Source organism: Poecilia reticulata, chromosome 5 (assembly GCF_904066995.2).
Source record: "Poecilia reticulata chromosome 5, P_reticulata-male-v2, whole genome shotgun sequence".
Taxonomy (NCBI): Eukaryota; Metazoa; Chordata; class Actinopteri; order Cyprinodontiformes; family Poeciliidae; genus Poecilia; species Poecilia reticulata.
The window spans coordinates 21157832-21282974 of record NC_088834.1 but is presented as its reverse complement, the minus strand read 5'-3'; the positions used below and the strand labels follow the sequence as shown (position 1 = coordinate 21282974).

The 125143-nt window shown below is 39.4% G+C and overlaps 4 protein-coding genes across 18 annotated transcripts; 3 read left to right on the top strand and 1 right to left on the bottom strand.

Moving 5' to 3' along the window:
* The first annotated feature begins 10153 nt into the window (after window positions 1-10153).
* On the top strand, window positions 10154-12262 carry myog (myogenin). Of its 2 annotated transcripts, none has more exons than XM_008409275.3 (3): window positions 10154-10886; window positions 11200-11293; window positions 11429-12262. In XM_008409275.3, exons 1-3 carry the CDS (start codon window positions 10353-10355, stop codon window positions 11545-11547), a joined length of 747 nt encoding a protein of 248 aa, XP_008407497.1. In that variant the 5' UTR covers window positions 10154-10352; the 3' UTR covers window positions 11548-12262. The 2 variants fall into 2 exon arrangements, with proteins under 2 accessions (XP_008407497.1, XP_008407496.1); XM_008409274.3 differs by having other exon boundaries at window positions 11200-11299.
* Window positions 12263-12313: 51 nt separating this feature from the next.
* Window positions 12314-75950, bottom strand: ppfia4 (PTPRF interacting protein alpha 4). 13 transcript variants are annotated; one of them, XM_081607268.1, is made up of 30 exons: window positions 75892-75950; window positions 74884-75184; window positions 33893-33994; window positions 33586-33750; window positions 32815-32889; window positions 32354-32425; window positions 31365-31586; window positions 30221-30355; window positions 29457-29816; window positions 28467-28598; window positions 27587-27649; window positions 26890-26981; window positions 26679-26808; window positions 26004-26200; window positions 25352-25580; window positions 25207-25242; window positions 24998-25119; window positions 23442-23554; window positions 23269-23350; window positions 23073-23154; window positions 22721-22921; window positions 21396-21458; window positions 21009-21035; window positions 20237-20412; window positions 19990-20087; window positions 19236-19411; window positions 18538-18606; window positions 18193-18379; window positions 17972-18068; window positions 12314-17066 (listed from the first exon to the last, which is right to left on the bottom strand). In XM_081607268.1, exons 2-29 carry the CDS (start codon window positions 75139-75141, stop codon window positions 18010-18012), a joined length of 3723 nt encoding a protein of 1240 aa, XP_081463394.1. In that variant the 5' UTR covers window positions 75142-75184; window positions 75892-75950; the 3' UTR covers window positions 12314-17066; window positions 17972-18009. The 13 variants fall into 13 exon arrangements, with proteins under 13 accessions (XP_081463394.1, XP_081463393.1, XP_081463392.1 ...); XM_081607267.1 differs by having other exon boundaries at window positions 75865-75932; XM_081607266.1 differs by lacking the exon at window positions 75892-75950 and adding an exon at window positions 75378-75848.
* Window positions 75951-78888: 2938 nt separating this feature from the next.
* tmem183a (transmembrane protein 183A) lies at window positions 78889-83972 on the top strand. Its single transcript, XM_008409267.3, has 8 exons — window positions 78889-79112; window positions 79319-79408; window positions 79494-79661; window positions 79753-79912; window positions 80853-81033; window positions 81329-81409; window positions 81535-81687; window positions 82860-83972. The coding sequence occupies exons 1-8, from the start codon at window positions 79049-79051 to the stop codon at window positions 83043-83045; spliced, it is 1083 nt and encodes a 360-aa protein (XP_008407489.2). The 5' UTR covers window positions 78889-79048; the 3' UTR covers window positions 83046-83972.
* A 2408-nt stretch (window positions 83973-86380) lies between these two features.
* On the top strand, window positions 86381-123253 carry tfeb (transcription factor EB). Of its 2 annotated transcripts, none has more exons than XM_008409261.3 (12): window positions 86381-86662; window positions 100830-100899; window positions 107487-107591; window positions 108584-108751; window positions 110902-111000; window positions 111815-112003; window positions 112759-112848; window positions 116710-116827; window positions 116981-117037; window positions 117307-117382; window positions 119224-119371; window positions 119453-123253. In XM_008409261.3, the coding sequence occupies exons 3-12, from the start codon at window positions 107562-107564 to the stop codon at window positions 120017-120019; spliced, it is 1542 nt and encodes a 513-aa protein (XP_008407483.2). In that variant the 5' UTR covers window positions 86381-86662; window positions 100830-100899; window positions 107487-107561; the 3' UTR covers window positions 120020-123253. The 2 variants fall into 2 exon arrangements, with proteins under 2 accessions (XP_008407483.2, XP_008407487.2); XM_008409265.3 differs by having other exon boundaries at window positions 86383-86662; window positions 116987-117037.
* The last annotated feature ends 1890 nt before the right edge of the window (window positions 123254-125143 follow it).

Genomic DNA, 125143 nt, shown 5'->3' with positions numbered 1-125143 from the left:
GATATTTTTCAATCCATAATCTTAAAATGAAGACTATATAGTGCACTCTACCTACCAATACCTGGTAGGTAGTGTGCCAGGTATTGGTTGGACAAGAAGAGTAATGCCATTAGAACAACTTGTTGTGCACTCCACATATTCAACCATTTGGGAAGCGTGGCAAACAGAAATTAAATTTATAAAAACTGTAGAAAATGGCCTTCCAGCTGACATTTGGAACAAGGCGGTCTGCTCAAATTTAGCTTTTTAGGTATAAATATAACCACTGGGATGGAAAATGTTCTTTTTTTACACTTTAATATTTATTGATTTTTACAAAAACGGAAGACTGTATACAACAGCCTTGATATTTCTTCTTAAAATAATTGTCATTCAAACATTCATTAACATTCATCCTGATCCAATGTTCTTGATTAGGCAGGTCAGGCTTCAACTGTATTTATAGTATTTTGTGTACCACTTTGTCAAACAGAGCCTTTCAATAGAAGATGGTCATTTCTTCTGTTGAGATTTCTTCTATAATCCTGATCCAATGTCCTTGATGGCCTCAACCATCTTTTTATTTTTGCCTTTTTACTTGTGGCCAGCATTACCTTTGTCAGAAACATATCTTCTTTCCTTGCCACATCTGTTGTATTATCCAAATGCATCACCAGTCAAGCACAGCCCAGATTTTTAGTCAATGTCGATCAAACACGTTCCCAATATCCAGTTACTTTTGTAGCTCCCAAAAATATGTGAATGTTTGGCTTTTACTTTTCCACATTGTCGCCAACATTCTTGTAATGTAGAAGTCTGATTACTTTTGATTTTGGGTGTTATAAATAATTGTGTTAGATTTTTCCAACAAAACTCCCTCCATTTGTCATCTGGTATTTTAATCATCAGATGACAAATGGTCATATGCTGGTAGAAAACTTGAACTGCCCATCACCCTGAACACACTAGTCCATCTGTGAAACACAGTTGTGGCACCATACTGTGTCAATGGCCGTCTTCAGCAAGGGCAGTAAGGCTGGTGAGAGAGGGACATCAGGATGCGGCAATACTGGACAGAAAAACTGGTAAAACACTTGACTGGGGCAGAGGTTCTCCTTCCAGCAACAAATCTATTTCAAGGTACCACAAAGTCACTTATTTTTCCAAACGATGTTTTAATACAAATGGAGATTGGTCAAAGGTATTATGTGCCCTTGTGGCCTTAAATGTTTGGAGCAGTCAAATCTTGAATCTGGTTTAGTGAAACATTACTGCTCTGCCGGAGGCATCTGGTGCGTCATCGAGTAAAGGCGAAGAATGCTGTAGCACCCCTGGTGACATGGCATCCAGACTTTGGCAGCTCTAGAATGGCATGGCACAGGGAGTGGTGGGAGGCAGGGGGGAATCCGCATGTTTCCATGGTGACGGTTCCTGCGTTAACATCCCAGAATAGCTCGACACATTCTCTCTTTATCCTTCCATAAACTAGTCTGTTGAACATCACTATTGTGTTTTCAATATTTCACCAAGATGGGTGTAATTCATAAATACAGTTTCCACTCTTCCTCTTATATCCTTCAGTTTTCTGCCTCCATGCTTTTATTTTTTTTCCTAGTTGTGTCCCAAGATTTCCCTTCTGACTTCCATGCAGACACACACACACACACACACACACACACACGCTCACGCTCCCCTTTGTTGTGTCGGACTATTTGGTCGCTGCAGAAACCATGCCACTATATTTGTCAAGCGTTGACATGAGAGAAGGTCACTGGAGCCTGAGCTAAACAAAGAGGAGTTTGGAAGAAGGTATAAAGATAGTAGGTGTTAACAAGGTGGTGAAATAATAACAGAGGTGTGTCTGAATAAAAAGAAATGAAGAAAAGAAGCCACATAACGGAACTGTTGCTGAAAAGCTGATGATGGTTTCCTCACAGCTATGCACACACATCTTCTGTTATCACACTGCCTGGTAAAGTCTTAAACCTTATTTCCTACTTTGCTTTTAGCTGGACAGTGGTTAGGTGGTGCAACGTTCCTTGGAGCTAGCTGAAATGTTGAGTCAGAAGTATTTGTGATTTCCAAAGCTCTCAAAGAAGACGATACTGCGCCTGAACTGGCGTACAAAGTATTCATACCCATTGAACCTGTATTTTGGCACGTTACAATCAATAACTTTAATTAATCTTATTGGGATTACATATGTTGAGGGTGTTATGAATTGTAATTTTGCATAAAGGTTTAAAAAGTTAATTTATGACCAGAGCACATTCTTCCATATGTTTGCTTATAAATTACTTTCTTTTTCTCACTTTTGAGCAAAGGTCAAAATTATGGAGAGCACGACTGTTAGCTATTCTTTCTCCCAGATGAGCAGCTCCTCCAAAGTTACAATATGTCTCATGGCTGACTGTTATTAACACTCTCCTTGCCCTGTCTGACAATGTAAGTGGACAAAAATCTCTTGGCTGTGCCTTTTCTGTGTTTGAATAATAGAGTAAACGATGACAAGTGAAATAACCAAACACCAGAATGTCGTTTAGTTACGTTACCCTGCATTTAAATGTTAAATGCGACAGAATGCTGTGTCCCTTGATCTTCATGATGATGATTGTTCACTAAAAGTTTCTTAACAAAACCCTGAGACCTTCACAGAATAGCTGCCTTAATAATGACATTAAATTATGCTCGAGTGACTGCATTTACTAATTAGGGAACTCCTGGGGACAACTGGCCTCTATTTTGTTTAATTCTGTTTTGCAGAGAAAAGAAATTCATGCCACACTTGTCAGAGTTTCAGATAAAAAAAACACAAAATAAATAAATAAAGCTCTTTTCTTTCCACTTCATAATTACGTTCTACTTTGTATTAGTCTGTTACACAGTATCGCAACAAACTGCGCTGACGTCTGTGGCTGTCGGATGACAAAATGTGAATGGGATTAAGGATAATGAAAACATGCGAGGTACTTTAAATGATGTATAATGAAACAGTAGACCTGGCTGGCTGTTAACCGTAAGTAACTCCAGAGGTTCAGTGAGCTGCATACTGCGATAGTGGGAAGTGGGTAATGTGCATAGGTATGAGCGTGTATGTGTGTTTGGGTATGCTGGATCTTCGGGGGCTGAGTGGGATGCCAGTGAAGGGAAGGGCAGTGGATGGCTCGGCCCATTCCTGTGATTTAACATGACACCACTTGCACTAAGACTGCGACAGCTGCACACGCACATGCCGGCCATTCTGTTTGTTGTAGGGGATTACTCTGCGATAAAAGCCCCAGTGAGCTGCAGCGTGGCTGGGGCAGAACTACTGTCCCCATCCACCCCCCCTTCCTCCTTCCCCCCCAACTCCTAAACTTTTGAAAGCTTTCTCCAGGCCTCCAGAGCCCCCTGAAAACACAGGTGGGGCGCATCTTTCTGAACCGTCATGAATGGGAGTATTCTGCTGACCATCAGCCAGGCTGTAGTGGTGTCATATTGCCGTCAGACATCAATCAAGTGGGTCTGCACTGAAGCTTATGTAAGGTTCATTACTCAACAGAAACGCCACAGCACTACGCGGACACTTTATTCACTTTTTCATCATCAGTTAATCCACCTTTACTAAGATATAACGTACTCATTTCCAGTACTTTGTCTTGTTTCATTGTCAAAGTTGTGAAATCACTTGAAAAATCAGTGTTATTAGTGAGAAACAGACTGATTTTAAAGGTCCAATGAGGGGTGTTCAGTTATCATGGTGATGGTAGCCATTAGTCTCTGCCGACAGATTATGGCATCTGCTGCCGTCACTATGGTGACCATAACCTCTGAGTTTGCCAGCCTTTAAACAGAATGTTTTTCACAAGCCGTAGAGAGACACTCTGTGCAGTCTCAGCTGAGAGACAACAGATGATGGATTTTCTTCACTATATTTTTCTCTCCTGCCTCCTGACAAAGCAGACGTCAGTCTGAGGTTTAAGGTTTGCTGACCACTACTCTTTGTCTGCTGTTGGAGAAATGTAAGATTTCATTCAGTATTGATGTTAATTAACCTCATTATTGAGGTTAACAGATTGTCTTTCAAAGTGAAGATGTGAAGGCAAATTAAGCAAACCTCACAATTACCCCAAATTACATCAGACAGACAGAACTAGTATTACGTTTATGGACCTGCATTAACAGGCCTGGTCCGATCACCAGAGTCGAGGTTTCAAAATCAGGATTTAATTGGATGCTAGGCAAAGTGGTTGAGTTTTCTCCAGCTCAATAAAACATAGAGAAATACAGTGGTGCCCCTCCCACATAAGATGCTGCACATTGGAGATCAGCTGGTTTTGTTCACGAGAAACACACATTTGTCTGGTTGGAACAATTTCAGTTTGTAAAAAACTAATGAACAAAGAGTAGGATAGATTTAAATAGAAGAAAACAAGGTTATGACTTAAATAACCTTGTTTATGTAGGTGGCATAATGACTAAGATTAGTATAACTGAACATGGATTTTTGAAGTTGGTCTGCTCTGCTGAAAGGGTTAAACTCTGTTCGGTTCTCAAAAGCCAGTGGGGAGTGTTGTTTAGCACGTGATACAAAAATAACCCCCTTTGTCTTCACTTTGTATCCCCTAGGACCAGAGAGGCACCTGGATTACCCACTGCAACTTGTGTGAAGTTAAAATTTTATTGATGTAAATACTTGCAGTAGCTTATACAACTTTCATTTCAAGGTTAAAAGAACATTATGAGTGAAATTTAACTAAACCCCTTTCAACCTGTTTACTAGCAGATGTTTTTGAAAAATGTCGTGTCTGAAACGGCGATAAGTTTGCTTGAGGATAGCCAAATAAATTCAAATATAAATGAATATGTTTTGGTACATTCTGTATATTGTGAGAACTTCTTTTCAGCTAAACGGAGATCAAACCCCCCTGTGCCCTTGTTCTGTCGCTGGGATCCGATCTCCCTGGACGGATGTCCTGCTTCATCCACCTTTGATTAACGCTCTTTCTCTGTTGTTATCTTACTCTCCTCTTTCATATCTGAGATTTTCAGACGGCACTCAAATGACGGCTCTCTGGGTCAGCGATGATCTTGAGGCTAACCTGGGGTGAGGAGGGCCGATCCACCCGTCCCCGTCCGCCCCCACCCCGCCGTCCTCAGCTGTCCCGCAATGTGTTGCTGCTTGTCACTGAGGAGAAGTGGGACACTGTTGCCAATGACAGGGCAATCCCTCCAGACACACACACACACAGTCATATGAACACAGAATTGTAAACAACTGAGAATTTATTTCATTTTTTTTTAAGCATTAACAGTTAAGTCAGTAATTTTAAATAGAACAACTATTTATTATAGGTGAATGATGTTTACTCATCTGAACATTAATAGTTGTCACAAGAGTAGAAAAGGGATTTGGTGCGAAGTCCTCTAGTAGGTATTGATATTGTAGGTAAAAATGTGTAAAAAGACAAAAAATAATTTTCTTATTACAAGAAGTATAATTTCACACTAAAGTAGTGTGAAAAAATGTTTCATCTAAATTATGATTTATTCAAAATAAGCTTCACATTAAGAATATACTTTTTTCAATTCGCCTGTAGTACTTTATATATATATATAAATGTAAGTATTTTTTTAGATGACACAAAGTTCTCTCACAAATGAGAGACACGTAAACATGCCATTTTAAATAAGAGTTATGTATTTTGATCTTTATAAATCAGGACAAGAGAATACAAGAGAATAGCTCCTACCTCCCACAGGGACATTTAGTTACAAAAATATAGTAAAGATGATGTTACCTTCTGTGAACAACGTGAAACTGAGGCTGAAAAATAAAAGGTGAAAAGACATCTCCTTAACAGATGTGAGATGTTTCAAGAACAACGGAGGGGGGAACAGTTTTATTTCGCTTATTTGCATTACCATGGAAATGTTATGTCACAAGAGGCTGACTTGTTTTTATTCAGTGGGTGATTTTAGTCTGTCTTACTTTCTAGCATCTTAAGGACTACGTATGTTCATTCTAGTGGGGAGTTGCTTGCATGTTTGATGCTCCAGCACACGCTCGTGCACACACTTTCTAAGTTTTGCTGACAATGGATTAAAATTACAGAGGGTTATGAGTGACTCTGACACACTGTGGACCCCCTCCCTGCTTCACCCGTGAGTCCAACACAGGCGTCTTTGTGCTCCCTCCACCATCAGTGAAGATCCATCACAGACTAACCTGACAGCCAACGGCAGGCCTCTGCCAAGCTCCAGCTGCACGCTCTGCTTCAAGCCCGACGCCAAAACTTCAACTGTACACACTGAACATCCTGCCGGCTCCGGTGATATCAATACTTGAGCTAAAACAAAACATCCGTTATCGCTAAAAAAAAACTGAAACGGTTTACATGTTTTATTTTCGCTTAATTTTTTTTTTTTGGAAGATCAAGAATTTACAGAGATGGGTCAGGAAGGAGAAACCAACAAAAACAGGGAGAAATATTGTATATGTAAAATTTTACCTATTATTTCCACAGGTAAAACAGAATTTCTATTTTTTGTGCACATTTTAAATAAAAAACTAAATATTGACTGATTCATGTTTGGCACTTTCTTCTGCTCCACCTTTAGTAGCACCGTATTGGAGACCTTTGTTGTATTTTTAAAAGTTAAATATGGCCCCTTTCTCACTCGATGGAGGATTCCAGCTGCTCGAGAGATCAGAGCATCATTTTTGTCATATTTCTCATTGCATAAAGCGATGCATGTTTTCTAGGTGTGCTCTGCAGGGAGGTTGTATCAGGGAGCAATCTCTGAATGCCATCCAACCTTGAAATGCTAAGAATAAACTTTGGTTTTCACTTGTTGAAATAATTGATGCATACATGATCAAGATGTATATAAAAAATAAATAAACTACCTGTGCGCCCTTGAAACATGAGATAATTTTTAAGCTGTACAATTTTAGATGAGAGCGTAATTTTTTAAAACAGAGTCTTAGTTGTGCCTATTTCTGTCTGAGGTTTCCATGTCATTCCTGGATATGAATTTGTTTATTTCCTTTCATTCTCCAAAGAGACGTTTGTGAAGTTAAGCAATGATTGTAAAATTGACTGAGTAGGCACTTATCGCTTCAGTCATTTGATTACTTACACATACGTTACACGAATTCTTATTAATCTATTGTTGGATTTTATAAGAAAGAACTGGTGTTGCAGTCTGACGTAGAAAGAGCAGAATGGCAAAAATTAAAGATAAAATTAATGATTACGTAAAAGAGAAGCTGAACAAATGCTGCATTTTCACTTTAAAATAAAACAGAAAACTATCCATCCATTATTTTACACGCTTATTTTTAGAAGAGTTATGAGAGGTGCTGGTGCTTATCTCCAGTGGTCAACGGGGGAGAGGCGGGGTGCACCCTGGACAGATTGCCTGTCCAAAAAGAAAAATATTTAAAAATCTTCCTAAAACTAATCGCTATGTAAATGCTTGCACTTCATTTACCACAACTTTCACCACTTATTAATATGTGGTGTATTGTATTGTTGGTTCTTAGAAAAAACAACAACATTTGTTCTGATTTTCCAGTTTCTGTTAGTTTTTTCATTTATGCCCAATTAATGTGTCACTAAAATGTAAGAATTTTCGAGAAAGGCCAATTGGTTCAATATACCTCTCTCAATTTGCCACCAAAGTGTTTGCATGTGGCTGCTACAAAATACCGCATCCAAATTCTTCTGCCACCGGCAAGCATTTCCTGTTAGCTATAAGTGTTACAGTGATAAATCTACGACAGTGATACGAGATACGCAGGGATGTAGCACATCTTAACTGGTGCCTGTCATTCCGTTGCGGCTTCTCTGCTGCTGGAAGTGTGTGTTTTGGCTATGCTTCCATGCTAGCGGAAGCCACTCAGAATTAGCTGCTGAGCTATGAGGTAAGACGTGTTCTGGGTGGATTAACACCTGCTGGCTAAGCTAAAACTATGACCGACTGGAAGAGGTCAGGAGAGCTAAAGCCATTTCCTCTGCACAGTGGTCTCATTTTTACCCCTTGGTTACAAGTAGTAAATTGAGCCAGACTAATTTTGGTGCTAAACTTACTTCTCTGTTCATGCCTGCCCAGACCTGCTATATACAGAGCTCAGAAGTGACACTTCTTGCATCACATTGTGCAATCCCCTTGGAAGGAAAATAAAAGAATATGATACCCAGCAACAATGTAATGAGCTTCAAAGAGTTCAGGATTTTTGAAGTAAGGTTCCGTCAAATTTTATAAGCAGTTTATAGCTTACCTACAGTAGATAACTCTCACAGCTTCTTTATTAAGTATGAATCCATATTCATTAGTTCCTGAGGATGAAACTAGAGGCTCGCGCAAGAAGGGCTGCGACCAAATTCAAACTCTACCATCTTAAAATAACTCTAATCTTAAGAATGTCATTACAAACCTTTAGATATTCATCACATTTGCAGCAGAAAGGTTATTTATCTAGGAAAAAATTATTGTTTTATTGGGAAATTGAGATTCCCAATAAAACAGCAATTATTTTCCTGTGTGAAACACTAAGAGAACAACTAAATCAAGTCAAAATAAAGATAATTCAAAAAATCAATAAAATAGGGTTCCCAAACACAGCTATAGAATTATTGCCTATTTACACAGCTTTATTTTTACTCTGGTTACTCGGACCAGAAATGTTTTACATGTTCCATTCTGACTATATGTTTTACAAATGGGGATCAAAATATGGCACCACCTCCATTTTTTTTCCCACAGAGAAACCAGAATTATATTTTACTTTTAAGATGTCAGAAGTACAAGTACTTCAGTCTGCAGGATAAACAAATCTGGATGTCTTAAATTACATTTTGATGAATTGTTATTATCTCACTCTCACCTACAGTCCACATCTCTCTTGATGTCATAGTGGTGTTTGCAAGTGCTCTTTTGTAATATTTGCACAGATTATAAAGATTAAAGCCCTTGAAGTAAAGGTAACAATGATCTTCCTGTGTCAAATACATAAATAGAACATCACATGTAATTCCCGTTGGAGTAAGTAACTAATTTAAAAGGATGGCAGTGAAAAAAAATTCATTTCAAACTGGACCAACTTTAGGATTGGTCTGTAATTTACACATAATCTGATTGTTATTACTCAGAAAATGGTGGCAGGAAGCAGTACTCCACCAGTGATCTTCTTGTATGAAGCACAAATGAACACAGTCACATCTGAAGCTTTTGCAGTCAAAAACAACTACCAAATAAAATAGTAGGGCACAGTAAACACTCATAAAATAGTTTAATATTTTGCCATTCTCACAACTTTCCTTTCTCTGTCAAATTATTTCTCTGAATGGGAGTATTTTACACGTTTCTTACAGGAAAATTGCTAGTGGCGCAAACCCTTCAAACTCCATTTCACGTTCAAGTAATCGACATCTTCTGTGTACAAAAGTCCCCAATGCAAAAGCGGCAACGTTCATAAAATACTGATCAGTGTTGTACCACGAAAATATGCTTTTATCAGATTAGCTGTTTGCTTGAGGCTCTAAGAACAACTAATCTGACTTTATACAAAATGAAGAGTTATTTCTTACAGGTAACATATTACCTATAACAACCTTTTCACAGCCTTTTCGTAGAATCTCATTCAAAAAATTACTCTCCCTGTAATGCCACCACGTTTACACATTATCACGGATGTTCATTGTGAACCTGACATTGCCTTTGTGACCTAGTTTTGAGTAAGCAACTATCTCTGGTCACAAACATCTTCTCGTCACTACAAATTATTCGATCCTAGTAGAGGTGACAGCTGCGTCAAGACGCTTCCTACCACATTGGCTCCCCCCACCCCGTCCCCGTGAAAAAGCGCCTTTTTGTTCCGCGTCATGGAGGAGAACGCAAGTCTGGGATTAACTTATTAAGGCCAACATCTTTGATCTGAGGTTATCTCTTCCATTTCCACGGCAACTCGATCGCACTGTGGCTTCTTAGCGCACACGCGCGCACGCAAGCAAGTGCTCAAACCCACACACTGAAACACATGAATGGGCCTTAAAGCCCTAGAGAGCATGGCCCAAAAGAGATGTGAAGTGTAGATGTGCAGCAACAGCTAACCATCGTGTCAGGTTTCTGGGGGCTCATGCTAAATTTAACCCTGTGATCCTGCAGAAGGCAGAGGGGTTTAAATGCCAGCCTACAGTTGCTCCACACCAGTTGTTCACCACACGTCTTCCACTCATCGCAAACTCAGGCCAAGGGGAAGACAGCGCACACGCGTACAGTCCAACACACATCCCAGAGGCAGGAACGAAGACCACTCACTGAAGAGCAGCGACAAACGAAGCAGGGATTGTTGCCCCCTTTACATCTAGAGCACAACACGGGCCAATATGGAGCTCTTTGAGACCAACCCATACTTCTTTCCTGATCAGCGATTTTATGAAGGAGGGGACAGCTACTTCCCCTCTCGCCTACCTGGGACATACGACCAAGCTGGTTACCAGGACAGAAACTCCATGATGGGCTTGTGTGGGAGTCTTGCTGGAGGTGCCAGCGTCGGAGTCGCAAGTACTGAGGATAAAGCGTCTCCCTCCAGCCTGTCACCTCATTCTGAGACCCACTGCCCCGGTCAGTGCCTGCCCTGGGCCTGTAAGCTGTGCAAAAGAAAGACTGTGACCATGGATCGCCGGAGAGCAGCAACGCTGAGGGAGAAGAGACGCCTGAAGAAGGTGAACGAGGCCTTCGATGCTCTGAAGAGGAGCACCTTGATGAACCCCAACCAGAGGCTGCCCAAAGTGGAGATCTTGCGGAGCGCCATACAGTACATCGAACGGCTACAAGCTCTGGTGTCCTCTCTTAACCAGCAGGACACTGAGACGGGACAGCAGGGACTGCACTATCGACCCACCCCGACCCAGCCCAGAGTGAGTACAACAGGAGTGGGATAAAGAGAGCCAAGATGATAGGCGAAGGTGGAGAAAAATGGCTGAGAAGTTGTTGTTGGGAAGTGAGAAAAAACAAGCTGTAGAATAAAAAATAATAAAGTGGGTGATTTTTAGGTGTCAGATGTAAAATTTTTCTAAATTAACAGACTTATGTTTTAGTCAAATATGCACTTCTCAAACTAACACGGCAGGTTTTGAAAACATAAATCTTTGGCGCTGGATTTTTGTGTGTGCAGTTTTGCATTGTAAGTGACTGACAGCAACTTCTGCATGCGTGTCTTTGTGCTAACAGGTGTCGTCATCCAGCGAGCCCAGTTCGGGGAGCACCTGCTGCAGCAGCCCCGAGTGGAGCAGCACTCCGGAGCAGTGTCCGCCGAGCTACAGCGGTGAGGGTGAGCGCGGACGAATATGAACCTTCACCGGATCCCGCAAACATATTAGTGCTTTGCCGACGGTACTGACTGTGATTTGGTCTCTCTCTCTCTCTCTCTCTCTCTCTCTCTCTCTCTCTCTTTCTTCAGATCTCCTGAGTGCTGCTGAATCCCCTGAGCAAGGGAACATGCAGGCCTTGACTTCCATTGTGGACAGCATCTCTGCTTCAGACGGAGCTGTGGCCTTTCCTGTAGACATTCCCAAATAGATCTTTCAAAACAGATGTAGATGCACAGAGATCCGTAAAATTATAGAGGAAAAATAGCTAATCGGTGATGCCGTTTGACTGGAGTACTTATTTTGTTTTAGTGAATCTACAAACTTTGGTTTTCTGTCTTATGCAAACGATCAAAAATCGGAATTAATGAATTATCATCGCAACTCTACTGGGTCTACTGGCTAAACTGAATTCCTCCTTTTACAATGAGGCCTTATTCCCTGTATTACATGCCTTATCCTGTGGTCCAGTCCTGTTTGTCAGAGCTACAGATGCTCAGTCTAACTTGAGATTCAAAGATTCTGCTGCATGAACCCAAAATCCTAGTTATCTCAGTGAATCTCTGTTGAACCTTCCTCCAGACTCACAGATGGATTGTATTGTTCTAACTTAATTTAAATTTTCCTCCGTATCTTTGATTCTTTTTGTGTGAGTTTAATGCTTTAAAAAAAAAAAAGAATTTATTTGTGGGGCCAATATGTACCATGGCAGTTTTGACCAAGATCTGCTTAATTTAAACAGGTTATAAATGCTTTTGTTGTAAATACGTTCCCCTTTTTTTTCTACAGAGTGGTTTTGCCATTTTATTTTTTATCTTTGCTAACTTATTTTTTGACTTTTATAACTAAGATTGTTGTGTATTTGTAGATGTTCTGAAAAGTGATATTGTTGTTTTAATTCTTGGAATAAAGATGGTTTTCAATAAGCTGTCGTGTGGCTTTAAAGTACTGAGGACTTAAGGAAGGAGCAGTCACAATTCTTTAAAAAACAGCTTTACTCATGTCTATATAGTGTCATAAATACAGTACTTTTTTTTTTTCAGATGGCCAAATAATAAAATCTTGATTTGTCAGCATTGTTTCACACCTGGAATAAAGACACAGTACTCATAGCTGCCACATAGCACATTACACCTTTTAGACACCTTGGAAAAATCTGTAAAATAAATAATAATAATCATCATCATAATAAAAAAAGATTGTACAGCCATCCAGCAGTTCACGAGTTCATATGCTGTGTTCTCATTGGAGGAGTTGGTCAGCTGGGTGTATGGACCGCCCGCTGGCATTTCTTCACAAAAACTGACCATGAGGTGGTAGAGCAGGATAAGACATGTCTCTGTCAGTTACACTGTCTTGCAAAAGTAATCATAACCCCTTAATCTTTTCACATTTTCTCACATTACAAATAAAACTATCAGCATATTTTATCAATTCGAAGTCATGTGTACTAGAATAAAAACCTTAAAAGCGTGGCATACATTTTGATTTAGATCCCTTTGCTCTGCAAAGAGCAAAGGAACACAACAGACGGATCAGAGATGAAGTTTGTGGAGACGCTTAAAGAAAAATCTGTAACACTTTATTTGAAGGGGTGTGCATAAGACTGACATGACACTGTCAAAAACATGACATAACACCTGTCATGAACATGAAGTCTTTATGAATGTTAATGACAGTTGTCAAGACAGTTGCATGCTTATGTAAATTATAATAATTTAATGCAAAGTTGGCACTTTTAATGGACTTTCAATGCAACTTTTAGAGCAACTTTGCATTAAAAGTGTCATTTTTTACCGAATGACACTTCTTGATAACTGTCATAAACATTCATAAAGACTTCATGTTCATGACAGGTGTTATGTCATGTTTATGACAGTGTCATGTCAGTCTTATGCACATTCCTTCAAATAAAGTGTTACCGAAAAATCTCAACTGCAAACACACAGACATGGCTAAACTGAAAGGGCCAAGCTGGAGAAGGAATTAATCAGAGAAACAGCCAAGAATCCCAAGCAATTTATGCATGAAGGGTGAAATAAAAATGCATGCCACACTTTTCAGACTTTCTTCTGTGAAATATTTTTGAAAACCACAAATCCTTGTTCTGTCACTACACAATTTTGTGCTAGTTCAGTGTTTCTCAACCTTTTTTGGGCCAGCGCCCCCCTAGCCTTTATCCAGGTCCCTCACCGCCCCCCACCAAAGATTTTGTAGGATACTTTACACTGACTATTATTTTATTATTAATATTACTATCACTATTGTAGATGTTTTGATTTTTATGCTTGTTTCTGTATTTGTCATCAAAAATAATTTCAAAAAGAACAAAAAAGTCATGGGAATAGAACTTATTTTCACAGGTGTCTACAAAAACTGCAATGAACATTCAACTTAAAATCGGTAACAGCAGCCAATCAGAGTGGAAAAAATATTATTATTCTTTGCCATTTTCTAGTTGTTAAATATTCCACAAAATAACCAGATAAAAAATGTACAACATGCCAGTTTAAACTTTGATCTATTTGCAAAATGACTGAGCTCTGCAACATTAAAACATGGATAGAACTGTAACTACATTAATCATAGCTCTTCTTCTCTTCAGTGTTTCTGTGGGTTTCTGGTGGTGCAGCTCTGTGCTGCCTTCAGGAGAATGGGACATCAGAGTATCATCCATAAAATGTCACCCACGTGGCATTTACTGTGCAAACCAGAGCTTTCAGTGGAAAAATAAAAGTTCCAGGTCCTTTTAATGCCATACAAATATGGGACAGAAACATGGATTATATCTTTATATAGACCTGTCTATTGATTTATAGATTAATAGTTTTACTGGACAGAAATTACAAAGAACAAATCTGGTTCTTAATCAAATTCTAATGAGTCAAATTGAAAGTGTCATGGAGTCATCAGCCTCATGACATGAACACTGACATGAAAATAATATTGATGAAGAAATAAATATATCAAATCTAATTAAAAACATAAGTTATAAGTTCTTTACTGTTATGGTCTGTAAGATACATTTATTCTCAGTACTAGATATGGTCTTAAACTCATGGCATTTCAACAATATTATTTTACCTTTTATCTGGAAATAGTGTCTGTTTATTCTTACCATACGGTCCTCTGTATTAATTATTGCTCAAAAGGTCTTGCCATACCAGTTTATTCCTCTGTATTTACTTTGGTTTCTTAGTTTATTCTTGCAATTTATTCTTCATTCATTTCCATTTAGTTTCATTTGATTATTATTCTCTGTTGGTTTATTGCTATGTCCACTTTAGTTTATTTCCTGTTGCTAGATTTATTTTATTGTTTATTAACCACCAGTAATCTTCACTCATCACCTGCTGCCCCGACTAATCGTCATGTGTTTCACGTCATGTGTTGATTTTTCACTGTTCAGCGTTGGATTCTCTGTTTTATGCCATAATTCACATCTAGTTCGTCGCTCCGTTTTATGTCCCGTTTCTCCTGTTTCAGAGTTTTGCGCAATATGCTCCTCGTTTTTTTTTTTTACCCCCTAAGGTGCGCAGCATTCGGGAAACATATCGATGGGGAAAAGGCAGACTGACATAAACCTTTTAAAACAACGGAAACAATTTCTGCATTCTGATTATTCCAATTTAAAAGTGCTCTGGTACCGTTGTTCTACCACACCCGTTTCATACCGGACCACTTACACTTAACGCTATAAAATGAACGCTCTCTATCAAGGTATCACCCATGGAGGGATTTCTTTATTTAAATGGGTTCATTTTTCAGAGGGATACAAAGTGAGGGCATGGTGATTTTAGTAATTACATGTTTATAAGAGCAATTTTCTGTTGTCCTTCCATGGAAGCGGGCAGCTTCCAGACAGACAATAAAACACTTTTTAATATAAGTTGCTGCTTTGACATGATCACAGAACTGCCAAAACATATGTACAAAAATACCAGACAAAGTGAATCACAGCAACGTCATCAGCCGGTGTAACGCTGAACTAATGCGGTAAAGCTACTAGCAGGAGCGGAGCTAAGAAGTTACAAACACTGAAGAGAAGAAGAGCTGCCATCGATACAATTGCAGCCAAGCATGTTTTAATGTTACGCAATACAGTTTTGCCAAGTTGATGAAAGTCTAAACTGGTATTGTTGTGATTGTGAGGTGTAAAGTTTACCTTTGACCAAACGCCCCCCAAAGTAATCCCAGCGCCCCCCTTTTGTAAAAATGTCCGCCAGCGCCCCCTGCCGTCCTCTGAACTCCCCTCGAGGGGCGGTACCGCCTACGTTGAGAACCACTATGCTAGTTCAAGTTCATACGTTGCATAAAATCCTTTTAAAAAAAACAAACAAAAACAAACATTTAATTTGTGACTGTAACATGACAAAATTTCAAATATTTTAAGGGCTATGGATGCTTTTGAAGGCCAGTGCAGAGCAGCGCAAGTCACTGACAGATGCTGAGCAGCAATTTATTGTTTGACATGAGAGAAAGTTTGGAATTGACAGAAGTGAGCTACAGTGTTCACACTAAAATTCACACACACAAATAGTCAAAGTCATGTGGTTAGGGTCGGCCTTTCACACACACACACACGCACGCACGCACACACACACACACACACGCATGCACGCACGCACACCCACAAGCACACTTGACCCCTTCACAAGTCTCCAGGAGATAGGCTGATTTGCTCAATCTCTCTCTCTCCCTCATTCACACGCACACACTCCCTATTCATGCCTCACATTAAATTTCTCTCTCTAGGCTACATAGTGTCATATAGAAGGCGACAGAGGCGAATAGAGGAAGAGAAATTACAGCTACATCGTGTCAAAAGGTTTGGTGGGGGGGACAGAAGAAGAGGAGAAGAAGAAGAAGAAGAAGAGAGAATTGGACCCATGAACCTGTGAGGAGTCCTTGTAAAAACACACACTTCTTTCAGTGAGTCCCTCCCACCAATTAACCACACACAGCGCACAGCAAACGACACGCAAAGGTCCAACACAGAGAGAAAGGGAAAGGAGGAGAAAGAGAACAGTCACTATTGAATACAGGGCATTGGGTTTCAAACAGCAATATTATATTACTTTCCATATATATTTCCAATATTTATATATATATATATATATATTATTATATATATATAATATTTCAATAAAAAACATAAGTCATCCATTTTTCTGTACAGAGATGATAAATGAGTAATACCTTGCATAACCGGTAGAAGGTTAATGTGCAGAGTGATCTGCCACTTATACAAGTATTCATCACTCTCGAGTCCGAAGCAACGACTTGCTCGTCATCTCCTGAAATCTTATTCACGACTGTCGTGTCAACACAGGAAGATTCATTTGATCTTGGCCGTTTCAGGACGATCAGAACCAGGACTAGACCCCACAGCTGAGACAAGGAGAGCAGGAACACGACACCACAACAACGAGGCTACTGGGAGCACTGGGGTAAACAAGGCGAGACCGGGACGAGCCTCCTTTACAGCAGCAGCGGAAAGCAGCCAACGAGCGCTCTCGGAGAGCAAAGGTCAGAGGTGCCCCCCTGTATTGCACGAGTCCGGAGGGGGGGGAGGAGAGAGAGATGTGGAAGGTGGGAGGTGAGGCTGGGCGTGAGAGGGGAGAAGACTCCGCCCCCCCCTCCTGGCGCACCCAATCCTTCCCTCTCCAGATTTGGCATATCACTCTCAAAAGGCCGCAAGCATGTGTCCGTACAAGTAATGAGAATGCACTGGAAGAGAGAGTCAGAGACAGGATGGCGGTGTGAAGAAAAGGAAGGAAAAATTAAGACTTTAATACTGAATACAGCACTGTGCAGATATTTCAATTATTTTGTATTTATTCATGCTTATTTGCACTTTGTTTCCATGAAGACTCATATTAACTCAGGCTTTCTGAAGGTGTTTCAAAATCTATCCTGGAAAAAATGCTGCTGCTGCCTACTTTAAGATTTTTACTAACACTTATGAGTTTGTTGTAGGATTATTTTAGTAAATATATTTTAGTGAATGTAATTTTTTTTTACTAGCCTCTCAGTAGAGGGTATCACTGACAGTCCTCTGGACAAATGTTAACCCTTTCACGCATGAATTATGATCCTTTGTGTTAGGATTTTTTTTCCTTTTTTTTTTCTTTTCTTAGGGCATAAAAAAGTAGGAAATTTTTTTCCTACTTTTAATAATAAAAAAATAATAATAATTTTATTTTTTTTAGGTGATCAATTGTAATTTTCTCCAAATACAAAGTTGTTATTTGAAAAATACATCAGTAGTATTGTTCTTTAGGGGTTATCTGATGTCACAATATTTTTTTTTACCTTCAAGTGTCGTCTACAGTAGAAGGAGGGACCGGGTCGAGTGGCATGCTTTTTTTGTCTGACGGCCATATTGGATTTAACAAAAATAATTTCTTGCATTTGCAGCTGATGGCCAGTAGTTGATAGTGTGTTTTATGATGCATTAGTGTCCACTTCAGTGGTCTGTGTGGTTTTATAACATAAAAATCCACAAGAAGCACAAGAAAATGGCTTTTAGACATCTGTCCACTGTAGTGGCCGCTGTTCATGAAAGGGTTAAGTTAGCTCCCTATGATAGTCCACCAACAGACACTTTCAGCTAGAAAACACAACAAACTTACCCGCTAGCACTAGTGCTCCTGCTAATAAGAGAGTGTCGTTAGCAGGAGTAGGTCCGCACTGCAGAGGGGTCAAGTCTCGGAGGCGCAGGGGGAGGAGCTTAAGAAGGCGTGGCAAAGTAGGTGTTGAGCACAGCACGACACAAAGGACACAACATGCGGTTAGTCAGTCGGTCTAACCAGAGAGTAGCTACGGAGTGAACGTGGCTAGCACTGTAACAAACCTTCAGGCTGAAGTTGCTTCTTGGCAGCCAAATTCATGGAAGGCGGCATTGACATAGCGGGCATGCGGAAGCCAGCAGGTAGCGTCTCCATGGAGCCTGCCATCATCCCCAGACCCGTTCCTCCCTCACGAGCCCGAAACCTCTTGCGCCACGAGGGTGAGCGCCGAAATGACTTGTCATCTCCACTCTGTGAGAGGAAAAATAGAGGAAAGGTGTGTTATTCATAAAGAGGAAAACACTAAACTATCATCTGAGGTTGCAACAGAGAGAGAAAAAGTTAATCTTAAAACATAGCACAGCTTAAGTAAAAACAGTCACCAGCAAAGAGACTATAAAAAAAGTCACCTCCTCCAGTCGGCGGTCTGTTCCCAAGGCTAGAAGGTTGTTAAACTCCCTCTCTAGAACCTGCCTTGCCTGAAAAACGCACAGAATTCATTCAAACCTTGATCAAGCATAATGTTAATACTGCCTGACGTACATTGATTGTTACCAATTATTCAATTACTACGCTAACAACGCTGCTATATATTTCAGTAGTGCAAAACAGGAAGTGAAATAGTGAATCAAATGGTTGTGTTTTTGGGGAGTTTTTTATTAACTATAAATGTGGACATGTTAAAGGAATAGTTCAAGATTTTTTAAGGTTAATTTTAGAGGTTAGAAGCAGTTCTTTTCTTACCTGAATCAAATAATGCTGTAAATATAAAAAAAGCCAGTGTACAAACCAGTAAAAAAAACAACTTCACTGTATAAACTCATATTCTTCTCTGTACATAACAGTTCAATTAAAATCTGGCAATGGCTTGACGTTTAAAAAAAACCCCTCATGGTCCAGTTAATATCGATTTACACTGAATTAAAATGCTAAGAGAGTTGAAACTAACTTTGTAATAAATTATGAGCTGCTTGTACAAAATTTCACTTCGTAGATCCTGACGCGTTCATTTAAAACTTTACTCCATGTAACACCAGATGAAGCAGAAGTAACAAATTAAATGGGATCACACACGTAAGCCGTAAGCGGCTGTTTCTAGTATAACCACCTGCGTGTTTTGCATGGGGATCTGCAGGATGAGCGCTAGGCTGCTGTAATCGAAGGTTTCATCGAGAGCGACGAGCGCCCCATGAACTCCGCTCTCCAGCAGGTTGCCGCTGTACTCCCTCAGACCGATGGACTGGACCCAGTGGATCACCTGTTCGTTGGTCCACACCAAAACGTCTGAAATCAAAAGCGGAGCGGTGGCGCAGCGTTAAATAAACACTTTACCTAATGTGCCTCACAAACAGCAAATAGAGGCGTTTAGTGAAAGAGGTAATGTGCATGTCCGCATGGCGTCAACTCTCTGGCACACTCCCTTTGTTCACTTGAAGCACAGCTGTCAGCCAGCTTTCCAAGTTGGAACAGGCGCAACGTGTGTGTGCATGTGTGCGTGCGTGAGTGTTTATGTGCGCGCAAACAGAGTTGGACTGTGATACGAAGCGACAGCTGAGTCAAGTTCATGCGCTGAGCTCAAGGTCAAAAGGGCGAGAGGGACGGCTGGATTTAAATGTGTGCGCCAGCGTGTGTGTGGGGCACTCCACACGCAAGTGGGGCTTTAGATCACAAGACTGGCTTCTTGACAGTTTAAGGAGCACCTGTTATAGTGCCAAGCACAAATTGACAGTATCGGATGAAACCACAAGATGGTTCTCCAGAAGAGAATCCCACTTTTTCTGATTAAACAGTAGAGCCTATTCATTCATGCATGCATGCGTGCGTATGTATTACACATGAGGATGACTGTGTGTAAACGGTACCTTTCATATCGTGTTGACTGTCTTCTCTCCGACGGTCCAGCTCTTTCCTGTCATAATTGAGTCTCTTCAAGCACATAATTCCATACTGCAGACTAGCCCTGGGGCACATAAAAAGCACACACACACACACACGTGCACACAATGAATCAGTATCCTTTCCATCTCTGCAGCTCACGCATCAAGTCATTAGATGAAAGGTAGAGCAGGTTCAGCTCAGCTGCTACAGCTGAGCATCACAGCTGCAAACCTGTGAAAGCTGTCCACCATCTTCAGATGGCTTCTCAGGTCCTTTTTGGTCAGATGGTCCAGCATGCGTGCGTCGACCAGGCACTCCATGAAGTAGGAGCGGTACTGGGGCAGGCCGAGACTGGGCAGCCACTCGTTTCCTATCCACTCGTGATTCATGTCCCCGTATGCTAATGTCTGCAGGGATATCAGCAGAAAACGTTACAGATGTGTCACCGTCATGAAGTTAATTGTTTTAGATTTTTAAATGTGACGGAAATGTTCTCAGAAATTCAAATGTAATAATATAAAGTAGATTTTTTTTCAAATTATTATTACTACCACTACTGCTACTAATAAATATTTAACTTTACGTAGATTTCAGGATTTAGAGTTTGCATGATGCTCTCAAACACTTTAACAGTACAAAGTATCCTTCCAGAACTGCTTTGAACGTTTTTCATGTTACATCTCAAAAATTCAATTTATTTCATTGGGATTCTATCTGATGCACCAACACGAAATAACGTACAACTGTGAAATGAAAGGAAAATGTTGGTTTTCAAAAGTCTTAACAGATAAATCGTGTGAGTACACATACATGCCACACTTATCAGATTTTTATACCATTATTTATTATTTCATAATGTTGTAACATTATATAAAGCTAAAGAAAAAACTTTCAAATGGTGTGAATACTTTTGCGACACTGCAACATGACGCAGTTACTACGCACGTGCCCGCGAATGTATAAAGAGTCCTGGTACAGATTCAGTTAGGGAAATCAACCTCACCTGTGCCCAGCTGCCCTCCTCATTCTCCTTAGTGGCAGCATAGTGGAGACAACATACGAGGTTAGCAAGACAGGGGCTAATCAAACACACACACGTAATATAAATTCAGAAACACGCACACACGCACAAATCTCATTTCAGCTTATACTCTGCTAGCATACTAGCATTCATATTACCATTGCTACATGTGTTGCATCCAACAAATACATTCAGATAAGAGGGGGGGGGGTCGCAAAAAAAAAAGGCGTTAGTGTGTGATGTGGTTGGGTCTTTGTAAGGGTTCTGCAGAGCGAGAGGACATATGTGTGTTGCCGCAGGGACCAGTGTGAGTGTGAGAAAGTGCTGGGTGGGGTTAACATGGAGGGGGAGCACCCAGATGGTACTGACCGCTTTGGTGGAGGAAGCCAGGTTCTCCATCTCTTCATGAGTCACCCACACATTTCCGGAGGACTGCTCGGAGGACAGAAACACACACGCACACACAAACACACACCACATGCACACAAACAAGAGCATCATACATGGGCACACACAGGCACACCCGGGAGAACACTCCAGTGTACATTTTCACACCACACACATACACAACAACACACACGCACGCACGCACGCAGACAAAGGTTTCGTTGAGTGATGCCAAGGAAGGAGTGTATTTCAGGCAGGTAAGCAGGTAGTTTGTAGATGTATGCATTTTCTATTTTTTTTTTTTTTTCAAAAGTAAACCATGCGATTAAAAGCTGCTGAATTAAAAAAAAGAGGCTAATTATCAACTGAGCATGCAGAGTGAGGGTCATGAGTTATACAAGGATACTGAGTGCAGGGTAAGGTGAACACAAGTGTTACATCTCAGGGTTATATATTTTCTCTACGTTCATAGAGAACGTATACAGTGCCTTGAAAAGCATTCTTCCCCCTCAAAATATTTCACATCTTGTCACATCATGACAATCTAAGTTTTATATTACAGTAATTTTATTTGACACCATGGCAATACATTTTGTGCAAATTTGCTAAGTTGCTGCAGCAGCAGCAGCAGCAGCAGCAGCAGCAGCAGCAGCAGCAGCAGCAGCAGCAGCAGCAGCTCTTTTATGGTGTGCATTTTACATCTTTGCATTTCTAGTTGTTGAATTTTTCCCTACACTTATTTGCAAAATATCTTAAGTCATATTGCAAGGAGATTGTTCTGTTTTGGCTTCTCAGTTGGATTTTTGTCTGGACTTAGACTGGACCATTCTGACATATAAATATGTGTAATTTAAATAAATAAACAATAAGGGTATTGCTTGATAACCTAGTTTTTCTCAGATGTTTATCCCTGATTTGTCTGCTGTGAAAGAGAAAGATAAAATAGGTGAATTCAAAGGGTAGAGTATGAGTATTGAAATGGGGGGAAAGGTTTTTGCTAGCCACAATTATCAGATTTTCTCTGTCATGAAAATGTAATGTTTTCCTTCCACCTCATAATTATGGGCTATTTTATGTTGATCTAACACTTAAAACCCTAATAAAGTGCAATGAAGTTTGTGGTGGTAATGTGACAAAATAAGAAAAGGTTCAGGGGGCATGAATCCTTTCGCAGAGTATTTATTATATGTTTCTTGGTTTCTCGCATGCGCAATTTATTCCCTGAAAAAACAAAACAAAACAAAAAAAAAACACTGGAAAGAGGAACCATCTCTAACGACGGGGGTGTACTGGGTGTATTTGTTTACCGTTCTGGAGGTCAGCGGCGCAGACGGGCTGGTGAGAGAGACCATTTCCTGGATGGCCAAACGCAATTTGAGTCTGTGCAGAGGGTTGCTGATCCCGATCTCTCTCTGGATCTCTGTGTCGGACAGGGCGGACATGATGGCTCCACTCTTCACGTTGGCACGACAGGCAGCCACATACCAGGCTGGCATCCCCACCCACAGCTGTTCAGAGCCGTCAGGACAACAAACGTCAACACCACAGTCGCCATAAATGTGCATATTAGCGGCAGCCTGACATGAAGGGAGCAATACAAAGAACAAAGGGCCTTTTTTTTTTCTTTTTCATGTCTGGCTGGGTTGATTGGTGAAATACCTCCAGCCATGAAACGACTGTGGGACCATCCCACTGTGCGAATGGAAGGCCTCTTTTCCTGGCGTCCTCCAGAAGCTCATGCCTGAATGAATTCAACACAAAGTTAAGAGGGAGAGATGTGTGGCGCAATAAGGGTGCTGCAAAAATATAAGCAATCAGAAGAGGATCAAAATATTCCAAATATTAAGTCGTTTACTTTTTTTTCATCCGTCTGTCCCTCTCAGCCTGAGTGCCCAGTTTTCCCAAAGTCATGGTGTCACCAATGCTCATCTCAAAATCTGAAACGCAACAGTAGCTTGTGTTACCATCAGCTATTGTTCCTCTTAATTTGGAGCTCTGTACTTGTAGAACATGCAGTTTACAGAGAACCTGTTAAGGCTGGTAGAGATTGTCCATCCCTGCCAACAGTCTGGTCCATTCGACCCTTCTCCTTCTTCCCAAACAATCGACCAATAGACGACTTGATACCTTTCTTCTGCTTGCTGCGATCGGTAGAAACGAGAGACGTACAGTTGAATTGATCCAATTTAAAAAAGTGAAAAAGATACATTCAATTATTGCTTAAGCTTATGTTTAAGTTTGTTTCTAGCAAAAGATGAGTATTTACATTCATTTTCAGAACAAATCCCACAAAAAGTAAGATGATGCCTACTTTGATAAAAGGTGCATACCCAAGATATAGTTCTGATCAGAGGTTTGGATGCACTCATAATATGAATAATTTAATTTATCTTTAAATGACATATTTGAGATGTTCATTTTCTGAGTGGGAAACAATGTCAGTCATTTGTTAAGGCAAGAACTGTCTTTGTGTTTTTAAAATGATTAAAAACCTTGCGGAGCAAATTTGGGATATTCACAAAGACAGAACAGAGTGCTTCAAAAACTGCCACATAAAAACGTACTCAAAACCCGCATGGCCGTTAGCTAACTTGCATTTAAGCCACTCGAGAACCAGATACAACGTGACAAGAAAGATTTGGCTGATGCTAAACTTTCCACTGTATTCTGTTAGAAAGAAAGAACATATAAGATTTTAATTTGGAAATAACATAGTCAAGTTTGGAGCAACAGTGGAGAGTCACAGGATGTAAGCTGCATGACGCTCCATGGGAAGTTTTCACAGCTGGTAATAATTCAAGGAACCATGTCACCTGCCGGTGTTGGTGGTCCATTGGGTTTGGTTAATCCCAAAGTCAATGCCAGATTATCCTGCAGGACTCCATACTGCCGTCAGGTTTAATGGAGTTGCTGATTTCATTTTCCAGAAGGACTTGGCAGGTGCCCGCACTACCAATCCGTGCCTTAGTGACCACGGTATCATGGTGCACAAACGTCAAGCAACACAGAGAAGCTTCAGGGTGTTGTCAAAAGGAAGATGAAGAGCCGACCCAAAAATTCAGTCAAGCCTATATTGAAGTAACCTGAGCTCCAGCAGAGTCGCCGGCTGATCGCCTCCATGCTGCTTTACGCAAATGAAGTGAATGAAGTGCTCACATAATGTACAGAATACTTAGGTACTTTTCAAAATTTGGGGTTTTCATTAACCGTTAGCCAAAATCCTCTAAATGAACATTATTGAACACCTTAAAATATATCACTGAGTGCGTAATGAATGCATATGTTATACGATATTAAAATATAATTACTGAAAGAAATAAGATTATATTGTATTTCAGCTGTGTGTTCAAAGTCCATCCCTTCTATTCTTATTGGTACATTTCCCCACATGGAAATTTTTCACTCTTCACTTTTTTTCTCTCTTTTCTTCCTGTTTGATGTTAGGTGTTGCATTTTTTTAGTATGTAAAAGAAAAAAAACCTTTTTTATCTCCAACTGTTAGAGTTGTTCTTAAATGATTGATGGGTAGTATTGGAGTCATGAGCTCCTGATGTGTGTGTGTGTGCGTGCGTGTGTGTGTTTACCCTCGCCCATCCTCCAGGCTGCCTGTGAACTGAGCGAAGTTGGTTTCCAGCCGTAAACTTCGAGGTGAGGAGGGAGGTGATGTTTCACACTTGATAGTAGCTTTGTCCACTTCCACAGGAGACTGAAAGAGTCAGGAAAAAAATAACAACTCAGCTCACTTATGAAAGACACTCAGACTACTTTACTTGAGCTGTATTTGCAAACTTACCGCCACTTTTCTTCTGTGTTTCCTCAAGTCACTTGGCTATCAGAAAAAAAAGTAAAAAAAACAACAACTGCATTGTCAATAGAGAATATTTATGCAAATGCTGATCACTGAATGTGTTTTTCATAACTGCGGTGTTCCCTCTGACCAGAGTCATGATTCCTAGATGGTGACTGGTGTTGCGTCCATGATGCTTTGGCGTGGAGTGGCCGCTGGTGGGCGGAGAGGAGGACGACGCCAGGGACTGGGCGGTGGCAGAGGTGGGCAGGGCTCGGGGTCGGAGGGTCACGTTGAGGCCGTCCATGCTGCCGCTGTTCACGCGGGACTCGATCTCCTCAGAGCGCAGCTCGGCCGATTCTCTCTCTACCTGGATCATCCTGGGCATGCGACACAGGATGTGACATCACTGACCACGTAGACTGATTACCTCTAACATTGACAGTAGTGTGTGCAAAGCCAAAGCTCCAGCCTTCCATGTCAGGAAACCATGGCAACTGTACATGGGGCTCCACGCCACTTCAATTTATTAATATTTTCACATTCATTTTTAATTTTCCCCGTCATTATAAGTTTCTCATCTGATGCAAAAGTTTTGCATTTAAATGCGAAGATTATAGCATAACACTTACCTGGTAATTATTACAGTGGCTTAACTTAAACTTCTTAAACTCTTACATTGCAGTCACAAGTTTTAACATACTTTATGTAACAGATTAACTAACAACAGCACACAATTGAATGGGTAGTGATATTTTCCCTACATGGCCACCATGTCACATGTTGTGCCTGAGATATCCCACCTTATCTCCTCGTTTATGGCGTCAAGCTGCTCTTGCAGCATGAGAGCAAGAGTCTGAGCGTCTGATTGGCCGCTTGGCGAGAGCAGCGTCGAGCTCACGTCGTCGTCCATGTCCGAGTCTGCCTCGATGTCGCTGCCCAGGAGGTGGCTGACGCTCCCGCGCAGGGACGGGTAATCCTGCTCAAACATGGCACACACCTGACACACACGTGTGTGAAGATAAGCGTGGACAGAGCAAATTTTTTTTCCGTTAATAAACTGTGAGAAAAACAGCCTCAAGTATGAATCACGTGGACTCAATTAGAGTACAAGCACACATATCCAAAAGTGAAATCTGACTTTTGTGGAGCTGTCGAGCCGGTTACGAGAAGAGATGGATGAACAAGAAACTTACATCACACATCATGTCCAGCAGCAGGTGAGAGAGAGAGAGAGAGAGAGAGAGAGACAGGAATACAGAGAAGTTAGTAGAAAATGAGAAGTTAGGGATGATCACACAAAGCCAAGCGCTGACACTTACTGGCAAAGCAGACATGAACCCAAATTAATCACTGGCAAAAGGCCGCATGTGGTTAGAAGGGTCGCTAACGCTAACGATCCTATCCGTTGGGTCCTAATTAGTATGCGTGCATGGGAACTGCCGGTTGCTGCCTCCTATTCAGAACACAATCGTCACCTTGTTCGGATCGTCTCGCAGAGCCGACAGCCGGCCCTTCTGCGCCCGCCTGATCACAGTTGTGCTGTAGTGGCCGTCCTGACCCTCCACCATAGAGAAGCGGAGGTCGCTGGAGCTTCCCAAGTGAGAGCTGGGATCATTTACATGAGAAACCGATTTAAAGATGCAGAGGGAGGCAGGGATAAAAGAGGAAAGAAAAGACTGAGGTTACCGAGGGTGAGTCCCGTCTCCAAACGCTCCACTGCGGCGTTTCAGATGGTCAATCTCGTTTCTCAGCTTGTCAATCTCGCCAATCAGCCGTTCCTGAAGTAGAAAGGCCGTTCTTGAAAAGTAATAAAGCCACTGCTCTGAAAGCCCTTAGTTAATTGAAAATAAATAAATAAATAAAACACTGCGTGCTAAGATGTGTGAGCTGGACAAGGCCAGGAAGCAAGTGTATGCTATCTGTTACATTAATCCATAGGAAAAGTCAAAAACCTAGTAAGAAAAAGAAAAACGTTCAAAAGTTTGAGATGAAATATCAGGCACAAATGTAAGCAAGAATATTTTTGGTTATTAAAGTGCCTTGCAAAGGTATTCATGCCCATTAAACTTCTGCACGTTGTGCGAAGTTATAATCTTGAAACTTTATGTATTTAATTAGGATTTTATTTGATAAATTAAAACAAAGTGGCCCATACATTTTCTATCATATTCTCAAAAACAGTAATCAATTAAAAGAATAAAAGCTATAATTTTTTTTAAAACTCTGAATTCAACAACTTATTAATAGCTACTACTATTGCGCAGTAATTCTAGATATCGGTGAAGTATCGAGTAAAATAACTTATTCCTTTTTCAGTACACACACCTAAGTTGTAAGACAAGAAGCAGTTCTAGATTTATTGATTTGTTGCTGGCTTACTGACCCTGGTGTGGTGAAACTCTTCAAGCTGTTTCTGGCAATTCTCCAGGTCCTGAATGAGCGCATTCTTGACAAAAAGATGAGATAATCCAATAAAAATATTTTAAAAACTGTTATAATACAGGCGCATCTTAATAGACAAAAAAAATGTATGTATTTTAAGAAATCCAAAATGTCATACTTGTGTATTATATTCGCAGATCACATTCAGAGTGACATAGAGTACATTTTTAGCTGTTCATTTCTGTTAACGATGATTATGGCTTACAGCTAATAAACACCCAAAATGCTCATAATCAGAAATTAACGTAATATATAGCATTAGGCCGATAAAAAAAAAAATTATACAGACATAAAGGGCTTCCAAAGAAGTGTTTCTGTAGACTTTACAGTATTGGGGCAATGGAGGCTCTCATGGGTAACTTGTTTGTTATACTTTTTAATTGCTGTTTGTCCTTCCACTCAACTTTCCAATGTTATGGTGGAAAACATCAAACGGTGAACAGACAACTGATTTACCCTTATTAACAATGAAAACATGCAAATGACTGTCTGGAGGACAACTGCCAAGTTATTGCACATAATCGCAAAATTAAAAACCAAAACATAAAACGACCACATTAAAATTAATACATTAATTCATTTTGTACTGATCTGTTGTAATATTAAAATTTGATGAGAAACTAAGTTTCGGATTTTCGTTTTGAATTTCGTTTTGTAACATGAATAAAGTTGATTTAAATTCAATTACTGAAGTTAACTGTTTTGATGATATTCTAATTTATTAAAGTGCACCTGTGTGTGCTCTGCAGCTTCATTTAATGTATGAGCTAAAACAAAATGGAAAAAGCTGCTGGTTGGACGAAGGTGTGAGGATGCCTTGCCTTGTCCTCCAGGGCGGCCATGCGCTCCTTCAGGTGGAGCTGCAGCCGTTCGTTGGATTCCGTGAGCAGACGGTCCACGGTGTCGGACAAACGCTTGTTGTGCTCCTCGTTCATTTTCTCCCTTTGACGAGCCTAACGAGCAAGGCAGGGAGAGCCAAGGGGGAAAAAAAAGTAACAACTTTGTCACATTTTTCTCTTTGATACAAATTCCATGTGGGCGTATTTATTCAGCTAATTAAGCATTTCTACGTGGATTAAGGGATAAAGTGTGAATTTAGCTCTAGATCACCAGCTGCCAGATATAGGTCTTCTTGGCCAGCCAGGATGATTTAATTACCATCATTAACTTGATGATGAAAAAGGGTTAAACAGCATCTATTAAATGGGAAGCACTGTGCTTAATATGTGTTCTGGAGTAATTCCATTAAAGAAGAACATTTATCACAGACACGTAAACACACATCTGCACGCTCAGAGAGGTCTTTCTACTAAATATAGTCATGAGATCGCAGAGAGAGAGCGAGGGAGAGGGAAATTAGCTGTGCGTGAATTATTCAGAGTCTAAAGATAGTATCCAATCAGTCTTAAAGCGGAGAGAGTGAGGGGGAGGGCAGAGAGATTTGTACAATTTGGTTTGAATTTATGCCACAATGCACTGAGGAAAATGACAAGCTCCTCTTGAGCGTGTGTCTGCATGGGTGCGTGTGCACGCGTGTGTGTGTGTGTGTGTGTGTGGGCGTGTGTGTGTGTGTGTACATTTATGCATGAGCAAGCACACAGCCAAAACGTGGAGCATCAGCCAAATCATATAGGCATTATTATTGTTAGAGGTCAGAATAACCCTGCAGGGGTGATGCACACACATGCACACACACACACACACACACACACACACACACACACACACACACACACACACACACACACACACACACACACACACACACACGCACACAAGCCTGATGCCCGCACACAAACAGACACACGTACTCTTGCAAGCTCTTGGTTTTTCTCCTCCAGTTGTGACTCCAGCTGTCGAAGCCGCTCCTCCACGTTGCCATGACGCTCCTCAGCCTGCAGGGGGAGACATGTACATATACTGGAAGCTTCAGAAAGGGCTGTTTTTACAAGCTTATGTGCTATCGCTGTTAATGCCTCTGATGGTTTCATCCTTCTCAGGTTCAAACTTGTGAGATCTGTGTGTGTGTGTGTTGCCTTGGTTAGTGCCGCCACTCTCTGTGCCAGCTCAGCTTCAACCTCTGGCAAAGTCTCGGCCTTCCTCATGGTCTGAGCCAACCGCTGCTCTGCCATCTCCAGCATCTCCTGCAGCTGGCGTACCTTCTCTTCACTCTAACATCCGCAGACACGTTCAAAAAATAATAATAATGATAAAAAGAGGCGCATTAATAAGACGTTGCTTTAAACAGCTCCAGTTAAAATTTTGTACTGGATTTTATAGATATTACTTTTGCTTGGGAGAAGGTTGCACTGAATTTGACTTAGCAATATCAGAGTAGACAAAGGCTCAGACACACTGTTCAGATTTTTAATTGTCAAGAAATTTTAAAACTATTTATCAGTTTTCAAACTGATAAATAGTTTGCTTTGGTAACATAAAATCCCAGTAAAAAAAAGCTGAAGTTTGTGGTTGTAACGTGAAACAAGTCATGTTTTATACACTGACGCCCTGACAAAGCTTCATCATTCAAAGCCTTATCTTTGCTTGATTCCTAGTGAGTTAGCAGGGGTGTTACCTGTCTGTGAAGGGAATCTTTGGTGGCCAGTTCGTTCTCCAGTTTGTCATTGAGGTCGTGGATGTGGGTTGTCTCTCGCTGGGCAGCCAGGTAGCGTTTCTCTAATGTTGTGATTCTTTCCTCCAAATCCTCTCTCTTCACAAGAAAAAAGAACAGAGAAATGTAAACAGAGAAGAGTCGTATACTTATGCCATATTCAATAGATGTTAGTAAGTGAGATGGACTTTTAGTTTTTAATTCCAGATTACCTTAAAGTCTAGGATTATTTATTATTAATAATAATATTGCATATTATTATTAAGTCTAAGATTATGCCAAAAATGGCAAAATATTCATTGCCATTAGACTAACACTAAAGGAGTTAAAAAAAAAATACAAGGATTTTAAATTTGATCTGTCAATGCTATAGTTCTCATACACAAACATAATCTTTCATCTGATTGTTGCTGCTTTGTTCTCCTTGACAACATTTTTATTTTTTATAAAACTGATTAAACTGTCTCTGGCATTATTCTGTTGAAAAAGAAACATTTTGCATTACATGTGTAAAAAGAAAAAAGAAAAAATTTGGAGCAACATTGCGTACAGTACGTTATGTGCAAAGAAGGAGAACTGATAACTGTGATTTTGATTGAACTGTGTGCTTTGGTCAGATGAGACTAAGGTTTACGCAACAAATAATCCAGTGTGGAAAAAAAACAAACATACTGATGTATTTAAAAGCATCTCATGTTCATGGTGGAGGATCTATGATGTTGATTCTTCCTCAAAGGTCCTAGAAACCTTCTTGGATTGCCTGGCAATATTAATTTTTTGAGATGTCAGATGAGATTTTAAATAAAAAAATCTGGTAAACTCTGCCAGTAAACTAAAAAAGAAAAATCTTTTCCCACTGTCTCTTTCATGGACAAATATAAAAAGAAAATTGTTTAAAAACATCAAAATCAACCTTCTTTAGTAGCCATCTTAGCCCTCGGATGGTAATCTGTTGAAAATAAAAATTTCTTAACATGGGATGTTTGTGACCCTATAAATCTACAAGTTGTATTTTACGCTACCACTGTTTTTTCAAAGCTTTTCCACACATCTTTATTCAGGTGTCTGAATCTATATGCCTCCCAATTCTAACGCCATTCAACCTCACCTCCCTCTGCTCCCGCTGTTGTTTGATGGACAGCTCCTCACTGCGGCTCAGTTCCCGTCGTGCGTTGGCTAGCTCCGCCTCCAGCTCCACCATGCGGCCGTTCAGAGTGGCGGCGTGCTCGCGACTCTGAGCCAGCTCCTTATTGGTCCGATCCAGCAGCTCCTGAAGCTCAGACACCCGACTGCCGTCGTCGTGGGCATCTATAGAGCCGTTGGGGAGTCTCTGCAAAGAGGAACACTAACAGGTATGAACCACCTGTCTGCACCTGTTTCCGTGAGTAACATCAAAGCGCTGACTTGTAGAGATGATTTTGAGTGACCTACAAAGAAAAAAAAAAAAGTACTGAGAAGTTTGCGTTTTAGAGGTAAATTATGTGAGGTTAGGCTCTCGTGTTGTTGCTTAGATGTTGTTTCTCCTTTCTCTGTAGCTGAGAGTGTTGTTATTTCCGTGATCTTAATTAAACAAACCTTCAGGGACACATTCTGACAGAAAATACAACGGGCAGGAGCGAAGCTTTTCTAGGACCCCCTCCTCCGTTTCCAAATGCTACCATTTCGCTTTCTAATGAATACCTTTCACAAATACATAAACATTCACATTAAGTGGGGAAAATACATTTAGACCAAATAAAACTTTGGAATAAAACACACCTGGTGATCTCTGCAGATGTATGTTGTTTGTAATTATCAAAATAAGACTTTTAAGATTATTTAAGCTGAGTTCCTGTGGTTGCATAAAAGAGGAACCAACATGGGGCCCTATAATAACCTATGATATCATGTAAGCAAAACTGTAGCTATGAGACAAAGCACAACATTAGCAAAATAAAAATAAAAATGCAGAAATAGACAGGTGACAGGGTAAAATTATTTTACTCTTAGAGGTTAAACACAGTCAAAAAGCTGCATCAAATTTTGATGTTTAATGTTAATGGGAAGCAAAGCACAAGGCTGAGCGACAGCAAAGTGCAGAAAAACAGCCCAAAAGACCTTCCATGTAGGCTTGGATCCGTCTGTCCGCTCCACTGAATCTCCATCCTTCCTCTGCCTTACCATGTTCAGCTGCAAAGGAGATGAAACAGAAAAGCAAAGAAACCACAACTTTATCTCATTTTATTTCCTAGAAAATTCTGAACAAAACTCAGTGCAGCTCAGGGTCGAGTAACAGTAAAATAGTACTTTACACACCTATGAATTACACTGCGGAAAAAGTAAGACTCATCCTCTTGTTATCAGTTCATTATAACAAGATCTGACTTTAGTTCTCAAATTATCTGCCTGCTAGGGTAAGATTATAACTGAGTCTGAGCTGAATATTTACTCCACCTCTCTATGTGTGATGGTTTCTAACAGAGCCATAATGCAAGTCATTAGCTATCATAGAAGGGTCTGGATTGTAAACACCGTATCACACAAAATGGACGATTTTAAATCTCGTCAGGTTATTTTACCTCCTGTGTGGTGGACGCTAGTTGCCCCTCCAGGGTCGCCACCCTCTCTAGAGCCACCCGAAGCCTCTCTCGTACCTGAGAAACACCAAAATTACACAGAATATGGGTCACAGTTCAAATGACTTCAGTTGTTGGTCCTATGGTGTGTAAAACTATTTATACTCCGTGAACTTTTCCATGTTTTTTTTTTTTTTTTTTTTCAATTACAATCAGCACACTTCAATTTCTTTGATTTGAATTTTATGTGGAAGCATAGTAAGATAGATGGAGATAAATACAGGAGACTACCAGGGGAAAAAAGGCTGCAAAATACAAGTAGTGTGGAGGATCAACCGGACATCAAGGCTAACCATACAGCGTACAAAGAAGTGCTTTATGTTAAAGCATACATTTATAATCAGAGTCCAATTGAGAATTTTTACCAACAAGTGAAAAAGTTCAAGGGGTATCCACTTTTGTACGGCGCTGTAAATGTGCTAACACTGATCTAAATGCAATCTTGTGACTTCCTCAATTTTGTTCTTTAAAAGTTTTTCATTAATGGTTTCCTCTTGCACATGCATATGTTTTACTGTGACAGTGAGCAATAATAAGGTTAATTAACCTAATAAAAGCTAGAAAACCTCCAGAGTTAGAATTAATCGGTGACAGGCAACAGCTGTACTGTTTGAGAAAAAGTTAGGCATCGTAACACGGTATCCATGACGCTGAATATTATTTAATTAAGTAATTAGCTAGTGCACGCCGGCTGACCGAAGTCATAGGGCCCACCTTTTCATCCAGGGCCTTGTGGTGTTCAAACAGCGACTTCAGAGCTTTCAGGACCTCCACCTCACTGGAGACTCCAGATGGCGGCGGCGCCTGTCTCTTCACCACCGTCATCCTGAGGCTGCGTTCATGACGAGACACCAGACACTCCAGGTGCTCCAGCAGCAGCTACATACAGTGCCACATGCATACACAAAACAATTCATTTTAAACTTGGCCATTTTTTTTTTTTTTTTTTGGATTTCTCCTTTGCACGATCATAGCCACCCACTTCGCCTACACACTCGCTCGTGGACAGACGTTCACATACCCTGGTGTTGTTCCTTTCAGCTTTGAGTTCAGATATTTCCTCTTCTTTCTCCAGCAGCTGCTCCCGGCATATGTTCAGCTCCTTTGTCAGAGTGGCAAACTCCTACACAGCAAACAGACAGAACACCCACACTGAGGTTAATACCACATCCCCTGATCGACACAGTGGGCACTGCTTTAGACGAACTGAGTCACATGTGGGAACGCAGTCCAGAAGGAGTAGTATACTACCAGGGTGAGGAATAATTTATGAGTAATTGACAATTGGCTAGATATAAATCTTGGACAGCTTAGTTTGTTCTTTCTGCAGGGTTCTTATGGGAAAGATTTGGTGCTAGAAATGTTTTCTGAAAAAAAGAGAATTAAAAGGGATCAAATTTTAAAATGCGGTACAGCAGTGTCTGGTGTCCTTTGATACACTATTAATGTATCCATTGATGTATCAATTTAGAAATCATCCATCAAGGCTTTCACCATGCACACGTTGGAAATACTGACTTGGGCATATAGAGTTAGGACCAGCAAAGGCTAGAGTTTTGACTTTTAGATTACAAATTGAAGACATTTTATTTTACTTATTCCAAAACCTCAAACTTAGCCGGTTATCTGAAAAGCTACCAGGGCTTTTCATCATTGAACTAAAAAAAAAGAGATGAGTAGTAGAGATGAAATCTTGTTTGTGCTGGAAAATTCTTTGGGCTTATTTATTTTTTTTATTATTATTTTTTTCCACATTTAGTTTTGCACTTTCCAAAAGATTTGAAGCACTTTTAGTCCTTGGAATATGCTTCAAGTTGCTGTCACATGAGTGGGTGTATTAAAAAAAATGTGCGCTGCACGGCTCTAAATGAGGAGAATTTCTGTGGAACATTAAGTCCTTTAACATCTTTTGAAGTATGTGTTTCATTTTGGATGTACACATGGTTTGTATACTCTACGTGTGTGTTTTAGCTGACAAGTATAACATTTTGTGTAATACTGCATCAACTTTTTCCCTTTTTTTTTCCTTTCTTATTTTTTCATATTGAGGGAATCCCTGAATTTTTGGAGACAAAAGTTTAATGTTTTATGCATAATCTGAGGGTGTCGTGACTTGTCAAATAATCGCTATCTGCATTTAGCAGGCTAAACTTCTGTCAGCTGAAGTCACTCCAAGCACTTGGCTTGCTGAAGCTAGCCAAGTGAAAGTGCCTCTGCGTGGCTCATCATAAGATAAAATTATGTTTTCAGTGGGGTATCGCAGCAAAATTTTACACAGCACTTCCATTAATTACACCCTAGCTAGAAATCGCTGCAGTTTTATATTCCTAGGAAGGCACTGCTGGGGCATTTTTTGTGACAATACCTGGAGATTTAAGTACACCTCTCATTTCTAATATTTCAACAGCTTGTCAACTGCTTCAGAGGAAATGAAAATTAGATTTCCTTAGTGCATATGTCAGTGATGTGTACAGATACTATGCACATCTTGGTCCTGGCAAGGTAGATTGTACCTTGCAAGGACCAATCTATATTGGTCCACTCCAATCTATACTGGTCCTGGCAAGGTAGATTGGCCAAGACCAAGGTAGCCTATCTACCTTGGCTACCAAGGTAGATTGCATGGAATAAATGTTTATGCATTTATTCCATGCATGGAACAGCAGACTGTTCCATGCATAAACTCATTGTTCAGCAGTAACCTCTGACCATAGGTACACTGAGGAGGTGGAGATACTGACTGGTATGAATTTTGTGAGCCTCACAGAGATGACATCAATGTACTACGAATGTTTGACACACTATTTAAACTCATCGGAAAAAAGGAGACTTTTTGAAGAAAGGCTAAATGATTGACGAGTCTACAAAACACTAATGCAAATAGAGATGAAAAAAGCTGGACCACCTAGTGGGAAAGGTTGGAAAGCAAACTCTAGCAGAACGATGTAATATACGTGAGTTCAGAAATAAAGACAATGGAGACTTCAAAGAATGAGGACAGTCAGATAGGCAGTAGTGTGGATAGAGCCAACGAACCGAGGATATCCAAGCAAAAGGTTCAATTCAGGGACAAGTTCCATGTCCTGTTCTCCAGAGAAACAGACCTCGATTTATGAGGAGAACGGTGCTGCAGGGCACAGTTCTCTCACCTTTTGATACAAGCCAGAGATATCACAACATCTAATCTCCCTTTTAGGTTAAGTATTATCGAACTCAATCAATTAAGTGAAACATATATTAACAGTGCATTTTGGCAACAGAGATGATGGAGTTATGCAGTAATAATAAGAGAAACATCTTAGTGGAATTAAGTGACTCGTTCCAGTTTTATGTTTTCTTTGAGCAAAAGTACATCTTTCATAGCTCACTACCTGGATATGGAGTTTTATTTCTTTTAGTTTCATCATACTCACACAAACTGAGATAGCACCATCTCCCCCAAAGCATCTAGAAACAACCACATATTTCTGACTCTGATGGACATTTAACGCTCCTGTGGAGTTATTAAAATTTGCTCCATTACCTCTCATAGTTTGAGATGGACCTGTATGGGCCGAGCATTTTTTGCTGTGTGTTTGCTTTTCACAGTTTATAAACTTTAATGGTGCGGGACTGGTCAGGAGTTTTAACTCTTATTTTATATGTGAACGTCTAAATAGCAGCAACCCAAAGGTCTTTTGCAGAGAATTTATAATTTAAGGTTTATCTGTACACGATGCCTTTGACACTTGTAGGCAAATCGTGTGACACCGATGTGGTCAATCCAAGAGATGTTGTCCAAGAAGTCAATGGTCATGTCAGACATGTTTTTTATTTTATAAAGATCTCTGTTGACTCGTTGAGTTATCGATTGGATTTCCAGAACTTGAGAAGCTTCACATCATCTAATGTCATTTAGCAGTTATATGTTTTCGGTCTGAGCGCACCGATCCGGTGGCTATTAAATGAACTCTTATATCTGTGTGTGTATCTTACTATGCGCTTGTGATGTCTGAACGTGTCTTGGCTCTTTGCTGGATTTTCCTGAGGTTGGCATCAGTCCAAGTGGTACCCAGATCTCCATCATTTCTCTCTTTGCTTCACTCAGAGTACTCCCGTACACACACACACACACACACACACACACACACACACACACACACACGCACACACACGCACACACACACACACACACACACACACACACACACACCCGCACATTAAATCTGGGACCTCCCTGGTGCGACGACACTGCACTCGCCATTTTCCATTCTCATGATAGATCTCGACACTGGCTCAAGCTGAAAGAAAGCTGGCACCGTGAGCGTTTAGTCTCTCCCAGAAATTGCAGCAAAAGAAGGCGGAGTGTGGATGAGGACTTTCCCCAACAAACAAAGACGAAACATACAGAAAAACAAAGCATCGTGGAGGTTGGTGTGAAATCCTAATCATTGTTTTGGATATGATGATATCAAATATACAAAAAAAATTGGATCACTCATTTGTAGGAAAAGCGTGAAATGTATTGTCATTTTGTATTGCTGAAGAATGCCAAAAAACTTATCCTGCACAAGACAATAATACCTATACCAACGTAACTATTTATGAACCTGGAACACAACATATCATTGGCATTCAGAAAAAAAAAAAGAATAGATATGAGACTTTTAGTTAGAAAAGCTGAAATAACACCGGTTGACAAAAACATTTTGGTGTTCAAATGCTCCCACGCCGATAGGTGCAGTTTTAAAACAAGGAATAAAAAACGACCAACAACTACAACTGTTATCTGAACGAGGATGATGTGTGTGTGTGTGTGTGTGTGTGTGTGTGTGTGTGTGTGTGTGTGTGTGTGTGTGTGTGTGTGTGTGTGTGCTCTAATTTGCTTGATGCTTTTGAAGTAGCCATGTTGTCTGGTCTGGACTGTTTACATGCAGAACCACACACAGAACACCCCCCACCCCCAAAATCATCAAAGAGAACAGCGGTATACACCAATGCACACTAACTAAGATGAGCTTTTGGAATAATAACACAAAGAGCAGAATTTGAATAAGATAGAAATAAAATAAACCCACAAATGAACACATAGCGTATATAAAGCAATCTTGCCTGCAAGGTTACCGAACCTGCCTGCTACACTTCAGTGAAAAGCAACAACATGGAGCAGAAAAGGAAAGCGCTGAGAGAAAAAGTGACTATAGAGAGGGGAAAAATGGGTCAGTTTGCACATTTAACTTTCCTTTATTCCACTGGGTGGACCAATAGGCAGGAGCTCAGACCAAATCCACCAACAGATGTTACATGTCACTGTCTCTTTCAATCATAGCAAAAAAATAAATAAAAATAGCTCAACAAACAGTCTGAGACCTTTAGCTCATCTCCTCATCCCCATATTACGCTGCCTTTTGAAAACCCACTGTATCTCTACTTAAAAAAAGGGGACAAACAAAAACCAAAACTGCATTTTTCTGAAACTGAGGAACAACAAAACAAATATAACGAAATGGTGTAAAAAAACAGAAAAAGAATTTAAAAAAAAACTGGTTTGTGTTCTCATGAGGGCCTGTCCAAAACCTTTATCTGACAGCGGATACAGCCCCTGTGTTTTTCTCCTTTTGACACGCCGAGCACCCCAAACCAAACAAAAATCCCAGGACGGCTTTTCAGTAGTCAAATACTGACGGGGCTCACTGACAACAACCTCGACATCTGTCAAGGAGTAAAACCGTACAGAGCACGGGAAAAGGGGCGTCTGTGGCATCCAGAGGAATGCTGCTACCCCCAGTGTTAGATAGCAAACACTGCTGAGCCCAGACATTGTGAAGGGATTTCTCTTTTTTTTTTCTCTTCCTTAAGCAGGTTGGGATTAACGGATGAAACAAAATGCTCTCTGTGTGTGTGAGTGTGTGTGTGCGCGTGTGACTGAGCACGAGGAGAGAGAGAAAGACACTGTAGCAGAGTCAGATGCAAAAAAAGGCTGTAAATTTTAAAATTGAGTGTTTAGTTTCCATGTATACAGACAATCTCAAATATATTTAAAAACAGAGTTTAGGCATGGGATCTCGCTGTTTGTGCTTGCTGTATCTCAGATCATCTCTTATTTTGCTCATACTCTGATGACAAATAATATGAACAATTAAAATTGCTTCTCTTTTAATTGTTGATTGTCTTTGAATGGTTCTTTTATTAAAGAAGACATTCAGAAATATTTGTAATTTGCATTAGGATTATCGTTCCTAAAGTAAAATCCAATCCTAACTAATCCCTTAGCTAAAAATGTGTCTCTATTACAGCTAAAAGACAAAGAACTGTGACCTTTTGTGCTTTATAAGTTCACAAAAAATGTTATCTCAGGCATTTTACACAACAAACAGGTAAAATTTGCATCACATTCAGTTCAATTCATTTTATTTACATGACTAATGGACTAATGTCATCTCAAGGATCATCACAATACATTCTAATGTGATCCTAATTATAAAACGATGCAGTCGAGATCAGATTATTATTACTATGATGATAGAATTTTCATCTAAGGAAATCCCGCTGATTCCATGAAGTCACTGATTTTGCAGGAATCCCTCCACCTGAATAAGCAACTGGCAACAGCTGCCCGGAGTCATTAACTTAGCAGCAATCCCTCATACTCACCATGCACAGGGCTCACCAAAGAAGTGGGGATTGAAAAATCCCACTTCTTTGGTGGGGGTGGGATAATGCGGAATGGGCTGCAAGTAAAGAAAACAAGATTTATTGAGTGACAAGTAATTATACTTTATAATAAACCAGTGAGAACTGGGAGGGAGGCTGTGGAGGCACTAAGAGAAAAATGGACTAGAGAATATTTGTGCATATGCTGTTAGTCACCATCCACTAAATTCACTGTCGATTTACATTAACACAGATAAACTGAGTTGTACTTAAGCAAGTGTGCACATGAAATGATTTATAAGCCTATGAGTGCCTATGCTAAGGCCCTTAAGCTAATAAGTACAACAATATAAACATTGTGAATAATCGGTTCTCTTTACGTGCTTTGCACCACATCCATATTTTTCATAATTCTGCTCCATTTTGAACAGAATACACATTGCTCTTCTTCTCAACAAATCTCTCTCAGATTCCTTCTGTTACTTTGACAACTGGTCTCTTTCCCGACCGGAGCGGTATTCGGCTTGCACGCATCTTCTCTGCAGCTTGTTGGACTCATTAACTCAAGCAGTTCCAACGTAGCAAGCGGGAAGCGGTGATGATAGAGAATTATGATATGTGTAGATATTTGTGAGAAAACCTAATGGGATGTCCGCTGATGTTTCGGAACAGTGAGGGTGAGTGGCGGCTCGATGAGCATCAGGCCGTGAGAAAAAAATAAATAAATAAAAGAACAAAATATGTGACTAAGCTTGAAAGGAAGGAGACTAAACGAGTTCATTCACACGTCAGATGATTTGCCAGCCTTGCTTTGGTGATGTGACATCATCATGTATGCTAATTGGATTACGCTTACAGTTCAAGTAAATGGTGCCTTAAAAAAGAATCCACACCCCTGGCATACCCAGCATACCCAGCTGCAGGTTGTCTTCAAGTAGCGTGGGAAAACACACACAATTGTTTCTTCATGCTGTACCACATCCTGAAAACACTGTCTCATGAGACATGGTGGTGGCTGCATTATTCTGTGGAGAGGCCTTTGTTCCACAAACAAAGAAGGTTGTGGGAGCTGGATGACGGGTAGAGCTAAGTACAGAGATTCTCCTTGAAGAAAAATTTGAGGCAGCAAAAGCACCGAGAGTCAGGCAGAGGCTTAATGTCAATGTTTAGTTTTTATTCCTCTGAAAATCCGAGTCATGCAGAAACAGCTGGCTCCTTCACATCAGAGCTAAAAATACATTACTGTTTACTGCAGCTATAGCCCCAAAAAAGGGGCAAATATGGCTTTATAATTTATATCTCAGCTCTATATCGATTTAAGTTTAGCATTTATTTCTTTTTGTGTGATATGTCATGCTTTAAATGCCTATCACATGTTCCTGATGTATTTGGTGTTTTAAGTTTTATCTCTGCTCCGTTGCGTTCTGTAAACCACTTTGAATTGCCTCGTGTATGAACGGTTCCATGCAAACACTTTTTCCTTCCAGCTGGACACTAAACATACAGCCAGCGCTACGATGGAATGGTTTAAGCTAGATCACATTACAGAGTTTCAGTGGCCCAGTCAAGGCCAAGATGTAAATCCAAATGAAAATCTGTGATTTGGAAAATTTACGTTTGCAGATATTTTCCGTCTGATCTGACAAACCGTTAATTATTTTAAAGCAAAGAATGTGCCAAGATCTCAGTCGCTCAGCAAAGTAATGACTCAGCAGTTGGACGCAAACTTGAGTAAGGATCAGTTTTGTCAGATTGAAAACCTTCGTCTTTCCAGTTCACAATGATGTGCTATGTTTTGGTCTATCACATAAGACCCCAATAAAATGCACCTCAGCTTGTTGTTCTAACTTGAAAATGATACGGTAGATTCAGCACTTACAGCTAGCACACAAATAATAAGGCAGAAATCCCCGTACGGGAAATCAGAAAGAAAAATGATTGATAATTCATTTGTTGTCTTTTTGTTGCCAAGATTTGTTTGACAAGGTAGCCTTGAATTGAAGTCCCCCCCCAAAAATATCAACAAATCTTTCAGAGATCGACAAAAATTATTGTTCCCAGCAAAATCATTAAGTCTTTTCAGCTGTTTTCTATCTGTACTCCAACAATAAAGTTTAATTCTCAACTCACCAAAGGATCACTATAAATTTTAAATGTTCTCTTCAACCAAAAACCAAAAACATTATATCGATGGGTTGTGCAGCCCCTCAGGACACAGAGACACAAGCTTTTTCAAAGATTATTGCAATGCAAAACAAGATTCCACATAATAACCAAACTGCTTTAGCTCTTGAGTTCTTTCCATCGGCGTAGCAAGGACTGCCAAAGACGAAGCTGCATCCCTGTGGAGCTTCAGATATCGCATCTCTGTAACTCCTCACCACTGCAGAGACACCTGATGTGGCGAACAGCAGGGAGGTGGACTCGACCTTGCTCTGACAAACCTTAATCAACGTGCGCAGGAACTGTGACACACACCGCCATAGCGCTTTTTTGCCTCTGCGATGGCCCCTAAAGTAGGCAGTGAGTAATCTGTTGCCATGACACCACAGCCTCACACTGCTGTGAATGTCATGGCAACGGCTCATTAGCAGGAGTGTTTGAGAGCCCGACAAACTTTGCATGAATGTCTGAGTGGAGGGATGTGCTCAGTTCCACATCCGTGTGGGGGAGCACGCTAAAACACATACCAGGCTGCTAAGAGATGTTTTTTTTTTTCTTCTTTCGGGGTGAGAGTGGGACCTGACTGCAACACCTGAAAGATCCAAGCTCCCTCTGAATCTTTAGAGTGATGAAGACAACAGAAGAAAAAATAACGTTTTTCTACAACTTTACACAAAAAATTCAACACATTTTCTACTTGAAAAGTAACAAATACATTTCCTGTGAGAATTGATGTATTAAAGGAGATTTAATGATAACCACAGTCGCACAATAAGCTGAATCCCAGTCACCTCTGCATTATTGGTGCATTCAAAATCTACTTGAAGGCAACATTTCATAGGTTATTACATCATGTGCAGTGTATTCATGCTATGCAATAATATATTTTGTATTTGACCAGTCAGATGGGGCATCACTGTCCTTTATGCCCAGGCGATCTGCATCTTAACAAGCTAGCCTGGCCATTCCCTTCCCACGCAATTCCAGTTGATTCTCATCTCCCTTCAGTGCTCTGTCTGGGATTTCTCACATTGAGCTGGATTTCCCAGGTTGAATTTAAACTGGGTCAATCGGCAAACAGAAGAAAGACTTGCGAACGATGACATCATTTTTTTTTTTTTGCACTGCTTTAGAGTTGCAGTCTAGTTTTGTATTGGACACTCTTCCAAATGTTGAGCAATTAAAGTCGGAGCAAGAAAAATGTTTAAGACATTTTATTGCCGTTGCTCTCAGTAACAGACATCTCCTTTAGCTTTGCACTTCCAGCTTCGCAGTGGGGGACGGCCCACACAGTTTCTAGTACGCGTAACGTAGCGTCAAGTTGGTATATTACAAATTGTAGATCACAACCAAATGTTAGTGATTGGGTAAAATCTGACCCAATTATTTCAAACTTTAACAAAGTTCACGTCTCCAAGCAATCATTTCACAATAGTCAAGGGTCAAGACCCTCTGAACATAGTAAGGCGTAGAACAAATTACAGTTTTTTTTTTTCACAGGCTATTGAGAGGGAGGGATTTTGACCATTCTGGTTTGGTCATAAATTTTGGATTATTATCTTGCTAAAAGATCCAATAATGACCCATGTCTTTTTTGGGTTTTTTTAAAATCAGATTTTCCTTAAAATCTTGCATTTCAAAGAGGTTGTGATCTGATGCGCTTTAACAAGATTCCCATGGCCTTTGGAGGAGAAAACAGCCCATGTCATTATTATTAACTTCTTCAAAATATCTTCACCAGTTCGGCAATATGCTTAGAGGATGCTGACTTGCATAAATACATTTGCGCACAATAAATAATCAAAAATACTGCATAATATTTGTTGCAGAAGTGCACATTTTAATAATAGTGTAAGTATATTTCTCAAAGAAAAACCTAAATAATCTGAGGATAGAAATCAAACTTGAACTTGTGCCTTTTGGCCTTTTTAGAACTCATCTTTGCAACTGATGAGAAATCTGTGCACTCTGTACGCTCAGCTTAAATATCTCAAAGTGTATTTTTGTCCTACATTTAAAGCAAGAATGACTCTAAACCGGATAAAGCAACAGCAACGACTCAGTATCCGGTTTTGCCAAATCATGCTCAGAAAAAGTTATTTGAGAACCTCCTTATTGATTATTATGCAGCAATATAAGAGGGCACATCTCACACTTCAATCTTCTGTTTGGCGAGCACGCATAGTGGGTGTTAAATCTCTCCCCAATATTCCTCAAACTTTTTTATCCACGGCAGCCCTGCAGGCAACGAGTAGAATCCATTTATGTGTTTTAACTTGCTTCATCAAAGCCGAACAAAACTAGAACCGTGTACAGAGGAGAAGAAAAAAAATGGTGGGATGAGAAGGGAAAACTTCCTCTGTTGGATGAAAGGAGAAGCACAAAGGAGCTTCTGTGCATCAGTGGAGTCTGTTTCTCACATGTGAAGTAATAAAAGATATGTTTAGTCAAGCATGCAAAGCAGCCAAAGAAAGGAGGAGCATTCTCATCAATGCATGACAGACGGTTATCTCTGGTATTTTCTTCAACAATTAAATATGAAAACAGAGAAACGATAATATCAAACGGCCTCGTTCTAAACAGATATGCAAATTCCATCACTGCAAAGTGTAATCACGCTTTCCGGCTCGACTGAGCCAAAGTGGGGGAAAGGAAAGACGAGAAGGAAAGAGGAAGAGGTGCAGAGAAGGCCATATGTCAGTCCTAGAAAAGAGTCATCAGCGCCGAAATCAATACTCTGCCAAGGACACGCGGAGCTCGCGCAGAGAGCTGCCTGAGCCATGAGCGATTCCTCACCGTTAATGTCCGGATACTTGCTGAGAGCTGAGTCGCCCTACCTGGTACATGTAGGTGTTAAAGTTAGTCCAGTTCTGAAGGTAGTTCCTCACTGTTCGGTTCATGGTGGAAGCTACACATATCGCATTCCCGAAACGTGAACTCCATGAAAAGAGGCTGATGCATGCATGGGATTGAATGAGGAGTCGCGAGGGGAAAGAGGGATGGAGGAAAAATACTGGTCCAGAGTTGCGCTGCCCTTCACCAGGATGATACCCTGCTACTCAGCTTCCTACAGACTCAGCCTCAGATGGGAGACAGGATCCCTCCTGCCTCCCATGTGATAGCTGTGTAAAAAACAAAGGGGAAGGGAGTGGAAACCCGAGGAATAGAGGAAACACAGCAAAGCATGTTGAATAAAGACAAACTAAGAGGAAGGAAGGAAGAGTGAAGGGTCAGGTGAATTTCTGGGGTTCTCACCAGCTGCTCTGTTTCTCTTTCACAGAAAGTACTGAGGCACACTTCAGCGCTAATTTTTAAAGTCACACTTGGGTCTAATACTTTGGATTAGCATAAAATTAAATGCTCTATTTCCTCCTAATAAAAAAACCCCACCATCACTGCTTACTCAACACAAATTTAACAGACCCACTTTCCTCTAGTGTGACATTGTGAGTGCGGATTCCTTCTATTTATACATCATAGCTGACTTGTCCTGCCTCTCTTGGTAAAATTACGCAGTCTATTGGCTACAGTCTATTCTTGCTGGTATGTGTGTTTTTTATTTTTTGTTTTTTTTACAGTAAAGGATACTTACAAGGTTTGAGGATCACTGTCTGAAAACTGAACTTTCTCCTATGATTTTTACACCGCATAGCCACCCTATCGAGACTTATGCGTACCAGAATCCCTCTGACAAAGACATACGAGGTTCCCTCATCATCTGCATGGATGTTGCAACTTCAATAATTTCTGAAAACAAGGCTTGGTTGGACACAACGGAATTTATAGAAAATATTCTCCAATACATGTGCTGTAAAAAATCTGCACATAAGCTCAAATGCAAACATATGTCTTTAATATTTGGCTTAATGTAATTTAGTAAGTCGCAGAGGACCCTTGTAATATCAAGAATGACCTGGCCTGATTCTGGTTAGTTATTTGACTTCTCTTTTAACATAAAGCTCACTTAAATAGGTTGAATTCCTAGCACTGACCTAGTTCAAACATTTTGCGTAGGGTTATGGCAGGGAACATTCAAGAACATTCACTGTCCTGATTTTAAGGGTGTGGTGTCAGTTTGACTGACATTACCAGCTTCCAACAAATGCCTTCTGGAAAAAGGTTTTATCTTCACTGGAGACAGAGGCTGAGATATTTGGTCACACTGACAAGACGTATGCTTGGAGAAGTAAAAATCAGGGTTTCTCCTTGAAGAACACAGTACCTAGTGTCAATAATGGTGGCAGTAGCATCATAACAAAGGTCTGTTTAGATGCCAGTGAAATGTTGCAAAAAAAAAAAATGGATGGAACATTGAAGGAGGAATACTTCCACATTTTAAACTGGTTTTCAAATTTCCCAAACACACATTAAATCTATATTTAGAACATTTGAGGGACTCAAATCTAAAATATTGAAATGCATATGCTGTGCTTGGAAGTCAGGATCTATCATTTTTGACTATAAGAGTGATTAAGTAGAGAACCAGAATACACCAGAATCTTTTTGACGGCTATACAAAATACATTATTTCTCTGCAACTAGCTAAAAGTGTATTTTAATAACTTTACAGGTGCATGTATATAAATGAGCTACTACGCATAATTTTTAAAAAACCACTTAAGTTTGTTTTCCAAAACCACTGAAGTTGGATTTTGCATAATCATAAACCTGGGGGGAAAAAAAAGTTCAAATAAATTATCTAAAAGCCACAATTTAAATGTAACTTTTAGATTGGTAGAAAATAGACACAAGTTTTTAATAATCATGAAGAAATCGAGAGTGAAGACAACAGTGAGCAACTCATTCAAGAGTTGTATAAAACAACATACAAAAAGAGCCTAGAAATGTATGTTTAAGCAAATGCAGTGTCAAACATTTTTCCTTTAAGTACTAAGGCTGCTGCATGTATACTGCAAAATGTAGTCTGGAACAGCTCCCAGTTAAACCCAATTTAATCCAAAAACAACAAACAGTATAACAGAGAATCCGCTCTGAGTCATTATGTTTACAATCTGTGAAAGCAAAGACACAATGCAGAGACAAAAGGGGAGCTAAGTAGGTGTCTGTGTGAACCAAACCGTACAGAGACATTTACTCCTACTGGACTCAACTCATCAGCTGCTAAACATTGTGCAAGAAGTCAGTGTAACAACACAAACTGCAGTTCACACAAATATACAAACGCTAGAAGAAATACGCTTAGCTAATTGAAGCTGGCCCTTCTCTGAGTAGATAGCCAGATTAAGTATGGTGTGAATTTATGTAAAAAAATAAAAATAAAAACACCAAACAAAACAACAAAATAGCCATTCATTGAAAAGATTTGCAGAATTGTTGCTTTTAGGAATTTCAAACTATGTATTTAGGATGCTTTGTAAAGACAGTTTAACAAAAGAATATTCTTAATTCTTGTACCATCTTGCAGAAATGAGGAAGAATCAAAGTTATTCTTCCTCAGATGGGAATATCCAGAATTCCCATCTGGAATCATTTGTACTAAATGTTAACAAACACTCAAACATAGATGAAAACAATGAATCCTCTGTTCATACCAAAGTCATGTATGGTGTTCCATAGGGTTGTGGACTTGGACCTTTTCAGTTCACTCTTTATGTCTTCGCCTGATGATGACGAAACTCGTCTCTGCATGAGCTGAGTTTTGTCAGCTCATTTACCATTATTATTACAAACTCATCGTAGAAAACCAAATTTTTCTTACTCTGCTTGACATTTAGCTTCAAATGCTTTTGACCAGGACTTTTTTTTTTTTTGAGTTTCACATTAAAAAAAACCATAGCGGTCCTACATAGCCAAAATTTGGAAACTCCTTATCCACACTGATGCTGAAGAAATAACTTTTTTTCTGCATATTTAACTGGACAATTGCAATGCCACTTTAGCTGGATGCCCAAACACCTCCACAAAAAACTGTCCAAAAGAAATGTCATGCACTGGCTTCCTGTAAAAAAAAAACAAAAACAAAAAAAAGTATTTCAGATTCATCTTAAAAGTACTAAATAAGACTGAGGTAAAGGTAACTTCAGCTTGAATTCTCATTTTCATTCTTCACATCTATCTGTTCCCCCATATCCACGGATTTGCTGTTTTATCTTCTGCTTTGGGATGCTTGTTCAACATCACAAGCTCTGGGAGCGTTAGAGCATAAATGTAGAAAACAATGTGGAAACAGTTCCAATCTACAGGACTTGCCTTCACCTGGTTGTCAAGGTAACAGGTGTTCGCAGAGGAAGAGCAGCAGAAGAAGATGACTCACATTTTCACACATCAAAAAAAAAAAAATCTTTTAAAGATTGTCTTGACCTTCACTGCTAACTACCAGCAGCTCGCCGCAGGTTTGGACCTTAACCAAGTGAAAGCAGTGGTCAGTGCAAGTGTCTTGGTTGGTGGAGAGAGAGAGACCCCTGCTGACAGCATGGAGGAAATAGGAGCCAACTTTCACACGCAGAGAAATGCAGAGAAACAAGACGAGACACTCGGAAGGGACAGATAACAAGCTTTGGAGGATTTGAGAATGAAAATGAAATTGTCCTATAAGCGAGATGATGCAGAAGCAGGAAAACAACGCTGACAACAAAAGCAGGTAAGAAGTCATGTGTGGTGACAAGTCCTCCTTGACATCAGTGGGAGCCAGATTTGGCAGAACCTGGTGTTTACTGTCACAGAAGGAAGTGCCGAAAACAGGCAACTCGACGAACAAACACACGCGCACACACACATCTTCTGTGCTATGAAACCTGACACGTTTCTGCAGCAGAATTCACAGAACTGAGAGACCTCTGACTTAGTTTTTATATCTGACAGCATCTCATATTTTTCCGTCTGACTCCTCTTCTTCACCAGCGTCTCTCCTCTCGCTGCTGCCTAACTGCACTTGATTGCTTTTTTTCACACTCCATCCAATCCAGCTCCCCACTGCTTACGCTCACATCTCTTTTTTTTTCCTTCAGCTCTTTCTCTCCTCTTTTTCTCTACTCCTTATTCTTTTCAAGCATAACTAATCTCAGCTGAAACTTCTCTTGACAAAGAGCAGCCATTTTGCACTGAAAACCAATTTTAACATGGAGCAGACGACATCTTCGCAACTCGTCGCCTTCAGAAACTTTGCGCAAAGCAGACACAAACACATTTAAAAATACATAAAAACAGATACTATGTTTATCTACATATGCAAATATTGCTAATTTATGAAGATGTTTCCAAGGGGTAATTTTTATTTTGTTTTCAAATCAATTGCTAAATTGTACCCAACTCCTCAATCATTGTGACAATCTGTGACTTTTGAATCGGCCGATGTTATTCGAGTCACGTAAGAAAAGACGTTTGCTAACAGCGAGCACCAGTCCGGTACTTTATTAAAGCAATGTCATTAATATGCCTGAAAACTCTGAAGCTTTGAAGTGCTGGAATTAACACTGAAATTCATCAGTATTAGAGCCAAATGGACACACTCACCAATAACCTTCTGGTATCTGCAGTAATCCCTTTTTGGACAGTGAAATATTTTGTCAGATTTAAACAGCCGCAGTCTTAAATTCGTCTTGCAAACATTTGCTGCTCTGCTGGAGTAAAACTCGTGTGATTCTCCGATTCTAATGTGATTTAATGCAATTCATAATTTTGCTCCCAACAACAGAACGTTACCACTTTAAACCAGTCACATACACGACTAATGTGCTATCAGTGACACCCAGATCAATATCAAATGTAGTATTTTTACTCATATTCTTATCTCTATCAGTAGAGTTTATAAGTTAAAGATGAAGAGGCAGGCATGCTATTATTACACTCTTTAGAAAGTTGATGTTTTACCCATATTTACTCTGCAAGAGGGACTTGTTTATTCGTAAAAAAAATGGCAGAGAAGAAGTTGCCAACAGAATGCACACAATATATCAAATGATCCAGTAAAAAGGTGGGAAGAATGTGAATGTCTGAATACAACATTTGATAATATTTCCAGATCAGAGCGTGATAATCTTTTACATAACAAGTCAATCAATTCAGTTTCAATGCATGGAATATTAAAGTTGCAGAGGATTGATTTCTTCGCAATGTCTGGTAGCTGTAATATTTTAAGGGCTGCTGTGTCTTTACGCTCCGCACACCCATATTTTATTTGGCCAGTCAGACGGAAACTCTCTGCCCTTAATTCCCACAACCAAATCATATGACAGTAGTTAAGATCCAGAAGCATCTCGGCGCGTAATGGGAATACTGTGATGGAAAATGTGGAATAATTACATCTGGTATTTTCAAAAATACCATCACGTTTTGGTATTTTCTCTATATCATGCTCTCTTGCAAAAAGTAGAATGTTAAAGCATTAACATGTTACGTAGTATATATGTATATACATGCATAACATACGATAAAATACGCAAAAAAAAAGGTCTGATAGATGGTGCAGCATTCCATCTACTTTGTTTGAGGTTCCACTGTCGTGTATTTACTTTCCTATATGTACATCTAATGTGCTTCTCTGAACCAAACCACAAAGATGGAAAATCTGAGACGCGAAGCAGAAAAGACAAACTGCAAAAGTCGACATGGCAGCCTCAGTAAGCTAAACATAAAGGACCTGTTTCAGAGAATCAGCAGCGACATGAATTAATCAGCAAAGAGAGAGTGACAGGGTTGAGAAGAAAGCGTTCTCCTCTGCAAATTAATTGCAGATATCAGACGCGATTATCGCTCTGTAAAGATTTAGCTGTTTTTTTTTCTTCAGTTTTTTTTTCTTCATCACTTCCTTCCTTATCGTCTCATTCTGCTGCTCCTCCTGCTAACCTCATTTGCTTTTTCTTTTCAGCTGTCACATCCTCCTCCCTGTCTCTGTAGAAAAGCACCTGTGTCAGCTCTGTGTCTCTCTCCTGCTGTCCTCATCATTCAGTCGGAGTGCATGGCTTAGCTCTTTCCATCGCTCCTTCAGGCTTGCCTCTGCTTCGAGCCCCGGGCCAACCCAAACGAATACTTAATGTCAAGCGGCTGCACTGCAAACCACCGCTGCAAACAGACAAACTCCGTGCACCCAGCTCCCGCTTGACTCGACGGTTGGATGGAAACAGTAGATTTTTTGACTCTTCTGTTGTTTGTTTAGACTAGAGTACATTTTTTTGCTTGATCAAATAGTTTTAAATATGCAAAGATTATAAACATACACTCACCCTGGCTTACATCCCTATAAAAATATACAAAATTAAGCCAACCCGATTTCCACATGCATATTCTCCAGAGGGCACATAAACACAAACCGCGCCCATCCCAACTGCTCTGCGTTTTTTTCTTTTTTTTTGCGGATGAAAGTGTATCGTGATTCCAGAGGAAAGCAGAAGATTCATTAGGAGCTGTATTAATATTAATCTCCACATTGAGAGTAAATAAACTGCTCCAATTATGAGTCCAGGATCATTTTCAAAAATCTTCTGTCCTCCACGCTCCTCAAACCTGACTGTGAGAAACGAGCAGCCGATGTGTGTGTGTGTGTGTTTTTTTTTTTCTTTTTTTTGCATGTTTGTAGAGGTCAGGAGCACTTGCTGGTGTCCTTCAGAGAGCACAAACTGCAGTGGCAGGAAGTAAGTAACTGTACACCGCCATCTGTGTGTTTGTGTGTGCATTTACAGTACAGGCTCACAATAACTGTAACAGTAATGACAGAGACATGGCAAGTGGATCTCAAGGTGATGGAAAGTGGAGCATTCTGCTTGCTGTCCTTTTTCTCAGTGTCTTTCCTTTTTCCGTCACGGATGGATGCGTCCATTTGACCAAATACAAAAAAAGCTATGTAAGCGACGTACAATATGTATTTAATTACAGGGATTGTTGAAAAAGCTTTGTGTGCATCTGTAACTTCTCCTTTGTCACATATCTCACACAACCTGCCTCTCTTCTTTGTAGTATATATATATATATATATATATATATATATATATATATATATATATATTTATACGGTGTGTATAAATATATATAAAAGAAATAGTACATGCATGAGGTGCATAGTACATGATGCACCTCAACAAATGTTATAAAAAAAGGTACATTTTTATAGAGTGCATGCACTTCAGTACTCTCTAACCAGCAAAAATGTTAAAAATGTTACCTTAGTTCACTTTTCTTTCTCAGAAATATGCTTGCATAGACTAAAAACAAACATAGTCCCGTTTCTGTGGGACTATGAGACACTATTTATATACAGCAAGCATGTTCCCATGTTGTGAAATTGACTACACAGCAATGATATGATAAAAACTTCATTTGGTGCCATGCTAGACAGATATACTGTTTGCACTGATCACTCACTTCAGCATTTTAAAGATTTGTGTAATTCAGCTAATTCAACTGGGGGCACAGACGTAGCTTGCAGCCCGAAACGATCCAAACACAGGTGAAATAAGTGTTAATACCTAATATCAAAACATAAACAAGAGTTTAAAATCTTAATACTTATCACTCGGTGTAATAAATCACACAATATATTTTTATCTAGACTGTAGCTTCTATTTTAACTAATTGGAAACACTTTAATAATGCTGAAATTTATTTTAAAGAATGGATAATATAACTAGTCTATAATTTGGAGTTCAATGTTAACCTGTCAGTACAACACAATGTGTGTATATATGAAATATTTCAATTATTTTCTTGAGTTTTTTTTTTTCTTAAAATTTTCTAAATTCAAATGAACTGAACTGTAAAACCTGATGTACCATGTCTTAAAAATTCATCTTTGAAATTACACTTTAATTTCTTTTTGGCTCAGTGTAGTTGGTTTAGCACAAGGCTCCTCCACTAGAACAAACACACACTTACACACACATCTAGAGGACACAACAGTAGCACACTGCTCTTTAAATTGATTCACCCATAATCTGGTCCGTGGTATGAAGCATCACTGTGCTGTGTGCGCCTGTGTGTGTGCATGTGTTTTCTGTGTGTGTGTGTGTTTGTGTGTGTGCGTGTGTGTGTGTGTGTGTGTGTGCGTCCATCACCAGGCCCCAGATGATTTATTTATAAAATGTGATTTTCCCCCCCTTCTGGAGCTTTTCAGCCATCTAACTTAAGCACACATCCTCAGTCACTGGTTGCTTTCCTCACAAACACACATGCAGAAAACACACTGACAAACACACACCCAATCAAACACAGCAAGTGGTCAGTCTCAGTCACTCTTTAATGTTACACTGACTCACAGTATTGGCTCTACAATTGAAATTGTACTTTGGGAAATATAAATTTCAGCCCTGTATGTGTGGGATAGAAATTTGTTTCAGGAATCCAGCTCCTATAAAATGTGAGCGTGAGGCTACGTTTCATGTTTGTGTGTAATTGCACTGAAGCGGTTCCTTTTTTTTTTTGCATCCATTTAATCCCTCACATTCCCTTTCCTTATGACTCATGCTAAGGCGGCTCATTTTTTTCCCTGAAAGTAGTCTTAAATCCTAAAATGTGTGCATTTTATGATTTAAGTCCCAATAAACCCAATTTCTATATAAAAAAAAGTTGCATAATTTATATGTTGTGATGAATTTGCCATCCCGTGAGCGGTGGACCTTTTAAGGTCACCTCAAGGCAAATGATGGCGATAATATTGCAAAGTGGGTGTGGTGCTAACTTTTTCAGTCTCCTTTTTCTGTCCTTTGTATGAGTGTGTGTGTGTGGGGGTGGGTGTGTGTGTGTTTGTGTATGAAGTGAAGCCAGTCACACGGAGTGACTGAGTGAGCTCATCTGTTCTTGGGGTCTATAAATATTGTAGATGCCATGTGCCTGCAGTAGACCTTCTCAGCAAGCTACTGTATGATGTCATCCCAAAATACACACATGCACACAGCTGTGCTGCCAAGGACCAGCATCCTTGGCAAAGCTGAGGTGTGTTTACTAAGGATGCAGAGTCCACAGCTGTTTAATGAATTCAGAAGCTCAAACCTGAAGAATTTATTCCCTTTCTTGCTGTGCTACTCCCCTCCGTCATTACTGCAGGCTATATTTGTCTCCGTCTGTGTGGAGATTGCTTTTATTGAACATTTGAAAAACTGTATGTAGTTTATTTTCTTCTACTCTCGTTTGAATTGAGGTCTGCAACACCTCATATTTTAGGAACACAGAGTATTGATTAGCAGAAACCAGCATTATCATTTAGACCAGAACAGCAACACTGGAAATACCAGTGGATTTAAAAAAAATTATTATTCATAACTGGATAAATGAAGTAGGAAACAGGGTGTTTGTCTTTCCTACAATAAAAAGGTTTTATTATGTTGGACTAAGATACGGGTATTTAATAGTTTACTTAGTCTCTTGTTATTAATTTGTAAATACGAGTGAAATTAGTACATTTTTAGTTTTGAACTAAATGCAAACACTTAAGCTAATATAAAGGTCAAATCCTTTAAATTCTTCTATTTTGTATTTTACATATGTAGAGTTTTGGAGAGTGTATTTAGCTTTTTACACATTTTTCCACTTTAGATGCATCCAGGCATCCACTCACTTATCTGAAAAAAAAAAGTTTTAATAGTGATTGAGAAAATGCAATATAATTTCTCCAGATATTTTTTTTGTCCTATTTCACCTTCAGTCCCAATATATACTTTAGGCAATTCCTCCCCAGTCCGTTCTAAATTTGGACCCACTGAGACACTCAGCCTTGGCAGATGATCGTAACCAGCGATCAAGATCACAAGTACACAAAAAAAATTAAACGCAAAGATCTGTCTTAAGCAGCACTGAAGACATTAGGTGATTTTATGTTAAAAAAATGCGTAAGCCACTGCTGGCTCGCAGCAAGAAACCCTTGTTTTTGAATCCTAACCTGACATCTTTCTGCACAGAGTTTGCACGTTCTCCCTATGCATGCGTTGGTTCTCTCCAGGTACTCTGGCATCTTTCCAAAGTCCAAAAACATGACTCATCTCTTTATGTTCTTAGGAATGAGTATGTGTGTGCATGGTTGTCTGTCCTGTGTCTCTAAGTGGCTGTCAGAAAAAGGAGCCAGCTCCCGCGACTCTGAAAAGATAAAACGTTATGTTTTATCTTTTCTAATAGTTGCTAATAGTTTGTATCCTATAGGACAGAAGGTGCCAGAAAGTAAACATAATCCTCTGCTTAACCCTTCTACATTTCAACTGAGACCAAATTGTGTAGGATCTCTGAGGGGCGGATCAAGGAAGGGACAGCCCTATGTCTGCACAGAAACACAAATATGCACAAAGCATAAAGGAACTGTGACAGAACCGCAGGCGGACGCTTAGAGGTGCGAGCAGGACCAAGGGCAGGCAGTAAGGGAGCAGGATCTACGTAAGGGACACTAAATTGTATGTGCAAACGTAAGAGGATGGCGCCGTGCCACGGGGGGGTGAGAGGAAGACTGGATGCATATTCTGTCGGGTCAGCATTAAACAAGAGCCAAGTAGATGTGTGGTGTATTCCCACCAGGCGGTTGTGTTGAGAGGAGTCTGTGTGTATATGTGTGAAATTGTGTGTGAGCCAACAATGATGTCCCGCAGGAATGAAACGCAATTTATAACGGAGAGGGATGGAAAAGTGATTTTTGCCAAAAGGCAGGAGAAACACAATCCTACAAAGATGAGTTGAACCAGACTACAAATACATCCACAAAATGATTTAGACACATTTACATGCTCCGCTCATAACAAGTGCTTGACTTTCTTTTTTTTTTAATATGGTCAAATTCAGTGAATCCAAATTGCTTTGTAATTTGAACAGATAAACGTCATGCCTACATAACTGTGAGAGGGACTTGCCCGTCAAAAGCAAATTCACACCAAATGATGGGTCAGAAACAGCACTACGCCTCCACTGAATGCAGTCTGTACTTAGTTAGGTGATGTCATTAATACTGCAGCATCATAAAAGTCAAAGAAAAATCCTCTATTAAATATTGTATTGCTGTTCCAAGCTGCTCACTGTCCTCGTCTCCCCCGGCTGTTCAGGATTTCGAGGTTTTTATGAGTAAGGAGGAGGACGGGCGGTATATGGCTTCTTTGCACGGACTAGCTCAAAAATTCAGTCAAGACTGACTGAAACTGAGCTTACTCATGTTCATTATCCATCACTTACTAAACTCTGCACAAACTCCACTCTCCCGATGTGCAAAGTTAATCTTTTCTATTAAATAAAGTCCTCCAAATCGAAACTGTTTAGCAGATGAAGTCATTCATCAGTCACAGCTTGTATGTGAAGGTGTTACCTTGCAAACAACTCAACCATTCTGACTAATCTGCATCTTTGTGAGATGAAAGTATCAGAGATGGGTGGTCAGTTTCTAATCTCAGATTCTCTAAAGTGCTAACATGCTAATTTCAATTTCTGTTTAGGAAATATGAAAGACAGAAAGTATATATTTTTTTATATATTCTGGATACATTTTAACAGTGAAAGTTTCAAAGCTGCATCAATCTCCATCAAGTTCAAGTTTATTTTACAGCACATTTCAGCAACAAGGCAGTCCAAGGTGCTTTACATCATAAAAACATAGAAATACAAAGTCATAGAAGACACACTACACAGCCAACTACCCAGACAACCAGTAAACATTATATTTTGTCAAAGTGCCATCATTACACAAGATCAGTTAATGAACATCTACAGATAATTAAACGTATAACAGGCACAAGGAAATTCAGAAGTATCACACTGCCTCAAAAACGTTTCCCTCTGCCTTTCCTCTTCTCAGCTACGTCAGCATGTTGACACGCGGACTTTCTCCGCTGCTGGAGCATGCTGTGCTAGTTCCCATGGGGCGCATGCACAGCAAAGGCACAGGCTTTCAGCTATGATGGTTACAACAATGCTCTTAAGCTTGAAGCGAGCGGGAACGACGTGCTTTTTATAAATAATGGGCGCCACAGAAGAACTGCAGGACACTAACTAACGTGACGGACAACACAACAATGTCCTGTCAATTAAGTAAAATATCACATAGTTTCTGTGAAGCTTTCTGCGATTATTTTTTTTCTCCACATTCCCCACAATGATCTCTGTTTACTGCCACTGTTACAGCTATGCTAAAAACAGACTAATTTGCATCAAAATCAATGAAAAGCTGGCAGAATTCAGACTCCCAAGTTGGCAGACAAGCAGCAGTGCAGACACACCAATGATCAGCCCTTTGCCTCCCTTGCAGTATCTTAGGTAAAAAAAATGATAACTGACATCCAAATCGGTAAGCTGGGATTGTTGAGAAATGACTACAACAAGGCAAGTATGTCCAGGGAAGAGTCTTGGCACTCCCTTTTAATTAAAAATATAAAGCATGAGTGTTTTTAGAAGTTGTTTGGACTGTAAGTATGACAAAAGACAAATCCAAAGCGCTATGATAAGCAATAACATAAGCTGTGCAACAAAGGTGAATACAAAGTCGGATAACCTCAGGAACTGGACAAAGCCTCTTACAGACTGGCCATCTGTTGCTTAGTGTTAGCAACACACATACAGGATGGCGTTATTTAAGTTGCATGATTAATCATTAGAAAGTTTAGGATTGCAGCTATGGCTAATAGTGCAGAAACGCTACTCCCAGAGTTGTCTTGCATTATTCTATATCAATCAAAATCAGTTCAGCAAATGAAGAGTTTTGGTGATGTCCTAACATCCTCAAAAAACCTACACCATCAAAGTACATCAAGTACATAAGTAAAGATGAATCGTCGAAATACCAAAAAAAAACCTTGCTAATTTCAAGAAGAGCTGTCTTGTCAATAAAGACTTTTCTTATTGATTATGAAGAAGGGTATAAATAAGTTTTGACATACTATTTTTGTTCAAATGTAAATAAAGAAATAATTAAGTTTCAAAATTGACACTTTTTTATTGCTTTATTATCTTCTGAGAGATGTCTGTCTGATTTCAGATCAGAAATAAGACAGATTTAATGCAGAGTATGGGAACTGAGTCTTTTTTCTTTTTTTTTTACTATTTTCTAAAATATGTTAATATTTCTTTATTAGTGATTTGCCAACTAACTGCTTACTTTCAGAGAGTGTTGCTTAATGTCGCAGTAAAGAGCTGGAAACCAAAATGAAAAATGCAATGAAAAAACAACAACAATCCTCTGCTTGATTTAAAACAATTTATTTCTATTGTGTGTGTGTGTGTGTGTGTGTGTGTGTGTGTGTGTGTGTGTGTGTGTGTGTGTGTGTGTGTGTGAACCATGCTACAACACACTCATCAACCTGGCAGCAAAACCGAAGTCAGTCTGGACCAATTAAAGCACAGATCTGTGGGTACGAAGGAGCATGTAAGTGTGTGTGTGTGTGTGTCTGTTGAAGCCTGTGTTCCCTCCAGGGTCCCCTTCTTCCCCCATAACCCAGAACACACAAGATGACAGAGATAAAGAAGGGAGAAAAAAAGGAAACACGTTGCCATTCATTGGCCGACACAAGAGGCTCAGTGAGTTTAGATAGGCCTGGAGAGAGGAAACACAGATTCAGATATAGAAGACAAATGATCACACCACAACAACAAAAAAGAAGCGGCTGAAACTGGAGAAGAGAGGTTGGAGGATGAAAACAGATTTGGGGGTTTGGCACAAATGTCTTCTTATAATATGGTCTTCTTATAACTTATATTAGGGCACTTTTCTATATCTTAGTTTTTCTTCAGTACCTTATTTTCTATTTCAGGTTAAGAAATCAAAAATTAAACCTATTATTATGAATATCTGTGATGTGGTCTAGAGATACACAGTGCTAAGTGGACAACAAGCTTCTCCTGCTTCCTCTTCACTGTTGCTTCTTTCTTGGACCAGTTTTTGCTATGTACTTTTGAGCAGACTTAGACCATAATTTGGGCTGTAGTTTATTAAGATGCTATGACTCAGCCTTCAATCTATCTTGTTCACTTAAAGCTTTACATGTGCCCATTTTATCTGCTTCCCACTCATCAACTTCCAGAACAGAACGTTCCCTTCCTGTCTATAATATATAGTGAGTGCCGTAAGACGACATTATAACTGGAGCAGTAATATTTTTTACTTCACCTGACTGACAGACAGTGGTCGTAAAGTAAATTAGATTAACTCTAAATACATTAAAACCTGAAATCAAACTGTCATCCCTATAACACTTGCATGTTAGTCGATGGGCCAATGAGGACAAAGATGTCCTCGTGGACAGTTAATGGGTTAATTAAAAGTTGCAGCCATTCCGCACTTAAATTTTTTTCCATCCATCCATCCATCCATCCATCCATCCATCCATCCATCCATCCATCCATCCATCCATCCATCCATCCATCCATCCATCCATCCATCCATCCATCCATCCATCCATTTTCTACCGCTTTTCCAGGGTCGGGTCGCGGAGGCAGCAGCTTGAGAAGGGAGGCCCAGACTTCCCTCTCCCCAGCCACTTCTTCCAGCTCCTCCGGGGGAACCCCAAGGCGTTCCCAGGCCAGCCGAGAGACATAGTCCCTCCAGCGTGTCCTGGGTCTTCCCCAAGGCCTCCACCCGGTGTTCCAGGGACGTGCCTGGAACACCTCACCAGGGAGGCGTCCAGGAGGCATCTTGACCAGATGCCCGAGCCACCTCAACTGGCTCCTCTCGACGTGGAGGAGCAGCGGCTCTACTCTGAGTCCCTCCCGGATGACTGAGCTTCTCACCCTATCTCTAAGGGAGAGCCCAGCCACCCTGCGGAGGAAACCCATTTCGGCCGCTTGTATCCGTGATCTCGTTCTTTCGGTCAAGACCCAAAGCTCATGACCATAGATGACGGTGGGAACGTAGATCGACTGGTAAATCGAGAGCTTCGCTTTTTGACTCAGCTCTCTTTTCACCAAGACGGACCGGTACAGCGCCCGCTTCACGGCAGACGCTGCCCCAATCCGCCTGTCGATCTCCCGCTCCCTTCTTCCCTCATTCGAGAACAAGATCCTCAGATACTTAAACTCCTCCACTTGAGGCAGGACGACCCCCCTGAGCCGGAGAAGGCACTCTACCCTTTTCTATGTCAAGACCATGGCCTCAGTTTTGGAGGCACTGAGCCTCATCCCGTCCGCTTCACACTCGGCCGCGAACCGGTCCAGTGAGAGCTGCAGATCATGATCTGATGAAGCCAACAGGACCACATCATCTGCAAAAAGCAGAGATGCAATCCTAAGGCCCCCAAAACGGATCCCCTCAACACCTCAGTTGCGCCTAGAAATTCTGTCCATGAAAGTAATGAACAGAATCGGTGACAAAGGGCAGCCTTGGCGGAGTCCAACTCTCACCAGAAACGAGCCTGACTTACTGCCGGCAATGCGGACCAGACTCTGACACCAGTCATACAGGGACCGGTACCCCATACTCCTGGAGAACCCCCCACCGAGCCCCCCGAGGGACACGGTCGAACGCCTTCTCCAAGTCCACAAAACCCATGTAGACTGGTTGGGCGAACTCCCATGCACCCTCCAGGACCCTGCTGAGGGTGTAGAGCTGATCCAGTGTTCCACGACCAGGACGAAAACCACACTGCTCTTCCTGAATCCGAGGTTTGACCCTCCTCTCCAGGACCCCTGAATAGACCTTTTTCTTTAATCTATTTCAAAATTACTGCACTCTACATTATATTCTCTTAAATTTGTATCATGTCTTTTCACATGACAACCAAAAACCTTCGAAGCATTAGCATTTTACGTGATTGAAAACACAAAATAGACGCACATAGTTTTCAGATTTATGCGACCCTACTTTCAACACTTCAGCTATTCTTCAAGAAATGCCAGATTTGCAGGGTGAACAGCTCGTAGTCAGCAGTTCCCGTCCTCTTTTCAATCTTTAATTTGTCGATTTAGCTCACTTTTAATTCCTCAGTTTTATTATAATTAATTACTTGCTTGTTTACTGGGTAAGCATTATTTTTGATTAGTTTGTTGTGTACGTATCTAGAGGTTAAATGTCTGTCTTTTTGTCTTTAACCTCTATCGAGTACTTTGTGCAAGACCAGACTGTATGAAGTGCTCTATGAATGATTGATTGATTGACAGCACTTCTGGAGTTACTGCCTGTTCCTCAGATTAAAGTTGTCCTTGTACAGGCCTGTCAGTTCAGATGGACGGCCATGTTTTGGTGGGTTTACAGTTGTGTCCCGCTCTTTCCTTTTTCTAATAATTGACTGACCAGCTCTGTGAGCTTTATGCTTCTCCACTTGGTCTTCATAATTGTGCTTCTTCACCAATGGTCTCGATTTATATTGAGATTAAAGCACGCACAGATGTACTATTCTAGTTTGAGAACCTCTGGTGACACCGGGTTTGTTTTAGAGGCATCAGAGTAAGCTCTTGCTTACTCTGATGCCTTTGAGAAAATTCATTCCACTTTACATTTATGGGCAACTTTATGTTGGTCTATCACATAAAACCCCTATTAAGTACACCAGCGTTTGTGGTCATAATGTGAGACAATAAGAAAAAGTTAAACGGGAGTGAGAACATTACCAAGACCCTTCATATGCTGCTTTTTAAACATCTGGCAAGTTCTTCAGACACTACCAGAGTGTGTTCGATCGATTCATGTCTGATTGTGTAAGAGGAACAGGATGAGTGAGAGTAAGTCTGCATAAATGAAAAGGTCACTGAAGTGTGAAAAGGAGGGCAAGACGAGATGTTGCAGGGCAGAGCGAGGCAGCTAAGTGTGAATGATGTTCATCTTGCATTGGGCAAACCACGTCACAGCCCCCATTATTATAATGAAGTACCACAATGCTTACTGACCTTCATCATCAATGGACACACACACAAACACAAAGAGAGGCTACTGTGAATATGTGAACACTCATAGAGCTGATTAGGTCAGTTCAGTGAACAGCCATCACTGCTAAAAGGACATATGGAAACAGACCAAATATTTTTTTTTTTACAACATGTGACTGGTAAAAAAAACCCGGTCAATTAAACCATCACTCCGTTTTGTCCAACAAAAGTACATTTAAATTGAAAAACCAGCCCGCCTCGTCTTGACGGACACATTCCACGAAGAGTTTGTACATTTCCGTGTCTTTATAACTTCCCTGTATCTGTGCCCTCATCTTGTGGAGTCAGAGCCAAGCTGTACGTACAAGGACCTGGCTACTCGATCTAAAGCATTACAGGACGATAGCTAACTAATAGACCTCTCAGCACACTCGCTCACAGCCATCACTACCGATAAGGCATGGAGCGAGGCGCTTGAAAGACAGGGAAATAATGAAACCGAGAAAGCAGAAACAACAGTGGGAGAGCGATCCTTTGAAGACAGATGAGATCACGCTTTTTCATGTATTGAATCATTGGGATATATCGAGTCTTCATAGTTCTCAAAGAGAAACATGCACAGACGCACACAAATTAAACTCAATGTGACAAAACCTCAGTGAATCAGGAGCAGGAGTTTGTATTTGAGCGTCTGAGTGGATGAAAGTCAGCCCCGAGTGTCTGCTCCAGCCCACATATCTGTGAATGGAGCTGGAAGCAAATGAATAACAGACTGCAGCTGAGAACCGAGGCATGTTGTGGGTGGTGCTGAATAAATAGGTCTCGATTTAATGCAGAGACAAGATGATCTAAGAACCTCGGTGGATGCACAGGCACATGAAATCTCTCGTCCTCCTCTTCACTAAGTACTTGGTGAACTCCCACTCTTTGAATCAGCCCTGGAATATAATAAGGTCAGTGAACGTCTCCATGCGTGCTTTGGCATCTGATTGCATGGCTAACTTCTAACTCGCAGCAAGCTCATGCAATTTTCCTGCGATAAATCCAACTCTGCAGGTACCGTGTGAGTTTATTTGCCCACCTATCTGTGACTGTATGTGATTGTGATGTATCATCCTAGTTAGAGATGTACAATACCAGGAGGTGCTGACTCGGTGTGGGCCATTTATCACTTTGACCATTTTATATAGCTTTGGTTTACCAAAGTTAATAAATGAGCAACATTCAAAGGAATTATATTAAAGTTATAGCTGTTTATTATACAGAACTCTACAAGGGTTTTAGATTGGTGTGAAAAAAAAGATCCAGAGTAACAATGTGTTAAAAAATGCTGCATCTATAACAAGTTGATAATAGTTACAGTACACTTAGGTAGGGCTACCTAAATTACTCCAAGAGCAAATGTTTTGTGAATCCAGAGATTCACAATACATCAGCTAAACATCCAAACAGCAAAAAAAAAAAATCCAAACTCTGCATGACTTAAAAATAAGAAAAGTACTGGGCAAAAATAACACTCACAGTGGAGTTTCAAGGCCAAAACCCATGCTGAAAACAAAACCACACAAAAGATATCTTAATGTTCCACTAAAACCTTTTGGGAAATTATTCTTTTCGCTGATGACACAAAGATGAAGCTTTTTGAAATGTGTGTCCATTACACGCAGCGTACAGCCAAAGTGAGACAAAGCACCAACAGTGAAAGATGGTGTGATGGTCTTGGATTGCATTGGTTTTTTTTGGGTTTTTTTGCTTCCAATAGTGATTTAGTGATTTGATTTATGGAGATAGATCTTCTGGTCATTTACATTACATTCAAATTTACAATAAATTGGCAAACAAAATAGAATAAACTTTGAAAACTAGAAAGATCTAATATGAGCTAATTAATTAAAAACGTAAGAGTGCTCTGCTAATACATATTTTTCACTCTAATCTTGCATATTGGCATGGTATTATATCTTTGGATTAATCTCAAGTTGATTTGCATTGTTTCAGAACTTGCAAAGAACAATATCTTGTTTGATTCTGTTCAGACATACAAAACAGAAGCGTTAAGAGACCATAATGCCACATTATGTTTTAAAAAATTTAAAAAACTCAAAGATGGTTCCATTTTGGTTGGCAGGGAAAGAAATTGAGCGAAGAAATAAAAAGCACTGACTCAGAAGTATTTAAAATACCTTTAGGCTAACTTGTTAAAACTCTAACCACACCAACAAAGCGTTGTTTATTTAGGTCTATATTTAGTACTGAGAGTGATACAATAGTGACTCAGAATGAGCAGAGCTATTTAGAGCCGTCTTTGTGCTTCCAGGCAGAGATTCCCATTCATTCATCAGCGTAAGGTCCAGATTACAGAACAGTGTTGCCAATTGACCCACTGGAAAACCACATCAAACGCACTGAAAGAAGTATTTACGTCTGGTTATCATTAATATTACTCATCCTTTTTTAGAAAAAGACATGGCACATTATCAAGATTTTCAAAAACCAAAGAAAATTTAGGCATAATTATAATTTCATTCTAATTTTCTCAATACTCCACTGTTTTTTTTAAAGGTTAATCCGTTATTTTATTTAGTATGCCCTTATAAATGGAGAAAAAACCACTTGCCATCTAAATAAAGAAACTTGATTTTGATGCCTTTGCTCAATCAAAGTCAGTCATTTCATGTGTCTGTATTAAAAAGCTATCGGATCAATTCTCTCTGTCAGCTTTTAAGAGTCTTTTTGCACTGAACCAGATCTATGGAGAGAAGTGATCCTTTGCACATTACTTATAATTTATTTGTGCAATATTTTCTTAAGATGGAACATTACACTCCATGTCTATTGATCCGTATTCTGATCCTTGTTTAGTGCATCTGATTAATTGAATATAAGAGACTATGCCCCCTTAACCCTCCATTCCTGGTATCAAATACCTCTCAAAATACCTCTTAATGGTTGCTACTGATTATTTCTGTCACAAGATCATATTTTTGATAGCTTATGAGTAAATAAGAGGTAATTACTTTAAGCTATGGTTTAATAAAGAGTGTATAAAATGACCTGAGTGAATAAGAAAAAATGGGAGGTGCCAAAAGTCCTGTATGTGCTGCATGGTGCTAGTCTGTCATATAACATTTCAACAAATAAATTTACATTTTTGGTTCCCCCATGACAAAATGTGGAAAGGTATGAATAGAAAGAGAAGTCGTAAACGACGACGTCAATTTTCTGTCCTGTTTTAGAACTGTAGTCTGCCTGTAGTTTTAGCAATGGTAAGGGAGGAAGGGAACAAAGCCGTTCAGTTTGTGTTGGCCATGCCTCCAAATATTAAATTAACATTACCAGCTGCCTCGTTCAGCTCAGCCCAGCTCAGCTCTCTTTGCAGTGAGGGATAGCTGTTTAAGCTACAGACAAATTCTGGTAAGCTTTTATCGTGTCAAATGGGTGCGTTATGTACTCATGGACAAACATTAGCAACTGGATACAATTTAAAACTTCAACACAATCCACACCTCCAGGAAGCAATTGCTTCTCAACAGCCGAGAGCCCAGACCCTTTGGATGAAGCAAATATTGTAGGACAAGGCACTGGTTTTAACCAGGCTACATTTCTTTTAAATCATACTAGAGTTAATAACGCATTAATTACCACACAACCCATCTTAAGAAATAAGAAAAAAATGTTACTTAATTCAGTTTATAGCGTGTTTATTTGAAATGCACACGCACATCTATCCCACCGTTGTGTCCTTCCCTTAAATCCTGTATTTCCCTTGCAGAGGCATGCTCTCTGCAGTTTCAGAATGTATGCGTGCATGTGTGTGTGTGTGTGTGTGTTATTGACAGTCAGCAGTGGGGGGTTTGTGCTCTGTTGTGAGACACTGACAAGCTCTATTTCATGGAGGAGAGGAAGCATTTTGAAGTTCTTTAAATCCCTTTAAGGGTCCAGTCGGGGACTTAGCTTGAGACGCTTCTGCCTCTGCTTCTGCTTAAATCTCTCTCTGGGAAAAAATTGTGATCTATAGAGTCACCCCCCACCCATCCCTCCAACCTCTTTGTCTATAGGAGAGTGTGCATATTATGGGTTTTGGGTCTCAGCTGATGCATTCAGTTATAGACAGTACAACCTTCACTTTTAAGATATCCTGTTTGTTTTTTCTGACAAAGATGTAATCTCCCCCGGGTTTAAACTGCTAACTCCAGCCCCTCGACCGTACCCCTCTCCACCCCACCCTTGGATGCCTTATCTTTCATTCTGTGAGAGTTGCAGCAGCGAAAGCGAACTGACAGAGTTCCAATTGTGTGGTTGTTAGACACGGCAGGGCTGCTGTGGGCTTAACTGCTGGCTGGAAAACTTCATCTCACATCACCATTCCTCCTCCTTGTCTTTCTCATTCTGTCCTTCGCTGGCCCCTTCCTTCATCCCTCTCGCCTTTGCCTTTGGTGGTCCTGCAGCTCCAATCACTCTGCTCTTATTACAAGAGGAGATACACGCATACACACACATAGATAGAGTGGCTTTTTGTTCTTCCCATTATCAGAGCATGTCCTTCGCTTCGGGGGACTGTCGGATTTGCTTGATTCAGTTTTTATTCTGACTTATTTTCCCTTTGCTAAAACTCTCTCCATAATGTATGTCTGTCTCAATTTCTCACCTTTCCTCTTCCTTTCCCTCCGTCTCTCCCGTGCAGCCGCAGGGACAAATTGGCACCCGGCTGAGCTAAATGTGCATAGTGCTGAGAGCCAGATGGTCCTGGCAGAGGGATGGAGGGAGCAAAGGACGGATGCTACTGAGAGGGGGAGCATCTAATTCATGGTGTAACACAGCGACGTAGGGGAGCTAGCTTTGGACAATAATAATCTAGCAGCGCGCAGGGGTCAAAAACTGTGTGCAGACTCTGGTAAAGATTTGGCAAAGAGGGCGATTCAGCACAGGGACAACATAACGGACTCAGGATAACGGCATGAAGATTGGATGAAACTTTATAAAAAAGGCAAAACGAAGGACTGTCATAGAGAGGATAAGGCAGAGAGATGTTGGTTAGTCAACTGTTATGAGGGAGATTGTTAGTTAGACTTGCAGCTTATTCTAGTTGTACATCTCCTACCATCACGTTATGTGGGACTGTGAAAATGAAAGTGTGGACGTTTTTGACCATTCTTCCAAAAACATGCCATTTGAAGTGGTCAGCTCCTGCTGTGGCATTTTTTCCTGTTTAAGCTAAAATAATTGCCATGATGGGAGGATGTAACAGAACTGCCTAATGTTGACTCTGTTCAACAGGTTAGTGCAAGAAAATACTGGCTTAGTTTTGAGCTTGTCAGTACCTAGCATCTGGTTACCTGCAGTTCAGTATACAAAGATTCAACAATTCACAGATTTTTCTGTAGAACGTGCCCCCAGGATATTCATGGGAAAAGTGCTATTCACAGTTTATTTTATTTTTTAGTCAAGCATACCTAAAATATTCAACAAAAAAACGGAGCTTGGGAAACTGAAATGCTTATGCTTAGTTGACATGCTGGTGGCTGGCGTTTGCAAAACAGCCAATCCAGGAGCTGCATTTATTTTCCTTGGCACTGATTGGCTGTACCTCCAAGAGTGGAAATAAGGAAGACTGTAGACATTAGCTTCTGTGATAACACTGAGATGGTTCCTACTGTGCTTATTAATGCATATTAAGGTATAGTTTGTGAGCAAACTATTAAAATAGGCAGTTAAGCATTTTTAAAGTGTGTGTCAAGTATTAGTGGGGCTCCACTATATGTGCAGTGTAAGAGCCCGTCTTTCATCTTAATCTGATTTAAATTTTGTTGAACTTAGAGAAACTTGAAACAGCATTTTGAGGAGATTGCATTTATTTTTAAGGGTTTAATAGTTCTTAAAAACAAGCTTTGCCTCTGGATGAAATACAGTCTGTAAATATTTTATTGCCTAAAATTTAACCAGTGACGATTTAAATAATTGACAACATTGCTTTTCTCATTCACCCCAAGATGGGTGAATGAGAAAATGGGCATAGAGTCATGAATGACTGCACACATTCGTGACTCTTGTGTCATTTTAGCTGGCAACATCCATAATATATACCTGCAAACTCAAAAAAAAAAAAAACACCACTCTCAACAGTCCAGATTTGATGGCCCATGCTAATCTGGCTGGCACAGGAGCCGAAGCCTTCTCAAGTTTACTTTCAGTTCACAACTACATATAGTACAGAAAACAATATATTATATAGCGTTGCAGTTTGCGCGTAAGGAAAAGGGATTGGAGTTACCGCTAGTACCACTACTTCAAACATATCCTACCTCTTACCTTAAGCACTATTCAATATACAGATGGCAGTTGTATATTGGACTCTTTCTTATAAATCTACTGAGGAAAAGTTATTTCCCCATATATACTGCTGCAGTTTGATTGCTCTTCTCTACGTTTTAGGAAATGAATATCTTCACAGTATCAGAAGAATATGAAAAACAGAAAGACTTTTTCATGTTCAGTAAAACCACCACCTCTGTTTGTTTCGGTGTCAGTCCCTGTGTTACTCTCTCTCTCCCCGACAGAGGAGAGCTTCCTGGTGACGTTCAGCTGCTCACTTCATGCTCCAATTTCCTTCTACCTTAGCTCCACTATTTGGCACTTACATAACAAACAGCATAAGATCTGAGCTTCAGTAACAGACCAATGAGACATAGTAATTTCACATCTGCCAGTGCCCCCTCCTCCCCTCACCTCAATATCCTCCTATCAGGGCGCACAAAGCTGTTTCCACCATCCATGCATAAGCAACTCTAGCTGTAGGCCATACACACTTGCATATATTACAAACACGCACACAGGATGGGATGGAGACATTTGGGAAAAGAAAAAAAAAGAGTCTTTGAAGATCCCAGGTTGGTGAGCTGATTAGAGCCATTCACAGTTTTTTATGAGGAAACCAAAATGTGAAGAAAAAAACAATCCCACTTTGAGTTGTACAATTAATCTGACTTGAATTAAATGTATTGTTTGAAATGTATAATAATTTGATCAAAGGCAGCATTTCTTAGAACTGGTAGCCTTCACTTTTTCAGCAAACTAAAAAGAATTGGTGTGTTTAATTATCATAGCAGCTGATAATTCCTTTGAGTTCATTTAACTGCTTGGTAAATGTTTACTCTTGAAAGGTTATAATACGTTATAATATGCTTTTCCACCTCTAAATACTGCACTAAGAGACCTTGCTGCTCCTTCCTCTGTATTTTACCATATATTATCTTTGACACACACACATACACACACACACACACACACACACACACACACACACACTCTCTCTCGTACTATAACAGCATGCACAACACACCTTTAGTACAGTATATGGTAAAATATGGTGGCTAAGTGCCAAACCTGCAAGGCTCCTTCCTGTCGGCCTTGATAAAGTAATGTAAAATCTCCTGGCATATCTTAGCAGACCCAAATATTAGCACAGGGATAGAGGTTTTAAGTTCATGTATTTATTCATTGCGACGAGCACAAATTATCATCTGTGATCTACTTCCCCTGTTTCTTAGACTTGCACTACATCCAAACCACTCTGACATGTCTGATCTGAACGACAGCAGTTCTGACAGTATATTTAATGGTTGACATAATAAGTGTTTATACATTTTCTTGCATAAAAATCTGCTATTAAACAGCAGAATATGAAGTGCAGAAATAACACAGGCAAAAATCTGAGACTGAAAACCACAGGAAGGCAATTATTAATCGTGCTATGTGTTTGAGTCGGATTTAATGTGTAATGTTTAACATGCACTTAAAACGAGTGTGTGTCCTAACGACTGGGCCAAACAAGTGGGTCAGTAGCGGGCTTCTAAGACTCTGAGACAGTAGATAATTCATCTGCTTGAATCTGGAGCAGGGAAGCGTTTAAAGCATGCAGAACGCTCACTTCTGGAACCAAAAATGCCCATCAGTGAGTTCATCTCTCACTGATGGGCAGTGAGTTCATCAGTTGAAATTTCAGCTGAAAAGTCTACAAGACTGCTGGATAAAAAAAGCCAAAAAATGTGGTGCTGGTCGTCCTCAACATCAGTCGGATTAACTATAACTCTAAAAAATAACCCTTCTAAGTTTCACTAAGTGAAATTAATTTACACAGTGCAACTCGGGGAAGATGTTCAAAATTGTGCAAATCTTACTTTGTGTTTGCTTCTAATTCTAAAATTAGATGCAAAGATAGAATTGCTCCAAAAATTGCCTTAGCCATACTTTGGATGTAATTCCTTCTCATTTTAACACTCTGTGAGTGTTTCTGTACTCACAGAGTACAGAAACACATTACGTTTCCTCAAAAGCTCTAGAAGATGGCCTAAAACAAACAATTACAATATATACTTATGTTGTAAATAATTACAAACAAGGTAAAAATAAAATTCTGTAACAGAAGAGGATTTCAGAATTTGATTCAAGGCTTGAGCTTCTATTGAGACTCAGATTAGATTTGGTTTGAAAGAAAATGAAGAGTATTTTGGACTCCTGTCTTTTTGAGACAATGTTCTGCGGTAATCCTGTCGATGCCACTTGGTTGTGCGCTGGCCAAATGACAACCACAGCAGCAGTACGTTACGACCACAGAGTGAGGGAAGTATTACTGGACTCCTGGGTCAGTGAGGAGTGAAATGAGCTGAGGGAGAGTGATCGACAGATAGAAAGACACCACCAACGTACGAAAAATAGGAAACTAATAATAGAGTGCCAGATGAAGAGGCTTGTAAATCGATTTGACCTGCTGCTAAAGGAAGATTTCACCAAGCTTTAGCTGGCAGCACCTGAGGGAAAACGAGGGTGGGAACTTTTGCACGTACAGTAACCTCAGGCATATACTCTTGTAAACAAAAACCGTCTGACAGTTTAAGAGTCCGTACAAGGGCACACAGAAAGCAACAACTACTCTTGATATGGGTAAACAACAAAACATGTGGAACCTACGTACATGTGAGCATGTAGGTGTTTATCGGTGTGGAGACAGAGAGGGTGAAAGTGAAACAGAGACGATTGTTTTGGAAGGGCACTGAGGTGTGTATCTTTATCTCAGCTAGCATGCAGCGGCAAAAATAGCTAGTGTTGTGTCTGACTGGAACAGGTGTCTAAACACACATATACACACGCACACACTATTGTACACTACATAGACGTCTTCCAAAACAATTTACTCTTAGAAGGGGACTACCATTTCCTTTGACAGCGTCGGAACAGTTTTCTTCACACACAAAACGAACAATGTGTCTGAGCGTGTGCGATGCCAGAATCCAAACGTAAGCTTGAGACGCGCGTGTGCGGGCGCTTGTGCGTTCTTATATCTTCATTTGTCTACGGCAAGCCCGTCTCCTAGAGCTGCAGTAGGAGCATTATGTTCAATAATGGGCTGACATGTTAATCTGAAACTCTTATTCTCTGCAGCTAATGAAGATATTCATTCTTGCCTATATGAATATGTTGCATGTGTGCGTGGGTGATGAAATGTCTGCGGTGTGCCATTTTTTAATCACGCTGCTGAAGCAAACACAAGCATGGGCGCCAATGCAAGTTGGGATGGAGGTTTATGTATTTTTGAAGTGAAACGACACTCAAAAAAAAAAATAAAATAAAATCCCTGAATTTAGAGCCGCTCGTCCTGTTTGTTTGTACGAGTTTGAGTTTGCATGTTTTTAAGGAGACACATGGACTTGACAGTTCTGGGTCAGTCTAGTCCCACTGAGTTGAGAAACCTACAGAGGACCAAACACACAAACACATGTACACACATTATTCATAGGGTGGAAATAAAACATCTGATTGGCAAAAGGGAACAAAGTAGCTCTTAGATCAAGGTTTACTACTATACTAAAATGTGTGCAAGAGTGAGCACCTAAGAGGCCTGAAAATATATATATAAAAAAGCTCACATATGCAGCCACTGCTTACTCAAGGGCAACATAACAGTAAAGACTGGAGCAAAACCAAAACCTGTGATATTATGTTGACCTGAGGACATAAATACACATGTAGTGCCCATGTGGAGAGAAGTTAGCCTAATTTCCACTGACAGAATAGGATACAGGGGGTCAGGAGCCTCACCAGCGCGCTCTAATATATTCATCACACCTGAACTTGAGACATCAGCTACAGTATGTGTTTTTTCCACACTTCCCACTCATCATTATAAACTGCACCCTGCTCTTTGCGCAGTAATGCATCGAAAACAGGCAATCCTCATTCCTCAGCCGAGCAGTTAAACTGAGAGGAAATCAATTCCAGAGATTTTTCTCATTTTTCTCCATCACTTTATCCCCCTCACCTCCCGTCCGTCCGTGGCAACATCTCTTGGTTCGGTGTGTAAGGGGATTGACCACTCTAAAGTTTAGCATGCAGGAATGCATAAGGCTGCATAGAGTTTGAAGAGCTGAAGCAAGAGCATTCATATGTTTCCTTTATTTGACCAAAGTTTCAGAGATCATAGATCTCTTATAAAAGAGAGACCCAGCTGAGATGCATATACAGCCATAAATATTGTTTCACCTGGACACCCAAGAACTAAACGAATGTTGCATTTTTAACACAAACACTTCAATGCAGGACTTTAGATATCAGAGCCTTATCTTCTAAGAAAGCTGTCCACAAACTGGGAGAGTGTGATTACAGGAAGGTTTGACTCTCAACGATATATAGGATATGAAACTGACAGTAAATCCTTCTTCATGTGTCTTTGGTAGTTTTATGTGTTTTCTGTCTGACTGGAGACGTTTGTGGACTTCTTTCTGAGGTTGGACAGTGACTTTCAGAATGAGAGTGGCCCATTATGCACAACAAAATTGCATATAGCAGTCTATATGTCTTGATGTTTAATTTGTTTTACACCTGCAGCAGTAACTATCGGAAACACTAGGTTAAAGAATTTTGAAAGAGCGCCTCTACTTCTGGCAAGTACTTATTAAGATCACACAATGGAGGAACTTACAGAAAAACAAAAGTAGAAACACTTGTGCCCAGTTGGTTACAGTTTGATTATTTGATTTCCTTTTTTGATGAAAAGTAGGAAGGAATTTGTATAGGGTTTGTATATGAACATGCACCAACGTGAGCTGATGCGCCAGTAACATCAACCACTTCACATTGAAGGACAAGTAAGGGAACACAGTTATCTGTGATATATACACTATTTAATGTACATAGACAAGAAGTCTATGTACATTAAACTTCTTGTCTATGTACATAGACAAGATATGCCAGTTTCATATTTATGTGAAAATCAAAGCAAATATTGCTTCAATAGCAAACTCCTAATAAGAACTTTAGCTCTTTTAAAAAAAAGTTATGAATTTCCTACTTAAAAGAAAATCTGTGATGAGCTAATAGTCTTACATATAAGTATCACCAACTCTTTTTGTTGTTCTCATATTCTCTTAGCTCATTCTGCCCTTGCTTTTCTTGAAGTTGCAAAAAATATACATTTTGTTTTGCAGGGTTAGCAGAGCAGAAAAAGGCTAAACTTGAACTGCACTGTCCAAGGTTATTTCTTCATAAGGGAAACAGAAACAGGCCAGGAATCATATGGGCTTGCAAAAGGTCTGCAGCAAAAACATCTATCTGAATCGCCTGTGTTATACATAATTTGCACGCCGTCCAACAAAGAGAATTAACAGTATCCAAATCTTTAGTCAAATCAAAGCATTGCTTCATATCAACAGCATATGAGAGTGAATTTTGTAGCTAAGTAATCTTTCACTTATTCCCTGAACATGTACAGATCAATCATAACGTCGATGTAGGTCTGTGACTGCATAACTAATACGTGTATTATTGCAGCAATAAAAAAACAAAAAGAAAAAACACGTGGGATTAGAAGACGACCATGACAGCTCACATCAAAAGCTACACATGCACAAAAATGCACACAGATGTGTGTGGAAGCAAGTAGCCCAGGGCCATGTGCTCTAACAAGCAGCCATGTTTCCTCCACAAGAGGCAGCAGCCAGCTTCTCACTCAGCAAGGTTTTTCTCCCTGCTCTGTCTTTTTCTCGCACACAGACGAATACTCGGCACGCTGTGACATCATGCATCACATTTAGACCAGAGGGTCGGAGGGTAACGCAGCTTTATGTGCCGAGGATTCATTGTCGTCATGCACAGTGACTGCAGCAGCCCTTATTCAGCTCTCTTTCGCCGAAACCCGCACACAAAAGTCTGCACATGTGAAACATAACCAGATTTTACAACCAGCTCAGCTCATCTCACTCCAGTTGCACGCAGGTCAGCACGTACAGAAGTTAGGTCGCTTGCACTAAGGTAATTACAAGTGGGCTTTGCCCTCGTCTGCAGGGATCCCAACATGTGGCTCAGCCCTTTACAAACGAAAGCCACGATCTTAGAGCTGAACAATATGCAGAATTGCAATTGCACATGGGTCAGTATGAATACTCCCAGTGTGATGGCCTTCCTGATGTGAGTGGATTGTGGACGTGCATACACAAGTCCACAATACACTATTTTCACAGTATCACAGCTTTAACAACAACAACAAAAAATTGCAAAGCTAAAATATTTCACCAGATTTCACTGGTTGCTTTGCAAGACAGCACAACAATCATATCAATTCTGTTAAAGTAACATTACTTTGATTTGCACAGTTAAAATGTAATAACATTTATTTCATACTTTATTTTAGGACCAATACCTTAAGTAAACATTTTATAACAAACACTTTCCAAATTTAGTAGTTATTTTTGAAACACTCCTTTTAAAGAAGTTTTAACCTTTTTTTGTTAACCTGATATTAGCTGGTTAATTAGCTGGGCCATCTGCTGGGTTGGACATCCTACAATCAACTGTCTTAGCCTGCTAATTGTAGTTTGATAACACAGTTACTTTAAGAAGAGTAGGGTGGTACTCCTTGAGTTACCGTGTCACGATTGTTCATGGTTTTCACAAATAGAAATCTTTCCAATAGCTAACTATGACCATTTCTGATAAATGGGTTCATGTATGATTTCTCCATAGTTACCAGGTCTGCATCATCACATTTTCAACAGACTGCCCAGATGCAGTTTCCAGCTAGCTTTCATATCTTAGGTGACATGCAGGTGTAGGTTTGATACAGAGCAAGTCTGGGTTAAAAGTGAGACCCATACGGGTCCTTTATCTCTTACTGAACTTGAACTGATTTTCTAAATATTTAGTTTGAAGCAACTACATAGGTTGGAGCAACGCATTCGGTTTGGTAACAAAAAATATTTATCTTGCTAATTAAAACATTTCGTTTGAAACTAAGTGTCTTATTACCTCTAAAAAATTATATTCACACCATATTTCATGGTGAAAATATGACTTTGAAAAATGAACCCTCATTTCTTTTCTCTTATGAGGTTAAATAGCCCAAATTATTCTTATTATTTTTTTGTCAGTTTTTGTCTGTGTAACTTAACAAACGGCGCCCCATAGCCACAGGCTATAAATGAATGATGCTTTTTGAAAGAAAGCCCCCCCCCCCATGCTCACCTGAGGCAGCGCGGCATTGATCTGCCGCTGGAGCATGTCCCTCTCGTGTAGCGCCCCTTGGAGCTTAGCTTGAGACTGGATGAGGGTCTCTTGTGTCTCCCTGAGGGACTCCAGCAGCTTGTCTCTCTCGTCCAACATGTTGACCATCAGCTGCTCGAAGTTGGCCTCCTGGTCCGAGCCATTCGGGACGCTGCCGGTGCCTCTCGGAGGACCAGCCGAGTCTCCTTCGCTGATGGTCGGCATCACTTCGCACATCATCTTCCCTTTTCTGTGGTCTGGCCGACGTTATGGGACGCTGTCGCTACAACGGGATTAAGAAGGGGGGACGTGGTGGTTAACGAACCTGAGGTCCAGTCTCGAAATAAATGATAAGAGCGGGCCTAATAACGTCGCGCGGCCACGCAGCCAAACCAATCCAAGATGCGCACACGAGCCCCGCTAAGCTGCATTTCTCATGCATCGAATACGCGTTTCCAGGGTCTCTGTGGCCATACCTTATCAGTGCGATTGGGATGAGGAGATGATGGTTGACCTTTTATCCATATTAACCGGCGTTTTTTCCACCCCGTGAGCAGATCCGCCCTGCCGGGCGCGCCATGCACTCACATGTAGAGTCCCCGGCGTGAAATGATTGACAGCTCAGAGGCAGACGGGTAGGTCTAAATGGGTGGTGCTCGAAAAACGACGGATATCATCGCACATGCACTCAGAAAAACACAAAATATCCAGGAGGATATCCCTGTTCCTAGCGATGGCGAGAGCGACTCTTCTCTGCATTAGCCTTCTCCGTTTCCATCCCTGCACACAGCCACCGGACCGACGCTCACTCCTCCTCCCACTTACACACACACACGCACGCACTCACGGTCCCCCTGCACGTACACACACAAGGGAATCTGCTGCAACTGTCACTACAGCCTGTATGAATGAGTCCCCACTACGAGCGCGCACACTGTCTATGCACGTCCACAATCCACTCACATCAGGAAGACCGAGCACAGTCCTGACCTGACAGCTCCTGGGACATGATCCCCGCATCTATCCAGTGGTTTCAGGTTGACCAAGCAGTAGCTACAAACAGATACGCATATGGGGTGCACAGCGCACCCTGCAGGATCTTGACTGAATCAGGGTCGTAAGCATAACTTTTCGACCACTGTCAGGTGTCATTAGCAATCTATTTATTGTGACATTTGTTAGTGAGTGGAATATATTCCATACCAAGTTGAACATATTTTAAAAAAAGAATCAGCTCGCCTCTCACGTCTTGAAGTGATGACTATGTGGCGCAGGGAAGAGGCAGATATCATTACTAAGTGATTGAATAAAAAATAAATAAAAGGCAAAATTACCAAATTGTAGGCATCAAAGAGAAGGATACAACACAGGACAAACCCAGTCAGGGAGACGAATTGAGTCAAGTCAAGTTTATTTGTGTAGCACATTTATGTAGCATATTTTCATAGCACAAAACAACTCAAAGTGCTTTACTAAAAACACAACACAGTCACCAGTTATTATACAAGCAACGGACATAACTTTTATGGCACAAACATAAAAGAAGGAACTGGAAAATAACTGAAGGAAGCAACAACTACAGTAGAGGGTGAAAACCTCTCAGGGTGCCTGAGGCCCATCCCGCGCTTTGCCCACCAGCTTGCAGCTAATCTAGCATAATTGCTGATGGCAGGGCTAGGAAAGAAAAATTGCTTTACCTAGTTTTTTTTTAAATTTATTTACTTTTAAAAAAAGAAGAAAAGAATGAACTACAATCTAATGACTATAAAAAAAGCAAAAGGTGAATTCAAAACTAATATCCAAAATCCAAAGAATCGTGACACAAAATGACAAATAGCTAAAACGTGATGAAACCCAAACCAAAATGTCACATTCTCAATGTTCATGAGGACTCAGATTAGTGCAATTTGGAAAGGTACAAACTGCAATGACTAAAAGAATGTTTCAGCACATCTCCAAACTCTTTCTTTGTATACATTAGGCCTACAAAGGTCAGTATAAATATAAAGTGCTGCAAAGCACAGTGGTAAACTGATGAAAGTGGCTTGTCTGATCCCACAGAGAAGCCGCTGTAGCTTACATTGCAAAAAAATTTCAAATGCTTTTGATAGGAAGACATCAGGATGAACAGTATGTTGCAAAATGGGCTCTGTGTACACTCTTTAATTAAAATAGCATTCTCTGATGGCTGTAGTTGAATATCTGCTATTCCAACAGGTCTGAATTTATCCCTACCTTGAATAACATCATACCACTGGAGTATAAAGGAGTAAAAAATTAATAAAGAATGATCACGAAGCAAAACTTATTTTTAGTACCCATTTTAGGCCAAATCATGGGATCTTAAGATTTCTTAAGATTGTTATGATTCTCTAGATCCAATTGGATCTAGAGAATTTTATCCAAGCTTTTAGACGTAAATATTATGTGACAGTCAGCGCTCATGTAATTTTTTTATTGGTGTATTGCCTTCAGTGGATTCCATCTAAAACTTGCCCTCATCTTTCCTCTTCCCTCCCTGATAAATTCAGCTCAGTTCTTTTAACAATTACTTCAAAGATTGCAGTAACCATAGCAATGCAACGTTGCTGTAGTTACTGTTAAGGTCGATAAAAATAGCATCTATTGACTGTTGTCAGCAATCAACTTTTTCTCTCTTGTTATATTGATGACTATTTCAAACACTGTAATATTTGCAGCATCTAAAAAATTATGATACTTTTTGATGTTTTTGTCACATAAACATCAGGGTACTTTAGTGTAGGTTACTGGGCTTTCATCCCATAGACCAGGGGTGTCAAACTAATTTTCATTGCAGGCCATGTCAAGATCATGAATGTATTAATAAAAGTAACTAACTAAAATATTGTAGCTTTCTCTGCATTAAATGAGTATTTCATCTAATTAAGAGGTGGAAGAATTTGTTGACAGGACAGCTTTGAACGCTTTTTGTCCATTAGCATACTTGGAAAAGTGGAGAGAAAACCATTGTTGAAATTAATGAATTAGTTTAGGAGCCCAATTTAAGGCTGAACTAACAATACATTGATTTAAATCACTGGGTATTCCAATGACCCAATCAAGATCACAACTAAAATCTTGTTGAGAATCTGTGGCAAGAATTCAAGATTATTTTTACCAGCTGTCTTAATACAGTCTGACTAAGCTTGAGCAATTTCACAAAAAAAAAAACATCGGGCAAAAAGCTTATATGGCTGGTAAGGCTTGCAAGGCAAACTTTATGTTCTGCAGTTGGGTTCCAGCAATCAATGGTCAGGGATTTACCTTAATGGGTAATAATGCATACCTATTGAACAGGGGTGCTGAAAATGTTTTACATGAATGGCAATGTTTTACATGAAGGTCATCTTCAAGGTGAAGTCAATATGTTAGGATGCAAAATATGGGATACAGATAGGTGCATATGAATTAACCTATGTCAGACAACAGTTCATCAGCAAACCACATATGTTGGCAACTACTGGCAATACAAACTGCCACTGAGGAAAACAGACATACTTATACTTACTTAAATAAAATAATACATACTCAGATGTTTTACGTTTCTGTGTGCCATAGTGGAGAAAGGATAACAAGAAGTTTTGAGCCCAGATTGGCACTGTAGCAAATAAAAGAGTGGACAAGTAAAGCAAGTATCTTATACTTTAAGATAGTATTAAGAGGTGTAGTTTTCCACTAATGAAAATAAACATATATTTTTCTTGACAACATGAAACCAGATGTAAATTTATATACTTCAACCTTTTACACACACCGAAAAATACCCATACTTGGTGAAAAGGGCCAAACTTTATTCTGTTTGTATGAAGAGGCTTGCTCAAGAGGATTTAAAAGATATCTGGGAGTGGCTTACAATGTCTTAGCCAGAAACTCTTTCACCTAATCCCAGAAGATGGCAGTATCACTACTAAACAGATGTCACGTCGAAGTAAGAGAAGAAGAAGCGCGAGCAGCCTTCACTCTCGCGGTTTTAGTATGTGACGTCATTCCATGATGGCTGAAGACCCTGGCGGAACAATTTTTCATTTTCCTGACATTTTTCTGTCTTTCTCTTTATCTCGGCTTGCCATAGAGCCATGGCAGGACTCACAGCCCCTTTAGTCGCTTTTATATCACTGGTATCGACATGCCCAAGAAAGGGAACCGAAAACGGCTGAAATTTAAGGCCGGAGACGTTTGCTGCGAATCAGGTAGCATAGCTGGGAAGAGGCTAACCTTTAATTTGTGACACAACCCTGGAGTTTGAACAGTTCTTCAGGTTTATAAAGTCACCTTCAACTTAGTAAAACGTGGACGGACAAGAACTTAAGCATTATATACATTTAGTCACATTGACATGTAATTATCTAAGTGCATTGTTTGTTTTATTTATGAGACTTTCTGCCTGCTCTTTCAGTCACTGTTGCTGATTTTGCTAATGCTGACCCAGCCGTTGTGAAGTCGGGTAGAGTAAAGAAAGCTGTCGCAAATGCGATTGAAAAAGAAGGTAAAAACTGTCTGAAGAGCAGCTGCCGTGTCCGAAATGGGAACAAGACTAAAATGTTTAATTCTGTGAATCACGTATGTTTCAGTAAAATTGCTGTGTGGGTTGGAAGCCTCTCAGGGGGCGGTGGAGGAAGTCCTCTCGTCTGCATCGAGCGTCAGAGCAGACGCTGTGGGTAGCAGTGATGACCCCGAGGACGATGAAGGGGAAAGTGAAACTAAAGTGGCCCGCAAGAAGAAAACCAAGAGAAAGAAAGGTGCGGTTTCATTGTTTTCTTTGAGTTAATTCATGGTGAAAGTTGTCAATTATTTCAAGTTTATTCGGTGTTTCCTGTTTTGCCTTCCCAGAGAGCAGTGAGAGCAGTGATGGGGAGGATTATCCAGTAGATATTTGGTTGATGCTTTCCTCCTACATTCGACCTGAGGATGTGTGCAGATTTTCTTTAATCTGCAGGAATGCATGGACGGTCACCTGCACTGCGGCTTTTTGGACCAGACTCTACAGAAGGTGACTGGTTTGGGATTTCTAGGCAATTTTGAAAAGAATGAGTTTTAAAGCAACACATTAAGAAGAAATGTACAGATTGTAAACACAAAAATCTAATCTTTTTCAGATTAATAAATGCTCCATACAATTATGCATTAGTAAAATGTTTTTAAATAGAATAATTGCAACAATAAAATTTGAAACTTGATAGTACAATATTTTTCAAATTGTGGGAACAAATAAAAGCATAGGATTCATTTAATAAGAATAAAAGTAACCTATTCATATTCTGACCATGTTTTTGCAACAATCTTAAAAGATTTCAAACTTTTGCATCATATTCAGAATAAGAACTAAATCTTGTTTCTGTATTATATTGTATTAAAACATAAGTAAGTTATTCAGTTTAGAAGCAGCACTTAACTTTCTGAACTCATCTTAAAAAGGCCAACGTTTGAAAATATTTTGGAGCTGTTTTAATCCAATTGATTTGATTTAATCACTGCTGATAAAATTTTGAGTTTTCACATTAAGGGGTCGGTGGTGCTCTAGCTCTGTGTGTATAGATGTGCCCCTTCTTTGAAATGCCTGAATAATACAGCCGAATAATCTTCTCAGCTTTAAGTTCTACAAAATCCTTCCTGTTTTTTTTTCTCATTTTAATTCAGGTGTGTCTAAGCATGAAAACACTCAGGATTCTGGCTCTCAGTGGCTGGAACTGCCCGTCTTTGTGTAATGCTTAACTTCACACAGCAGAGAGCTGTAGCTGAACTGCAACAAGTGGAGCCACCTGCTGGGTCTTCTCGATAATTTTCCTCATGTTCAACTCTGTTCAAAACAGTAGAACAATAAAAAAAATGGCAAAAATGAACCTGTAACTTAATTATTGTTAGTTTTGAGATTAACTTAAATATATATTTTTCTCAAACCTTCCCATTTGCTGTTTGTTTTATTCTTAAAGGCACTACAGGGTTGAAGTTGATCTGCCGTTTCGCCTCCAGCCTGACTCTATAGATAGGATGCGCTGTCTACGGGCTTGTGTGATTCGCTCCCTTTTCCATTTGTACGAGCCCTTTAGCTTGCGCGTTTCAAAAAACCCTGCACTGCCAGAATCCACGCCCACAACGCTGCTCAACTCCACGGTATGTTGACATTTAACGTATTTTCATGTGACCTTCTTGCTCTAAAAGTATTGACAAAGATGAATTTAAAAACATCTGTGTGTGAAATACCTGTTTTGTGTAGGGCAAATTGAATCTGATTTGTTTGTGGTTTGAACTCCACTGTGATGGAACAAGAGTTGCAGCGTAAACGCTTCAAATGCAAGGCAGATTTTGTTACGTTTACTTTTATGATTTTTTCTAGAAGAAGAATAAGATTAAGATGGAAACCGTTTTCTCAGCTGACATTTGACCTTATGATTATTCTCTGTTTCAGTGTTTTCTCTTCTGGGTCAAAAAGCTGTCTGGGACTCGACCAGAAGCATTGTGGGAGTTCAACTTCAAATTTAAAAAGCAGGTAGCAGGATGTCTATTTTTAAATTAAACTTTCACTTTTTTTCTCCAAATTATTAGTTTTTTCCTGTGGTGACCCCTGCTGTGACATTTGTCTGAGGCCTTCTATGTTCATCTCCATCCATGCAGGGACACTTTAAGAATGGTTGTGCCAAGTCTTTGCATCTGCCCAAACAATATGAAGAAGTTCACATGAATCCAGACTCTGACTGCTGTGTGCTTCAGGTCACCACGCTTAACTACATCTTCATCCCTGTAGTCATGGGCCTCACACTTACCCTGGCAAGTAGCTTTTATTTCTGGGCACATACATTGTGATTTATCACAAATATGTGCTACCCTGGTAGTTTAAATGATAATTAATATGGATGTCCTCACAGTTCAATATTTTTATTTTTTCATTTTCAGACTCTTACGGCTTCATCCCACTTTGTTAATTATAATATTTCAAGCCTTTCTTTGTTCTAAAATTCTGATAATTTTGGCGTACAGATGGTGAAACCCCAAATTCCAGTTTCATACATTACAATACATAAAATCTATGTTCAATAAAGCATTTTTTAAAGTCTGAGTGTATTATGACCTACACAAACTCATGATACAGCACTCTTTGAACAACAAGCTTTTTTAACAGTGACCTTTTGTGGCTCACTATTCTTGTAAAGTGACTGTCTTCTGGACATCTGTCCAGTCAGCAGTCTTCCCCATGACTGTGTAGCCTCCTGACCCAGACTGAGAAACCATTTAGAGAAACCTTCACTGGTGTTTTGGGTTAATTAGCTCATTAGGATGTGACACCACGAGTTTCCAGTGTTTCAGTTTCACAACGTTTGAGTTTTCTGAGAGACAAATTTTTTTGCTTTTCATTTATCTGTAAGCCATAGTTGTCAATATTACAAGAAATAAAGGCTTGAAATATTTCACTTTGTGAAATGAATAAATTAGTTTCACTTTCTAAAATGAATGACAAAAAATATCAAAACTTTTTGTGTGATATACTTTTTAGATGTGCCGGTATGTGTTGTAAAACATGATAGTCACAGACACATTGTGTTGGGGGAAACTCTTAATTTGTTAAATTACATAACCTCCAAGTAAAGGTTTACAAACCATTGGCAATAAAATGAAAATTGGGTTTATGACTGAACAAGAAAAGTGAGTACACCAACAGGATTTCATAAAAGTAGTGAGACGGCAAATGAAACAATCTTAACAGTATCAGAATTTGGGGAGCGATTGTTTCAAATTGCAACAGTTTCACTAAAACACAAGGACTAATTCAATATTTGAATCTATCCTGATAACATTGATAGGCTCTCTGTGCAGTCTGAACAACAAATGTTGCTGAGCTACAGATTGTAATATTTTATCATTTTCAAAAATGGACAGTAACCCACCAGTTTTTCCCCTCTAACCAACCAACCTAACTTAAACGGACGTTCTCGTTTTAACAGTTCACGATAAATGTGAGCACGGACATGCGTCACCACCGTGTCCGTCTGGTGTTCCAGGACTCTCCTCTGCAGCGGGGAAAAAAGAGAGGGGATCAAGGCGGGACGCAGGTGGTCTTGGATCCCGTGCACAGCGTGAAGCTCATGGACTGGTGGCATCCACTGTACCCTTCATTACCCTACATATAAGATTGTTGGAACCCACCACAGCATATCAGGGACCCTGCTGTTTATCCTACAATAACCATAAAACGGAAAACCATATCACAATCAATGGGACATTTTGGTTATTATACATTTAAAAAGGAAGCACTGACTTGATGAAATTATGTGAACATTTCAGCTGCAGCCACATGGCTAAGAGAGATATTTATTTGGTTGAATCGACTGGTGTTGACCATTATGCAAACGGTTATCTGGAAAATAACTATTTTCCAGGTGATTCCTTTAAGGTAAAATATTAGATCAACAGGGCAGTATTTAGTACTATTATTTCAGCAGTTGGTTCATGATTGTTTCTCATAGTTTATTTGGCCGATTTTCTCATAGATTTGATACATTTTATCAAGGGAGTTTCATTCCTTTCAGTTACTGGTTTATCTCTACTGGGAGACACATCTGACTTTTTTCATCTCTTGTTTTACAAGAAAGGGGCAATATATATAATTTACTTTAGACATTGTCGTCTGATTCAACAGGTTTTTCTTTTTAGCAGTTTATTTGGTGAATGCTTAATTATTTTCTTGCACATTACCAAACTGCCATTTACTGCCACAAGCAGTGGTGTTCTGCATTTGGGTAGAATGTTGTAGTTGGATCAATTACGCTTAATGAGGGAGACAGTGCTGCTATTTTCATTGGTTCGACAATTTCTAAGAGTTTAATGATATTTGATTTGCAGTCAAATATTTCTTTGATTAGTTGCCAAGGAAATAGACGTAATTGAATCAGCAACATGTCGTGTAGTATTAAAATTCTTGTTAAATGTCTTATCAATTATGAAAGGACAACTGGATGTTTAGGTTAGTTGTATGTAAAATGGTGGTTTAACTTTATCAAATGAAAGTGACTGATAATACACACATTGGACTTCAATAAAACTACTGCTCATTCAAATTTCTTCAATCTTGTTTCTTAAATGAAAATGAGCTATAAAGGAATAGTCACTGATGGATAACAATGCTATTTATCCTGTCAAAAATATGTTTTTGTGGGTAGGAGGTAATTTAAACCACTTATTGCAATTTTAAGGAAAAGATTGATCTCTTTGGGCTACAATAAAATGTTTATACCTCCCTCCTGTGGTTACTCTTAGTATTACATGCCATAAATATTAAAAGCTTTTCATGTTAGGAAGGCTGTTCACATTTTTCTTTAACTTTGCTTATGCCTTTCACATGCTGCAAATTGGTATCTTTATGACAAAAGACAATATTATTCTTTAAAATCTGATTGGCTTATGTGTTATACACTAAGATAAAGCTGTTTTGCTAACAGGAATCTCTAGATTGCAGTATGTCTCGAAAGCAATATGTTGTGTGCCATGCTGTGTGTTGTGAAGTCCAGAGCTTGAACTCAACATGTGTGAGAGCATATCATATATCCGCCATGCATGTGCACATGTGGTTCAACGAGTTCTCGGTGAAACTGAAACGCACCCCTAAAGGTTGCTCACTAAAAACCTGGCAACATTGATATATTCTGTGTACAAGGACTGATGGGGATGAACTGTCTTAAACTAGTAAAGTAAAAATAGCACAGGAATAATTTTACATAGTCACATTCAGTGGTGGGCTGTCAGGGCCTTCTCTGCTGGCCCTTGAAAATTGAAAAGAAAACGTGTAAAATATTTTAATCATGTTTAATTTGATCTGTAATTTTATATAATATATTTATATATTCACAGTAGAAGAATTGAGAGCAAAAACGTAACAGAAATACCAGAATTACTAACAGGGACGATTATTAAAGAACCTTCTTCCATTCATATGTTGAAGCTTTCTCTTTTCTGTCACCCATATTAAATACAATATAACTCTACTAGTTGTCAGTCATATATAGAGTACAAAAACAAAACATAATCCAAAAAATTATGTATATCTAAAGAAATTAGAATCTAGTGAAAAAGTTGAGTATTTTTTCTCAATAAAAGATAAAAGTAAATCTAAAAATTTACCAGATTCGTCTGCATCGATGCACTAATTCATGCAAAATGAGGCAAAATCTGAATACATAGAAATTAACATCTCAGTTTGAAAATACCTTATTTTATATCTGATTTTCTGAGAAACCAAATTTGGGGGTTTCATTACCTCCAAGCCACAATCAAAACTACAAGAAACAAAAGCTTGAAATATTTCATTTACTTATTTCAAACATGATAGTAGTATAAAATCATGCACAAGAACAAGGAATGCAAAATACACATATTTTTGTATCACAGTAATCCTAAAATGCTTGAAAAGGAGTAGGAAGAAGTAAGAAACTTATGAACTCCTACCCCATAAACTCATACAATATTCTCAGATGGACCCTTATTAATAAATCAAATCAAAAACAAAAATAAACAGGTTAATACATTTTTTATTTTATCTGGGTTTACATATGTCTACGTACATCCATACCCACACACTCGTGTTAGACTCAATTTACAAATACACATTAGTGCTATCTCTCATATTTCTATATCTTGTGAAAATGACCTATTTCATTTAAAATTTTATTAAATTTTGACTTTGTTTTAGCTCCATATTTAACTTGTTCCACAACTTTACTCCTTGAATTGAAATACAAAAGCTCCTTGTTGTTAGTAAACTACAAATTTGAGTAACCTCTTAAGTTCTATCATTCTGTGCAACAAATCTGTGTACTGTAATATATAGGTTTACATTTTCGAAATGAGCGAGAAAAGTATTTAACCTTTTCTCAACATTAATATTTTTGAGATGTAATAAAATACAACTTTGTAATAAGTTAGCCAATTTTTATTGGCTAATAAAATGTGTCTAATCTGTAAAAAAGCAGGTCATGCACCCTAAAAGAAACACAATCAAAAACACAATCTTGGAAGTGTTCATAATTTGAGCTTTTTCACATCTAAGTGCTTCACAACTGCAAATGTTGATGTTTTACCATCATGAAGCATGGTTGTTAATTTTATAAAAACAAAATCCTAGAAAGTGGGTTACATTTGTATTCAGGTCCCTCAAGTCAATACTTGGTACAATTGTTTTTTACTACAATTACAGCAGAATACTTTTGAGAGGTCTACCAGCTTTGTACAACTAGACTTGTTTTCACCCTAGTTCTTTGGAAAATAGCTCAAGCAACTGAGTGAAATTTGATGATATACGCCTGGGAACATCAAGTAAAATCTCGCCAACGATTGTCAATTGTATTTAGGTCTCGGCTTTGACTGGGCCTTTAAAACTCATCCGACACAAGTTTTCGTTCAAAAAGACGACCAACAGCTGAGAGAGCAAAAACTACATTTCCCACAATCCCTTTAGCGGTTTGCTATTGGTGGTGGCACAGGTGACCGCAGACGCTCTGAGTTGTGACAACATCTCGACCGTCAAAACGAAAACAATTTAGGAACCGAAGTGCGAGCAGTTGTCCGCTGTCAGTATGTGAAAATACAGAGACACCTACAGCTCTTCAACTTTTGTCGTTTGTTTCTGTTTTGCTTTGCACTTTTATTTCCCCGTTCCTGTTTGAAAGCTGTTGGTGGGTCTGCTATCCGGGCTCAGGGAAGCGGACGCGCACTTTTCTTCAACCTGACTCGTTCTGCCTGACCTTCAGAGCGGGTGAGTTATATTTCAGCGGCACCATTAGAATAAAGCCCAGGCTAAAACACACCTAACGCGGAATGGATTTTAAGTGCGCATTTCCTGCTTTACACCCAGAAATGTCGTTAATTGACACATAAAGGAATATGCTGTAAAGTGTACTGCTTCAGTTTATGTCACATGTTTTTCCTAACTCCAGAATATTACTCCAAAACAAACACTTGTTTTCCCACCCCTGTTATACCTACATATATTAAGCATTACAAGTCACGCAGTTCTGGTCATGACTTTGCTCCAATTTGTTTCATCTTAGTTGTAGACCACTTTAATTTCTTAGTGAGCTTTAATACATTATTTGCAGATTAAATCAGTTATTACATTCGCAGAAAAATAAGTTCTAGTCATTTTCATCAGCACATTTGAAATACCACTGCCAGATTTATTATTTCTGTCATCGTAATTATGGGTGGAAAACAAGTTAAATGTAAAAAAAACATGACAAGGCATTAAACAGTACATGCTTCCCTTTTACTGTCATTTGTGAGTCTGGAGGGAGCTGCCCTTCTTGCCATTTATAAGCTAATAGACTGGCTGGTATCAGTGACAACACCTCAGCAGTGGGGTATGCTGCTATGTATAAGCATTGAGTGTAAACTGTACAGCGTGTAATGCTCTGCTGCTTATTCAAGCCCTTTGCCTGACAGTCCTGCACGGCGCCAACACAGAAATAACGAAGGCACTGCTGACTAGATGCGCTCCTTTGTTGGCCTGAATTTATTCGAAGTCTGTGTGTGTGTATATCGTGTGGTTATGCCTGTTAGGGCATTGTTAATATTTGAGATCGGCCAGCATATGTCAAGCCCGCTTCATTTGTTATCTTTCAGTGAATACGCATCTTACTTTGAAATAGATTTCTTCATATGCCTTGTTTTACTTTTTCCCTCCATTGTGGTGAATTCTTGCCTTCTCAGCCTGCATGCCAGTTGCATTATAACAGCAAAGTGACATTAGGTCTCACTCTGATCTTTCACCTCTGTGTCTAACCTCTGTCATCAGACATGTTGTGCTGCTCAGAGCAGCATAATCTGCAGTGATTGGGGTCTAAATGTCTCAGTGAGCGTGCTTAAAATGATGGATGCGGTGTCTTGAAAAATAACAAATTCCTTATGTACCTGATTCCTCCAAGTGAAATCCATTGCAACCAATTGCTCTTGGAAGTCACCTGGACAGAGGCAGGGAAACTGGTTTCCCTTAAACAGAGGCAGGGAAACTGGTTGATCGTAGCATGGATGCAGATATTTGGGAGGCCTTTCCTGAAAGAAAATCTTAAGGGCTGGAGAAATTTTGGAACTGGGGTGAAGGTTCACCTGCTTGCAGAACGAGTATCGGTCAATGCACATTTATGTGTTTTAATGGTCAAGTCTGATGCAACACATATATCCAGCTTCCATTGAATCTAGCTGAAGTTGAGCTGTTGTCAAGAGGAATGGACACACTCTTGTGTCTCTAGTTGGGCAAAGCTGGTAGAGACTTACAGCTATAATTGCTACAAAGGATAGTTTGGCAAACGATTAAATTATGGAAGTTGAATATATTATGAATGCACACCACATGTCTAGGAGTCTTATTTCTAACAATAATCGCAACCATATATCCTTTACTTTCAACTTCAGAATTATGCAGTGCTTGTGTTTGTCTATTAAACTTCTAATTAAAAATGTAGCATTTTGTCAATGCAAAATGTAAAAAAAAAAATAAAAAAAAATCAGACAAATTCAATGCCGGGGGTTGTGTTCAATTACTGAGTAGTAAAATCACACAAATGAAGAGAGCCTGTTTATCCCATTTGTCTTAGGAACTTGTGTATACTTTGCAGCATTAGAGTAATTTAAAACTCTGACATTACCTCACTTGTACACTCTCTGTATCCAATGCTTGCTCTTTATTTAGTCCATGAATGGAAATATCTTTGTTATGTAACCAAATAACAAAGATGGGTCCACATCGCATCAGCACTGGCACAGAGTTTAGCTGTAACAAATCCAGAAGTTTCGCATGTAAATAAATGAGTTTAATTAGATTATTTTCGCACAGTTTAATCATGTTCCACTGGGCGAGTTTATATAATGATCGTAGGAATGACTGTAAAATACAAGGTATTATTCATGAAATCATAGAGCTTGGTAAAAAAATAAATAAAAAATACGTACATGATAATAAAAATGGCATTACAGCATGAAAAATGTAAACCCACTTACTTTACTTTTTTTAAATTAAAATGACAATTTTAAAAGCTTCACAGAGGGAAGAAAAGACTAAAAATCTTTTTATAATATGTATAAAAACAAATGGTAAGTTTTCTCAAATTAAACTGTATTATATTGTCACTGAACTTTTTTAATTCACCATTCTCTTTATTCTAACAAATAAGTACATTTTTGATATGTCATGTATAGTCATGGTTTTCTGCTTGGAGGATTGAGAGAAAGTCCTTTCTTCCCCCAGATGATCAAACGGTGCTGGGAAGGTGAACAGCACCTACTATCAAAAAAGTTGCTTTCCATCTATAATGAAACATGCTTAAATAGGAAATGTAGGAAATATTTTGGAAACGTAGGAGTAAATGTTAGGATCTTAATTTTCTAAGAAATAAACACAGAGACTAAAATTGCTATTAATGCAAAAATTGATCATGATACTTTGTTCTTTTATTTTTGGGTGTAGAACCAGGATAGCTATAACTATAAATATCCGTAAATCCCTATGCTACAGCAACTAATCTATATCTATCAGCCATCAGATATTTACGACATCAGCATAAAGTACATCCAGCTGGATTCAGAAGGGTTGCCATTGAGCCGGTTATGGGTTGTGCACAATGTGGTGCTTCTTATAACTGTAAATATAAGAAGCGTCCAAGCACGCTTCATTACTTGCATGTACATTAGATCAAATGGGTTGCCTTCTTAGCAGTTGATCATACAACTAAACATCCATAAAGTTTGTCATAATCTCTGTTGAAAACAGAGCTTTTCCTGCAGCAAGAGAAGCTGTTCTGAATGTGAACAATGACATTCTCTAGATAGTTTATACTAGTTAATAGTTAAATAGCTTTGATAGGCTTGTTTTGCAAATAGTAGCTTTCTGTTTTTCTGATCTGAAAACAGGTATGTTTCCAGGGTTTCAGGAAGAAAGTGTGTGTCATAAACACACTTGGCTTTGAGGTGACTGTCAGCAAAGTCAGAGGTCACATTCGAGCATGTAGAGCGGTGTCGACAGCTGATGGACTTGCTCTCTTTCCAGTTACACAGCTGCAACTGGCCCAGCTGGCCAGCAGACATAAAGATAATGCAGAGGAGAATGGGAATATTGCACTAGAGGAGACCATATCAATGAAGATCATTCTTTCTATTAGCAGGATTTTGTTGTTTGCATGCTTCCATCCTGGAAGGCACATTTTCTGTCTTAATGCTGTTTTTATGAAAGCTCATCTTCATTGAGTTTACCTGCTTGAAAGTGTCAGTGATTAATTTTCTTCAGGTAAACAGAGACCCACACCATATCCGCAGAGGGGCATGCACACCCTCACACACACACGTGCACGCACACACACACACACACACACACACACACACACACACACACACACACACACACACACACACACACACACACACACACACACATATGCTAAGACAGACAAGCAGGTTTGCTTGGTTCAGTGGATGTACTCTAGTGTGAAAGAGCATCAGGTGTGTGTAAACACAGCTTCATCTGTTTGCCATATGGACACATCTTCCGTGACGTGGACAGTTTTCTTGCTGCTTTGTGATTAGACTAAGAAAAGGTGTATCACGAACTGTCTCAGTGGTGATCCGGAGTTCCCTTGGGGACACAAAATCAGGCAAAACAAACGACAACAACCCTGTCAGCAAAACTCGGACTTTTTCTTAAACACCAGGGGGATGACAGCGTGGCATGTGCTGTATGACAACATGACCCATGATCGATCAGAGGTGAGTGTGGGTGGGCCATTTTAGAGCATGTGCTGAATGTATGACTCCACTTCCTCATCTTATCTCCATTCCACAGTTTCATATCCTCTTTTGAGAAACAGACAGTAGTGACAGTCTAGCTCTGTCTCTTTTCTGTGTAAGAAGGTTGTGTCAGCTGCACATGTGAAGCTTGCACTGCTGCTGCCCAGCTGTGGATATTTGGACAATTTGCTTATTAGTATGAGCCACGGGGATCGTTCGGATGTGACTGTGAAGTTTCATAGCTCGCAGAACTCTATAACAAGTTTCACTGTTTTATCTTACATTTATTTAGATTTTCTTCTCTATCTTGTTCAAATCAAATCAGAAACAGGGAAATCTCAGACGTTTTTTTGGCCTCTAAATTGTTACTTCTGGGTTTTGAACCAGACCAAATTGAACTGGGCTTGGTTGGGATGGTAAACGAAACATTGTAATTTCTATTTTTGTTTTTTAATTTTGTAAATGACACCAGCAACCCTCCCGACCCCACTAAGGATCAAGGGTGTCAAGAAAATGGATGGACGGATGAATTTTGTAAATGAAGGCATCACTGATCACAAACTGTCATGTTTGGGGTCTGTATTTATCCTAGAGCAAGTCAAAGCAGAGTTATTATGAATTTAACATAATACATTTGTCTAAATAATACAAAAAAAACTGTCATGTAATGCTGATTAAGAAGGAAGCTTAAGCACAGTTTTCTTTCAAGGGTTTGGGAATAATATGTCATAATATGTCTTTGAAAATTTAGGAAAAATCAAACCTTCAGTTGTGTTAAGAAATAGTTTTTTCCTATAAAAATAAATGCAATTCAAGTATTTTTCCAAACTCCTTGTTTTTTTTTGTAATTGAACACAATCAATTAACTTTATTACAATCAGTGGCTGCCCTATTCCTCATGACAGAACTGGTGCGAGTGTATACCGCCGCACTTGCACAAGCATTTTCAGATCTTCCCACAATTTCTCTGTAGGACTGAGATCAGGACTTTGTGATTGCCACATCAAAACATTGACTTTGTTGTGCTTAACCTAATTTATAAGCATTTTGGCTGTATGTTTAGGGTTATATTCCATTTGGAAGACTAAACTGTGCTCAAGCTTCTACTTCCTGGTTGATGTCTTTAGATATTGCTTCAATGTTGCCACATAATGTTCTTTCCTCATGATCCCATCTATTTTATAAAGTGTACCAGTTCCTCTTGCAGCAAAACAGTCCCATAGCACGACATTGCCACCCCCATACTTCACAGGATGTTGAAAACATCCCTGTTCTTCCTCCAGCTGTAACAAAACAGTTTCACTTTAGTTTAATCAGATTTGAGGGCATGTCTCCAGAAATGAAGATCTTTGTCCCTGTGTGCATTTGCAAACTGCAATTTTGCTCTGTTTCCTTTGAAGTAAAGAGTTCTTCCAAGGATGAACCAAACTTGTGCAGCTGCACAATTTTCTTCCTGATATCTTGGCTGATTTCTTTTGACTTTCCCATTGTGCTAAACAAGAAAGCATTGTATTTCAGGTGTGACCTTAAAGAGCATCCACAAGTGAGCCTCCAACTAATTCAAATGTATCAGTGATCAGATGTTTGTGGAAGGAGCCCAAATGGTTTAACCCATGTCATGCAATTTAACAGACAGTTATCCAGAATACTTTGAGCATATCTGTCAAGTCTCCCGTTTTGGCCAGGATACTACCTTTTTTTCAACCCCCTCTCCCGCTGAACCAGCCACTTGTCTACAGTGATTGGATGTGAGACATCGGCACTTCTTGAAACCATGTCTCGAAGAGAAAGCATGCATGTACTGGCAGATAAGAAAAACAATGGTGAATAGCATTGTGATGTATTGTGCTAACGCAATGTCTGATCAGGAATATATGAGTGTGACAAAGCATTTGGCTTATTGGAGATGGGTTACTGTTTTGTAAATGAGGTGGAAGCTAAGGGTCAAAAGTGCATGTGCATGACAAAAATCACAGCACCACATAGTGCCTTGGCGTGAGAACTACAGCAGATTCAGAGCGCCTTGGTGGTGGCATGTAAACATGGGACTTTTCTCCACTGATCATCTGAAAATATGGACACTTTCCAGACCATGAGCTTGTCTAAATGTAGCCTTAGATTTTTGGCAAGCCTTGTTCCAGGTTGGTTTGTTGTAGATCAGAGGATGAGCATGAGGAAAAGCAACATGTCTGACCGAGGTTTTGTTCTGTTCTGCAGATCCTTCAGACCTTATTGGAGTACATTGGGTCCTGAAATATTTGAAACATCAAATATTTCAGGATATTTCAAATATTCTAAACCTGACAGATCGCCAGGATGAACCTTGGCGATCTGTTCATGGGTTCATCCCGGACTGATCGCCAACAGGACAACACAGACACACAGGACAAACAACCATGCCAACACACACTTACACCTAAGGACCACTTAGACAAACCAATTGAGCTTATTAAACCACAAATCCTAATTCATCCTTTGTCCTTACTTTAACTTTAAACCTTTTATTAATAGTTGAAGCTTTGATATATAAGGAAATGAAATGCTTCTTCCCAAATATGTGATTGCGTAAACATTTTTTTAAGCATCCTGTTAATCCTTCTCCTCCTTAAACTCTGCAGACACTTTCATTCATTATCTTCTCGTCGTCCTTACCTCTTCCTCTCTCAGCCTCTTTCTAATCCCTTTGCGTTCTCTTTTTTTTCAAACTCAAGGATAGAGAGACTACATGCTGCCTGATTTACAAATAGGACAGAAAAGTGTAGGAAATTCGGAGAATGAGAGGATTTGTGACAGGATTTGACAACCGAACAGTTTTGTTGAGAATTTGTTGTACGTTTGTTTCTCTGTATGTGCCTTATCTTTCAACTCATCTCTCAAATGCCTCCCATTCAGTTGTCCCGTATATGATGACTCTAGCTCATGCATAAAGAAAAGTGGTGTGGCTGGTTGGTTTGTTACTGCACAAGCCCTTTTTAAAAACGCTGTCAAAATTTGAGGCGTTGTTTACTCAGTGTTTTTCCTAATTCCTAAAATAAGAATAATTTTATTTTGCAGGTGGTTTGTCGTCCCTGACGCTCTCGCAAGTGTTTTTTCAGCTCGTTTACTAACTTTGTGACATAAATATATGAAATTGATTTCTCCTGAAAACAACACAAAAATATTGCAGTTCATTTTTAATGTAATACAAATATGATGACGACTACAGCTGATTCATCTAAACGTTCTTAAGACTGATTTTGTAGCTTGACATTTTTTAACTGTCTATTTTTTGTGTTGTATTTGTTGCTGCCTCTTGGCCAGGACTCCCTTGAAAAGTAGGTTTTTAATCCAAATGGGTTTTTATCCTGGTAAAATAAAGGTTAAATAAAGAAGAGAGCAAAAAGCCCTAGAAAGTGTTTTCCTCAGATAACCCAGCTCTATGATATAAACAAAGCTTGACACTCTTAGTAGAACCACAGTAATGAGCCTTAAAACATGGTGTTTGTTTGTTGGCTCCAGGTTACCATGGTAACCCAACGAGATAAGCGGGTGGTGCTCGTAGAAAATAAGTTCTTTCTAAGGCGCGTGTTTCAATTTATCTAGCGTTTCTGACAGTCTGTTATCAAAGTCCTTAAGATGGTCTTGAACTCTCATTTCCCCCTTATGACTGGTCAGCAATGCAGCCTTCTCCAACCAATGCGTTGGCAGCATTTGGGGTCCAACCCCTCCCAGTCTAAAATAAGCCAGTACATGCACTGTATGCCCTAAGAGAGCTGGAGCGAGCCCACTGCTGAATTCTTTGTGTGCAAACAAGGGGTTCTTGTCAGTCCTGTGCTGATGAACCACGCTGGCCTCTGTTCTCCTCCGTTGTGATAGGAACAGCAGCGGTGGTTTGTGTTTCTTCATCCAATAACACGGAGTGAGCTGAGGGTAAATGGAGGGACCTGGAATTATGGGATAGGTGTCGTTATGGAAAACTCCCATCAAAGCAGCTTCACCTCTGCTACATTCACATGCTACATGCTACACTATACACACACGGACTGGCTGCCTGCAACATGCAGGTGGATGTAACTACATTTTTTTCTTGCACACATACTTTAATTTAGCATGAGCCACATATGCTACTTTCTTACTGACTTTATTTTTATTTAGTATTTACAATTAGTTCAGTTTGTAGAAAAATAATCTGACATATTTTTTTTACCTTTTTGTTCTGTAAAGGATAGATTGTATATTTCCTTTTTTGCTATTCATCATATTGCTATGTAATCTCAATGACTAAGCAGTTCTCCAGGCTTTTCTAAAAAGCAGATGGTATCAAAAAGTTCAACAAATCTTAGCTGTGAAAAGTAGCTGTGGAGTTAACCTTATTTGAGGGATATTGGAAAAATGTTTACTGGAGGGTTATTCCAAATTACAATGAAAATCACAATGCAAGGACTGACTGAAAGTCTGACCTGTCTTTATAACCTTTACTGTAAATTCCAATGTCAAGGTTTTAATGATCAGGACATTTTACCTGCAATAATACCTACCTGCACACATACAATAAAATGCATAATGTATTGTCTTTTTGTAGACTAAATGTATAACAGTAATTAAAAAAATAACTCTGGATTCTCTTAACATCCTCTGTAACTTCGAATTTGTCTTGTATGATTTTCATCTACTCATCTCTAGTTCTTTGAGATTAATCAATAGGAGAGAAGCCGAATGCAAATCCCCGCCCACCAGGCTCTCCCTGCCAATCTCACAGTCAGAAGGAAAAAGAAAAGAGGACATGGCAAAAGTAGGAAAAATAAATCTGCAAAATAAACAAAGTAGAAATCTGGAGGAGAGAAAAAACAGAGAAAAAATATTAGAGGAGGAAAAGTAAATAAATGACTTTAAAATAAATAAATATTAGATATCCTCTGAATATAGAAAGAGAGAAAAAAGGAAATGGGACAGTGGATAAAATATTAAATATATCCTGAAAATATATAGAAAAAATAGAAAAAATAAAATGTCAAACTAAAAAAAACACACAATAAACAACAATAAATGCATATAAATCAAATATCTTTATAAATAAATAAAAAAATAATAAAAAAAAGAAAACAACCAGTGACAGTCATAAAAAATAATACTGTTGTAAATGATTAACACATATTAATTTATTTTACAATATATAATGGAATAAGTTGTTAAAGTTCTAATTTTGTGTTGTTTTGAATGCATTATTTGGCACATAAATTAATTTAATAGGCCACTTTTTCAGGATCGGTCCTTCAAATCACACTTAAGGTGTAGCTGGAGTAAAGTACCAGGTTTATCGCTCTACTCATTAACTTGAGAGGCTGTTGTTGATTTTACACACGCTGCTTCTCCATTTTTGACATGGTTTTTGGGAGACAGATATTGACATGTGAGAAGCAGATGATGTAAAGGAAATTGAAAGAGCGTAGATTACTGTAAAATGCCACTGATTTGTTACTAGAAATGAGAAACGACTACAAGGAGGTAATACCCCAGTCCAATTAGATGATATCATATTACTAAGATTTGTTCAGAGCTGCAAACCCAACACATCCCTTTAAAATGTCTCATATAAAATTTAAACTGTTGTTTAGTCAACTGTTTAATCCATGACACATATTAAAAGTAATGCATATTTGGTTAAATATGCATTGATAGTTTTTGCTAATATGTTCAAATGGCATTCCGATTGTGTTTTTTTTATTTTTATTAAAAATATGTGTCTGATTAAGTGATCCTATCTTTACTAATGTAAAAAAGTAAATTTTGGAATAACTGACATTGATCTGAAGGCGAGTGCGATGAAAGTTAATCTCTATTAGTTCTCAGTTGCTATCTGTTTTCACAGATTTGTGTGTGAATATTTATGTGCTTGCTGGCAGGATAATATGTGGGCGTGCAAATAAAGAAGTAAATATGCTGATGCATTGTTCTGTAAAACACCGCTGTGACCTAGTAACAAAATAAGGAATTGGCTTCGTGTTTATGTGAGTGCTTCTACACGCACATGGGTAAAGTGTTGCTGTACGTAAATGCTGATTTTGAGACAGAGGGAGATTCAGAGAGGCTGGACCGAAGGAGGAGTTACACTTTACTGAGCAAGAAAAGAAAAAAAGTGACAGATGAGTTTACTGGAAGACAGCGCTCTCCTTGTTGTTTGCCCAGACTCTGACTTATTTAGGGGAAGAAGGGGGGGAGACTGAGGACGAGCTGGAAGCTGACCGTGCAGTTAGAGAGGAAGAAGAAGAAGAAGGTGACTAATACTGACTGCACTCAGCCCACTGTAAGTCCCCCAGTATATCGGGGAGGGGAGTGGCTTCACGCGCTGTAAGCAAAAGCTGGGTCAAGGAAGCAATCAGTTGTCAGTTTCAAACAGCAACGCGTGGAGGATCAGACTTCACCTGGATTCACTATGTTGTCTTTGGGATAGTAGGAGAATCGCTGGTAAGTATCTCTGGAAATATTTGGACACATTTTGTTTTGTGATTTCAACACAATGCTGCTTTTAGACTTAGATGCATTATTGAAATGTAACAAGCAGCAAACAGTTTTTATTGAATTGCTAACAACAGTATTGTGATGATGCCTACGGCTGTACAAAAACAAACAGAATCCAGACTTTCTGCATCTTTATGACCTATGCAGGTGTTTCTATGTGACATTAACCTAAGCAGCGTGAGCCACACTTAAATGTCCTCCATACGTTGGTATAGGAGCAGTAGTGTATCTCATCAGTTTCAGTACCTGTTTGTGCATGTTCAGCAACAACAGACTCCATACTTGCTGATGTAGTGCACAGTAGCATAGTTGGTGTATAACCAGTTTGGTTAGAGTGAATCATTTCCAGAACTGTTCCTGCAGTGGAACAAGAATCTTGATTTAAAGTAATCTCCACTTTCAGAAATCGTGTTATGACATAACCCCCCCCCCACCCCCACCCCCCTCCTTGGCTGCCTGCAGAGGAAGTTGCTTCACTGCTAACAAAACTAGGAGTTGTGAAAACTAATGGAAGGAAAAAGGGAAGTGATGCATTGTGGTGTTTATTGATGATAACGGTGTATTCAATCTCTTACTGAGCAGTGCTTTAGTCAGTTAATGCTGGATTTTTAGGCCCTTGCGATGGATTACAGATCTTCCCAGGGATTAACCCACCTGTTTAATGAATGATGGTTGCAACTGACAACATCTTCCCCAGCATCCAGTTGCTCTGCATCCATCCACTAACTATAGTGCTACAATTTTATTTATTTTTTGCCATATCTTTAGTTCTGTTTACACAAGATCTCATGGTGATCATGTGACACATTTATTGTCGTCTTCACTATTTTATTGAAGCAAAGTGATGACATTTTTTAAACTTGCATTAACAGTAAGAACAGTTTCCATTACTAACTCTGTACCTTAGTCTTCCAATTGATTCCTTACATTTCTAAGTCCTATATATTTTATAGCAGGTAGAGATAAAAGTTCAAATGAATAAAAGAAGTAGCAACTTTCTGTTACCCAATCAGCCTTTGTGTTCTTCTTGGTGCACAGAACAAATACTGTAAATATCTTTAAAAAGGTGATGCTTTATAGCAGTGTTTACCCTGTAGTCTGTAAAATCTAATGTGTGTGTGGTCGATTAGGGGCCTCTTAATTAATCTTGGATAGTCGCATCTTTTCAACTCAACTCAGACGTACTTGTTTTGGCTCTGAAACCTGTTGTCTTGGGTGTGGTGGGCTGCTGTTGATCATTTATCTCTGGGGTCTGTGCTCACACCAACATGCATTGTATGGATGAAATGCTGAAACCTTCTGCTCTACAAGCTATGTGATCTTGTCTTCATCATTTTCCCTAAATTGTCTTCTTGTTGCTGTGAATCTTTCCAGCAGCTGTTTGAACTCTAAGTTACCGCCACCTAACAGGCAGGAGTGTGTGTCAGGGTCCCAGAAATTAGGGAACTTAGAAAGGAGTGATCAAATGGGTTATGATATTTTTAAACGTGTTATCAAAACATCTATTCAAATACAATTAATCATATTGCAATATCTATAAATAAACTTGCAACAACTTTTCACAGCAGGCTTGAACTTACAGAGTAAACTCAGCCAACTTGTGCCTAAGAACGATGTCGGTATCGGGTCCGACACTGATACTTGCTGTATCAGATTGGGTGCATCTCTATTCAAAAGGATTCACTGCTGCATTTTGAGGAGAGCAGAGTCCCTCTCTCTTAAATGCCTGTTAACAGATTGCTTAGAAGCTGACAGGTGAAGAGATTCATTCACTATGATCAGATACAGTGACATGTCAAGATGACCTTCTGGCTACTGGCTACTGAGCTAAGCGACAATAATTAGAACCAGTTGGGATGTGCTGGACACTGTCTGCTTCCAGATCTCTTAATACATTTTCACCAGGCGTTTGCAATCAGAAGATGTCTAAGAATGTTTCAGGAGGTTTTGTTCATCAGCCTTTGATGAACCATACCGACAAGATGGCACTATCGTTTTGAGTGCTCTTGTCAAGCACTCTTTGCGTCTTGGGAAATGTTTGAGGTGTTTGAACAAAAAATAATGACCTTTTAGATAAATTCTGCCTTCGGTCAGCTGCATAGACGTTTACAAAAAAAATCATGCATCAGCAACATCAACAAAATGTGAAGCATTAATGTTTTGTCAGCAGTATCAAAGTATACTACGGTTTTCAAACGTTTCAAAACCAATTAGTTAGCGAGTTGTAGTTAGTTAGTAGTTGGTTATGAAGTTAGTTGGAGGTCAGACAAAGTGCATTAGGAACCTCTATTTGCTTTGACTGTATGGAGCAGAGAGTACTGCATCACAATGACTGGCCAAGCTGTTGTTGTGAACTGCTGGTCAGCTGGCTGAAAAAAGATTTCTAGATTAAACCTTTTTTTTTTTTTTCTTTTTTTTTTTACAAGAAAGACAAATTAAACTGTTTTGATAAAAGCTAGTCATGGTATGGAACCCATTACAATTATGCATAACTAAACTCTGTAAAATAAACTTTTGAATCTAGTTCTGAATTTAGCAGGCATTTGTACTTATTTTAGTTTCAAGGGGTATTATTATGTGTTTTCCATCTACATAATACCATTCTATAGCACAATCCGAGTAACTACGTTTCCTTCAGTTATTTTGAAAAAGCTGCATATATCAAATATGACTTAAAAGAAATTTGACTAATATAACACCTTGAAATTGGGCCTATGTCTCTTTAAGAAAGTTATGCTCTTTCAAATACTCTGCCTTCAGGAAGTCATCACAACATTGCTCCTCTATTAAAAGTGTTTTTACTAGCATTGCACTGTGAAGTAGCTTGTATAATGAACTCAGCTGATGCGCAGTTCCACCAGGTGCTTGTTATTTGCTGCTGGCCAGTGGAGGAGCCGTGGAGGAGGGGTGCTCTGTAATGCAGAAGCTCCGATCTTCATCCTTAGTCCCACAAAGTGTTTTGCACTGTTGAATGTTTGCCACAGGAGATAAAGGGATTTCTCAAACGTGCATCAAAAAAATCAAAGCAGAGCTCTGGGTATGTTTTTGACGAGGGGAAAACTTTATGACATAAAGTAAAGCACAAAAATGTTGATTTCAAATCAAACTGCTGCTTTAACTCCATCAGTAAAAATTAAAATGACCAAAAAATGTCACCATCTTTGCAACTTTGATAATCAATATATTAGTGCTAATTTAATATAGGTATTAATAAATGTTTTGTTTTTTTAATCAAAAGTAACATGCTAAACTGTTTGTCTTAATATACACACAATGAGAATCTCATACAGAAACATGCCAACTGCCTACATGTTCATGCTTTTACCATGGTCTGCTGCTTCCTTTGCTTCCGCTGTGGAAATTCTTCACTTGTAAGCTATTCAAAGTGTTTAACACACCTGCAGTTTCCCCTTCTTTAAAACTTTACTGTCTATGCTGGTTTTTTTCTCTACTTTTATTAGATCAAAGCTAATTTATTATCTACAGCTGCTGATTTGCCATCTTTGGCTGTTTTTATGTTTTATCGCCAGTCATTGGGTTTCCATCTTTACATGTTGTTCTGTTTTTTTTCTCTCTCTCTCCTGTCGGACTTTCACCACCTGTCTCCATCTCTGCTTGCTTCGTGATTTCCCCTGACCGTCATTCTGCAGCAACTAGACATGTAGCGAGCAGCACAAACACGGTGTACACCTCTTCGTGAACTCTTTTCCTCTAAAACAGGTAACTGCTCATATGTCTGTGTACTTTTAAATGTTTAAATAGGCCGTCATAGAAGTCCACCTGCGGGATTTGACTTGACGGCATGTGAAATTGATCCGACCGCATCTTTCTGCCAACCTCACAAATTAGCTTGGCTTCTTCTTGTGTTGGGGTGATGTCGGGACCACAATGTCACACTTCCATTCGTATCTGCGCTTACTATGTCTGTTTTAGTTGCATTTATTGCAAGTTGATAGTTCAGTTGACGTGTGCTATATCCAAACCGCTGTAGAGAGGGATTACCCTTACATTCATGCAATCGTGCCCACTGACCCATACAAAGACACACACACAGATGCATGTAAAAAATAAAAGATCCACCAAGCCTCAGGGGAACAGGGTGTTCCTGAAAAGGAGAACAGAGAGCAGAGAGTTATTTTAGTCTTTAGAGCAGGCAGACGTGCAGCTTAGTGCAGAAAGGCTTTCTTTGCCAATGATTGTTATGCTGAGAAAACTTTTTGATATATACAGACCAAAACTATATCAATGATAATAATTACAGCTTGGTTTAAAGATGAGAGGATTTTTTTTCCACAAAAAAAAGTCTCAATGAATGTACTCCAAGGCTTTGTTTCACTACACTTCAATTAAGGTTGTGCTCATCTGATAACATTTCTGTTATCAGAAATGTCGAGAAAAGCAGTAACGGAAGTATTCTCTGTTAAATTTTGAAAGGACTTTAATGGTGGATTAATTCATCTTGAATTGTTTTTTTTTCTTTTCTTGGTGTTATTATTTCACATCTGATCATAATCTTTAGGTTACAGCTTAGCCTAAAATGCAAAAGAAAATAATTTTCATTTAACCAAGAACTTTGTTTCTGACAGAAAATGAGACAAACATATCCCAAAAGATAATAAATATAAAAGGAGGATCAATTTTAAAAAATGACCTTTTGCAATTGCCCACTAATGTTTTGACTGTGATGGGCTTCAACGTTTTGAGAACGGAAGGCCTTCAAGCTATGACCCTGACGTTTAGCTCCCTCCACATATTCTCTATCAGATTTGAGTCAGGAGTCTGGCTGGGCTGTTACAAAACATTAATATCACCTCCAACTGAAGAAATATGTTGGTAAAATGAAAAGATTTCTTTAACCTAAATCTGCCAGGGGTATAAATGGTGCTGGGGGCAAATCAAGGTCAGCGGTAACCGGTATGAGGACTGCATCATCGCACTGTATAATAAAACAGGAACTCAAACACAGATTTAGACTTTGGTGATTTAAACTCTCATTATATTCCAGTGGATGCACTGCTGAGGTTTGATCTACTGTTCTCTGGAGATATTTATATGACTTCTGTTTAAACTTAAATTCAAAGTCTCTTTCTTAAAATATTAAATTAGCATTGAATGCTTTTCAATTTAAACATTTCTTTTTCTGCATTTCAGGTTGCACACTTTGCTAACTCAGAGTGCATATGCATTGTGTAAGGGGGGTAGTGTGTGTGTATGTATCCTACTTTTAAGTGCTGGCTGTCAAAGAGGCCTCCCTTGGCACTGGACAGTCACATCTAAAAATACCCTTTCCACAAATTAACACCATGTCTCTAAGCACAGGTGCCATGGCCTCATACTTCCTCTGTGTGTGTGTGTGTGTGTGTGTGTGTGTGTGTGTGGGTGTGTGTGTGTGTGTGTGTGTGTGTATGTGTGAACTTTTGAGTTTATGATCATGTACATTTTTTGCTAAAAACGTTAGGCTGTCATCATGCAACATACCTAAAGCGGCGCTTTTTTTATCTGTTGCCTATTCAGTGTGTCCGTGACTAACATGCGGCACAATCCATAGCTGGCCTCTGACCTGGGCTTCCTCCGCTCTGCATCCTCCTACTGGCTGTCAGCGTTTGAAGTGAAGGAGGCCATGACATTACAGCACTGGACACACAATAGCTGCTGTGTGCTGCGACTGCGTCACAAATGTCCCCAGTAGTTGTCAGGCAGCGGGAGAGTCCATGTATGGGATCATGCAGTCTGGTAGTAGTGAGTCTGATATTAGGAAGCTGCATTGAAACTATGTATGTTAAGTGTAATACAGTATGCCTCATGGCTGAGTCATAGTGGGAGCTGGATGTTGTATGCTGCAGATGTGTTGGGGAGAGATGCTTTTAATATGCAGACATTGTACACTTTGCCTCCAGCAGCAATTTTATTCATAAAATAAATTAACACCATGGATCTCTTGAGGTCCTTCTACCATAAATCCAGAAAAAGTCTGGAATTTGCTATTATCGCTTTCCAGGTCTGGATCAGTATGGAAGCAATTTTAAATTTTCTGACTTTTTATTCTTTGTATGTTCATTTTTAACATGTACACTCATTTTTACATTGTGTTAAATTGCCTTGTTTCACCTTTGATTTGTCATGTGACATGTTGATTTTTCTCCCTTACTGACTAATTTTGTCCTCATAAAAAAAGAACCATTTCACAAACCTCTTTTTGTCTCTAAACAACTTTAAATTTAATTTTAACTGGTTGAGTGTTTTCACTCAGCCAGTCCAAGCTGCCAAGCGGCTCACCAGAACTCCAATTTCCGTTTTGGTTTTTGTTTCAAACAACCTCTGGTGACCCCACAGGACTTTAGAGTTATACTTCACAATGTTTTTTTCTTATCTATTGAATGGGGATCCCCTCGTTCTAATTCTGCTACATCTTGTTTACACTGTGTCATGATGAATTGAAATTATTAAGTGGGAAATTATTGAACTGGAAATTTAAGAGCTGATTGTAAAAGGTCACATGCAAGGATGACAAGGTGTGTGGTTTTCATTCCTCGCAGTACTTCAGGAAACTTGGCACTAATAGATAAGATGAACCTTTGACTTGAGAGCTCTTAGGTTCAACACCACTGAATGTGACGCTAAAGGTATTTAAAACTTGAATTCAGTTCAGCAACGTTTAGAGACTGATCCTGTACATATATATATATATATAAGACTGAAATAATGATCTGGGTTCATAACTTCTATACACTGATCAGGCATAACAGAATCAACGACAGGGAAAGGACATAAATAACACATCTCCTGTATGGCTGCAAGATATCAGAAAAATATTTAACTGTGATACCATTGATGAAAATGATGACAAAGATGGAGATTATGATTCCCCAACATGTTTCATGCACGTTTCTTTCCTTATCATTATGTTCCCATCACTCCATGAGCTTCAAAATCCGAGATACTACATACATTAGCTGTTTATTTCCTGTGCCACTACTTCTACCCATGCTAGCCAGCTCAATTTGAAGTATATGTATTTTTAGAGAAAAATTAAGATTCTCTATATTCTACCTTTAATTTACATCCCTCCATTGAGCCATTATGCATTGAGTGCCACATATGGTGTCTGGGTTTTTCTGTGAGATGATTAAGTCACGTGGCAGCAGTTTGGTTCTTGGTGGGTAATGAATAAAGCCCTCATTGCTGATTTTGTGTTCAGTGTAATAATGTTCTGAAACTTATTTGTGTATATTTTAAGTTAAAATCTGAGCTTTAGGAGAGTTTGGTCAGCCTTTGTTTTGTTTAGTAGAACAAATACAGAACAAAGTAGCTGAGATCTATAAAGTGAAATTGAGAATGTTTATTTTATTGATGCTAATAACCTTCCTCCTTCCTTGCAACATACATTTATCATTCTAAGTTGCAGGTTCAGTCATAAAATTAAAGATCTTTAAGTTATTTTTTTGATGCACCTAAAGGACTACTAACATTTCATTTGCGTGTGTTTACATGCAGACTTGTTTCTGCATAGTTACAATAATGTGGACACTCACTGTTAACTTTGCAAGAGTGGGAGTCCAGGTGTCAGGATAAATTCTCATTAGTATTAGATTAAATCACTTCATTGGAGTATGGAGCTACGAGTACAAAGTTATTGTTTGCTAAAATCCACGTTCTGGTCCAAGTTTGTGTTGGAATGCCTGTGCGTATCAATGTCTTATCTCTGCATGGGTGTGTGTTATTCATGTAGGCCTTCTAACTGGCACAAAGCGGGCAGTGTGTGCCCCCTCGGGTGCTGAAATGCACACTTTGGACAACGGGCGGCTTCAGTCCTCCTCAATAGGAGCTGTCCTTCTTATTGTACCTCACGCACAATGAGCTTTTCTCTCTCTGTCTGTCTTTCTCTCCGGGTCATTCTCTCTTTATGACCATATACAGACAGCGTTTTTGATGAAAGATCCGATGAATCGGATTCTGACTGAAGTCGTGCTGTCTATCATTCCCACCGCACATGCTGCATCAGCAGCTGAACGGAGCAGAGGGCAGGCTCTCGTTTCATTATGCTTTTGGGTTCCAGGCGGGCTTAGTCATGCAGAGATTAACACAAGTCATTGCAGAAAGGGAACTATCTGCGCTGGGACTCCCCTCTGAGTGTTTTGGTAATGTGTGCATGCGAGTAAAGAGGAGGAGATGCAGCCAGGGGGTGATGGGTGTTCCCCTGGTCTTTAACTCACATGATCTCAGAGAGACAACAAGATAACATGACTTCCACATGACCTCCTCAACATGATAGAGGAAGTCCTCTTGGTGGCTAATGCCTCTAATAGCAGTGAATGTAAAGATGTTTACTTTGGAAATGGTGCTTCATTTTTTAGGTCAGTATACTTATGTGCTCATTTGGTTTTTTTTTTTGTTTGTTTTTGTCCTCTACTGAAGAAAATAATTGGAAAACAACACATCTAGGCATAAAGTGCAGAATGCTTTATATTTTTTTAAGTAGAATATTAAAAGATGATATTTATACACTGCTCAAAAAAATAAAGGGAACACTTTAACATTTAAGTGAACACTGAAGTGTTCCCTTTATTTTTTTTGAGCAGTATATATAACATCTACGAATTTCTGCTTTCATTACCGAGAAACAAATAACGGATAATTGCATTTACTAGAGTTACTAGAGTAACTGTTTACACAGTTAGTTGTGTAAACAGTTACTCTAGTACTCTAGTAACTGTTTACTCAGTTACTAGAGTTACTAGAGTAACTGTTTACTCTAGTAACAGTTACTAGTTACTCTAGTACTCTAGTAACTGTTTACACTGTTACTAGAGTTACTAGAGTAACTGGTACTAGAGTAAAGGTAACTCTAGTAACTGAGTTACTAGAGTTACTGTCACTAACTCTAACTCTGAGTTACAGTAACTCACTAGAGTAGAGTAACAAGAGTAACTGTTAGGAGTTACTAAGCAGGAGTATATGGCCATATACATGGCCATATACATGGCAGGAGTATATTCATACTATACATGACAGGAGTATATTCATACTATACATGGCAGGAGTATGCATGTTTGCATTTAAGGTTTTTACCAGCATGTTTTTTCTAGCTTTAGGTAACACTGATGTTTGGGAGAGTCTTAGACAGAGTCCTGACTTGAATCTAACAGAGAATATTAGTGAACTAGAGATAAAGGCAAGGAGGCGTTCCGCCCTCTAAGACTTTGAGCTTATTACCAAAGATGAATTGTCAAAATACCAGTGGACGCATATAAAACCTGGTCAGAAAAAGATTTTGCTTGCAGTGATTCCCTTTTTGACTATGTAGACCTTTACTTTAACTCAGAGAGTCCCAAAAGACTGGGGACGTTTCCACATTCATCATGTTGGATGACAGGTAGAATTATATTTCTTAGCGACTTTTCTGTAATATACAGTTTACTTTCGCAAAGCTTCCTGCCGCTTTTGTACTTCCTCCAACTTCATTTGTAAACATGTTATCAATGAACAGCTGATACAAAACCATCTGTTTCATGTAGGTACAATGAAGATTCCCACCCGTAAGGACTGAAAATGCTTATTTGTGGTGAATTCCGACTTGAAAAGGGATTGTATTTTAGTTTATTATTGGCAGATAGTTGTTTGGAAAGGATCAAAAATATAAAATGATTCCAGTCTGCAGCCAATTTCTTGATGCATTTCTGATAAAACGGCCTGTTTCATGTGAAATCCAGTTGACTGAAGAAAGTCAGCTAGTGGTTCTATGTCTTGTACAATCTTATTGGGTTCTCTATGTTTTATTTAGTTATTCAATTGTTGCAAAATAAGTTATTGTACTGTTTCCACAGTAGAAGTTTCTTTTTCATTCACTGATAGTGGAGTAGACAAGCCATTAATACCCTTTATGGACCCTAACAAAAAAGTGAAAAACTTAAAATAAAATGAGACAAATTAACTGGAAATCATGTAGCAGTGACGCTACAATATAGCATCAGCAGCAGCTTGAGAACGTTTAGCATTTTGTGCTTTTAAGATGTGGAAGTCCAAACTCTGGCTGAAAATTTTAAATCTGTGAAGTTATTGCAAGCATTTTAAGGTGCCACCTTGTTGCAAATGGTCTCTTTAAATAGCCCAACATGCATTATATCTTGATAAAGCTCAAAAAGAACTGTTCCCAGGTCTTCATATTTTTTTATTGAAGAACCTTTGATCCTAATGACAAAGATTTCTTTTTGCAAAATTCAGAAAAGTTCTACTGCCTCTGTCTCTTTCCCCTCTTTGATTTCCTCCTCCCTTTTTTTTTTTTAAATCTCCTTTTATCTCCTGCACAGACACCTCTACTTCTCGGGCTGGACTGTGGTGCATTAACGTCGGGTCGCCCTCCCCTGCCACCTCGGCCCCCAGCCATGGCCTCACGCATCGGGCTGCGAATGCAGGTGAAACACAGCTTGGTTCAAGCATTCAGAAAGCTATAGCGATTGACAGTATATTTGGTTGCTGTCTTCATCCTAAATTTAATTAAGAAATTCCTCTTAATGATTTCATTATTCTTAATTGAACAGTAGCTGTGTGCTTTGCAAGAGTATTCATAATTGCTTGACTGTTTCTGATTTTGTCATATTGCAGTAACAAACTTCAGTTTATATCAAGAGTTTTATGTGAAGCTCATTTTGCCTATTCTCCTTTGTAAAAAAAAAAAATTATAAAAAAATAACCACCAATGAGAAATTTTCTAATGCCCAGAAGAAATTTGGGCATTAGACCATAAAGCTTCATCGACTTCCCCTCAATCCTAATCAACCTCTTTGTATCTGCTGACAAAAAACCTCCCCAGAGCATGACACTGGTTTTACAGTGGGGATGTTACACTGCAGGTGATGCCCGGTGTTAGTTTTCTATCACAAAGGTTATACAGTAACATTTTTGGTCTGGTCTGATCTGATCAATGCCACTCTATTAGATTTCTGGACTGAACTCCTCAGAGTTGTACCGAGCCTTCATGCAAAAGCTGTATTATTACACCAGTAAATTGGATCTGTTTATTAGTTAGATGACTTTGAAGGTAATTAGTTCCATTGAATTTTGTTTAGGGGTATCAAAGTCCTAATTGCAAATGCAACACAATGCATCAGATTTTGTTGTAGAATAATCTGAAAACCAGGTATCACTTTCCCTGCGCTTCAGAATTTCATGCTCCTTTGTGTTGATCTATCAGATAAAATCCCAATAAAATACATTAATGTTTATGCTGCAAAATGTGTAAGAATTCAATGGGTTTAAATACTTTTCACAAGGCACTGTATATTTAGTCACTTTTTTGACTATTTTTTCTGATGCAAATATTTCACTTTTCCATAATTTTCCAATGCCTTGCTCTATTCTTGGTTTCCTTAAGCATTCTGAGATAATTGTGTTTGTTTGCATGCAGCTGATGCGAGACCAGCTGCAGCAGGAGGAGCAGCGTGAGCGGCAGCAGCAGCAGACTGTGGCAATGCAATACATGCAGCAACGCATGGCTGGGCCCCCTACACCTACGCCAGCGATCAGCACTCCGCAGCAGTACCAAAGCATGCAGGTTCCTGTGGAGGTTCTGAAGGTCAGTGATTGTTACCAACCCGCTGTTTTTATTTTCTGTGCTCAAAAAAACGTTAGAAAATATTGTTCTGCAGATGGGAAATATATATTGATTCATTGTTTGATGAAATTCTGCTTTTTAAAAATGTGGAAAAGGTTTTTCTTGTCTACTGGAGAAATTGACGAATCAGTAAAATGATTTGTGCATGTCTTTTTATGAAGTTGTGACTGGATTTAATTTTTGCTTTTGTGGAAATGCATACGACTGCTTTTTGTCTTGACTTCTAAATAGGCAGGAAAAATTAAAACCTAACACAGATCTGTGGTTTAATCATTTTACTCTGAACAGAATTCCTCTGGCCTGCCCTCTCCTTGTACAACCTATTTTTAGAATCGGGTATAAGTCGTTGGGTTTTGTGTAACCAGCCCAAAAACAACAACATTACAAAAGAAAAAATCACTAAACAGATAGTACTGTCAGTCTTGTTTCAGACGATTTAATCATGGCTCAATGGACATTTCCATTGAGCGTTCTGACCAGGAGCTCTGCTGTGTAGCCAGGACTCAGAGACAGGTTTGAGAAAGGAGGAAAAACAGAAAAATAAAGGGGAGCAACGATCATGGAAGAAGCCAGAATGAGAAGATAAGAGACTTTTGACATGTTTTGTGATAGGCCAGATATGGGTGATGCAGATAGGGTCGGACAGGGACTGATAAAGCAAAGTGACATTTTGCCCGATTCCAGAGATTCCTGTGTTTGTCCTTATCTGTGTTAGTGTGCAGCACTCCTTCAGATGCTTTGTTTTTTTGTCCTGTTTGTAACTGTATATCTCTCCAGCATGTACACAGCCTTAACGGTATGGGGCAACACGCCTGAATTGCATCGACTGCTTTCTGTGCCTTCTTACGTGTGTGTGGTTGAATGGAATGGTGTCTTTGAATTCTGTGTTTTTTCTGTTGTAGATAAAGAAAGCTCTCTTTTCTGTCATACCTCCTGCAGCACATTTCTTTGGAGTTTGTCAGTTCCGGTACTGCGCGGCCTGCTGGGCCGAGCTGTCAGAATTAAATAGTTGGTCCTGTTGCTCGTCCTCACTGCTAGATGTGTTGTTATTGTATCTGTGTATCAGTGTGGATCTTTGTTCCTCTGGCAAGGTGAGGAGCTGAGAGACAGGAAAGTAATCGTTTGCGTTCATTGTCCTTTTGTCAGCGAGGTTATGCAATAACCAGCAAAGCCAAATTTCATGGTACTTGTTAAAGAAATGACTTCATAGAGTTTTGTGTGCATGTCGATGATTCTGTTTAAAGCTTCACAGGAATAAACCTTATTTCTAGTGCTGATCCTTCCCGTAATATAAATGTAATGTTTAGCCTGTGTCAATCACTAAGTTCAAACTTGGGCACTCGGCTCTTGTTTCTAAAATACATTTTTGAAGTTTCCTTCATTATTAGTCCAGCATGAACAGCTAGACACTCAGCCCGACTGTTTAGTGCACTTGAAATGCATTCACTGAATGCCAAAAGTTAATATGAAATTCCTGAAGAAGATTAGTGCATGCAAAAAACTGAATTTTATTTTAACTGAGAAAATAAATAAAAGGGAGAAGGGTTGGAGCAGTGTATTTCCAGTACATAACACTTTAAAGTGTACAAATGAATAAAACATATCCTATGTAGGGTTGCGCAGAAGTGGGTAGCAGATAAAATGAGATCCAACAACAGAAATGTCTTTGACAAGGGAGTTGTAAAACATCTATTTGCTGAAATGTTTGTGGTTATCCTAATATAACCCAGCTCTCGGCTATTAAAGTGGATAAAAGAAGCAGGGGGGCAGCTCCCTCCTCAGCTCCGGCCTTTGATGTGAAGGAATGAGGCCGGCTCATGACTCTGTGGAGCCACACTTAGGGATTTTGTGCAGCTTTGCCTCTGTAGACATCACGGACTTAATGCTGCTGTATATCCTGTGCCATCACATCACTAAGATATAAAGTGCTCTAAACATGGATTTAAATGTTAATGTTAAACCATTCTGAGCTGACTGGCTTTTATGAACAATATAGGGATCATTTTCAAACTGATTTATGTGAGTATACGTCATTTTCAGTTTTGAAACAATGAAAGAAGTCAAATTTGCTTAATGATTAAACTGAATTGTTGTGTTTTTACTTCACACAGGTGCAAACCCACCTTGAAAATCCAACAGACTATCATATCCGTCAGTCACGGAGACAACAAGTGAAAGAATATCTCTCAACCACCTTTGCTAACAAACAGGTATTTGTTTGTCAAACGCTCTACCGTACAGAGTCGCTTGCAAAAGTATTAAGCTTTTTCACATGTACTTTACTGGTCTGTATTTAATAGAAAAACACAAAGTACTATGTGCCTGGGAAGTGGAACAAAAGATTTAGTTTGTAATGACGTTTACTAATGACATGAAAAGTGTCGCGTGTGCATGTATTTATTTCTGCTTGAGTCAGTTATTTTAAGAACCGCCTTTTACTCCAGTGACAGCACACAATGTCTTTCAGGTATGTCTTTACCAGATTTGCTCATCTAATTTAGGGCCTTTGTGTTGTTGGAAGGTGAGCCTCTGCCCTAATCTCTAGTCTTTGCAGCTTCTAATATGTTTTCTTCCAGGAATGCCCTGTAATCAGCTTTAGCTGTGAACGAAAAGAATCATAATTTAAAAAAAAGAAGTAGCATGATGCTGCCACCCCCAAATGTTACCGTGGGAATGGTGTGTTCAGGTTATGTTAGTCGCTCAGTTTGCTACCACAGATAGCTTTATTTTCTAACAAAACCAAACATAAATTAAAATTTGTAAACAACTTGTTGTTTTTCCACTTCACCTACACTTTGTGTTGTTCTGTCACATAAAACGCTGACCGAATTTATGTAATGTCATGTCAAAAAAATGTAATGTGACAAAATATGAGAAAGTTCCAAGACGTATGAATATTTTTGCAAGGTGCTGTATCTCTCATTTATATTCAATACGTAGAAAGACAGAACCTCTTCTCAGTGACTGGTTCGAGGCATTCTCAGTTCACCTTCACCCTTTTTTTCTCCTCTTTGTGTCCCCCAGACGGTTCACGCAGTGGCAGGGATTATGCCACCATCTCCTCCCACAAACATGGGACCTGCGGGGGGTTCGGCGTCTGCACCTCCGCCACTCCACTCCCCACACATGTGTAAGGAGCAGCTCATGTCTGGCAACAGCGCCCCCAACAGCCCAATGGCCATGCTCAACATTGGCTCCAGCCACGAGAAGGAGGTAGGCAACTGCAAGCGTGCTGGGCAGACTGTGCAATAAACATAAACCCATAAACATTAGGTTCATGGTCTTCTTTTAAAGCTCAGTTTGCAAGGACCCAACACAAATATATAACTTAATTATGCCAATATATAAAATTACGAGGGTTGAAAATTAGCCCAGAGGCGACATGATCTCCACTTTTTATGAAAGCGTCATAATGTTTTAATTGCACTCTGGTGGGCAGGAGCAGCACTTTGCAGAGGAATAGTAGGTGAGTTGGAAGAAAGTGGTGACTAACTGAGAGAGGCAATTAGTGGAATTTAAATGCTCCATAATGGCCTTCCTGCTGTAATTACAGCTTAACAAGTGACAGAGGAACAGCAGAACACTGGGGCCTTTGAACCTGGGAGACTTTGACCAACACTCTGTCTTCAACTCTACAATTTCTCTTTTTTTTTCTTTCTTTCGAAGGGAAAAATTACTCTACACTGCCACAGAGAGTAAATGCTCTCATTTAGCTCTCTAAATGCTTTTAGGGGTTTTAAAATGTAAGAAAAAAAATAAAATATAGGAAAATGGGCCAGTGGTTTTACAGGCTAAATACTTTAATATTATTTACAGAAAATGTCTTCTAGAATTAATAAACAAGGACCTTTAAACTTCTTTTCCTCAGACACGGTAATATATCTCTGTATTGAAGCTGGATCTACTGGTCTTCTGAATTGTCTTGAAATTACATTTGCTCATTTTTTTCTTCTTTTTTTTTTTTGCAGATGGAGGAGGTTATTGATGACATTCTAAGTATGCAGCCCAGTTACGACGATGTTCAAGGATACATGGACCCTGTTCAGATGCCAAACACAGTGAGTAGAGAGAGTCCTCCTTCTAAAAATAAACAGATTTCTTCATTTTCATAGTGTTTTATATGACGCCTGTACTTTGCATTAAGTTAACCTGGAGGTAAAAGACAGAGAGCATCTCTGGCTCTGCAGACCGTAAAACCTTGAGGCATTTTTTTGTTTTAACTGCAGTTTGTTGTAGCGGTTTTTTTTTTTTTGTTTTTTTTTTTACACACATGATTTTATTATAAATGACACAAAGTAAAATCTACAAACTACTTTAACTGTAACTATTCCACATTTTGTCTCAGTACAGCCACACACTTAAATTATTGGGGCTTATTGTCACAGGCGATCAGAAGTAGAAGGAACAGATACGTGGTTTTACAGATTGTTTACAAGCAAATCCTAAAATTCTGACAAGCACTTTTATCTAGGCCCCTTTTCTATGATACCTCTAACTAAAATCCAGTGCAACCGACTAATTAATAAGTCGACGCCCCATTGAGAAATTCATCTCAGTTCAAATGTTGCTTTTTGATGTTGACAAAATTGAAAGCTTTTGAAAATTCATCCAAAATGCTACATGTAGCGGAAACACTGAGCATCACTCAGAACACACCGTCCCCATCAAACATAGTGAAGGCAGCGTACTGGTGTGGTAGTGAAAGAATGGCCTAGTCAAAGACTAGATCCTAAATCTAATTGATTGTTTGTGACAAGATTTGAAATGTATTATTCAGAGACACATTCAAGCCAGTCTGTCAAAGCTTGAGCTTTTACCAAAGAGGAATAGGCTTTAATGTGCAACTATGTTACGTTACAAAATGAGAAAACATTTCAAATGTTTGTACTTTTGGGTTGTGTGCTGTTTATCTCAGAACTGTAGTAGACTAGGATTAGCCTCTTTTTGAGTATTATTTGAATTTTTTCAAATAATGCAATTTGGTTTTGAAACTATGGACTGAGTGACACTTTTAAAACCATATTTTACTACTTTAACTCCCTTTTAAGCCTCCTTGGATGGGTAAAAAAGAAAACAATATTATTTATACTACGTAATTGACGTTTCCTTTTTTTTCTTTAAAATTTCATTTTCAAGCGACTTTTATGGCTTTTTTGAGCCCAGTGAAAAAAAAAAACATCATATAATGAGATATTGCAAGTCAGTTATTAGTATAAAGAGTTTGAACTCTTGTATTACAATAATTACCATATTAGTGATGTTTGCTATTTTTGGACATTATTAGGACATTATACCACAGTATGTTAATCTTTCAAAGCAGCCACTGAATGTTCCTCCTTTCACTCAGCATGTACCCACAGTGTCCAATCAGTTATATCTTCATGCAGCCATAAACAAAACCACATAGACAAACAAAGTGAAGTGCACGAAACAAAGTGTATAATTGGCTTAAACACTAAACATTCCATCCGTAAACCGTGTTGGACATAGTTAGAAATAGCCAGGAAGACATGCCGGGACGAGGACTGTGCTGCGCTTTGTGTCCGAGGAAGCAAACTCAGAAAATTAACAATTAAGCCGCCACCAGTTAGAGTTCAACTTGTTTACAAGACATTCGGAGAGAGGGAGGTGGAGGGAAGGAAAAAAAGGGAGGGAGGGGGTGCATACGGGTGGGGGCGATGAGGACAATTTATGCTGGAGGGAAAACAGAGTGAAAGTCCAGTTGGGGGAAAGTTCACTCCTGTTTGGTGGAGAACGGAGGTAGAAGACGAGCCGGAGCGCCGCCGCTGAGGTCATTCTCTTAGCAGCAGTAGCAGCAGCAGCAGAGGAGGCGGGCGCCACAAACCTCTGCATGTGCCGCCCGAGCCCAGGAGAGAAGAAGAAAGCCCCCCTCGGCCTTTATAAGCAAAGGAGTGTAGAATGAAGGAGATGAATAAGACCTATGCCATTGTGGAAGTTATTGAAGGAGAACAGATTCAGCTGGTAAGATAACAAAGCTCTCTGACTGCTTAAACATGACTTTGATTTAGATCTCAGGCAGTGGATTGTCCTTTTCTTATGCTGCATGTTAAGAGTTTGGACTTCTGTCGGCGATGCATCAGCATATTTTCACACGAGCATATTATTGGATGTTTTTTTCCCCCCTGCATTTCAGATTCTCCTCATTCCATTTCGTATTGTTGGATTTCACATCTCAATTTGAGCTTAAATCAAAGCAGGCTCTGATACTGTGTGTGTTCAACCTCACTAACAGCTGCGTGGAGACAGAAACCCACATACACAGCGGTGGCTTTATCTCCCTCCGTCCTGTGCGGTTGATTGGTTTAATCACTTAAACTTTGTCTTTGTGCATGAGTCTGTGCTGCACTGTGTGATTAGATTGGTCAGCACACACCAATCAATCTCAGAGTCTCAAAACATGGCTGCTGAAGAGCTAAGTAGAAACTGCATATCAGTATGTTAACTGTGTGCTGGATAGGTTCCAGCTTACCCGGCCTCTCTTTATTCCCTTTAATGTCAGAACAGTGAGTAAAACTCACCTGCTAATCCTGATGGGGATTAAGACAGCAAATTCCTTGGAATTCTTGGAATCTTTTAAACTTTAGCAAAAACTGGGGGACACCACTGAATGCCAGGCACAGAGAGAGTGTTTTGAAAGTCTTCGAGCAGACGGTGACACGGGCTCAGAATTAGCTGCTAATTAAACGAGCAGACTCTTGGGATTTCCCGATCAGAATGTGCGAAGTGAAGTGCAGAAGCACGGAGGAACAGGCTGAGATGGAGCGTGCGTTTTCTGGCATCTGCCGTCAGCAGAAATAATGTTAATCGACCGGTAGAAATAAAAGTTTTTTTATTGGGATTTTATTGTGTGTGATGATGCACTAATTTGTCTTAAACATTAACCTGAAAAAACATCGGATTTGCCTATAAATGAATAGCCACGCTGTTGGATGTCGAATTTAATTTGTTAATAATCGATTTATGCTTTCTTTTTTTTTTTTCTTTCAAGCCATTTTCCACACCTTCACAGCTCAACTTTCTAATAATTTGAAGCGTTTTGTTTATATTAGTATTGAATTCTTTCAGCCTAGTTGCAAAACTTCAGAAATACCTGTTTATGTTTATGTCTGTGAATGTGTTTAATCCTCCAGCTCACACAGTAGCTTACAGATTAAGTTATCTTTCTCCTTGAGCTCTTTATCTGTCAGGCCTCATTAGTAGGGCCACATTCGTCCCTACTGCTTTAGGTCAGTCTGAAATGGCTCCTTGACGGGTCTAAAACTCATTGACTCCGTGACCTGCACAATTAAAAGGAAATGAGTTCTTTTTAATAGTCCTCACCGAGTTAAATCTCTGCTGTTATATAGCGTCTAAAGTGCAAGATATTGGAGTTTGGAGCACTTCGCAGGTGTAAATTCAGGAGCAGGAGAAGGCAGAGGAGGGAATCCGGTCATAAAAGACAGATAAGGTTGATAACATGATTGTCAATCATTGCTGCGCATTTGGCAAGCTGATCTCAGGTGTGATGTTATTGCATTACTTGCTGCTGTTTGCGCTTTACAGCACAATAAGCACGAACACTGACTCCATAAAAGTATTTTACAAGTTGCAAGAAGCCGTGAAAGATTTCTTGGTAGGGAATAACATATTGAAACTGAAGTGCAGACGGATGAGATTATACTTTATAGGGTACTCTTTATGTTGTATTTTGTAAACTTTAATCTGATTGTAATTTTACACTATAACACAAAAATATATTGAAATAGTAGCATCGTTTTTCACACATCTTTTTTAGAAAAAGACTGAGCCATTACTTGCGTTGATGCAATGAAATAGTTATTTTTCAAATGCTTAGTATTTAGACATGTTTTCTAAAAATAAAGTGTATGTCTTTTTGTTTGTGCTCCGCTTACTCCCAGCTCCCGCTTTCCAGCAGCCACCTGGACGTCTACACAGGTCCTGGGATGAAGGCGCCGACTATCGGAATGACAAGCAACTCCTGTCCCGCCAACCTGACCATCAAGCGAGAACTGTCAGGTGCGACCAACTGAGTTTTAAAACATTTCGTTCTTTACAGATGATGTAAAAGTTGTCGCTCTAAGAACCATGGTGACCCTTCCTGGTAATCTGTGACATCTTTTTTGTGCCACTTTGACAGCCTTTAGTTGATTACTTTTTGTTTTTGCTAAGACACAGAAGCCCGTGCGCTGGCCAAGGAGAGACAGAAGAAAGACAACCACAATCTAAGTAAGTATCTTTGCACTGGACGCATCGACAGCGACAGACATGCACAGCACAGTTGGCCTCTTGCACAGTTTGCTACAGCTTTATGCTGATTTAGCTGATATAGTGTAACAAGTGGGTGGATAGTTAACTTGATTGTTTCTGCTGTTCTAGCACTTAAGAGTAATTGCCTGTGACTGTTTGTGACTCTGTGTGTCTTTGTGCTTTTTCGTATGATTCATCTCCAAAATGCAAAAATGTTTTTCTGTTTCTGTCTCTTTGCTCTGCAATAGTTGAAAGGAGGAGAAGATTCAACATTAATGATCGAATCAAAGAGCTGGGCACCATGATTCCCAAAACCAATGACCTGTGAGTGTCTTTCAGTTTGCTTTGTTTACAGGAACATCTCAATAAATTACAATATTATCAAAAGTTAAATTCATATTACATTCTGTACTCAGAGAGTGATGTACTTTCCAAGCATTTACTTTAGTTGGTTTTGATCATTCTGACTCTCAGCTAATAGAAACCCAAAGTTTTTCTGAAATTCAACATATTACACAAGACCAATAAAAAGGGATTCTTCGTGCAGGGATGTTATCTTATGGCCATGTTATGGCCTACACAGTCATTGGGAAGCATACTGACATGACATTTATACAGCATACAGTTACCTACGCCCTCCTTGGTGTGGGACTGTAGCTACAGATGGTCATTACTGAGGAAGGAACCTATTAATGGAGAAATCAAGTGAAGGGGAAAAAGTGTATTAGAAAAAAAGAAACAACAAGGACAACTGCAGACTTGAGAGGAACCCGAATCAAAAATGTTTAGGAAGAGGAGGACAAATCACAAGACATGAACTGCAGTAGGTGTGAGAGCTTTGAGAGCCACAACAACAGATCTATACCCGACTTGGGCAACCACGAACAAAAAAAACCTAATGTCTGCTGTTGAAACAATCTCATATTAAGTTCAAATCGTTGCAAATAACAATATTCAGTGTTTGAGTGTCAGTAGTTTGCTGCGACTGCCTACCAGCAGGAAATAGTTATGTTTTGAATAATTAGCCTTCAGCCATGTTTAACTTAGCTGCCATTAGCTTTAAGAAAACAAGGCATTTCATAATGTTTTTATGGCTATTTTATGTCATTTAGTGGAATGAAAGAGAAAGAAAATAACCTTAAAAGACTCAACCTTGGTTTTAGCAGTCTGAACTCTGTAATCAGCTTCAGCTGTAGCATGCGTGGCCTGTGCATCTAAGTTAGATGCTTTAAATTTAGATGGACTAAATTTTTCATGCAAAGTCACCATAAAAAAACACACAATAAAAACTCTTAAACTGATCATCCTAAGCTTTTACTGCCCAGATACCACTTACTGTAAAAAGTGTTTCGAAGGATGAAGTGGCTTTTGTCTTGCTATATCAGTTGGGAACCAATTAGCTGCTGTGCTAGCTCACAATGTGGACGACTCAGGTCAGGCCTTTGAAAAGGTCGCACTGCTTGGTAAGGGGTTTATTGGGGTGTCTTTTTGCTCTGGTTTGAGCAGGCAGTCAGACTCTATAAAACTGCTGTTTCTCGGTTCTGGAACTAACATCGGTTGCCATTCATCTCCCTCGGTGTAGTCGGCCAGCGTCAGTTGTTTTGGGGAATCTGTAATTGTAAGAATTTTTCTGCAGAATTCTGAGCATACCAGGATAATGGTTTATTCCTATGGGCGATCAATCCAATACAGTTACTTGCGTTTTGGCCCAGAAGCGCCAAAACCCAGAGTTTCTAGAGTGGAGATACAAGAGCATATAATACAACATGCTCTTGCATTATATTCAAGAGCACATAATACTCCTGCATATAATATACTGTAATACCCTTTTATTGAAGTGCATATACATACAAGAGAAATTTTTGTATTAAAAAGATTCTTATTTTTTTTATTGGTCTTATGTCATTTTGGATTTTCATTAACTGTAGGCTACGTTAATCAAAATGAAAAGAAATAAAAGCTTTTATATATATATATATATATATATATATATATATATATATATATATATATATATAGTGAATATATATACATATGGTTCATTTTTTAGTTGAATTACTGAAATAAGATGTTTTTAGTGATATTCAGATTCACTGGGTGTCAGTGGATCCAAAGGACATATGAGATATGAGTAACCAGCTGTGTGTACATTCCTCTGTTTGCAGCGATGTACGTTGGAACAAAGGTACTATACTGCGCGCATCTGTAGATTATATCAAACGCATGCAGAAGGATGTGCAGAGATCCAGAGAGGTGGAAAATAACTTCAAAAGGATGGAGATGGCCAACAAACAGCTTTTGCTACGTATCCAGGTGAGACACTTAACAGAAATGTGTAAACAAGAAAACAATGAAGGCGATATTTGGGATGACGTTTGATTTTGCTGTCAACAGGAGCTGGAGATGCAGGCTCGACTACACGGCCTGCCAAGCAACTCCCCATCTGCCCTGAACCCGAGTGAAATGATGCCTCCTTATATAAAACAAGAGACCAGCCCAGAGCAGAACTTTTCTCATGCCCAGGCACAAGTCCTCCACCAGTCCCAGCACATACCCCACAGCCAGGCTCATCCCCAGCAGCACCACTTCCTCCCCCAGACCCACCTCCATCCTCAGAGCCAGCTCCAGCCTCAGGCCCGGCAGCTGCCACCGCTCCCACAGCACCTCCCACCTCAACAGCCCATCCAGTTCCCAGCCGTGGGCAGCTCCCAGCCCTTTGACTTTGTCCAGTCACTGGACCTGTGTGATGGGATACATGGATTCTCAGACGGCATGTCGGGGCTGGGTGACCTAGGTGGACTGGACGTCCAAGGGAGGAGAGGCGAGCTGGGTTTCTTGATGATGGACGAGCCTTTGTCCCCCATGGGTGGAGACCCGCTGCTGTCTGCCATGTCCCCTGAAGCGTCTGTCGACTCTAGCCGTAGATCCAGCTTTAGCATAGAGGATGGAGACATCATGTAGAAATGTAGCGCGGTTGCTGTAAAACTGTAAACAGCATCAAACAAAAATAAGAAAACCCCAAAAATATATACAAAAAATAATTGATGAATATTTACCAGGTCCCAGCATCACACACACTTTGTGGTACAGTTATCTCTCTTCAACGATACAGTCCAAACCAGTGGGTACACCAGTCTCACAGACGTTGTTAGTCAGAGCCGGCCCAAGGCAAAAACAAACTAAGCTGTTGCTTGTGGCCTCCAGGCCAGCAAGAGGTACCCATAAGTATTTGGATTCTTAAACAGAACATTGATCTCAAATCCTCAACATTTTCTTGACTCGTTTAGAAATTCAAGAAACTCGACATGTGCACTATTTGTTATAATTTATTCGTAGTTGCATCATCACGTTATTGATCACAATTTAATGCCAGTAGTTAAATGTTGCCAGCTGCTGTTTGTGTCTGTGCTAGAGTCACATTTTAAGAACAATATAACTATTTAATATAAAAATTACAATTATGCCTCTTTAGTCATCAAGAGTCAAAAGTGCCACAATTCAGTACATCAATAAGTTGCACAATAACTTCATACAATAGATCATTTAAATAAAACAAAAGAAATCACATGAATTAATTAAATATCAAAACAATTTAGAAACAAAGGTAGTTTAAAGTTTGTATACATTTTATGTCAAAAGCAAGTATAATGGAAGTCTTTATTTTATTCCATTGTACTATGAGGCGGCATATGGAAATTATATTTATCCGTTACCTTAACAACACTGCTCAAGATTTTACTCATATGCCTCCATTGGAGCTATTTAAAGTGAACTGGAGTGGGGTCCAAATCAGATTCTGCATTGGGCCGGCTGTGTTTAGAGTAAACATTTTGCGCACACACTCAAGTGCCTGCAAGTTGATCTGTACAGCTCGAAGCTTTACCTACCAGGCTGAGCATTTCCAGTACTGAGCCAACACACAGATCACTTGTGCAGCATATTTAGCCTTATTTGACTCTGAATCCTATCTGAGCAGAGGACAACACCAATAGTTAATTAGATTGACGGTATCGAATGCGAGAGCAAATGGGGGCATTGTCTCACGTGAACGTTATTTGCCCCCCCGCACACCTCCCTTGCACACCTCTTTTAATAACCGTAAACGTTTCGGTGTATGATAGTTAATAAAATGGAAATAGCTTTATGGTCCTGCATACATAATTCATCCTGAAGGGGAAGCAGTCTTCTGACATGGCTGCTCTCCTCACTTTGCTTTTCCACATTTTTGCTTTGGCCACACATGTTAGGTGTTGATAAAGATCTGAGTTGGCCCTGATGAATTGGAGGGATCTCTGGAGGAGTTCACATCTTATGATTCAGTTTAAAAAGATAATTACTCAGTGGGTGGGTGGAAGAAGTCTTCAATACACTCTTGGTCCTGCATGCTTTCAGCACAGCTTGCTAAAGTGAGTGGCTACCATTAGTACGTTTACTTGCTGTTTTGATTTGACTTGAAACATATCCTAATGCGGTTTCAGTTAATTGTGTACAGATGAAACTTACGGCTTCATAAAACATAAAATTTTATGCGCAGTGTTTCAGATCCTTTCTTTTTTTTTTTTTTCAACTGACTGCACATTTTGCTGGAGGTGCAAATGCCATAATCACAGACAGTGTAACAACGACCATTATTGGGAGCAAAGTCCAGTCCAGGATTTCAGTACTGATCAAACACGTTGATGGAAAACCTGATCCGATTCTTGGGATAGGATCCAGACATCCCCAGTCAGGACCTTCACTCTGACACTGTCAAGTTATGTGAAGTAATGAAATTCTTTGGATGATCTGAAAGCATTAACTTTAACTTATGAGAAATTTGTCAAAAATACTCAGGTATTGTAACAGAATGCAAAAAAAAAAAAAAAACAGCATTTGTTTTGATCACTCAGTTGTTTCAGAGCCATGATCCACACACCCTTGTGTGCCTTTTCATTTACTCTTCTGCCTCTTTTTATAGCATGTTTTTATACATTTTGGGCCGTACGCAGCTAAGATTTTATAATCGCATTCAACCATGCCTTTCTTCTGTCTGCTTCAGCTAAACTATGCAGTTTCCGGGGGATAAACGTAATTTTATGTATGGAGTTTTAAAGGTTTGTGAATGAGGTCCAACGGGAAAGGCAGGTGAAGTTAGGTTTTAATGAAGGACAAATGTGAAAGTTTGGTCATGCATTTGTAACAGTTTTGTAAGCACAGAATCAGAACATATGCACACAAACACACTCTTTAGAGAAACGTGTAAAGACTATGATGCGGTACAGTCTTTACGTGTTCATGCAGACGCGGACGGCTGCGGAGACGAACCTCGCGCCACCTCGAGGTGATCCATCGCTCCGGCCGTCACGGTGACGGTTGAAGCAGGTTGAGTTTGTTGTGTCTCTGCTTGAGTTTGACTTTAATTTGTTGTCGCTTTTGATCAGAACAGGTGAAGTTGGGACAAAATGCAAAATAAATTAAAAAAAAAGATCATTGATAATGATTTTTTTATGTTGACCTGTGTTCTTTATTTTAGAGTTTGTCATTTATTTTATTTGTTGAAGCACTGGAATCTCTATTGTTTAGACTTTGTAAAAAAAAAATATTTCAGATGTCGTATACCACTATGCCACTTAAATGTATTTTATTTGTATTTGTTGTTTTAGTTCTATTTCAATTTTATTCCAAGTACAGTTTGGGAAACTACATCATCAAGTGTTCCACAACAAACAAAAAAAAAGTAAACGGTTTATAAACTTCTGAATTTCAAATAATTTTAAAAATGATAAGATTATGTACACTTGGGACAAGATTTTTTTTTTATATGATTCAAATTATTTGTTTTTGGTCTGCTTTAACTTTTACTTTTGGCAGATAAGAGATTAAACATGATTCCGTGATTTGACTGAAATCTAATGACTTATTTAATGAATGTAAAGTTTTAAGTGGTTCTGGTTGAACTGAAAAAAAAAACACATCTGTGACTCCTAGAAATCCCAGAGGCCAGTATCTTTGTGTCTCTATGGTTCTTTATCACTGATTCTGTATCCACTGTTGTCCAGAAAAGGACTTTTTTTTTTATTCTACACTTATGTTGCACAGTCACCCAGACCACACTCCAAAGAGCTCATTTGTTATTTGATGTAAATTGCTCTGCAGAGCAACCCAGCAGAGAAACGTGGTTCTACTAAAAAATATAAAATGTTTTTCCAGAATCAATCCTCCGAGTTGTGATTTGTTTGTTGTTGTTTTTTTCAACTTGTAAGACCTCCTGTAATTCAAAAGACACAAGATTGAAAGCTGGAGTGTCTTCAGTCCAACATCTGTTAGTCCTTGTCCTTTTTACACACTGAGCTGCAAAAGTAATCACACCCATTTAATTAAAAAAAAGAAAAAAAAACAAAGATCAACCAGTGTATTTTATTAGGAATTTATGAGATAAGCACAAAGTAGTATATTAAATTAGAAAAATGATACATGGTTTTTAATTATTTTTTATAACTAATTATGTAAAAAGTGCATATGTGCCTATCTCCTCCCAGAGTCAACAATTTGCTGCAACTACAGCTGAAAGTGTTTTGCATCTACAAAATTAATTTTTTTGCCCACACTCCTTTGCTGAACAGCTCCATCTCATGTTCTTATCCGTCAATATTATTTTCCCACACATTCCCACTCTCGGTTGTATTTGAGTCATTCTAGCTCATACTACATGGATGAATTATTCCACTGTAGCTGCAAAGTAATCTTGTGCTTTGAAATCTTCATTTTAAACCTTTGCCTTTCTCTAAGAGAAAAATGAGGGGGTGGAATGAATATAAATATTTGTAAGTTATATACTGATGAAAAAGTGAGTCATAAAATAAAATGACAAACATCTATTTTTTTTTTTAAATACAAGAATGTAAATCAACAAAAACTCTCATAAATGAGAAAATTTCTTCAAATTTTGTGGTGAAATACTTTAAAAAGCCTTAGCTTCACATTACCCATTGCAATCTTTAACCAATAAAGTGAACTACAGGTTTCGCATACAAATCCCATCATTTGTGTCCATTATATTTTCTGCTAGAGATCTCAAGTTTCTCTTCATATGATGCTACATGGTTTGTCCAGCAGAGGGCGTCAGAGCTTTACAATAAGGAACACCAACCAGTTTCCTCCTCGTGTTTTCTGACAGCTGCTTCCGCAGCAGTCACAGAAAGGCCTGAGTCGATGTGTAATTAAACCTCTTTTTTAATGCAACACTCAACATCAGATTGCTGCATATTCTCGATGCAAAGAAGGGCACGAATCAGAAGAGTCGTATTTAAATTTAGCTGTTTTAAATCAAACACCACAACACCACCAGTCCAATCTAAACAAGAAAGCACCAAGGTTTTTGACAAAATATGTTGTGCTCATATCAGGTCAAGTTTAAATGAGAGCTATCTTCTGGAGTTCGCCCATTATAACCTCTCCTGCAGCTCGTTCCATCATCTCCTGATGTATTAGTCCGCCGCTGCTTTGGGATGATCCATATACCGTCTAACTGCCTTTCTTAAGTTAAATCAGGGTAATCTTTTCTCTCATCCACACACTCGCTTGCTCACGTACACACACACACACACACACACGCTCCCTGATAGTGAGGAGCACGCTGGAGTGCAGTGATGGTGTCTGCAGCCCATCCACAGTCCTATTCTCCAGGGTCTTTATGATGCTAATGTACTTCCCGCTCTAATAAATCCCTGTAGAGCTGCAAAGAGTAGATCTTATGGCTCACTCTGATCGCCACCTTTTCGCCCATCTTTCCTCTTCCAAAGACACACACACACACACATGCACACATGCGTCGCTACAGAAATGCCTGCCTTGCACTTCTACTAACACTTGGTTGGCTGTTTAGCGGGAGGGAAAGAGGGGAAGGGTCGAGACAAATCAAACATGAAGGGGCAATTTAAGAAAAGTTGGCTCAGGAAAGCAGGCTCTGGCTTTGGCTGAGAGCGCCGGGATCCGAGGAAGAGAGGAGACGCTTTGAGGAGGAGTAGTTACTCATGGCTTCCTTTTTCTATATGGAAGGAGCCTCTTCTGAAGTGAGCACCTCACCGCCCTAGAAAGGCATGAGGG

Coding starts and splice junctions, on each gene's coding strand:
- ppfia4 (XM_081607268.1), bottom strand. CDS start 75,141: ATGATGTGCGAAGTGATGCCGACCATCAGCGAAGGAGACTCGGCTGGT. Junction 21,036..21,395: donor TGGCTTCCTCCACCAAAGCG/GTCAGTACCATC, acceptor GCTGCCACTAAG/GAGAATGAGGAGGGCAGCTG. Junction 18,607..19,235: donor TCCCCATGCAAAACACGCAG/GTGGTTATACTA, acceptor TGCGTTTTTCAG/GCAAGGCAGGTTCTAGAGAG.
- tfeb (XM_008409261.3), top strand. CDS start 107,562: ATGGCCTCACGCATCGGGCTGCGAATGCAG. Junction 111,001..111,814: donor CCACCTTTGCTAACAAACAG/GTATTTGTTTGT, acceptor TGTGTCCCCCAG/ACGGTTCACGCAGTGGCAGG. Junction 112,849..116,709: donor CTGTTCAGATGCCAAACACA/GTGAGTAGAGAG, acceptor GCTTACTCCCAG/CTCCCGCTTTCCAGCAGCCA.
- myog (XM_008409274.3), top strand. CDS start 10,353: ATGGAGCTCTTTGAGACCAACCCATACTTCTTTCCTGATCAGCGATTT. Junction 10,887..11,199: donor CCACCCCGACCCAGCCCAGA/GTGAGTACAACA, acceptor TTGTGCTAACAG/GTGTCGTCATCCAGCGAGCC. Junction 11,300..11,428: donor GCCGAGCTACAGCGGTGAGG/GTGAGCGCGGAC, acceptor CTCTTTCTTCAG/ATCTCCTGAGTGCTGCTGAA.
- tmem183a (XM_008409267.3), top strand. CDS start 79,049: ATGCCCAAGAAAGGGAACCGAAAACGGCTGAAATTTAAGGCCGGAGAC. Junction 79,113..79,318: donor AGACGTTTGCTGCGAATCAG/GTAGCATAGCTG, acceptor CTGCTCTTTCAG/TCACTGTTGCTGATTTTGCT. Junction 81,688..82,859: donor TGGGCCTCACACTTACCCTG/GCAAGTAGCTTT, acceptor TCGTTTTAACAG/TTCACGATAAATGTGAGCAC.